General features: G+C 37.5%; 1 protein-coding gene and 1 long non-coding RNA gene across 3 annotated transcripts; both read right to left on the reverse strand.

Annotated features, from left to right (window-relative positions):
* Nucleotides 1-9,339: 9,339 nt before the first annotated feature.
* On the reverse strand, nt 9,340-80,622 carry PDE5A (phosphodiesterase 5A). 2 transcript variants are annotated; one of them, XM_070948125.1, is made up of 21 exons: nt 80,522-80,622; nt 68,269-68,845; nt 64,584-64,673; nt 47,537-47,608; nt 46,913-47,002; nt 41,178-41,315; nt 40,287-40,354; nt 36,324-36,432; nt 34,703-34,787; nt 30,585-30,760; nt 27,903-27,962; nt 23,008-23,154; nt 21,836-21,961; nt 17,490-17,584; nt 14,871-14,958; nt 13,546-13,646; nt 13,323-13,400; nt 11,926-11,989; nt 11,336-11,410; nt 9,973-10,056; nt 9,340-9,662 (listed from the first exon to the last, which is right to left on the reverse strand). In XM_070948125.1, exons 1-21 carry the CDS (start codon nt 80,620-80,622, stop codon nt 9,525-9,527), a joined length of 2,562 nt encoding a protein of 853 aa, XP_070804226.1. In that variant the 3' UTR covers nt 9,340-9,524. The 2 variants fall into 2 exon arrangements, with proteins under 2 accessions (XP_070804226.1, XP_070804227.1); XM_070948126.1 differs by lacking the exon at nt 80,522-80,622 and adding an exon at nt 78,825-78,888.
* Nucleotides 80,623-111,679: 31,057 nt separating this feature from the next.
* On the reverse strand, nt 111,680-118,428 carry LOC139320135 (uncharacterized). Its single transcript, XR_011600681.1, has 4 exons — nt 118,361-118,428; nt 114,428-114,480; nt 112,490-112,527; nt 111,680-111,726 (listed from the first exon to the last, which is right to left on the reverse strand). It is a non-coding gene; the product is annotated as an uncharacterized lncRNA (long non-coding RNA).
* Between the last annotated feature and the right edge of the window lie 6,636 nt (nt 118,429-125,064).

A 125,064-nucleotide genomic window follows, 5' to 3' on the forward strand; every position in this document is an offset into this window, starting at 1 on the left:
CGCTGGTTTTTGTGCGTTTAAAGTGACAAAGTGATTTATGATTATCTATAGCTTGAAAGAAAATCCTCAAATATTTAAAGGTCTTGACTTGCTCTATTAAATAGTTATTTAGTCGCCAGACATCTTAGGCATCTTAGACATTTTAGGGTACTTAGAGGAAGGCAGCAACATACCCACAACATGGATCATGTGAGCAGTTCAGCAAGATGGGTTAGGCCACAGATTTCCTACGCCTAATAAACAGTTTTGTGTCGATTTTTTTCCCTGAGAAATAAAAAAGGGAGACAAATGGATTTTATTTTTCTATTTTTTAAGGATAAAAATGAGGATGGCAAGCAAAACCAAAGACAAGAGGTGAGTTATCATATGTAAGTAATTTCTTTAATGTGATCCAGCACTGATTGCCATATACTTCCCAAGAAAACATTTTAAAAAAAAAATCATGACCTGCAAAATTAGGGAGCAGAGAGGTATGAATTATCTGAAGTTCTTGCATGGCCTCTTTAAAAAAAATTGAGTAAATCTTTTCACTTGCAGAAAATACTGAATAATGATCGGAGATGGAAGCAAGAGCAGGAACAACAGAAACGAGACAAAAAAAAAAAAAAGGCTGAAAGATCCAAGAAGTACTTAAGGTATGAAGAGAAAAGGAAGTTCTAAGTGCATTAGGCAGGCAGGCTATTTATATATTTAAATTTGATTATTAGATATATAGTGCCACCTGATAAATTGCTGTTAAAATTACTTATAATCCGAATAGAACTATCCATTCAACTGCTATACAGTAGTCACTCCTCATTATCAATGAACTGAGAAGCTGATTACTTACAACAAAGCAAATTCCAGTCAGCAAACCATTCTATTTTCCAGGATGCTGCTCCTCTTCTGAGCCACATGCTTATTGAACATACTTAATTCACTTAGTTGCTTGAGGGATTTTGCCATCCTACTGGGGGTTTCTTTTGTCGCGTTGTGCTTCTACTAGCCTCATTTGAACTCTTTCATTTTTATCACAAAAGATCTTTTAAAGCATTGAGTTCATAATTAGCACGTAGAATAAGAAACCGTATAGTCATGACTTCCAGGATCTGAACCAGTGGTGGGTTTCAAAATTTTTTACTACCGGTTCTGTGGGTGTGGCATGGCTTGGTGGGCATGACAGGGGAAGGATACTGTGAAATCTCCATTCGCACTCCACTCCAAGGGAAGATTACTGTAAAATCTCCATTCCTCCCCAATCCAGGGGAAGGATACTGCAAAATCTCTATTTCTTCCCAATCAGCAGGGACTCGGGAAGCAGAGAATAGATAGGGGCGGGGCCAGTCAGTTCTCCAAACTACTCAAAATTTCCGCTACAGGTTCTCCAGAACTGGTCAGAAACCCACCTCTGATCTGAACCCAGCACTGGCCAAATTGAAATTAGTAGAAGAGATTTAAAGAATTATTTCTCTTTCCATATAATTTAGAATCAATCCTACCTTTAGGCAGAAATTCTTCATTGAAGCAGAATGAAGTCCACAGGAAAAGTGAAAAGCGACAACGAGGGAAGCTTCTTAGTTGTTGTTCTGAACTAACAGCTCCCTTCTGTTGAAGGACAAAAGTCCATATGTATGTGACATGCAACCTGTCCAAGACCCTGCAAATTAATCTGCAAGTTCAAGTGTGGTAGAAGAAAAAGTATGGTTTCATCCACAGTACTGAAGAATCACTAAATAGAGTTGAGCAAATAGTAGTACATTTATCGTTTATTGTTATATGGAATTGTCTCTATGTAGTTGTGTTTCAAATGATAGTGCACCTGTATTGTGCTGCTGATTTTAACAGATTCCTTAGATATAACCATTCTAAGCTGGTATGAAATTGATAGGCATTTTCAATGTCAATATATCTAGTAATTGCTGTTATCTAAGAGGTATTAGTTTCTATTTTTTTTCATCCTCTCCAGAGTGAACTTTGAGAGACAGCTTCAAAATCATCATTAAACAATGCTTGGCAATCTGAAGCTAATAATAAAGAAAACTTCAATGTTTGGATCAAGATATTAAATGAATATTTGGGCTAGTCTATTAACATTTATTGAAGTGTGATTTAGCCAATTGAAAATATACCCTTATGACTGATTTGAAACCTGTTGTAGCTTTTTCAAAATTATGAATAAAACTAAAACTTCTAATACTTTTCTTGTTCTTTTAAAAAGAATGAAATATTTTTTATTTAGGCAGAGTGTAGAATACCTTTTCCTATGTGAAAGAAATATAGTGAATGTGATATATACAAGATCCACTATAAACACATTGGCTAAAAAGGAAATTCAGTAAGAGAATCCCCTGTTGAAAACCCACTATTCTACTTCCCCAATCTTATTGTAAGATTGATCCTATCGCAGAACTGTTAAACAAACATTTTGATCAAAAGGCTAAGGATAGGGAGAATTCTGAAGCAGTGAGAAACCTCTATGGACAAAAACATGGAAATTTCCAGAAATCTAATACTTCCAATTTTCTGAACATATTATTTTCTGAAGAGATTACATAAGTATAATGTCATATTTACCCATTACAAAAAAGTGGCTTGTTTTCTATAAAACCAGTGAATTGAGAAAATTTCATGTATTTACTCAGTACAATAGAAGTTGTTGAAAACAAAGTAGTGGGCGTTGGGATACCTTAGATTTTCGTTAATATAAGACCTTGATATCCTGTTAAGTTTTCTATAAAGTGGAATATTTTAGATTGGTATTATCGGGTCATAGACATAACCTAAAATTCACTGAGAAAGCAGTATCTCTCATAATTAGTATATTACAGTTTATAGAAAAACCTAAGATATCAAGCTAATATGTAAAATTCTGTAGATTTGAAATGGAAATGGCCAGTCTACGTGTTAACCTACCAGACTCTACAAATGGTGGAAGTTCTTGCTGTGCTTCACTTTGAATTTCCGGTTCTACAAGACCTCCCATCTTTCCTCCAACACACTCCAGGTTACATGCATGGGCTGCTGCCTATTTTATCCTCAGAAAAACCTAGTGAGATAATTTATGCTATTAGGCATTAGCCCAAGTTGCTCAGGGCTGTCAGAGAAACCTGGAACAAAAGGAAGTAAGATGGTCATTCTTTTTCAACATTGTATCCTCCAGATGTGCTCAAATTGTAAGTCCACAAGTCCCCATCCTCCTAACTAGGCACCAGAATGGAAAATGGTGCCCAGACCTAGCCTATTTGATTTTACCTCATAGAATTTGTAATGTTGTCTTGTTAAATGAAGAGCATGTTCCTTGTATTTGTGTAGAATTTTCCACAAATCCTGCAGCAGAAATGGTTGTTTTAGGCCTGAGAGGAAAATCATAGAAGCTGCTAGTTTGTATACGTTATATTAGCAAAACAACAACCACCCTGTCCCTTCAAAATATATAACTGAGAAGGAGTGATGCTGATTCATTCCTGACATATCCTACTTGAGTTTAATTATCTATTTCATTCTTCTTCATTTTCTCTCTCTCTTGAATGTGATAATGGCATGGTTAAGATGGCTCAAAATACATAGAAATCCTTTAGCATACAAGAAAAATATTATTCAGATTTGCCAAGAAATTTAATGAAAGGGTAACCAAGCAAAATTAAAAAAGGTACTTTGTACATTTAGGCACTGAAATATACATTTATTCATATTTTTAAACCAGAAATTGAGAAATTATTTTTAAGAATATGGGACTTCAGAAATACCACAATCATATGATATGCTTTCTTTAGAGCTTGAGAATATGTATCAGCATAAAAAAAGTCAGTTATGGTCAATCCTCACACTTACGACCATTGCAATGTCCCGGCGGGGGTGGGGTGGGGGGGTGGGGGTCACATCATTGACATTGCTGAGCCTCTCAGCCAGTTTCCAACAAGCAAAGTCAATAGGCAAAGGTAAGTTTGCTTAATGAAAGCATGATTCATTGAAGTCATGGTAATTTGCTTAACATTCGTGGCAAAACAGTTTGTGAAGTCAGGCATGGCTCCATTGTTTAGCGATGGAAGTTTCAATCCCAATTGTGGTCGTAAATCAAGGATTACCGATACCTGCACATATATTTTACCCTTCAATAATTTCAACTTGTTTTGTTACAGTATTTTAAATTGGGAAAGTGAAACAATAATGAACAAAAATAATTAATAGCAACGTAAGAAAAAATGATTTAATAGCATATTTAATTTTCTATGTCTGTTAGCTACCTTAAATAAAAAAATATTTGTAACCGAAGTAAGTGAGAAATTTAAACTTTGAGGAATCCTTCAAAGATAAATATGCTTTTAGAAGTTAACAACAAATATGTAACCAATAAAAATAGTGTGTTCAGAAACACACAGACACAAACGCACACATACTATTTGTTCAAAGAAAAAAGCAGAACCCTATTAGTTCAACAAGTGATGTATAAACAGTTTCTATAAAAGAAATTCATCTCAAAATAATGAGTGTTCTTATTGCATTCTAAGAAAACGTATGTCCTCTTCAGTCATTATAATGCTAAACACATTTTACATGCAAGGAGAGAAAAATAGGGTAAACTTAGCAGTACCTCCTCTATTTTCTTTGCCTTCAGCTCATGCTGGGTGTTTGTCCTTGGAAAATGTCCCAGTGATTTGGAGAAATATGAAAAATCAGGAAAAAAGTGATATCATTGTATTTCTATCTCCTGCTATTCTTCCCATTCTACATATAAAAGATAACAAGTAGAAATTGAGGGAATGGATTGGAGATTGGAGGTTACAAATTCATTGGTCTCATTATAATACGGCTTACAGAAGAATGCAGTGATGGCAGAGATAACATCCACATCTATCTCCACAGTTTTTACGGTAAAGGGTAAAATATAATTTTAATCTGATTGAAATGAACAAGGCTCCATGACTCCACCAAAATTTGAGTGAGTTTTATATAAGTCAAGAATATTGTATTGTCCAGAGTTTATATCAAATATGCCTGATGATACTGAATTACTAAATTTATCCTAAACGTGATAATACTAGCTATGTCATAACTCTTATTTTTAGGTTTACTCTAGATACATGTTATTTTAATTGTATGATTGCATTATAAATGGCTACTTAAATTTATGGAAAAGGCAGAAAAAAATTAATACCTTAGATTCAGGTTTCTTTCCACTGCAATTTTTCAAGGGAGAAAAAACATATTTTTATCACACATTAAGGTTATCAATGCTGAATAATCAGCTACTGAGAAGTCAAATTACATATATATTTATCTGAAATGAACATCATTGGCCCCAAAATTTTGGTTTGAAACAAATGGATGGGTCAATGTTTTGGGAAGTTAACATCCCAAAATCCAATTATCTTAAATTGAGAATCTGTTTTTTGTTTTTTTTTAGGTTGGAAGTAGTTCTGGAAACTACTACATATTCCATATTTCATTGATAAGCTTTACATATATTTCTACTTAAAATTGCACAAATCTAAAAATCCATGAATTGTTACCAATCACTGATCTAATTTTCCTTCAGCATTCAACAGAAATTAGTTTGGTTTTGAATTTAATCCTTTTAAAATGTATGCTTTAATTTATGAACATGTTACAATTTTCAAATATATTATTTCTTGCATTCTTTACAGATGCATGAAACTGAAGTCTCCTACAGTACATATGATAGACGTCCTAAAATAGTGAGGATGACAGATTAAAATAATTTGGTCTTTCTTTATAAATGAACTACGTTCCTATGAAAAAAAATCTTCCCGGATCTTTAATAACTTTATTAAAACATTAAATTTATTATGTCATATAAATTAAGGAAGAGACATACCCTAATGCTTTATTTCAGTATGTCTATTTAAGTGGTATTCATTTCAGACAAAACATGGAGAATAGTGACTTGTTTCTCAAAAATGAGAAAGTTCGTTGTTTACATATAATCTGTCTTTCTTAATATGAATTGTACTTATCCTACAAAATATTAATAATCCGTTTTACTTTCAATCATACAAATTAAAGCATAGTTAAGGAGATTCTACCACATCTAAGAACTATAGTTAAATAGTAGTGTGCTATCCATGTTAGTGATTGTAAGAATTTAAGCAATTTGTTGAGATTTTATATTAAAGTCCATTTTTTAAATTTTACTAACCTTATATATTAATCTCATTATATTAATAACCTCATATTTTAATTAACCTCAATATTAATATATTAGTTTTAACTAATCAGTTAGCTTTTTCCTCTTAAATATGGAAGTAGGATTTTAATCTGTACTAGTATTCCTAGAAGGGACACCACAAATTTCAGATCATTTACCCTTGAATAGGAAAGCTTTCCCTCAAATCAGTCTCATTAAAATTACCATGTCAAAAAGAAGCCTCAGTTGGTGTGAAATTATTCTACTCTGAAGAAATGTTTGTAGTATATCACTAATCTGAGAACAGCATGGGGATAGCCTGCTTAGCTTCAGAATACCGCAAGGTGCCAAGGACTAATGAAGCTACATTGATTTGTCAGAAATGATACAAATAAGCTTTTGTAAAAAGGATCAATCAAATGATAGCTAACATTTTTATCAAATGTATGAGCAGGAGTGTAAATTTAGTGAATATGTATTGTTTGGTGGTTAGGAAAGCAAAGTTGAGTGCTTTCATTTGACTAACTGGAATTTAAAATGTTGCAATCAATAAAGCCTGTAATAACCTGACCATTAGTCAACCTACAAAAAAACTAGTTTTGAGCTCCAGGACGGAAATCAGATTTCATAATGCTTTTTATTGCACACAATAAAAACATACTCATGCTAACCTTATTTGTACCACCATCCCAAAGTTAATTCAGGTTTAGAGTCTCATAAATAAGCTCTTAGTATGAGAGCTAATAAGAGAACCTTTCCCAGAAGCCTCTAATAAATAAAGCTCCTGTTTCTTTAAGATGAGCTCCTTTTGCTTCTCTAAAGATATGAGGATACAATAATAGTGAGAGAAACCAGATTATAGCTTTTACCTCATTAATAAATTAAGCTGTTGCCCTAACTGTAAGCCTGACGGTAGTATTAAAACAAAAAAGTGCAAGTGTTCTTATATTTACCAAAAATTTTAAAAAGATATGTTTTTTTTTAACTTCTAGTAGCAAGTATTGTGACAAAAAAATCCATATGTGAATAATTTATATGGACAAATAGTTCTGGCAATCCAAATATTGTTTTATACACGGTTAGGATTACCAGATATCTGAACAGGCAAAGGAAGACATACTGGTTTCCTTATTGGCATTCACAACAAAAATTACAGTAAAAAACTGACCAAAAAAGTTTAACAACCATTTAAAGTTATGCTGACACTGAAAAAATGATTTATGACCAGTCCTTGCACTTATGACCTTCACAGCATAGCATCCCCATTGCCAAATGATCAAAACGTGGGTGCTTGGCAGCTGGGCATGTATTTATGAAAGTTGCAGCATCTCAAAGTCACATTATCATCATTTACAACTTTCCCAGTGGGCTTCTAATAAGCAAAGTCAATGCGGGAACCTAAATTCACTTAATAACTGTATGATTCATTCAGCAACTGTGGCAAAAAAGACTGCAAAATTGGGCATGATTCACTTAACCATCACATTGCTTAGTGACAGAAATTTAAATCCCAATTGTGGTTGTAAATTGAAGACTACCTGTAATTGCTTAAGATCTTGTCAGTTTGAGGCAGTAGCATACAGCTGAGGAAAGGTACTAATTAAAGTCACAGAGCTGACCTTGTTCACTTGCATTTAGCATTTATTAGGGAAATTCTGCACCATTGAGGAAAGCTGCTCAGGAAGAGAGAGTTTGTTACATACTCAAAAAACTGGACAATATTTGATTTTAAAGCTATGTCAGCCAGCCAGAGGTCATAAGGACAAAAAGGACATGTCCTTTTTTAGTCTATCAGCTGGTAACCTTAGACATTGTTTTTCTTGACTGCCAGTTAGGATTTGTTTCACCTAGGCCAGGGATGTCAAACTCGATTTCACTGAGGACCGCATCAGGGTTGTGTTTGACCTCGGGGGGCTGGGGTGAGCATGGCCAGGGTGGGAATGGCCAGCTCAATGTCACTCGTGTCAGAGGTGCCTGTGGTGGCCTGAGCACTCTGCCAGTGAAAAGGGGCCCTGAGCTCCATTTTCCATTGCGATGGCCTTCTGCCACCCTCTGCAGTATGCAGCCCTCCCAACCTCTGTTTTCGCTGGCAGAGGCACCAGAGGCCGGTCCTTCACTGTTTCCAGAGCAGCCCTACAGGCCAGATCTAAGCACCCCGCCGACCAGATCCAGTCTGCAGGCTTTGAGTTTGACACCCCTGATCTAGGACATTTCCTGTTGTTGCATTCTTTAAAGCTACTTTTGACAGAGTTCCTTGAATGCTTCTGGCAATTCCATACTGTTTATAAACTCTGTGATTGTGCTTCATTAAATTCAGTCTTATGAAATTCTAGAGCATTCTTCATTTGAAAAGCCACTCCTTAGAAAAATATGAACAGTTATTTTTAAGTAGTTCTGGCTATGACTTCTCTCCGATGTTTTTGATACTATTTTATGATACACAGAGCAATTATTCCATTTTAAAATGAAGCTTGGCTTTTTCATAGTGTACTCCATTGATTTCATGGGTTTCTCCATCTAGTGTTCTTTAACCAGGACTGTATTTTGATTCCAATGAACTGAAGATCATTTTCATCTTTTTTCTTTCTTTCTGTCTACATGCCCAGTTTCCAGCTTTTTCACAACTTAAGTACTCTTTCTTGTAGTTTTAAGTAGTTCAGATTTAATTATGTATTTCTTAAATATTTCATTATTATTAAGGAACTCTGGACAATTTCATTTGCAGATTTTCTTCAGCTGCTGCAACATAATGAATAAAACTCAAGCATTCCCATGACAGGAAAAATCACAGATGCAGCATATTCCCTTGAGACTTGTACTTTAGCCTTTGAGCTCAACATGCCTCACCCTGAAAAAAACAGATTTCTTAGAACAAGCAATATTAATTCAGTGCTCTGTTCCGCCCACACGCCAAACAAATGCTGCTCAGCTTGCTTCTCTGGTAACTTCTAGCTTTCAAATGCAACACTACTTTTTTATTATTTACATTTAAGAAAAGGCACTATAAAAAAAATAAACCAGAAAGTGCCACATACAGTAATTTTTAAAGTACTGGCCATTGACCAAAACTAAATAACTATATACAACTCAGTACCAAGAATTCTCTGAAGCAGTTCTAAAAACCGTCCACTTCCATACCTCTATCTAACTGAGCAGGGCTAATTAGATCTGCTAGTTGCAGATCGATTGGAAATATACAATTATGATACATCAGACTACATAAAAATAATTCGTATTGTGTTCTTGAGTGCTGTGCAAAAATATACGTTTCTTGTTATTTAAAATACAGCAGTGGCAAATTATGCACCTATTTCACACAGTGTCTAGTAAAACATTATCTCCAAATTATTATATATAAATATCTTCTTTGTAAACCAATATGTCCAAATGAATGTCTATTTCAGTTCCGTTTGGGCTGATTGCTTTCTCCAATGATCAAGTTATTTTCCTGCTCTTCGGCTAAAGCTTGCCATTTCTGCCGGTTCTTCCTGCAGCCCTCAAGCAAAGGATAACAGGCTTCCGATATGTAGGTTAATGCCTGCAAAAACAGAAACATGAATTAAATTAATGGAATGAGAATCGAGTCTTACGAGAGAATCTCTGTCTCTCAGTGCTTGTAAGAAATAAATTAGACACTGAAAACAGTGTTGTCTGGCTGTACACTTTGAAATAAACTAAACTTCTTTGAAATATGCTTTTAAAGTTTTGAAGCCTTCATCTCAACAGGTTAATTACTGCCATCTACTTACATCTAAATTCTTTTGAACAGAAATGCAGTTTTTAATTCAGTACTTGCAGATAACCCTGATACAAATGATTATGCCCTTTGACAGTTTCATACAAAATACCTCATAAAGCTGTAAGCAGATAGCATCAATGAATCCAACTTGCATGCTGGGAATTTTGTTTTTCTTTTCTCTGTTCATTAAATCCTGGGGAAAAAAATAAAATATTGGAGCAAGATTAGTTCTAGAGCATTCAAATATGACCGTGTCCATCACCTTGTCCTTTTCAGTCAGGAGAGGTTGGTCTGCATTCAAATCCCAGTTCAGTCTCAGTAACCTATATAGTCATTGATAGGCCAGTTTCGTTGACCCCTAATTTCTTTAATTGCGAAGTAGGAATTGTATTGAGGAGGTACAATCCATTAATGTTACCATAATATTGTTAATGGAGACTCTAAATGAACCAGGTCAAAATCCCATGAAAAAAATCAATGTAAATGGAAATATGCACTTAAATGTGACTTCATCATGCCTTTGGTCTCAACAGATCATTTTTCATATGGCTTAAAGTTAATGTTGACTGGTTTATAATCAAAAAACAGACATACATGTATTTCCAAGTTGTGGAGCATATATTCAGATCATCCAAAAAAAATCCCTTTTACAGAAAATACATTTTGTATCAATGTTCTGTCTTGGAGTATTCTCATTATAATAACTCAGTAATTCTGGTGACTTCTTTTAATGTCAGACAATACACATAGAGCATATTCTTCAGAAAGCATAAATCTTGGAAATGCTAGCCAAGTCATAACTCTTATTTTCAGGTTCATTCTACATACATGTTATCCTAATTTTACAATTGCAGTATGAAATGGCTAGTTACATCCTATAGAAAATACAGCACAAAATCAGTATCACAGATTCAGGTTTTCTTTTCACTACAATTTTTCAAGGGAGATGGAACATAGTATATTTAATTACAGGCTTTCAGTGCTAAATAGTCAACCACTGAGAAATCAAATGAAGTTTATGTATATCTGAAATGAACATCCTATAAATGCTAGTTTGAAACATACTGGTGATCACTGATTGTAGGGCATTAACACATACACACAAAAAGATGAAAGCTTGGAGTTTTGTTGTTGTTAAGGTTCTTTGGAAACTTTTAGACATTTCATGTTTCTGTAGTAAGCTGATCGCGTTGCAATAAAGGAAAAAGAGGGGTCCTTAATGCTCTCTGAGCCTGGTTGTTTTCTTGCAGATGTTTAATTACCCAATGATAACATTATCAATGCTCTTTTCAACCCCTCAGTTCAACCCTTCATTTCAAACCTGAGCTACAAATATTGTCCTTTATTGGTAAAGGATAAAGAATTCTAACTATATTTGATAGAAATATTTGATTCTGCATGAAATAATAAAAATGCTGCATAAAATAAATTTCTAGAACAAAACAATCTTAAAATGTTGTGCTTCTACTTACTGTGGGTTCAATGTTAAGTTCTTTCCTTTCTTTATCTCCTTGGTCAAAGAATTCTGCAGCTACAAGTTCAGCAATCTACATGAAAGAAAATATATATATCTGTTATCTTTTTCAGTAAATGTAAGCAATAGATGATGATCTTTATATCTAGTATAGCATAGTAGTTAAGATATTGGTGGGAGAACTAAGTTCATGTCTCCATATGATTATGGAACTCCCTGACTTTTACTAGCCACTTTCTCTGAACTCCAATGGCACACTAGGGTTTTCTGGTTTAAAATTAGGGGGCAAACTTACTAAGCCACCTTAAATTCTAAAACAAATGGGCAAATTATAAATACAAGAAGGGGGGGAGGAGAGAAAGAAAAAGAAAGAGAGAAATTAGGCAATATTTTTAATGCTGCCTTTCTAAGAATTTTTACCCTGATTTTAATGTGTCATATTTCATTGCAATGTCAGTTTGTACAATAATCTGCTAGGCAGCAATTAATATCTGTGCCAAATGCACAGTGGGTTCAGATGGGACAAATAGCAGGAACAGTATGTTCAGGGAAATAAGGAATCTGATCAGGCTTTTGGTAGATACATACCCGCTGCTGAACTGGCCATGGTTTTGTTATTGCCGATAAGTCACATGCAGTCATCAGCATTGCCCTGTTAAAAACCACAATGCCATACTTTTACCGAATATATTTTGAAAACCATTCCACTTCTGTAGCAAAATAAGGATATCTGTGATACCCCAAATTTCATTGAAAAAACAAAACAAAACTTTGGAAATATATGAATTTGTTACGACTTGAATGGCTGCAAATGATAATATTCATTATTGTGGGACTTATAATATTAAAAGGAGGGCATAGCTTCTTTTCAAAGCGCTATTTCATTTTTCCTACCATTTATTTTCTTTCTCTCTCTACTAATCAGTCATAGATTGCTGTGTTAAGTGACCATTCCAATTCTTATTGGAAGAGTGTAATGAGTGTTTCTCCACCTTAGGCTCCAACTCCCAGATTTTCCCAGCCAGCATTCAGCTAGAGATGACTGGATCCGTGGGTGGCTTGTTCTTAGGAATATAGCTGGAAACTTCTCCATAACATAGTCCATGCTTAAAACATTCATGAATGTTCTACATCTAGCCCAGATCATTACAGTCACTGATTTACATAATTATATGTCACTGTAGATCACATCTTTCTTTGCTTGTCTGTCTCATATAATTCATGAAAGGCAAAAATCTTTCCCTTTTGATGACTTATACATTTAATAATAACTGCTGCTACCAATGCTGGGTTGCTATAAAACTTTGTCCCATTAGAAAAGAAAAAAAACTTGAGGAAACACTAAGGTTCAGTGTTCTGAAACCAGATCTATACAATTTACAGACTCAGCCTGTGGCCAGATCTTTATCCTCAATGGCTATTTGTGACAGCTCAGTCATTCATTTATCACCAGTATTAACAAGCAAGATAATATGTTGCAAAAGCTCATGGTATGTTGATCGGTCAGTACTAACTGAAAAGGTCAAAGCTCCCATCAGGCTACATATATAAGAGCATAGAAACCATCCCCAGTTTTTATATACAGTGTACTAGAAAGCAAAATATATCTCCTATATCCATAATGAATCTCTGATTCTTGCTGAAGGACTAACTTCTTGTTGTAAATGTAAACTAACTACTCTGATGCAAAGCGAAACAAAATTTTTTTCTGAAAGCTAAGAAAACCAATTTTAACAGATCAGTGCTTTTAAACAATAGACTTTTATCCAAAGAACAATATGGTATTTTGTCAAATCATATTGGGAAATAATCTTGTTTGGCGAATAATATGAGACCTTACCAGATAATTAGAAGTGAGTAATTCACCCATATCCTTGTAATTTTTGTTCTGCCTAGCCCAATCGCCCAATGAAAGCAAACCAATTATTGCTAACTTTAGGGAAAAAACCAGATAAGATGACAATAATGTCCTTAAAAAAACTTACAAAAATAATTCCTTTTGATAAAGGTCTTGTAGGTTAAACTGATTATTCCGCAGAAGGTCAAAAAACTCTCCTCTTCTTCTGAAAAGCATATAAAATTTAAATAATAATTATTAAATTTTTCTGAAAAGGAAAATTAGTACAATTTTACATTTTTAAAAAAGAGAGGAGAAAAACCACATACCCAACCAGAAAGTCTAATTACAATACCATAACAGCAACTTACTTGATGTATAGTGCTAAATCTGTAGCAAGAATAGCTTGCTTGATGATTTTCAATGTTGCCTTGTATTCTTCAACAGAAAGAGCACTGAGAATCTGACTACCCTTGGTCCAAAAGAAAACAATGGAACATTTATGACAAGAATGCATTGATTATAATGACACAGTAACTTTAACAGGTTCTTGTTAAATTCTACATACTACATTATTTTCTTCTACACTGAAAGCAAAAATATTGATTTTTTTTAAAAACCCAGTTATTAAAACTCAGGAAGAAGAAAACATAACTAGGTAAGGACCTTAAGAAAATATAAATTCTTCTTTTTTTTTTTTTTTTGAACTATTCGATTGAGAAAATGTAAGCAGCTACTACTGAGTTTTTCTCACCAATCACTAAAAAAAAAGAAGCTATTTTTATGTATCTATATTTTTGTGCACACTACTGACACTGCTACATGTAGCAGCACCAATAACAATAACACACACATAAATTGTTGTAAATTTTCTGAGGAAAAAAAAGATGAAATTATTCCAGCTACCACTTTCTTCTGCCAAAAATGGAAGTGGAAAAGATGAAACAGAACTTTATGTAAACCTACACCTGCTATTAAATATTCATATTTTATTGCCGTACCTTATTCCTGTACAGAAGTGAGCAGAGAAAATGCACAGTTCAATTACAAGGAATAGAATTTGCCTGACATTAATTGTCTCTTTGTGCACTACCAAATCCTTATGCTGTTCTAAATTCATGCAGGACCTGGCACAGCTTCACCAACAAAAATGCATTATTTAAATATGTTCTGCTGATATAATTTCACTGACATTTTGCAATGTGTGTAACCTTGTAGTTTATGTATAAATATCTTTTTCCAGATATCTGTCTTTAAGCTTGTAATGTAAGTGAAATTAAGAGAATTTCCAACTGATAAAAACATGGAAACAAAAGTAACAGAGGGAATAAGAGTTTCATACTGAGCTGAAAATATTTCGTAACTTCTTGTATGGTCATTATCAAAGTTCAGTAGAGAGAATAAAATAACGATGTACAAGTCTTGCCTTTAGCTCACTGCTTCCACAAGGTTGGAAATCTTGCTAATACCAAGAGTGCTTAAGGTTCCTTAGAAAGATTAAGCAGAATTATTTGGCATTTTTTTTCTTATTTCATTAGGGTCAAGTTAGTGTGTGTTATCAAAATATTAACAAGCTTATCAGGCAACTTTGGAAAAGCTCAGTAGGACATCTTAGAATAGGATTGAAAGATACTACTGGAAATTGGTCAAAGACTAAATTGGACATGTTTTTCTTGTAAACACAACTATCATTTACCGGTGTGTTTAGGATCATCAGGCACTGATCAAAATGATGATGTTCCATTATTGAGTGGCAATAAAGCTGTGCAAGAGGGTGCTCACTTCTGCAAAAAACAAACAAACACAAAAACAGAGAGTTATCAGAAGGAATTAACTACAGATGCACAATAGCTTTACAAAGTTAAGAATATAGGAAATAACACACACAGCCCACTCCCATTTATAATAATTATGGAATATGGCTGAAAGAAAACAAAAACTTATTCATCCTGAAATACACACAAATGTAAAATGGCAATTCTGCAATTAAACAGATGACTAGGAAAATGAAGTCTAAAATATATATTTTTTAGAATACAGAATCCTTCAAGATTCAGCCTTCAATTAACTTTGAACACCACTCAGTGAGAGAAGAGAAGGGAAGGGAAGGGAAGGGTGATTGTGTGTTGCACAAATGAGAAGTATCCAAGTATAAAAAGCTGGACAAGTAATAAGATATGCTAGGATATTACTCCCCCCTCCCCATTTGACATGTCTGAGAAGAAAAAAACCATCCTGTATTCTAAATTGCCTAACAAGGCTGATAAAATCCCCATATTTATCAACAGAAACGGGAATACATAGGATGTCTGCATAAATAATACTCTAGAATAGCTTCATATTTATAACTATGTTGTTATTAGAAAGCTCCATGATATAAAGATGTTCATAGTTCTTATCCATCAGTTTTTCTTACAATCTTATCAGGGATTTCTGACAGACCTCTGTAGTTTATTGACTCCTTGGCTAGAAGTACATTGAGATATGATCCAATAAATCTGTCTACAATGCTCTCTGAATACATTAAGACAACAGCTCTCATGAATTCCTATTGATGATAAATGAAATTTTAGGAGATATCCTGATCCAGCTGGAGTCAGAGAGAAAAGACTATGGAAAACTCATCTTATATACTCTATTTTCTTAGAAATGGGTTTGGGAGAAGTGGGGAACCTTATATCTGCAAATATGTAGATATTTCAAATAAAAATCCATTCCAGATTTCTTTATTATAAAGCTTTACTATAAGTTAGCTTTCTGCTTTGCTTTCACTTTTTTATACAAATTTATTTCTAAGAATTAATTTTGAGGCAAGTAACCTCAGTTTTCTGGTTCCCATAAAGACACTGATTTTTATTTTGATTTATTTGTACTAATCTGGGGGCTTTAAAAATATCCCTGGAAACATTGTTACAGCATATTCATTCAATTTTTTTAAAAAATAAAATGCTATAAAAAGATAATATGTCTTGCAGTCTTCCAAACATTTTCCTAAACAGAAACCTTTCCTAACCTTGAAAGATACCCATGAAAGAGGAACAGAGACAGAGAAATAAGATGTAACTCTACTCATACAGTGACTGGTGTTCTTTCTATCATTATACTTCGTTTTCAGTTCTAAAAGGTATACTATTAGTATATCAATAGTATATTGAGTATAGTATAGTATATTGATACACTATTAATATTGGCCAGTATGTATGTATGTGCATAGGAAGGGGGAAGAGAACATATTTTTTATAATAATCTATAAAGGTATAATATTTTGGAAGAAATTATTTTTTGACCAAAACAATGGCAATTGTCACTGGACTTTACTAATAGTTACCTGCCCTGTCCCATCTGAGACCAATTGCCACCAATTGCCTGTGGAAAAGGATGGAGGGAGTCAAAAGATCTCCTGAAGCCCATAGGCTGGTTTCTCTGCTTTCTCTTGCCTCAGAATCAGAGGTGGGTTTCATCAGGTTCTGACCAGTTCCGGAGAACCGGTAGCGGAAATTTTGAGTAGGTCGGAGAACCAGTAGTAAAAATCCTGATTCGTCCCGCCCCCATCTAATATCTGCCTCCCAAGTCCCAGCTGATCAGGAAGAAATGGGGATTTTGCAGTAACCTTCCCCTGGAGTGGGAAGGGAATGGAGATTTTACAGTATCTTTCCCCTGCCACACCCACCAAGCCACTCCCACCAAGCCATGCCATGCCCAACAAGCCATATCCACAGAACCAGTAGTAAAAAATTTTGAAACCCACCACTGGTCAGAATCAATATAATCAATTGTCCCATTGGAAGGATTTCTGGAGGGAGGAATTGTACTGGAAATTGCTGGGAAATTTACTTAGTATGATTCTTCTTTCCTTTTGTGCCACCAAGATATTACTACCAAATGACTTGTGGAGAAAATACCAAGGTTTGTTGTTATGTATATTTTTGTATTTTTATTTGTTTTTAAAAAAGTAATGAACAACCCACTCATCCAAACATAAAGCCTCCAAAAACTCTAGTTCCACCCATAGGAACCCCGTATGCTTTACATGATCTATCATCTCATCTACTTTGCATAATTGTTTTGCTATAACCCAAAATAATTGCAGTTCTCATAACCCAAAATCTGGCTCTTGGACACCAAAACATTTCCTGCTTTTGGTTTAAAGCAACCTTGACAAAACATATTCAGAATCCCTGAAAACCGTGAGAGAAAGTTCCACAATATCTCTAGTTAAAACTTCTGTAAATATTATGGCTGAAATATTAATTCAAAATGAAAAATAGAAACATCGAATGGCAATATTCTTTCCTTTTACCTGCCATTTACTCACCTCTGTATGTAAGAATTATTCACCCCCCTGTGATCTAAATCATGGCTCAAAGCTGCAATCAGCAAAGAAAGTACCTCAACATCAGTAAGTTTGTTCTGTACAATATGAAGGAGAGATAAATTACTATATTTGCAAAAATACTTGACATGGTATGTTGTTTCTTTCTTTCTTTGGCTGTTTCAATATCTATACATTTTGACATCCATGCCTACACTGAAAGTAAATAGAGTTTTATATATGGCTATTTTGGTTGAGTAAAATTAATCTTAAATGTGCATTACAAATAACACAGAATTCTCAATAGATATATTATTTTGCCCTCAAATAATCATTATCCAATTTTATATGGTATAAAATTTTGTTATTTGTTACAAATCCAATAAATATTTAAAAAAAATAAACTATGCAAACAATAGTTTATCATACCATGCTCATTTTCTACTCTTAATTAGGCAAACCTAGGCCCAAAGTCACCTGGCCCAAATTTGCAATATACCAATTAAACATATCCAAACAGCAAAGGTTCCAGAATTTGACTAATAGACAACTCTGATTTGCTTTTGGGTCTCTTGATGTGTACTTGTTCCACAGGTTTCTAATTCCATGAAGAGTTGAGCTATATTCTCTGTATGAGGATTTCTACTTGTTTGCTTAATCACAAGCTGAACAGCATTCCACATGCACTATACTTATCTAATATTTTTAGAATAAAGCAACAGATATCATAGAAGCCTAAAGACAAATTTACACAGTTTAAACAGGCAATCTGAAACCTCCGGGGTATATGAACTGACAGCCTTTCATGGCAACTATTGAAAATCTGCAGCATAACTACCTCCCATTTTGAGGCAATTTTTGTAAGTCCTAAGTAGGTTTACATTGTTTGAAAATAAATAAAGGAAAACAAATTTCAACTCTACAAACCCTTTGAACTGCAGTGCTGGAGGAAATTATTGAGAGTTGCTTAGACAGAGAGAAGAAGAAATCATCCAGTACTAGATACAGTAAAACCAGGCTGCTTTTTGAAAGCACTGATAATCTAAGCTATTTTGAAAAAACAATATAAAGGCAAGAGAAGGCCTTGATGCTTGCAAAAATCAAGGCCAACTGACAAAGAATTATAGAAGACATTGTGGCTAGGTAATGTCACTGGCGTCTCAATCATGAGCTTATAAGAACCAAAGAAACCATAAAATGGAAGCAATTGAACAATAAGCTTTTCATTCCTCAAAAAATCAGAAAAAAAGAGTTTGGGTTTTGCTTAGATGTATGACTCTAGACCAGGAATCTGCAACCTTAAGCACTCAAAAGAGCCATTTGGATCCGTTTCCGACAGAAAACAAAACTCCGGGAGCCACAAAACCTGGGTGGGCATGGCCAACTCAATGTCACTCACTTCCACCAGTCACATGACCCCTTAGCCACGCCTACTCAGCCGGTCATTAGGGCAGAGAACCAGTTGTTAAAAAACACCAGGAACCACAAAACCCTTTTGACATATCTCTCTCCCCTCCCTCCCCCCCCTCTATCTCTCTCCCTCTCTCTCTCTGTGGCAGGGCTGCAAAGAACCCTAGTCACAGATTTCACTATCACTGCTTATAGGAATAGATTGATTATATGACAACTGGATTAATGTTGACCACACATGCAGATTTTCTCCAGAATGACCCGGCCCTAATTATGTTCTTCAGGCCGTCCAATGGTGCAGCCATGAGGAATGTATTTGAGTCCATTCTCCTTGCTCCTGGTCATTTTCTTTGTCTCTTTCCTTCACCCTTTCCCAGTATTTTCTAGAGAAGTCTATAGTAGAGAACTATATCTTTGTATAATGTGTCCAGCATGTATGATAATGTTTTTCATGTTAAGTTCAAATCAAGCTACCCTACCAAGTGCTACTCTGACAAATATTTTTGACTTATTTTATTTTTATTTATTTTATTTTGAATTTGTATACCGCCCTTCTCCCTGAGGACTCAGGGCGGTGAACAGCCAAGTAAAAACATCAAGTACAAATATTAAAATACAGTTAAAATATACATATATAAATTTGGCCCCATTAATTAAAAACAATAAACAAAACACTTAAAAACACTTAAAAAAAATTAGGCCAGCCCGGCTTGCTGGAAAAGGAAGGTTTTAAGGGCACGGCGGAAGGCACCGAGGTCTTGGATTCTCCTTATCTCTGGAGGCAATTGATTCCAGAGGGTAGGTGCCCCCACAGAGAAGGCCCTCCCCCTGGGGGTCACCAGCCTGCACTGTTTGGCTGATGGCACCCCGAGGAGGCCCTCTCTGTGGGAGCGCACGGGTCGATGGGAGATCGTCGGTGGCAGCAGGCGGTCTCGAAGATAGCTAGGCCCTATGCCATGGAGCGCTTTAAAGGTGATAACCAACACCTTGAAGCGCACCCGGAAGACCACTGGGAGCCAGTGCAGCTCGCGAAGGAGCGGTGTTACATGGGAGCGCCAGGCTGCTCCCGTCACTACCCGCGCTGCCGCATTCTGGACCAGTTGGAGCCTCCGGGTGCTCCTCAAGGGGAGCCCCATGTAGAGAGCGTTGCAGTAGTCAAGGCGAGAGGTGACGAGGGCATGAGTGACTGTGCACAGGGAATCCCGATCAAGAAAGGGCCGCAACTGGCGGATCAGGCGAACCTGACAAAAGGTCCCCCTGGTTACAGCCGTCAGATGTTCCTCCAAGGACAGCTGCCTATCCAGGAGGACTCCCAGATTGCGAGCCCTCTCTGTGGGGGCCAACGACTCGCCCCCAATAGTCAGTGATGGAGTCAACTGACTATATCGGGATGCCGGGAGCCACAGCCACTCAGTCTTGGAAGGGTTGAGCCTGAGCCTGTTCCTCCCCATCCAGATCCGCACAGCCTCCAGGCACTGGGACATCACTTCAAGGGCATCGTTGGGGTGGCCTGGGGTGGAGATGTACAGCTGGGTGTCATCAGCGTACTGGTGGTATCTCACCCCAAAGCCACGGATGATCTCGCCCAGCGGCTTCACATAAATGTTGAACAGGAGGGGCGAGAGAACCGACCCCTGAGGCACTCCACATATAAGAGGCCTTGAGGTCGACCTCTGCCCCCCTGCCAACACGAACTGCGACCGGTCGGAGAGAAAGGAGGAGAACCACCGTAATACGGTGCCCCCCATCCCCAACTCTTCCAACCGGTGCAGCATGATACCATGGTCGATGGTATCAAAAGCCGCTGAGAGGTCTAACAGGACCAGAACAGAGGAACAACCCCTGTCCCGAGCCCTCCAGAGATCATCAACCAACGCGACCAATGCCGTTTCCGTGCTGTGTCCAGGCCTGAAACCCGACTGGAACGGATCTAGATAGGATGTTTCCTCCAAGAATTGTGGAAACTGTCGCGCGACCATACTCTCAACAACCTTCGCCAGGAAGCGAAGGTTGGAGACAGGACGATAGTTGGCCAATATTGCCGGATCCAGGGACGGCTTCTTGAGGAGAGGCCTCACCACCGCTTCTTTCAAGGCGGCGGGGAAGTGACCCTCACTCAACGAAGCGTTGATAACACCCTGGAGCCAGCCTCGTGTAACCTCCCGGGAGGCCAGTACCAACCAGGAGGGACACGGGTCCAGTAAACATGTGGCCGCACTAAGTCTCCCCAAAATCCTGTCCACATCATCCGGAGTCACAGCATCAAACTCCTCCCAGGTAACATTCTCAAGACTATTCCTCGTCACCCTGCCCCGATCTACCCAGTCAGAGTCCAAATCCCCCCAGATCTGAGCGATTTTGTCATACAGGTATTGTCCGAAATCCTCCGCCCTGCCTTCCAAGGGATCCTCCCGCGCTCCCGGATGGAGCAGGGAGCGGGTTACCCTGAACAGGGCGGCCGGACGATTCCCTGATGACGCAATAGAGGCAGAAAAGTAGTTAAACTTTGCCGTCTTTATCGCCACTAGGTAGGTCTTAATATGCGATTCCTTTACTGTTAATGATTGATCCTAAAAGGCAGAAGCTATCCACCACCTCCATATTTTCACTATAATTTCTAAGATGGTTGCTATACCTGTTGTCAAAGGTTTGTTCTTAATTTTGGTCCCATATTTTTTCACCATGCTTTTTGATTTTTAGTACTTGAACTTGCAGATCATTTGCATTTTTAGCTATCAAAATAATGTTATCAGCGCAGCAGAGGCTATAGATGTTTACTCTTATGAAATATTTTCTTCTTTTAGTGATGTAGCTCAGGAATACTTTACATGAAGATTTTACAGTCTGTGAACTAGCTCTTTGTAAAATTTCAACATAATGTGTTGCAATGTCTAAGGTTTTAAAAACAGCCTAATATAAATAAGGTTATCCAAACATACCTGAATTTTTCCTGTCTTTAAAGCAGCAAACATGCATTGGGCTGTATTAAAAGCATGTCTCCAGTTGTGATAAGTAACATTTTTCCGATAATTTTTCCTCACACTTAAAATCCATCTGCAAAGGACCTTTCAAAAATAGTATTGTTGAGTTAAAAGTATGATACAGAATAAACACCATTGTTTTTAGATAAAGAACTCAAAAGCCAAAATATCACATCTCACTTTTATTCACGCTTTGTGGAACTAAGTTACAAAAGTATATTTTAATTTTAAAAGATGAAATTAAGGAAATAAAATTAAAGGGGACTTAGGACACATGGTGACATGAATACAATACCTGCATGCAACTCCTTAAACCAAGCATGGCATTTCTCAGGTTTATATGGGAGCTGCATAATCTCAAGAACAGACTAATATAAGGAGTTGTGAATATGTGGTATGTTTGCATCCCCAATAAACTGAAGTATCTTGTTACTTTTAAATTTAAAGTGATAAACAACCTTATTGATCAAGTCTTCTGATTCTACAGGGTTTTAGTTTACTTGAAGAAAACTCTAATGCATTGTTTGAAAATGATAAGAAATTCCTCCTTTATGTACATATTTATCCAAAGATTAAAAAAAATGAATGTCTAGGAAGTTGTAGGCTGATTAAAGCTTATATTTCCTTACAAGGCCTAATTGCAGGGAGGCCTATTTTGGAATAGTGCTTTGATATCAATTGCTAATTTGTTTTTCCACCATATGTTAAAGACTTGACAATTTTTAAAATAGAAATATCTCACTACAATCTGTTCACTAGGCATTATACAGATTTCCCCAGATTATAGAAGTCTGCACAATTAAGAATTTTAAAAATCTCTATCTTAATGATAGAGAAAATTCTCTTCAGTAGATGGTGACAAGGATGTGGGAAATATGGTAATAATGGTAAGCAAGCACATAGCAAACACCACTTCCTCTGGAGCTTATTTGCATGGAAAATGACAGAAAATATTTTTCACAGATAACAATGCATTTTTCCCATGACCTCATGGATGATTTAAAAAGTACTATTCAATTTATATCCTGTGATATACATACAGCACATACATATATACAAACATGTGCACACTAAAGAACATTGTATTGCAGAATAGTTAGCTACATATATGGTCATATTTGTGGCCTCACCTCGTGTTTTATTTGGAAATTTTGTACAAGGTTAAGGTCAGTAAACATCCGGATTGTGCACAGAGACGTCTCCATATCTGACAGCTCAAAGTCACTGAAGTAAAAGTCAGTGAGCCTGAGAGATTGTGCAGAGGGTACAACAGCAGCCTTGAAACAAACAAGAACAGTAATGAAAAATGTTGTCTTTCAAGATACTAAATAAATAAACCAAAGCAACATGTGACCCGGATGTAATTCATCTAGATTTATTGAAAACATTCCTAGACAGAAGTCAAATCTTCTTTTCTTTCTTTCTTTTTTTTTAACCATTATTCAGTAACTTACCACAAAAGCCCATTTTGGCTCTAGCACAATTTTAGCAGAAGACAAATTGTGATCTCCAACCCAGAGAGTAAGGTATGGGTTGAAAAAAAGGAAATCAATCTAGCTTTTCTACTTATAAATTAGGATTTACTTCTGAACAACATCCAGGAGGGAACCGTTCCTCTCATAACAACTAATACTGGAATAAATGTCTATGGAGATTCTCAGTCATCCAGGTCATGGTTGTCCCAAAGTAATTTTTGCAGGAGCCTAGACTACATTCCATACCATTGTGTATGGGATACAACTGCCAAAATAGCTACTGGGGTAAAGAAGCAAATGCTACAGCTAAGGAATGATATGCAAAACTTGTCCAGTGTCCCATAAATGCAACTCTGGAAACATCCTAATATATGGGAAAGATTGGTTAATTTCAGACCACTGGAAGAACATCTTTCTAGTTTGTACAGCTTCCTAGCATATTTAAGCAAAAATATGGATTTATATGCAAATACTTGTAATTTTGCACAGATTACAATCTGCCCCCAACACATGTGCAATTTTAACTATATACTTGTAGTGTAGAAAAGTGCATGTTTCAAAAGAGGACACATTATTTGGTTAACATATCTGAAAGCCCTTGGTTAAAAATACTTATACAAAAAAGTTCTTTTATAAACTAGATGACTAATGTTTCTTATTGAATCTGAACTCAAAATTATATATTTAAAACATGCTGGTTAAAAGTCAGAGATCTCAGGCAAAATTTTATGTACCTGAAAAGTAAATATTTGTTCCCAAATTTAACTAAGCATTAACATGAGAAAATTCAATGCCAGAATTCTTCACTATTAGCCAAATGAACAAACACACTCATGATCTTGATAACTACCTAACTTTTTTCCTATTGCTTTTCCATGAAGCTCAGGGTTGTTAAACTCGATTTCACTGAGGGTCGCATCAGGGTTGTGTTTGACCTCAGGGGGCCAGAGTGGATGTGGCCAGAGTGGGTGTGGCCAGGTCGATGTCATTCGTGTCGGGGGGGGGGAGGCTGTGGTGGCCAAGTGCTAAGGCAGGACTTCCTTCAGACCCTCCCTCCCTCTCATTATAATCTCCTTCCTTCCTTTCTTCCTCCCTCCCTCCCTCCCTCCCTTCTCTTTCCCTATTCATTCTCCTTTCTTCTTCCTTCCCCTCTTTCCATATTTTTCCTTCCTTGCTCTCTTCCCATCTTTCCTTATTTTTCTTTGTCTTTCCTCTTTCCCTTTCTCCTTTTCTGTTCCTTGTTGGATGCTCAAATGCAAAAGGGGAAAGATTTATCCTTTTGTTTTGTTTTGCTTTTAGTTTGTTTTGCCAGCTTTCTGCCACCAATAATGGAGCCAGGGGGAGCTGCATGCGCCCACCCTGGGCCTCATTTTCAGCTGCGATTGCCTCCTGCAGCCCTCTGCCAGTGAAAATGGAGCTTGGGGGAGCCACACGCGGCACTCCCAAACTCCATTTTCATAGACAGTGGCACCGTGGGCCAGTCCTTTGCTGTTTCCAGGGCAGCCCTCCGGGCCAGATCCAAGCACCCCATGGGCTGAATCCGGCCTGCGGGCCTTGAGTTTGATACCCTTGCTCTAAGGGTCTTCAGAACTTCAAAGCACCAAAAAAGTTTAATGAGTTTAAAGAGCTGACCTTGAAGATGCTGGTCCAAAATACATGGATATTAATGGGTACATTCTAGTTTGTCCATGTAACACCACTACTTTGCAATCAGCAGTGGCTCTCCTTTGGCTTCTGTGTACAATTTGAAGCGTTAATTATTTCCTATAAAGTCCTAGCACAATGCTAGATTACTGTGTTTTCCCCAAAATACAACCTACTTAGAAAGTAAGTCCTAGCTTGATTTTTATACCTGCGCCCAATATAAGCCCTAATTAAGACCTCACCCGCTCCAGGTTGCATGTGTAAAAATTAAGCTAGGGTGGGGATGGGGTGGTGGAGCTGCCCTTACTACTTACCTTCGGATAGTTATAATCAGGCCTCGCACACCTCGGCCCATTTCTTCTGCAGCTGGCAAGGCTTTCCTGAAGGCCTCTGTAGCAGATAACAGAGCTCTGGTCAATCTGGAGGTCTGTTATAGGCTATAGAGGCCTTTCCTAAAGGCCTTTCCTGCCTCTCTAGCTGATAATAGAGTTCTGGATCGTTCCAGAGCCTGTTATCGACTACAGAGGCCTTCAGGAAAGCCTTGCTGGCTGCAGAAGAAATGGGCCGAGGTGTGCGAGGCCTGGCTGCAACTATCTGAAGCCAAAGAAGTTCCCTAAGGCCTCCAACACCGAAAAGGAGGCTGGGGGCAACATGCACAAGTGAGGTGAGTCAGTGGATGACACCCCCCCAAAAAAATAAGACCTGGTGCCTTTTTTGGTCGAAAAGAAATATAAGACAGAGTCTTATTTTCGGGGAAACATGGCCTTTGTCAGACTGGCTGTCTCCAATTCTATCTGCTTTTTAAGGATCTGAAAGTCTAGTTTTTTTCTCTGGACATTGGGCTACAATGTTGAATGAACCTATCCAGAAATGAAATGATGTAAGGGGAATATGCTGTGGTGGTTCCTTGGTCTAGTGTTTGTATAATTTTCCTTTAGTTTTTTTATTTGTTATGCTTTTAACTACAGGCAAGCTACTCAGAGCCTCTATTGCAAGTGGGGCATATATTTATAAGTGCATTACAGCTTTATGTATTATATGTTTATGCATGTCATTCATATCTATCACTCTATTCTTTTTTGGGGTTAAACAATATTATTCAAAGTACAAAAAAGAAGTATGAAATACTAAGTAAAACAAATTAAATATATAAGAAAAAAAATATAAGAATGTTTGCTTCCTATTTCTTCTTCAGGTAGAGCAGCGAATATACCTAACACTCCATTCCCCCCACCCCAAAAATAATGCATTGCAGTCTGAGGATAGTGCATGACCTGGTTGGACAAATCCTGAGACTCAAAAAAATTGGCAAGACCTATGGTCAGCAGTGGGTTGAATGGGCCTCTTCAGCATATTGTAGAACTTTTAAAATAAACTAAAAATATAACAGATATACCAAGTTCATACAAGAACAGGGGGGTTCGACAAGGTTCGGGTGATCCTCTAGCCAAGGATCGCTGGGGTTTGGCGAACCCCCAAATGCCACCCCTGACTGGCCATACCCATGCTCACCACACTCCACCCCTCCCAGGAATCTCCATGCAGCCCATTCATCATTTCAGATAAGTGCAGGGACCGCAAGGAGGGTGGGGGAGAGCAAAAAACAGGCCTACCTGAGGTTCCAGAAGAATGGAAACAGGCCTGTTTCTGGCCTCTGGACCCCGGGGGAAGCTATTTTTGCCATCCCGGAAGCTCGAGGAAAGCCTCCGGAGCCTGGGGCGGGTGAAAAACGCCTCCCCCCTGTCGTGGTGAAGGCGGCTACTAGGCCACACCCACCCAGCAACGGGGATCTGAAGCCCACCCCTGCACAAGAAGTATACTCAAAATACTGTTTTAATAATTTTACCTAATTGAAGATATATTGTATGTTACTATGTTTTAAAATATAGCCCTGACTCCCACATATTGTTGTTATCCAGTGAAAATGGGAAATTTCGAGTTTAAGTTAATATCAAACACATTTTAATGGGAATTTGAGGTAGGCTCTTTTCATGCAATGGCTTCCTAGTGAACAAAGCTGCACCTGCATCTGTCCTGATTATAAATTTAGAGTGTCCCTCTGGAAATATGTTTTTGCTAGAAAATGTTTATTTTCCAACCCTCAAAATATGTTCCTAGATCAAGAAACCTGAGAAGTAGGGAGGGAGGGAGGGAGGAAGGAAGGAAAGAAGGAAGGAAAGGAAGATTTTCTGTCCCTCCCTGCATCTATAGAAGACTACTAAAACATTTTTAAAAAGTCTGCTTTTTAATTCCTGAGTTGGAGTTAACTGGGGGGAGACCTGGATCTGAGCACTAATCCTGATTCTTTTGAAATTTAGCTGCTGTTATACCTAGAAAAGGATAAGTGGATAAATATTGCTTCACCTGGCGCTAATCAGATCTGGAATATGCTCCCAATTTCCCTCTTGTTTTCTTTTTAAAAGTGTAAAATTTGGCAGCGATTTTTCACATTAGAATAGAACTGAAGCAGTTTGTTACAAGGAAAAATGGGCTCAGGATCATCTACTGAAACTTTTAAAAATATAGGAGCAATAAATGAACGTATTTTCTTCTAGGGTATAGTTTAACCTGGGAATTTGTTGTCATGCAGTTTTAAAAGCAAATAGCTACATTCATAGAAAGACAGACTAAATTGTCAATGGGTTGATGACTGAATATAGCTTCCAGAATCAAAGGACCATGCACAAGCATTTTTTGAACTTTGACATCTAGCTCAAATTACTGTAATTTTAACAAATCCACTAGTTTAAGATATCTTCATCTTGAATCTTCAAGCCAAAAGCAAGAATAACTTATAAGTGCCTGAATATTTTGACATATGTTTTAAAAACATCATGCACTCCACTCCACTGCATCTTCAGTACTTATGGATTAGATATACTGGAGAAAAAAGAAAATGACATTACCGCTGTTACCTGAAGCTCCCTTGTTTCTTCTTCAGCAGCTGATGCATGGTAGGACAGCACCTTACCGGAAAAGGAAAGAAAAGACACTAATCTTTCAGCAACCCTTACATCTGTAATACTAAAAATCTAAAGCACTCTATCAGTAATGAGTCAGTATAAACCAAAGTCAGGGGTGGGCTTCAAAATTTTTAGCAAGGGGTTCTCTGCCCAGTTGCTGGATGGGCGTGGCCATGGTGGGTGTGGCCTAGCCAGTCTCCTGCACCACGGTGGGAGGGGCATTTTTGCCCTCTCCAGGCTCCGGAGGCTCTTCCCAAACTTCTGGTAGGCCCATTTTTCACCTTCCCTGAGCCTCCACGGGTGCCCTGCACTTACCAGCATCCAAAATGCGCTGCGTGGGGACTCCTGGGAGGGGTGGGGCAGGGTGGGCGTGGCCAGCCAGGAATGGGATTGGGGGGTTCTCCAAACTGCACAGAATCTTAGCTAGAAGTTCTCCCGAACCCCTGCGAACCCCAGCAGCCCATCCCTGACCAAATTAAGGGGATAGGATAAACTGCTGATCTTTACAAATTATGGTTGATAGACACTTTCACTTCCAAAGCACAACTTTTTCAAGAGTAACTGGCCCCCAACCACACAAGATGTGTATGTTTTTTTTTTTAACTTAAAGCAGGATTTAAATGAATTTTCCCTGTTTCTAGTCTAGTGACTTTAATCACTTCACTAAACTGGCTCTTCTGGCCTCTGTGGTTAATGTTAATTGAATGTTTCTTAACAATTATTTGAAAGGAACATTTAATGTGATTTTGCAAACTATTAATTTGTAGAATTTATTTGATTCAGATCAGTTTAAGTAATGGTGTAGGTAAATTAGAGAAGGATAATTCATGCTGGGAGGGAACATTGGGTTCTTAATGATAATCTTTAAACCATTTTTGTTAATTACTAGCATTACCTCTGAAGTAATGGCAATACTTTGGACGATTCATTAGTGGCAAGGATTTGGAAATGTAATCGTTTTGTATCTTTTATGATGACTGATAATGAAACAGTATAATTAATTTTAAATGCATAGCAGTGAAGCAGTAAATATTTAAATATTTCTTTACTAAATTAAAATAAATGTTCTGATTGGGTTTTTTTCTTTCAGATATTAATTGTAGATGGAGAACAGTATGATCATATTACTGGACCCTGCTAGCATATAGGACTCCTGAGGTCAGCCACAGGGGGGAAAAGGCACAACATTGCTTTAAATGAGCAAAGAATTTGCAAAGAACTCTTTTTCTTTTATGAAAAACAGCTGAAAATCTTCCATGTACCTATATGAATGACAAATAGCTGACAACATAGCTATAATTATAATCCTAACAAAATTGCCATAATAAATTAGCTTTCTCTAAGGGTTCATAAGACAGGGCATAAAAGAAATTCTGTTTTAGGAAAATCTTGGCAGAAGTTTTGCCTATGTAAGAGAAAATATTTTGAATTTGCTGAACAAAATGAGAATTATTTAGAGCCGTGAGTGAAGGAGAGAAGAATTTTTCTTTTTGAGTTGTATTTGTATTTAACTGGCATTTCATGCAGCTGAAATTATAACCTCAATCTATAGCATATATTTTTTTCATAAGGATATATTTTTCCTTAAATGTTAAAGTACCTGAATTAGTAGAGTGCAATACACTCAAGACTGTGTCAAGTAATTTTCACACACTTTTGCAAAAGAATGCTATAATTCAATGCTATCAGATTGCATTGAATTAGAGCATTAAATTAGAGCATTAAATTCAAGTATGCATAAAGTCTGTATGCAAGTTTTCTCTTCAGAACCAATTATAGCATCTGAATTTTAGAAATACTGTACGTTGTTTACTAGGTTGATGCAAGGATAGCCAACGTCTAGAGCAGGAGTATCAAACTCGATCCCATTGCATGCCGTATCAGGATTTTGTTTGCCTTTGGGAAGCTGGAGTAGGCGTGGCCTGTTGGTTGTGGCCGACTGGGTGGGTGTGGCTGGGGTGGGTACGGATGGCGTGGACCAGTCCCTTGCCATCTCTGGGATGGCCCCACGGGACAACCCTTGGCCTATTGTGGGTCAAATCTGGCCCGTGGGCCACTTGTTTGACATGTCTGGTCTAGATTATCTGATTTCTCAGGTTATTTTGGAGGATGTGAAGAGCACATCAGGATCGCTTGGTTTCTTATTCATAGCATGTACATTATAATTAATGGAAATTAAAAGGCTAGGCAAGATGACACCCATCCTTAATATGGATTGATGAAATAATGTAGTGTAGAAGAACCCCAAAGTAACCTTGCTGTTATCCCAGGTATGACTTGTTTGAAGGGATGGACCAAAATCATCTTAGGAAAATCATCATAGGAAACCAAAGACAGTAAAGAGAAGATGTCCCAGTGCCACAATCATGTCTTTTTTAATGCAAAAACACAAACCACCTACATTGGTCACACTTGCCAACATGCAATTTATTTAAGGAAGAAAGTAGTTCGCTGTTGGATCCTGTTAGAGTGATAATCCACCAGTGCTGTGCAAGCACATGGAAATACAGAAGCATACAGTCAATAAGAGATAGCCTCAGGTGGTAGCTGAGCAACATTGGGTTTGCTTCAAAGTCAACAAGAATTCCAATAAAGTACATAAAGACTGCCTTGATTTATTCTTACCTCTAATGTCACCATTTGCTTTGCCATGGCTCTTTCCACAGCTTCATACATCTGAGTGTTCTGGATCCCTAAGCCACAGAATATAACAAAAGCTTCCAAAAACTGTTCATCATTTCTGTTGAAAGCTTTTATTTTGCCTGAGTTTTCTTCCATCTTGTTTGCAAGTTGACAAACTCCTGAGTCATAATAAAAAACAACAACAAAAAGTTACCCTTGAAAAAGCAGGCAATTGGTTAGCATTAATCACACATTTAACCGAAAGAAGCTATGTTTGACAGGGTAGCATGGAGTATAGGAGCATTGGCTATAACCGTGATGGCGAACCTATGGCATGCGTGCCACAGGTGGCACGCATAGCCATATAAGTGGGCACGCCAGTTCAGCTCTGGGGCGCATGCGCGCACCAGCCAGCTGATTTTCGGGCCTTCTGGGCCCACCAGAAGTAGGGAAACAGGCCGTTTCCTGCCTCCAGAAGGCCTGGGTAGGAGAGGAAAGCCCATTTTTCTTTCTTACCTGGCTCCAGATCCTCTCTATGCATCTGCGGAGGGTGAAAACAGCCTTTCCCACTCCCTCGGAGACCCTCCAAAGGCCTAAAATGGCCCATTTCCCAACTCCTGATGGGACAGGAAGTGACGTTTTTTGCTGTCCCCAGCCTCCAGAGACTCCTAAAGGGGCTCCTAGAGACTCCTAGAGAGGCTCTGGAGGCTGGGGACAGCAAAAAACATCACTTCCGGTCATACCGGGAATTGGGAAATGGGCTGTTTCAGGCCTTTGGAGGGCCTCTGAGGGAATGAGAAAGACTGTTTTCACCCTTTCCAGATAAATAGAGAGGATCTGGAGCCAAGTAACAAAAAAAAAAAACGGATCTACCAGGCCATAGTGTGCCAGGAGCGGGGGGGGGAGGGAAGATTGCGCGCACATGCGCAGGGCAGGGCGCATAGAATTATCGGTGTGGGCTCATGTGCACATGCGCATGCGATCCTCCCCCGCCCCCCACTCTCCTGGCACGCGATGGCAAAATGGTTAGACATCACTGGCCTATAAAGTCACCAAGAGTCAGACACAACTGAATGGTTAAAACAGTAATAGTCACACATTTATATTAAAATTGTATTTTTTTCTTCAGAAAGAATAATTAGAAATCTATCATTTAAACTTTTAAATGGGCTAGGGATTCAAACAAAAATTACATATTGTGCTAGTCAGCCACAACATTTTAAAGAAAATTAATTCAGGCTATGTGAAAGTAGAAGTTTAGTTTTGAATCTTCATGTATTTACATACTTCATGGGTTTACATACTTCAAAAAAAAAATTAGCTAGCTTCATTTGAGTCAATGGTACTTCCTTCTCCTTATATAGGTATAGGGGTTTGCTGTAAACAAAACATCAAACTGAACATTATAATATCTACCCCTCCCAAGTCTTAATTTTCTTCTTGGCTTTTGCTATTAATAGAGCTTTAGTTTGATGAAATCCCTAAAGACAATTTGTCCTTTACAAACTCATTAAATGTTTATAAGAGTGCCAAAATGCTGTAATGAATATGAAGTTAGCACACCCAGGACTTTGGCATTCTTATTTGAAAATTTCAAATTATCTGCATATTAATCTGCATTTTAACTGCAGAAAAAATATCAGTAGTTTATTAACTAATTAACCAATTGGTTACAATTATCTGCTACATTCAAGTAGGTCTCTTGATATCATTCACGGTGAGTGCTTAATGTAGCACTTCTCCTCACTTAGGAATCTATTTTGGAAACACTATTATGTGGAAGTACAACAGATCTATAGAATCTATAGAATTGTAGTTTAACTAAGAATTGTAGTTTAACTAAGAGTACATGATCTCATCACAGATCACTGACCATCTTTCAATTTAAGTCCTGTTTAAAAGTATTTTGTTAAGAAAGTGGCTGAAATTGTCCATATTGATCCAAAAGACACTACTAATGAAAGTACAGGTACACACTCATGAAAGTCAATTATAAGCATCCCAGAAGCAAACTAAATGGCAAAATACTGCTATTGAAATTAGAAGTTTTAATAATTAAAAATTAAAATATCAAGTGCTTTCTTGTTTATTTAATACTATTCTTTTCCTTCAATAACTCCAAGGTGCTTATATGAGACCTTCCTCCCCTTTATCCCACAACAAACCTATGATGCCAGTCGGACTGTAGAAGAATAACTGATCCAAAGTCATCCAGTGATTTTTGATAAATGACACTGAATCTGGGTAGCCTCAATCCTAGTCCAACACTTTAATTGCTTCACTGGCATTTGGTATAGCTCAAAGATACTGAGCTTTGCTTTTTTTTTTTTTTGCTTTTTAAAAAAATTTATATGCCACCCTTCATACTTTTGTAATTTATACAAAGTCAGCTTATTGCCCCCACAGTCTGGGTCCTCATTTTACCTACCTTTGAAAGGATGGAAGGCTGAGTCAACCTTGAGCCTGGTGAGATTTGAACTTGCAGTAATTGCAAGCAGCAGATATTAATAACAGTGCTTTAGTCCACTGTACTATCAGGCTCTTATCTGAGAATAAGATAGGATCACCAAGTGACCATTTATGCTAATTTTATTTTTATTCATGCTAATCTTATATGCATGCTAATTTTTACATTTTCAAAACTTATTACTTATTTATTTAGAATATTTATATGACCGTCTGACTCAAACAATGTGACTCTGGGGAATATATGAAATCATTATACAAAAATACAAAACAAAATAATTCAATGGCATTCAGAAGTAAAACGAGTTGTATTCTACAAAGCGGAGCTTTGCTCACTCTGACCCATCTAAGTAAGCCTTAACTGCCTTAACAGTGAAGACCTGAAGGGTTAGGGCAATAAAAATCAGCTATCTAGCACAACTTCAGTGTTTCTCAGAAACAGCTGGGTAAAGCTTGCCATGGTAAGTCTGTAACTTAATATCTGTAAGACAGCAGAACAATCCAAATTTTTCTTTTAAAAAATGACAATGCTTACAACAATAAAAGTGGCATATTTGATCCAAAGATGCCTTCCATTTTCATAAGAAAATTTCTTAAAAAAAAACCGTTTTGCACTTTATGTCAGCACATAATATGGGACAAGCGAAACAAAAGTCCAAACATATTGTTTTCTTGCCAAAAAAATAAAGTTTATTAATAGTAGATTGATCTTATCTATAGTAGTAGTCCATGACCTTTTAAGTTCTAGCCTAGCGTTAGTGACTATCTTCCATCTGCTCAGGATTCTGTGAGTCCAAACTTATTGTTGGCATAGAGCAGGGGTGTTAAACTCAAGGTCCGGGGGCTGGATCTGGCCACGGAGTGCTTAGATCTGGCCCGCAGGGCCACCCTGGAAACAGCAAAGGATCAGCCCACAGTGCCTCTGCCAGTGAAAACGGGCTCCTAAGCTCTGTTTTCTTTGGCAGAGGGCTGCAGGAGACTGTTGCAGCCAAAAACAGTGCTTGGGAGCCCATTTTTGCTGGCAGAATGCTCAGGTCACCATAGGCATCCCCGACACGAGTGACGTTGAGCTGGCCACGCCCATCCCAGCCATGCCCCCCCCCCGGTCTCCCTGAGGTCAAACATAACCTTGATGTGGCCCTCAATGAAATCGAGTTTGACACCCCTGACATAGAGGATAGTGCTCCAAGCCACAGCCCACACCGTTCTAAATTTCAGAAACCACTGCTCAGGTGGAATTGTACTGAGCCAACATCATCAGCTAACTTTAGATGCTCCACTTTGCAGAAAATGAAGTATTTTTTCCTATAGGAAAACTACTATTGTTTGTTTCCTAATTCTACACAAACCAGGACATTCTTCTGTAGCCCCAAATTCCCTAATCCAAAGCATCTCATTTGGAAGGGTATATTTATATTTATCCACTTATTTTCCAAAAATACCTATTTTAGGTCAGTGTACCAAATTTATCCTTATGACACCTTAACGCTAAATTCATTTGTTTTCATTGCATGTGGCTATGTACAAGGATAGGTTGTTAGTGAAGAATGATCTTAGAAACTTCACACATTGCTTTTCTTTCAATTTCCAGTGGGAATAAAATCCCACCTAAGTGCATGAACTGAAGCAAAACTGAAAACTTCAAAATGTTATACCTATCACTTTATTCTTCTTTCCATTTTTTATAGGTGTGCAGAGCAAGCTTTCAATGTGCTGATTTGTACAGTCAGAACATTCATTCTGTTAAGGAAAAAACAAAACATATTACTTTGTTAACTACATAAGAGAGCATAGTGTAGCTTATAGAACTGGCCTAGAAATCAGGAGACTTTGAGTTCTAGAACTCCCTTGGACATGAAAACTAAAGCCCAATTAAAATTTAGTTTAGGTTGATTACAAGAAGGCACATGATTGGATAAGTGCCTTCAAATAATAGCATTCAGTAGAAACATTGGAAGCTTTGAGCAAGGATCAACATCACAGTACTGGTCAATGGTAATACACTGGGAGAGGTAAATATCAAGAGATGAATCTTTCAAGGAGACTCACTATTACCACTACTATGTGTCATTGCATGATTCCTCTGTCAACAATACTGAACAAGTTAGACCATGGCTATCAAACATCAAAAACAGCTGTCAAGCAATCCTATCTCTTTTACATGATCTGAAACCGGAGTGAAATCCAGCAGGTTCTAACAGGTTCGGGAGAATCGGTAACGGAAATTTTGAGTAGTTTGGAGAACCGATAGCGGAAATTTTGAGTAGTTCGGAGAACTGACAAATACCACCTTTGGCTGGCCCCAGAATGGGGTAGGAATGGAGATTTTGCAATATCCTTCTCCCAGGAGTGGGGAGGGAATGGGGATTTTGCAGTAACCTTCCTCTGGGGTGTGGTGGGAATGGAGATTTTGCAGTATCCTTCCCCTGCCACACCCACCAAGCCATGCCCACAGAACTGGTAGTAAACAAATTTGGATTTCACCACTGTCTGAAGCTATATGGAAAAAGGATGACTGGGAATATCCATAGATATATATATGTAGGAAAAGATAATCTGAAGTAGAATTGTTGCTCAATACTGTTCATGCATACAATATAGCCAAGATATTGCAATGGAATTGGGACAGAAAAAATGTGCCACCCTTCCTGTTAATAGGAGAAAATAATGAACACCGAAAGAATCAAAATGCCCTATGGAAATAACATAAGAGTCTGTATGAAGAGGTTCATTGCAGATTCATAGATATCCTTAAAACAACATCACACACACTGAAGTCAAGAAGATTAGAAGTGAATACATCATGACAGTGAAGGAGATCTTAAAGTCCAAACTCAGTGGAGGAAATACCATCAAGGCAATTAATACTTAGGCGATTCCAGTAATTAGATATACAGCTTAAGTAGTAGACTCAAGCCTACCAAGATGGTAAGGCAAAGTATTACATGGCCAGTATGCAAAAAAACAAAAACAAATTTAGCCAGCAAAGTAGATAACAACAAGGCAACAAGGCCTGGCAATTACTAAGATCAGGAAAGGAGACAGAGGAGCTAATTCTGGTTGCACAAAATCAATCCTTAAGAACGAATGTATACAAAACCAGAATTGAGAAGACAAATCAATTTGCAAATGCCATTCTGTAAAGCTGAAGAAACAGTGGAACCCCTAGTTAGTTGCAGCAATAAATTCATGCAGATTGACTACAAACAATGGTATGACAAAGTAGTAAAAACCATTTGCCCATTCAATTTTTGTATGTTAGCTCATGTTACTTACTGTCCAAGGAAATCTTTTGTCTTGGCGCACGTGTGGAATATTAAGAGGCTCCATAGTATTCTTGACATACTGGGCATACATATAATTAATTTGGTTTGTATCATTGTCTCTGTCAAGATATAAAAAGAAATGGACTCAGTTCACTACATTAATTCTAAAATTAGTTTAGAAACAAATTTTAATAACAAAACAGAATAACAGAGTTGGAAGGGACCTTGGAGGTCTTTTAGTCCAACCCCCTGCGTAGGCAGTAAACCCTACACCACTTCAGACAGATGGTTATCCAATATCTTCTTAAAAACTTCCAGAGTTGGAACATTCACAACTTCTGAAGGCAAATTGTTCCACTGATTAATTGTTCTAATTGTCAGGAAATTTCTCCTTAGTTCTAAGTTGCTTCTCTCCTTGATTAGTTTCTACCCATTGCTTCTTGTCTTGCCCTCAGGTGCTTTGGAGAATAGCTTGACTCCCTATTCTTTGTGGCAGCCCCTGAGATATTGGAATACTGCTATCATGTCACCCCTAATGGTCAACTAAGCATATGAAAAGCATGTTGTATCAATTGCCAATGTTCCAAACAGTGCTAGATTTCTTATGAAAGCTTTGGATACAGCTACTATGCTTGAAGTCTGGTATTCTAGTGGCTATGATGCTCAATCCAGTAATTTTCCATTCAGTAGTTTAAGTACAGATAGTCCTCAATTTACAACCACAATTGAGCCCAAAATTTATGTTAAGTGAGAAATTTGTTAAGTGAGTTTTGCCCCATTTTGTGACTTTTGTTGTCACATTTGTTAAGTGAATCAGAGCAGCTGTTAAATTAGTAACACAATTGTTAAGTGAATCTGGTTTCCTCATTTGCTTGTTAGAAGGTCACAAAAGACGATCACAGGACTCAGGGACACTCCATCTGTCATAAATGTGAGTCAGCTGTCAAGCATCCAAATGTAAAACACGTGACCATGGGGTGTTACAACAGTCATAAGTGTGAAAAGCATTCATAAGTCACTTTTTTCAGTAATAACGTAACTTTGAACAGTCACTAAATGAACTGCTGTAAGTCAAGGACTACCTGTAATATGTTCTTTGGGAAGTAGACATGATAACCTTCAACATAATCTTTATTTTCATGAAATTCCTCTGAATCCTGTGGGAAGATGTATATACACCTGCCTCTCTAATCTGTCTTTAGTCTGTTCCTAGCTACATCTATCTTTTGAAGTCCCTAACCATAAATATGTTAAAAGCAACATTTTACATTTTAAAAAGGTCATCCCAAAGGATATTATTAATATACTGAATCAGTATTTAGAAGCATTATTGGAATAGCTGTCACATGTCAGGGTTCCAAGTAACACCCGCAACGAAATAAAACTCTGAGGCTTGGAATTTCTTAAAGCTATATTTTATTAGAAATGTCATATTGACACAACTGGGAAAACCTGAATCTGAGAGTTTCCGGGTTTTCCTCACCCAAAAGAAAGTTCAAGCCCCTGCCTAGCACCCACATGTCCATCACATGATCCAGTCAGGCATCCTCCGAAACTGAAGATGCCTCCCAATCATCCCATGGCAGCTGCAGGGCAAAGCGGCCTTGACTTTTTTGAAAGAATGTTATTTTGACTACATACCATCCACACTCCATACAATTCCCCCCTCCCCTTTTCCCACAGTAGAAATTGTGGCAGGCCTGAAAGCTCAAAGGTAAAAGATGGCAGATCTTAGATATCTAATTCCTTAACTATGTCTTCTCCAAGATTTTAAGAACAAAATAAAGAGTTCTGCAATGCCCTCATCAAAATCCTGAAACATGATTTCTGAATAATTAACTTGATATTCTTAATAGCTTTGCTGATTGGTACAAATATTTTCTTCAAAACAGACATTTGCTCTAAAGAAAATACCAAATTCATTTTAACTCTACATTTTAGCAGTTTCATTGTTGTTTTGGTACTACTTACAACCACAATTGAGCTCAAAATTTCTGTAGCTAAGCAAGGCAGTTGTTAAGTCAGTTGTGCCCCATTTTACAACTGTTTACCACATTTGTTAAACAAATCACTGCATTTGTTAAGTGAATCATGCAGTTCTTAAGCTTCCCCCATTGATCATTGCTTGTCGGAAGCCAGTTGGGAAGGTTACAAATGATGATCACATGACCCTGGGACAGTGTCATGAATACATGCCAGTTGACAAGTGCTCAATTTTGATTTTGTGACCTTTGAGGATTTTTGCAGTGGTTGCAAGTATGAAAACTGGTCACAAGTCGCTTTTCTCAGAACTGTTGTAACTTTGATTGGTCACTAAACAAATAGCTACAAGTCAAAGTCTACCTGTATTCTATACTTTTATCTATACTTTTGCATTGACTTGATAATCTTCCATTTAAATTTGATGCATCTATATCACTGTTCACTGGGCAGACCACGAGAGAGTTTTGAAGACTCAAGATTCTAAAGCTCTTTTGACTGTTATGGAAAATAAAAATAAACAGTTTCAAAGCATCTTTCTGCCATGACTAATGTTTCATAAATCTGCTATTATTAACTGTTTTCTGTTTGAATCATTCTATCCTTCTATTTGTTTGCTACAAAAAGGACTTTTTATAATGCATATGAGGTATTATATTAGACAAAATATTGGTCTGTGTAGTTCTGTTTTTTAGAAAAATTAATTTTCAGGCCTCCTTGAAATAAGAATTCATAGTTTACTCAGGTTGTAAATGTCCAAGCAACTCAACAAGGCTGGTTGACATTTCAGCATTAAATGCATCTAATTGATAGCTCCTTTCATTCTGATGGAACACAACAAATATAATTGCATTAGTTAGTAACTTATTCAACCAACAAAACTAGAACTTAACCAATTTAAACAATTGGTTAAGAATGCTGAAGAGTTAAGTAATAAAAATGGAGAAGCTGAATGGATTTCTTGGATGTACAGATCTGATTCACAGAAGAATTAGAGGGACAAGTCCCTTTCAATGAGTCCATGTGACATGATGGTTAGCATGGTAGACTATGACTGGGGAAACCTGGGTACAAGCTACCTGGGTGACTTTGGGCCACTCATTATTTCTCTACTCAACCTCTCCCCCAAGACTGTAGGTTTGAGGAAGGAGTAGCATGTACATGACCTTGAATTCCTGGAGAAAAAGCAAGTCATTTCTTTAATATATTTCTATCTGTTTATTATAGTTTTAGAACCACTCATAGCAATGAAGTTAATAAATCGATGAAGAACTGAAGATCAGATACAAGAAGTGCTAGCAAGGGGGTGAGCAACACAAGACCCATACAGTAGATGCCAGGGTACCTATAATGCCACTAGATGGCAGCCACTGAGCTCCAGCATGAAGGAAAAAAAGAAAAAGAAAGCACTGGGAAGTTGCCTTCTAAGCTAAGGTTCAGGATCTTTCAGAGCAGAAGGTTTACTGGCCACAGAATGCCCTCTGCAGAATTAATGGCAGGCTTCTCTGTATCTCTTACTTCCCTCTCCACATTTCTAAGTGTGAATTTTATGTTGGAGGAGTTAGTCAGCACACATAAAAAGTAGTTATAGGTTGGGGCCACCCACAAATTGTTGGTGTAAAGCAGGGGTCTCCAACCTTGGCAACTTTAAGACTTGCTGGCTGAGGAATTCTGGGAGTTAAAGTCCACAAGTCTTAAAGTTGCCAAGATTGAAAACTGATTGAAGATAAAGTGATACATTGTCAAAAAAAGAAGAAAAAGATGTACAGGCTCCATCTCCAACTGCTCCATCTGTTAAGGCTGATCAAAATGAACACTGCGTCCCTTTGCTAATCTTACTGAAATTAGTGCAATGTACAAGCTATCTATCATTTTAAATGGGATTGTATTGTCATGTTTCTGAGTGCTGAACTCTGATGGATTTTAGGAAAAGTCTACTAAGGAAAAGTCTTTGTGTAAAGCCATGAAAATCTCTTGGATATCATCCTTTTACCTTTTATGGGTCTCACTGGAATCTTCTGTTTCTTCATATTCCATGTGAAAGACACTGGAAAATGAATCCTAAATATGAGAACAGAGTTTGGGCTTACTTAAAATGTTTAGTAAAATTGTTTATATTGTAAAAAGCACAAATCATTTATTTTCTGCCTTGTGAAAAATGACTTCAAAAAACTATCAATGGTTTACTGTATTTTATAAAGCATTTTAAGACCCAGGATAAACAAAACTGGCATATTATAATGTTTATACCAATTTTTCTAACTTATACAGTATATTAGGCTCAATTTAATTTACTACATAACGAGTATGTATGTTTAATATGCTGATGATTCATATGCTACCTTTTTTAAAAAAAGGTTATTTCATATTACTAATAATTTTAAAAACTGTTCAATTCCCAAAGTCTACTTTCTGTAGCTTCCATACAAGAGAGTTCTTTCTAATGAATCAGAGTAACAAATCTGGGAAATGCCAGCATCTTGAATAGGCTTCTCTGGTTGACCTTGGTTGAGTAGGATCATGTTAACATTAGCCGTCTCTAACAGTCAAGCCCAAGTCTATTAGGATGCAAAAGGTCAATGCAAAACCTTAAATTGTACCCATAACCAATTTGCTATTAGTGCTGGCCTTTCAACATGGGCATCATATGTTTTTAATATTATATTGTGGTTGGCAGCTTAATTTCATATCAGGCTTCTGAATACTATCTAAGGATATTCGTTACCATATAGTAGTCATATTAGGGTTTAACAAGACATCAATAACTGTTGACCAGTCCAACTGGCTGAACACTACCAGTATATGTGATTGTGCAGATACACATTTTGCCATTGACACAATTGACAATTAGCCAGTTGAGAATACAGTCAGGGTCCGTACTTACTGAACAGTCTTCATCCACTATGAAAATGGTGCACTTTTGCACTTGCATGAAGGAAATTATAGTGGCAGCTATCTTCTTCAAAATGACTTCTAATGATTGCTGTTCTTCAAATATTAAACTGGCAAGATCAAGAAGTACCTGCAACAAAAGAAAAAAATTAATATGTCACATTAAGCTCATTTTAATCATCTTGAAGGTAGATCCAGTAACTCCAGGATTCTTTTTGAGAAAACCATATGATGGCATTAATGTAAAGAAAGAATGAATTATTCTTTGCAATTTGAACAGCATGAACTTTACAAGATCTCTGCCCACATATTGATGACAGTTTTACACTTACATTTTTTCCCAGAACTGTGTACATTTTGACTTTACAGAGCATCTACACAGTCTCCTTCCTACAGAAACTATATATCACTTTCTTCAGGAAGAGGCCCTTATATTCCTATAGACCAGAGGTCTCCAACCTTGGCAACTTTAAGCCTGGCAGACTTCAACTTGACTTCAACTTGAGTTGGAGTCCGCCAGGCTTAAAGTTGCCAAGGTTGGAGATCCCTGCTATAGAATTTGTGTTCTACTATAGTATTATTCGGCACAATAAAAGGGACATCTTCCAGTTGGCATTATTTGGTGCTAAGAAAAATTGTTCACTAGTTTATTAGATTGATCATTCTTCTTTCCCCCAGGAATTCAAGGCAGCCTATGTAAAAAAAAAAAAAAAAAAAAAACCCTCAATTTTACTTCCACAATAAGAATCTTGTGCAATATGTTGGGCTGAAAGAGTAACCTTAAACTGGGAAAAATGGTGCATCATAGAGCAAACATTTTGAACCAAGATACCTCAGATGAGCTAAAGTACAAAATGTGTCAAAATCTGGGAACCATAACTCCCATAGAATTGAAATTTGGCAAATTTTGTCAAATCATTTTTTGACATCATATAAAATGGCATAAAACATTTCCTGTGATCAATTCATGATGTTTTGATAGTGCTGTACAATTCTACACGGGCTATTTTCAAGGCAGATACCTCTCTAATCTCCCTCACTTTTTAAGAACTTTTCAATTATATTAGTATATCTACTATTGTTAAAGGGATTGAGGAATTTGGTAAGGAAATATCTTTGAAAACAACGACCCAAGGAGTCATAAATTTCTAACATTATTCATATAATGTTAAGATTCTGAACAACTATAAATATTTACCAGATATTAGGAAGAGAATAGGAGGAGAAAAAGGACACTAAAGAAATTAGATTGATATTAGATTTATATTCTGAATTTCTATCAAAGAAAAATAGCATTCAATTTATAATGTGAAACAGAACAGAATGTCTTCATTATGGTCACTATCTAGAAAACTATACAGTTATACAGTAGAATTTACAGAGTACTAATGGAAATCTATCAAAAGACTTAATTAACATAAGAAGAAAGACGAATATAGTGAAGCAATAAAATACCAATAGTACACTGCTAAAAGTTTGAATACTTATAACTAATAGCTACATTTTAAGGTATATGCAAGGACATAAAAATAAAAACACAATTACAAAACAACGTAACGTTTTAGATAATAATTCCCAAATTACTTTATTTATTTTTAGTCAGGTTGGACAATAACTGTCTTGTTTGCTCCCTAATAATATAGTCTCTGAAACAGAATTTGCAACTTCAAACTGATTGAAAAGAAAGGAAGTACAGAATTGGTCTTATCTACTAGGGAATTTTTTTTGAAGTGTGTTAAATACACATGGTGCATTCACAATAAAATCAGCAGCATAACAACCCATGTCTATTAGGATTTTCATTCCTGTAAAGTTGAAGATAGTATATTACAGCATGCTATGATAAAGGTTCTATGATATTTTTTTGAAGCAAGATTATTTAGCTGCCGCAAAAAGTTTACTTAAGGTCCCCCTAAGGGAAAATTTCAGCATTATCTCTCTACAAATCAATATATATTATCTGCTATATGACCATTTATTTAGCTTTGGTAAAAAGCAAAGAATGCAAGCCTGTAAAAGATAGGGCAGCATTATGTAATTTCACCTCCTAGGTCTTCTTCCAACTTCAGTAAACACAGTCTAATAATGTCAGTGGAACTAAATCATGATGGAAACTTTTAAGTTAGTAGGTGATCTTTCTTAACCAAATTAAGAAAGGTCCAATTCTTCTCTGGAATTGGACCTGTCTCCAATCAAAAGGATACTGATGGATTCCAATGATAGCTTTCCAAAATATTTTTAATGCTAATTTTATTAAAAATTACAACTGCAAGGATAAAACTAATACCTACTAAAAGAAAAAAATAGAAATATATAAAGAAATGACTTCCCTCTTCATCACAACAAACTATAAACAGTTTTAATAACTTATTACCTCCTCTTAAAATATAACAAATGATCTCTTCTTCCCACATCCCCTCTCTTATCTATAAACAAATCCTTAAAGTGTTGTCATTTCACCCATGACATCACAAAAGTCCATTAAGGGTTACTAGAAATAACATATCTATTTTAATTTTGTTCAAATTTTATTCCTAATAATCTTGATCTTTAATAACTTCAAATAATGTCCTAGAACTTGATTTCTTTTCGTTTTTTCTTTCTATTCTCACAAAATTCTTCAAAACCTTTACAAGCCTGTTTTGTAAATTCAATTTAGCAAAATTATTCAATCATTCTCTTGGTTTATTTATATATTCTTTTTCATTATTAAGACATTAGTGGGTGGGGGGGGGTTGTATATCCAGTGCAACATCTTTTTCCATGTCATTCTTGTAGTTTGTCATGTTTAAATCCACTTTCAAATTAGTCTCAATGTTGCCAGATAAAACTTGCTCCTCTTCCATAGGATCTTTTAAAGACAGTCTAGCTATTTTGTATTCTGTATTTGTAAGTTGTGTTTGAGTGTTCTTCTCCTTTAATTATAATCTTCAGTTCCTACTAGTTCCCATTTTTTTTAAAAAAAAAGTCCTATCTTATATGATTGTTTTAAAGAATTCAAAACAAATGCATTTTCCCATGGGAAGGATTCCAGAATCTTATTTCATTTTTTCTGGATCCTTATTCCATTTATAACTTTCAAAATTCGAAGCTACAGTATAATCACCATCTTACTGTTCATTCCTTCCCACCATTTTAAGTTTATTAAACATGTGCTTAAAACCTCTTTTAGTATGGATTGAAGTTACTGACCCAGTACTGTAAAATTTATAAATCCAAAGGTTCTTAATTGCTGAAGAGCAAGCAACAAGCAATTTCTGAAAATGATGAGAAAAGGAAGTATGCAAACTAATACTGGTAAATATAATGCTTAGCATAAAGTCATTTGAATTCATAAGTGCAGAAAAACAAAAAACATCATTTGTCTATCTTCTGAAACAGAATATTTGATTGTTTTAATCAAATATATTCTTTACTAAATATATTCATAAACTACTGGGGGCTTATATCTAAGGATATTTAACTCATTGAGTCAATGTGTATTCAGTTTCTCTGAAAATTTATGAATTGTAGCATGAGTGGATCAAACCATTTTTAAGAGCAATTCTCATGCTGTTAATGAGAAGCAGAAGATACTGCTTGAGAAAACAAGGCAACACAGAATTTCGGATCTGGTGGAGATCTTAGCCTGGTATGTTGACAGTTTTTGCAAACAACTTTAAAATCCTGGGAAAGCTTGGGAGCCCTATCCTCCCATTTGATTCCTACCCATGTTTTTGCAGGGTTAGGGTAAGGGCAGGCCAAGATACATCCCTCAGTAAACAGTGGTAGAACATAAGTAATCCTTTAACAAAGTACATAGGTAGATGTCACACCCTTCAAAGCATACTGAAAGAACAGTTCTGCCCTACCAGTTATAGTAAACACCCTATTAATACATATTGGGGAGCCTTGGTGTCTGAACAAATTTACAGAACAGGAAGGAACAGGATTTATTCCACCTCAAGCTCACTCCAGAATATGGAATATATGACTATGGAGAAAGAGTTGTTCTGACTGTATCTTCCTTCATTTTTGTATCCCTTTAAGTATCTGACCTATCCCAAGAAGAATACATAAATAGAAGCAATATACTGCATTCCAAATTTCTTCCTACTTTTACTTTTGCACACTGAATTACATGGAAAAATTACATTTTCTCAGAACACAGTAGCTCTATTATGAATCCAATCTTTCTGTTCAAAGAATTAACACCAGCTGTCTGCAATTAAAGTAAAATCGAATCTTGCCAGGCTCAAGGTTGACTCAGCCTTCCATCCTTTCTAAGGTAGGTAAATTGAGGACCCAGTTTGTGGGGACAATAAGATGACTTTGTATAAATATACAAAAGTATGAAGGCTATTGCTTATTGCTTAACGCACTGTAAGCCGCCCTGAGTCTCCGGAGAAGGGTGGCATATAAATAAATTTAAAAAAAAAAAAAAAGAATCCAGAGGGCACAGTCCCTAATTGCAAGGTTAATGGAGAAAGTTGAACTCAGACTGGTGGATCAAGATGCTTCTCATGTTCTGGTTATAATAAAGATTACAGAATATAGTTAGTCCTTGATTTACAACCACAATTGAGCCCGTAATTTTGGTGGTATGTTGTTGCAGTCATAAATTGAGTCATCATGTGACCAGACTTGATTTTATGATCAATTTTATGATAATTGTTTAGTGAAGTACATAGTAGTAAGTCTGACTCCAGCTTATGCAACGGGTGTCTGCCATTTTTTTTTCTCTGGAAAACAGCAAAGAATCTTACAAAACACAATAATCCAACTGTGGATGTTGTAACCTGTCGTAAATGCAAGCTGATTGCCAAATGCCTGAAATGCAATCATGTGAACATGGGGGTAGTGAGGCAGTTGTAATTTTCAGGATGGGTCATAAGTAATTGTTTTTGAGTCCATTGTAAGTTTGAAGGGACATTAAGCAACTGGTTGTAAGTTATGAAATACCTGTAGCTAGAATAGGCATAGATGTTCCAGTCCATGAGTCACATGCAGGCAGCAGAACTCTCCAGCCAATTGGTGCCTCACCACAGCAATTATGTTTCGAAAGAAAGTATTGCCAGTGAAGTCCAGCATAAAAGTAGTCTATATTGGAATTTTGGTGGGGATTGCAGCCAACAAGGGAAGAATTAAACTTCCCTCCTCAATGCCATTCCCTGTCATACTACAAAGTACATTGACACATTGACATATTTTGTCTGTCAGGAATCATTAGGCTTATGTATGAATCCGTTGATAGAAAGTAGGATGAAATCACTACTGGGAATAATGATGTTTGCAGTTCAACCTTAGTAGCTGATAACATAAAGGTTTAGTTGGAGTCTACAGCAGGGTGCCCAATTCTTTTTCCCAAGGGCCGTATGACAAATTGTAACTGTCACAATTTGGAGGAAATGTTTATAGCATGTAGAGCACTAGGATGCTTACCTGCCCTTAGCTGCTATGTTAAACTTCTGTAGTTTCTGTCATCTCCTTCTCTAATATGCCCAACCTTTTTTTCCTTATCCCATAATTTTTCAAGGTTAGATCTCAATGCAGGAGGATGGCAATGCATACTGCCAATCTCCTGACCCTTTAAGAATAGCTACCAATTATGGCACCAAGTACACTCAAAAGAACATACCATACATATTGGCTATACCTGATGCACATGAAAAAACATGAAAACAGTGTTTTTAATACTGTGTATACCTTATACAAACCACACCCATAGATATGACATTTTTACCTCACCTGATTGCGTCTATTTTCAAGAAGGGAAGTCTCATAGAGCTGAGCATTGTGAAGAACAATTCCACAAAATGCCAGGTAAGCAGCAAAATCCTGTAAATTGGACATTAAAAGCTATATAACTAAAGATCCTCAGATTTGGAATCCCAAACTTCTAACAGTTTTATTTCTATTTTGAAATGATCTGATATTTTGCCAATTTTAATAGCACCTTTATTATTTAATTATGCTTGAGCATTTAGAGGCTTGTTATTTCCAATTCCTAAGCACTGTATTTTATTAGCAAACAGGGCTGTTTATATCTGTCTTAAAATACCAATATTACATGCAACTTGATTCTAGTGTAAAGAGTTGTGGTGAATTTTGCAAACACAAAAACAGATGCAGACAATGCCCAGTCTTGTGTGAAATATTAAATGTAGGCTTCCATTTTTAAAAGTAAGAACTGAATCTTGTTGAGACCATGAGCCATTTTTGTTCATGTTTTAATTCTGATGTCCCACAAATGCTCATCACAAATTCTGTTTAGAAAGGGTGAATGAATTCTTCTTTTGTTCCTACCGGAATTGTCTGCACTTTAGATGGCATGGTAACATTTATTACTAAAAATTAAATTGTAAAATATACCTTCTCATCTTGCTCAGTGAATGTTGCTCCACCACCAGATTTTTTGTTGATTGCTTGTGCCACACCAACCACCTGATTAAAAATCAATATAGGAATATAGTTCATTCAAACAAGTTTCAGATAAAAAGCATAAGGAAATCAATAGTCACCTGAGATGTCCAAGACTTGTTGCAAAGTTTACTATTGCTTTTGATACATAAGTATGAAATTTTAAAAAACCCAATGAAACAGTAGTATTCTTATTTTTAAAACTTACAGCGACTCTCTTATCCATATATATTTAAGAATAAACATTACTAAACTCACTATTGCTTACTTTTCAGAAACCCTGTGAATCCCTGGGGACAATTTAGTCTTATTTCAGGGTAAATTCCATGATCTTGGTTTGCCATGAGTTCTTCCAAAAGCATTGAGTCTGGTACTTATTTTCTCTTATTCTGCTTTGAATAGATTGTAACCAAATGAAACAAATTAAATGATTTAAGAATATTTGTATACCTTAAGACAAACGTTGAAGCACTTACAGAAATATGAGCTACTCATAATAGGGAGCCATGATCAATCTTCTTTGGCTTCAGAGTACATTGATATAAACATATAATTCATTGCTTTTCAAATTTAATATCCTAAGCCTTCCCTATCAAATTCTAGCCAATATATTTTTCTTGCAGTGGGATGAGTTCATGATAGTATTAGAATAAATTAATTAAAGTTGCACTTAAAAATACGAATATAAATCCTTGCTGAAATTTTTGGCCATATGTTGCTACTTTTCAAAGTTGATATAATATATTGAAAATATATTGCACTTTAGAAATGTCATGCTATAGTGTAACCTACATAGACAAACTACATTTTACCCTGTTTTCCCCCAAATAAGACATCCCCTGATAATAAGCCCAATCGGGCTTTTGAACGTATGGCAATAAGGCCAAGCGTTTATTTCAGGGTTCAAAAAAATATAAGACAGGGTCTTATTTTTGGGAATACACGGTATTTTGTTCAAATTTATCTTATTTTATTCCCAATTTTATGTAGATATACAAAAATTGAAAACTGATTTAATGCTACTCCATTTTTTCCTTTACCCTTCTGTCTTCTGTCTATTTTTTTTCCAGAATAGCATCAACTTGATGTTCTTTCAGATTTTGTATTCCTGCATCATTTGTAGGTCTTATGGGGGATTTAGTACCCCTAAATGAACTGCCAGGTTATATCCCTATGTATCTTCAGCCACTTGATCCATCTTGGAAGTAGCTGAGAAAGGAAAAGGAAATCAAGGCTGATGTTCTGTCCCCCATCCTCACACAGACAAATGCAATATCAAACACGCCTGCCAATAATTTATTGTATAAACAGACCAGAATTCCTGGCAGATGAGAGTTCTGGCAGCTAACTGTAAAATGCCAGCCCAGTCCAATTAGTACTCCCAAAAAGCAGGAGAGGCCTTATCTGCAGTCTGTTTCCAGAGCGACAAATTATCCACAAGAGTTTAGTCCAAAACATATCTGAGCCTAAGTGCAGGATTCACGATGTGACTCTTTAGAGTTTAAACTTTTGTCCGTCACAAAGCCTGCCGAGTAATCACGCCCCCTTTTATCCCTTGTGGGTGTGGCCCTGGACCTCCCACGCCTCTTCCTTTGCTACGCACGCTTCTCCCTCCAACGCTGCCTGGGATCAAGCCAGGATTCATCATTATCACTCTCTATCAATGGGTGCTCCGAAATGCTTTCCTCCTGGCCCATCCCAGGCTGTTCCTTCAGATGGAACCTGAGGCATTGCCAGAGAGGAGGGTCCTGGAGAGGGAGACCTTGTCATTTCTTCCCCCTCACCTTCTGAATCCTCTTCCTCCATGAAGACAGGCTCGGGAGTCGGAGTCATAACAGCTTATAGTTTTCAACAATTGTCAGCTATCTTCCATCCCAGGCTTTTCTAAACTGTTTCCCACCAGTTTGGTTGGATTTCATATGCCATTATGGAAATCAAAATACAGTCACATATGGAAGATACCAGAATGTATGACTATTAGCCAAACCAACAAGATGTTGTGATACGCATATTTGCATTTAACATGCATTTTATAAAGGAAAACAGAAATTATTTGGGTCTGGGGGAATGGATCAAAAAATGGAAATTTAACCATTCTGCTAGGTCATGTTGAAAATCCTTATTTTATACATTTTATTTGTATTATAGGAAAGTCCATGTTGAAAAAAAGACATTTTTATCATCCGAGCAGAAAATTATTTAATTTTTTCACCTGTTGTAAGCCTAATAATTATCCCAATTCTCCTGCTGCTATTTGCTCATTAAAAATGTGCACATAAATGGAGTTTACTTAAATTACATCTCACTTAGCCCTGTGATTGTTCCCAATGATAGATACCGACAAAAGCTATGTCAGACAGATGTTAAAACTTTATTTAGAATTCAGTTCCCCCAGGCCAAGCCAGGTCAGACCATTAGTCAGTTCTTCTTGGGACATAATGTGGCTTTTGATGTTACAAAAGGCATCTGTATAAATAAGAAAAAAAGTTTCTAAATGTTCCCATTGTACCACAAAACTTTATATGGTTGCACAACAGTGCTTAAAAAAATACCTCTATTAATACTCTCGTGAAGTGAAGAAAAAACTCATTGAAAAGTGGAGAGCTACTTTCTGAAGCTGTACTATGTTGGCAAAATTACCTTACTTTGCAAACAACAAAGTAGTAAATAGGTAATCACCTACTGCACAGACACCTGTTTGACACATACTTGTCTTTATTTCTCCCAGCAAGCATTAGCCACATTGTGGCTAGCAGTTAGCTGTGCTACTTGGATATCTTTCAATATGCTTATTAGTGTGATTTGTAACAATATACCATCATTTTAAAAAATATATCCCCAAAATATATGGCATATTAAAATATTACACTCATCATATAATCTGCAGAGCAGTTTGGTGGAATTAGGAAATCACTTCATATTACATCTATATTACAGGTAGTCCTCAAGTTACGACCACAATTGAGCCCAAAATTTATGTTGCTAAGTGAAACATTTGTTAAGTGGATTTTTTTTTTACGACTTTTCTTGCCACAGTAGTTAAGTTGGTAACTCATTGTTAAGTGAATCTGGCTTCCCCATTGACTTTGCTTGTCAGAAGGTCGCAAAAGGGGATCACATGACCTCGGGATCACTGCAATCGTCGTAAGTATGAGCCAGTTGTCAAGTGCCTGAATTTTGATTACGTGACCATGGGGATGCCGCAACAGTTGTAAGTGTGAAAAACATTCATAACAGTGGTGAGTTGCCCCCAGTTCAGACCGGTTCTATAGAACTGGTAGTAAAACTGGAGGGAGATTCCACCCACCGACCCCGTCATCAGAACGCTTCTGTACATGTGCGCAGCCCCATTGCAAACTGGTAGTAAAGGTAAGTAGAACCCACCCCTGATTCATAAGTCCCTTTTTCAGTGCAGTTCTAACTTTGAACGGTCACTAAATGAACTGTTGTTAAGTCAAGGACTACCTGTATATCAGCTGCCCTCTATGTAGGACTAGTTTAATTTAAAAGATAGTTCCAACTTTTGAACAAATGTGGACCATAACTGAAGCACTTTTATTTGCTTGTCTGAATTAAAAGTATTATAAATATGCACAGCAAAATTCAAAAAGCTTTTTATGAAACCTGCCAGTATTATTTATGATATCTTTCTGAATTACTTACAGGTAGTCCTCGACTTATGATCACAATTGAGCCCAACATTTCCATTGCTAAGCAAGATAGTCATTAGGTGAGTTTTACAGTCTTTCTTGCTACAACTGATAAGTGAATTGCTGCAGTTGTGAAGTTAGTAACAACTTCATTGACTTTGCTTGTCAGAAGGTCACAAAAGGTGATCACATGACCTCAGGACACTGCAACTGTCATAAATACATGCCAGTTGCCAAGTGGCCGGATTTTGATCATGTGACCTAGGGGATACTGCAATGATTATTACCCCGGATCACCCCAACGATGCCCTTGAAGTGATGTCCCGGTGCCTGGAGGCTGTACGGATCTGGATGGGGAGGAACAGGCTCAGGCTCAACTCATCCAAGACTGAGTGGCTGTGGTTTCCGACGTCCCAATATAGTCAGTTGACGCCATCACTGACTATTGGGGGCGAATCATTGGCCCCCACGGAGAGGGCTCGCAACTTGGGCGTCCTCCTGGATTCACGGCTGTCTTTAGAAGAGCACTTGACGGCCGTGACCGGGAGGATTTTTCATCAGGTTCGCCTGATTCGCCAGTTGCATCCCTTTCTGGATTGGGACTCGTTACGCACGGTCACTCATGCCCTTGTCACCTCCCGCCTGGATTATTGCAACGCTCTCTACATGGGGCTCCCCTTGAGGAGCACCCGGAGGCTCCAACTGGCGCAGAGTGCGGCCGCGCGGGTGGTAATGGGAGCGACATGGCGTTCCCATGTAACACCCCTCCTGCGCGAGCTGCACTGGCTCCCGGTGGTCTTCCGGGTGCGCTTCAAGGTTCTGGTTACCACCTTTAAAGCGCTCCATGGCTTAGGACCCGGGTACTTGCGGGACTGCCTACTACCACCAATAGCCTCCCACCGGCCGGTACGCTCCCATAGAGAGGGGCTCCTCCGGGTGCCGTCAGCCAAACAATGCCGACTGGCGGCCCCCAGGGGGAGAGCCTTCTCTGTGGGGGCACCTACTGTCTGGAACGAGCTCCCCCCAGAGATACGGAGGATCCCGGATCTGCGCACCTTCCGCCGCGCCTTAAAGACCTTACTATTTCACCAGGCCGGCCTGGCCTAATTTTCCCCCTCTTTTATAAAAGATTTTTTAAATTTTAAATATCTTTTAGTATTTTATATATTCAATTTTAAATTGGTTTTAAAAGTTTGGGGTTTTAAATTTGTTGGGGCCAAAATGATTTAATTTGATTTTATTCTATTTTTAAATTTTGTATTGTATGTGTTTTTATTGTTTGGCTGTGCACCGCCGAGTCCTTCGGGAGTAGGGCGGTATAGAAATCTAATAAATAATAAATAATAATAATTATTAAGTGTGAAAAATGGCCATAAGTCATTTTTTCAGTGCCATTGTAACTTCGAACACTCACTAAATAAATGCTTGTAAGTTGAGGACTACCTGTATTAAAAAGGCAATTACATTCAGCATTTTTTAGTTTCCTTGGCAGATGTGTGCTTTCCTTTGTTTTTTTAATGTTTCTAGGCAACTGTGTTATTTCGAATAGCTTGAAATGTCTAACATTTTTGTGTACGTATAATAAATCTATCAGGTTTTATGTTTATTAAAATAAAATTATCTGTCTTGCGAGCATAAATTGGAAGTCATACAAGGATACATTTATAGAAGTATTTCGTATATTGTTGCTCCTATTGTGTCAAATGAGTTTTCCCAACAGAAATAGCTCTGCGCCTGTAATCAGCCTAACCCCATTTATTTTCAGCCTTCCTCTTTCCTTTGTAGAACAAGAAACCACTTTTAAAAAAAGAGCAAGCGAAGGGTGGGGTTGGGCACAATTTTCATTCAGTCATAAAGTTACCAAAGATGAAAAGTTATTTCAACATTATCCAATCTTTCAATTCATATTTATATTGATTTGCCAATTCGATGTTCTTTTAATCAACCTTCCAGGACAAAGAAAAGCACGATTACAGCCTCTATATAGCAACAGCGCTTAGACTTATATACCACCTCATAGTGCTTTATAGTCCTCTCTAAGTGGTTTACAGAGTCATCATATTGGGTCCTCATTTTACCGACTTTCGGAAGGATGGAAGGCTGAGTCAATGTTGAGCCAGTGAGAACTGAACTGTTGGCAATCGGCAGTATATATATATACATACATACATACATACATACATACACAATCTATACAATATTGAGAGGTTGGGAGCTAATTTTGAAAGCAAATTTGTCATCAGATTATTCTGTTGATTCAAAGAAATATTTACTCATATGTAATGCTTTTAGCATGCTAGGTCCTCCCAAAGAGATTTATAGAACTAAAACAAGCATATCCTTTAGCTGTATTATTCTGTTATTACCTTCTGCCTAAATGTATCCCAAAACATGGATGCATTTGTCCTCACTTCTGAAAATCAGAGCAGCCAAATAGTATCTAGAATTCAGGGGTGTCAAACTGGCGGCCCACGGGCCAGATGCGACACAGGCAGACCATGCCCACCCCACCTCCGCGAATGGGGAAAACATTATGAAACATCATGTAACAGCAACATAACACCGTAAGCTTGACACCCGTGATCTAGATAGTGTTTCTCAATCTTAGCAAGTTTAAGATGTCTGAATTTCAGTTTCCAGAATTTCCCAGTCAGCATTCTGGGAGTTGAAGTCCAGACATCTTAAAGCTGCCAAGGTTGAGAAACACTGATCTAGAGAGAATTTCTTCTGCAATATCTAGCAATGAGGGACTGCTGATATGGTGCAGCCTTTCCCAAGCAGGTACCTCTTAGATGTATTTAATTTCCATAATTCACAGCAGGCATGGGAAATTTACTCTTTTACAACTCAACTGGAAAGCAAAATAATATATTTGCCATGCTTGCAGTATTTGTCATGGGATCAAATACAAATTTCCTTGAAGAGATATCTGGGAATGTTTGAAAGAAGCAGGAAAATTAATTACATTTTAGCTGCAAAATAGGATCCAGATCAGTGAAAAACTTCATCATTGGATGATCCATCACCATAGGTTACAAAATTTTAAATGATTAAACAAGATCACTATATTTCACAAGATTTTGATGCTGGCCTGAAAACTTGGTCAAATCTCTTGAGGTTTGATATACTCAGAAGAGTGAAGGTATTTTAAAATTTAGGAAATATTTATATTATAAATATTTATATTACAAATATTATATTTAAGACTATGATTATAACAGTTATTTAAAAAATTGTCAACCTCTAACTTAAAGAAGTTGGATCACCAGATCTTTGGAAAAATCCTTTTTCTGTAATAGCATACTTCTGAGAAATGAAGGCATCTGTTCCTGATTAAAATGATGAACTGTGTATCATGACATCATATACATTTATATGAAATAGGTACAGTATGCATCACAATGTATATTGTCCCTACCATGCTCAGTTTTGAATGGACAATTAAGACTACTTTTTACTATTGGGGTTTTAATGGTATATTTTGTTTCTGTCTACCTTAAAAATATCAGGGACGTGGTGGCTCAGTGGCTAAGACGTTGAGCTTGTCAATCGAAAGGTCGGCAGTTCAGTGGTTCGAATTCCTAGTGCCACATAATGGGGTGAGCTACCGTTAGTTGTCCCAGCTTCTGCCAAACTAGCAGTTTGAAAGCACATAAAAAATGCAGGTAAAAAAATAGGGACCACCTTTGGTGGGAAGGTAACAGTGTTCCGTGCGCCTTTGGTGTATAGTCATGCTGGTCACATGACCACGGAGACATCTTTAGACAGTGCTGGCTCTTCGGATTTGAAATGGAGATGAGCACCGCCCCCTAGAGTCGGGAACGACTAGCACATATGTACAAGGGAAATCTTTACCTTTACCTTAAAAGTGTTGCCAAATTTTATGAGAAGATTTTTTGTTTTTCTCACGACTACCTTGTTTTTATGGTAAGTTTTAATTTATATTTTTGGTATATATAGTCATTTTGTGCTGCTAAGGATACAATTTAAAATTGTAATTTTAAAAATACATATGTTGAAATTTGAAGATATGAGCAATTTTCCATGTTACTCATATAGAGTGTTAATGGCTAGAACCCCAATCCCAATAACAGAGATGTTTAACCACAACTGGTGGTTGGGGGGGCGGGGGGGGGATTGTTTATTATTGCTCATGAGTTAAGCTCCTAGGAAGCCACAAAAATATATACAATAAATAAAGTTATAATTCAGTCTAGTGACTTAGCACATTAGCAGCAAGTTCTTGCGCAGAGTTCATCCAAAATAGAATTATTTGTGGCCACCGAAGTTTGGAAGGGATATGAAACAGGAAACAAGGCCTTCTATGATTAAAGTAGACCTCAATAGAAGATCTTTTGCTAGGCACACATATGGAAAAGTGTGCTCGTCCATTAAGCATCAAAGCTCCAATAGCCAAGTTGTAAAAATGAAAAAAACATTTTCAATATCTTGGTGATTAAATGATGATTTATAGCTCACACCAATCTTCTTAAGGTACTGGCAGCCCAAATGTGTTCATTGTTCTGGGGATTAGCATTGAAATAATTTTAAATAAAACTCTTATTCTCATATCTATTGCATAAAACCCAAACTCTAGTCTTTTATGGTTAATAATAAACTCCCTTGGGCTTTTCAAAAAGTCATGCCACTTAAAGAATATGTTTAAACCAAACAAAACCAGCAACTGGGTGATGATTCTGCTAAAAAAAAGTACCAATATATGAAATGTAGCATCACTATTTTGCACATTGCTGAGTTGCTCCCAAACCCCCTAACAGGATTTGCCTAAAGCATTTCTATAGAAATAAAATTTATTTTATATCATATAGCTGAACATACAGTTCAGATCACTATGTAACAAGTTCTTTTTATCTCCATAAAACAGGCACCACACAGAATAGATAATCCTGCATTTCACAAAAGGCTTGACAACAAAATCATCCCTCAGCTTTCCATCAATTCCTGTTATTATACATTTATAGCTTGCTAAATGCTTCATATACTGCAATTTCTACCATTTTCTCCAGCGCAAATCTATATCAAGGAAACCAATCTTACATATGTTGCACCCACAGCTGTTACTAATAGACTAGCTTTTACAAAGCTTTTTCCAAAAGATCTACAGTAGTTACTGTATATACTTTTTTTCATATTTTGGGGTGATACCTGGGCAGTTTACATACAGCAAAGATTAGTCCAGAAACTGATTCTTGCTAGGTATAATGATTACATTAATGTTAAAAGCAAAGGAGTTGGCTCTTTCAGCAACTTCACCAAGAATAATTTGAATCTGTAGCTGTCAGTAGAAATGTAGAAAGCAATGACATGAAAATGATGAGATGGGCAAAATGCAGTGTGAAATCATAACACCAATCCTAGTTTTTTGTACGAATTTACATCTTAATGTCAGGCACAAGTACATAACGTTATACTCTTGCACTGTGGTATCATAATGTATGTTTCATTGCTTCCCCACTCCCAACAGATTGCTTTGCCAAGAATTAGAAAAATGAAGGGAGAGATTCAATTGAATTGAACAATGCAAGTACCTACAACTGAAGCAACTTTCTAACTTTCCCAGTGTGTTTGGTAAAAATCTTACCAGTGCACAGCTAACCTGCAGCTGTTGGCTCACAACACTGTATTTTTCACTTTTATTAGCTTTAAACCACAGAAACCTGAAGCCATTCAATTGTATCACTGGCTCTCTAACGAATAAAAAAAAAAAAGAACATTCTCCCTCTATATAGAGTTCCTACCATGAAAGGAAAACTTGTGGTTGTTAAAAAGCTGTGAGGAAACAGTAAAAATTAAAAAAAAGAAAGGGGGGGGAGGAGTGTGTTAATTTAGACTAAAAATCCGTTCAGCTGGAGAAGGATTACTATTAGGGCATAAAATCTATGCAATTTCATTAATTGCTTGAATTCAAGCGCAGGTACTTAGATTTGTTATAGGATGGCTTGTGGCAAAATGAAGATGATTTTGAATACATTCTCACATGGTTGTTGCTACCATTATTCTACTTTAAAGGATTTATTGATTACCTGACAATAACCAATGTTATTTGTCAAGATATAATCCAGGTGTCCAAATTCATGGCAAGCTTTAAATATACATAGTGGTACTCTAAGAAAGGTTCCAGATTCTCTTCAGATTCCAATGTACAGCTCATTACAACTTAATTTGATTGTTTGGAATTTTTTTTCAGAAAAACAGGATTTTATGAGATAGGTCATGTTTACAGTCAGATTTGCAAGAATCTGTTATAATAGCCAATCTCAGTAAAGGTGGTTTTATTTGTTTGTTATTTTTATTTATTTATTTGATTTCTGATTTAACCTTCCTGTGGAATTTTTTTTCTTGGTCTAATCTACCTAGTGAGGCTGACACATAAATCACAGAACAGAGTAGAGAGAAAATGCTTACAGTGAAGAAGCACGATTAAAATTACGCTAGTCTATGACTGTAATAAAGATTTTATTTGATCTGAAGCATGACCTTAATGGAACAAAGAGTATAGCATGGAGGATTCCTGTAGCTACGGCAGCCAAACTGCAACCTTTTATTATACTGTGTTTGCCAACCCATGGTTAAAATTGTTTAAGATGCCTGTTACATCATGTCATATTGACAAGGCCTAGAACAGTGGTGAAATCCAAATTTTTTTACTACCTGTTTTGTGGGAGTGGCTTGGTGGGCATGGTGTGGCTTGGTGGGAATGGCAGGGGAAGGATACTGCAAAATCTCCATTCCCACCCCACTCCAGGGGAAGGATATTGCAAAATCTCCATTCCCACCCCACTCTGGGGCCAGCCAGAGGTGATATTTGCCGGTTTTCCAAACTACTCAAAACCTGTTGGATTTCACCCCTGGCCTAGAATATTGACTCTTTGTTATGTATTTAATCTATTACATCCCAAGAGTTTTCTAAAGTGATTCTAAAGCAGAATAGTGGGCAAGAGACAAGACTGCTAAAGGCAAATACAATTTTGCATTTTTGCAATCTTTTTTTATTTTACCCATTTTATTTTATTTTCTTATACAGTTTAATAGTAAGCTACTATTTTGTTCCCAGGGCAATGTCATTGCATGACCCATGTAATTATTTAAGTTTATTTAAAAGTTGTTATTATATGGGATCTCTCATTGCTCCCAACTGCAATACAAGTGGAGTCAGGAGACAAAGCCTAGATTAGGGTAGGATTAAATAGCAATAGCACTTAGACTTATATACCACTTCACAATGCTTTTACAGCTCTCTCTAAGCGGTTTACAGAGCATATTTCCCCCAATAATCTGGATCCTCATTTTACACACCTTGGAAGGATGGAAGGCTGAGTCAACCTTGAGCCCGGTGAGATTCGATCTGCCAAATTAAAGGCAGCCAGCCATCAGCAGAAGTAGCCTGTAGTACTGCATTCTAACCACTGTGCCACCGTGGCTCCTAAATAGTGTTCTTTTCCTTTCATCTTCACACCCATAATTGTCATAATTTCTGTTTATATTCAACATTTTTACTCAGCAGGCCCTCTTAATAGAGTACAAGCTGTTTTTCTGAAAATAGCTTAATTTTGTCTTTATTTAATATTAAACGTGGTTAGGGAGTCCAGAAATGTCTTCATCTGGTCTGCTTTGAAAAGTTCTTTTTTAGCTTCCTGATGGTAATGTCCACCAAGCTATGATAACTGTTTCCTTTCTTTTTCTCTTAAGTGATGTATTTATCACTGCTCTTTTTCAGAAGTTTAATTTGCTTCAAAAAGGAAGCTTTTCATGTGTATCATACGCTACAGAGTAATGCCACTTATTTTATTTTTTTTGTCTTAAAATAAGGAAACTGACTTTTTAGGCCCCACCAAAAAAAAAAAAAAACAACAACCTCACACCATTTTTCTCTATTCCCCCAAAGCTTTTCTCCACAGACCAGAGACATTTCTTTAGCATTGTTAGATGCATTCAACGTTTTATTTTATTTGGATGTTTCGTGTTGCATTCTTGTACATACAGATCTCAGATTTCATTCTGTGAAAAAACTACTTCTAATTCCAGAGGGAGCATCTGTCCTTTTTTTACCCTATGTTATTACTGAGCTAAGCAAGTCTGTTTTTTATTTTGTTACTTCCTGAGATGACTTCAATAAAGACAACTTAGAGAAAAGATTTGCTAAATCCAAGCATGCTTCCATTGGACAGAGATGCATCTTTTAAAATAAAATTGCACTGTTTTTTTTACAGCTATATTGCTGCTGTGGTCTTGTTGGAGATTAAACTTGAAAACGTTGTTGAAACCAGTTAGCTATTTATTAATAATGACCTTTCAAGAAATTTTCCTTCTTTATCATGTCATTCTAGAGGGAATTCTAGATAGTTTCCCTTCTGTTTTATATCCTTCAGAATATGAGAATGTATTTGGAGATATGTACAATGAAGACAGAAGAAGCTACAAAAAAGATGAAGTCATGGAGAAAACACCAAGATGTCGCATGGAAGGAATGACTGATGTATTAAATGTTTGTTTGTGTATAAAATAAAATAAAAACTTTTCAAAAAAAAAATATATGAGAATGTGTATAAAGATACGTATTCATCAGCTTCATTTTGTCTGATCTCTAAGAAATACACTCTAACCTTACCTCTTTTTGTTTCTGTTTCCTAAATAATAAGCAAACAGTCTCCTTACTGTGGTCAGACTTTAAAAATAAAATAACTGCTTTAAATGCAAAATCAGTATTATTTTCATGATTGTTTAGGTTTGCTTACTATGTTTACAAATTAAAGTATTATTCAACATAGAAAATAAACAAGAGAAATAAATGTTTGAACTTTTGCAAAAAAGCAAGTTCTGAATAAAGAGCTATAATGGCATTTATACAAAATGAAGAGACATGTTTCAAACTGATTCAGAAGAATGGGCAATGCTATACAGTACGTTGTTCACAGAAACCTCTCTACTGTTCTTATAAAGTTTTAAACAAGTTCTTCTTACAAAACTTAGCAAAGAACAATGCTCACGCATCCCATTTTCTGATTCTTGATGACTTCCTGAGTGCCTGAATATTGGTTCAGAGCTTCAATAAAACTGCATGTTCTGTTGATGTTCAAAAGAAAAACAGCTGGGATCCAAATATACTGTTCTTATAAAATAATGTTTACCTTGTTCTTCAGCCTCAGATAAGCTCATGAGAGATTCTCAAAATAAAAAGTGTGTGTGTGTGTGTGTAGAAGCACAATAAAATGTCTGGCATGATAGCATTTGACAAAATGCAATTGACAAGAGAAACAACTTAAAACAGGTGAAAGTCATGCAAGCTTCAACAGGAACTGAATAATTTTTTCAGTTTGCTTCATAGTCAGAAAAAAACTATCTGAATATCTTTTATGGAGGGCATTCCAGACCATTGATACTAAAGTAAGAAGGTGCCATTTTTCATTATTTGTTGGAAAGATAATAAATAATAATAAGAAATAATAAGTATATCTCCACTTTATTCAAAAGACATAAAGAGGCATTAAATTGTAACATCAGTTTCAAGCCTGTTAATCTGCTATTCTCCATATGTCCATCTCTGTATACCATTAAAACTGTCATCATCATGCTTTTTAAATGAGCAAAACAGTGTATCATAGGACAACAATTTTTGTGCTAAGATACCTCGTATGGACTAACTTAAAATATATCCAAAATCTAGGACCCACGATTCCTAAGAAATCAAATTTGGGGAAGTTGTGGCTGCTTCAATGCATTAGCAGTGGCTGTGATGCTGTGGTCACATGGTCTTCATTTTCAAAGTTCCATGACAGTTTCCCAGCCAATCTCACAATCCCTGACTCCCTCCCACCCAGCAACAGCAATATACCTGAAGGGAAGGGAACCTCTGCACTATTCCTGGGGAAGGAAGGAAGGAAGGAAGGAAGGAAGGAAGGAAGGAAGGAAGGAAGGAAGATTTCTATATTCCCTGCCAATTTCCCAAAGGAAACTCAATTGGGAAGCTGGCAGGAAGTTAGAAATAGCTAACTGGTTCTCACTGCTTTTTTTGCCCACCCATGGACATTCTTTTTCTTTGTTTATATAACAAATTATCTCTGAAGCAATGATCCAATGGGCACAGGCTGTCTAGAGACTGTTAACTATGATTTTATAAAAATAACAGTTTGAAGGAACTCCCTCAAAAGCGTAAGACAGGCACTGGGACAAAAAAACAGGGGAAAAATAAGGTTCTTCTGATATTAAGAATAGACAGACCTGCTTGGGTAAAAGAAAGTTCAATCAATAAATCTCCACAACAATTAACAGAATAAGCATTTCAAAAATAATCTTTTTGAAGTGTTTCTTTAATATTATGTATTTAGATTTTGCAGTTGTTCTATTAATATCTGCAAAATTCCAATTAACCCCTGAAGGACAGCATTTAGGAACTGCAATAATATACTATATAACAAAGTGCCATGCTGGACATCACATGTTTAGGTTTATTTTATGCATTATTATGCTAATAAGGAGGAGAAAAGCTTGATGCAGATAGAACCAGATTTATCTGATATTCCATTTTTATTCTTGTTCCTTCAAAATGTGTACCATTCCTCTTGTTTTTTTCTCTCCACTAAAAAACAAAATATAGGCATCGTTTTGTCTGTTTTTAAAACACATAGTTCTCCATATGCAACAAGATTATTGCCTTCAGCACTTTTTATGAACAAATGCATAGCACATGAAATTGTTGGCGCTATATGCACCCAGATGGCCAAGACACTGAGGCATCACTTATTAGGGAGTTAGGTGTGACAGTGAAAATATGCTTGTGATTGATTAGCAACTGCTGAAAGGCATAATATCTTTGGATGGCACTGGTGGCAGCTTGCAGAGAAGCAACTTCCTTTAACTCTTCATAATACTGGACATTTTTTAGTTTTTTGTTTCTGGTGTGATGGAGACAACGAACTAGAGTTTTCTTATATGATAGTGGAAGTAGCAGAAAAGATAGCTGAAGTATATTATAATTTAGGGGATGATTCAGGAATCATGCCTCATTCCAGAAATATGTCAGTTAGTTATTATGGTTAGAATGATGAAAACCTTTTGGTAAAAGAGTTGAAAGGCCAGAGAGAAAGAAAAAGCTTTCCCTGCGAAACTTTCCAAAATGCTTCCTTTTAAAAATATACAAAAGGGAATGTACTCTTCTTATGCTTAAGAAGGCAAATGATCTGACTGTCAAGAACTATATCAAACTGAATAATTATTTTAAACAATTCAGTTATTTCACTCTAAAAAATGTCATCAATTTTTGCACCAATTAAAAAGATGATTGGCTAGATATCTGCTGTTAATCAGGTTCCCCAACATGATATGGTTCAGATATATTAGACTTTGATCGCTTTAGGATTATTGGAAAGGAAAGAAAAAACTGCCATACACCAAAGACCTCTTAAAGTCAGAACTTTAAGCTATCATAAACTTTCAATTATCATAAGCATAGTCTTGCAGACTGAAGGCCTTGACACGTTCTTGTTTTGTTTCAGTCACTTATCTGAATAAAGGATAGACTGAACAAAACCTCCTGTCATGGAGTTTTGAAGTCGGGCATCACTCCCAATTCTGTTCAACTCAGTTGTTTTAGTTGATTTAGGGCCAGTTTTAATGATTGCCAAGGTTTTTTTTTTTTTAATTTTGGCACTTTTCCAAGCAAAACGAGGTTGCAACCAATCCCATGTTTTATTTTCTTGAAATCGCTTATGGCCTGGGAAAGTCCCAAAGATATGATTAGAATAAAAATGATGAGCGAGGTTAGAGCTTTGTTTTCTAGCAAAAAACAAATGTCTATGGAGATTCTCAGTCATCCAGGTCATGGTTGTCTCAAAGGTGCTTTTCCAAAAGGCAACTGAACTTTGTTTTTCTTTGAAGACATTTCATTTTTCATTCAAGAAATGTCTTCAATTTTGACAGTCAGAACTGAAGATGTTCTTGGGTGAGAAGAAGTCCAAAAAAAAAGTCCAGTTGCCTTTTGGAAAAGCACCTTTGGGACAAAAAAACCCAAATATATTTCTCATTTTTAACAGATCAGCATAATCTAAGTGAATAAATAAAATCATCCTAGCAGACATCATGAAAGTTGCCCAAAGATATACCTTTCCTATTGTTCTAGGATAATGAATTGAACACAGTTTACTTCCATCCTGAATTGTTTGATCAACTTCCTTGCAATTTCAGGGAATAATTGCTGCAAAGCAACAGGCATGCACGAAGCAACGAATTTCACTTGGATAAAGCAATCTGTTTAAACCAAACAATTTGGGTAACATTACTTTGCATTGGGGTCAGGTTTTGGAGAAGATGACATGCATCTCCAGAAAGACTGGCTAATGGACTAGGCATAGTCCTCACCAAAACGGCCCAGCTTGGTGAAATTTCAAAGTGCCTCAAGAAAGCTCCAGGTAATTTATATTGTTATTTTAGAGTATTTTTCTCTAATACTTCCCAGGAAGTCTCTCTCTTGCATTCCGATCTCCACAGAACAAAGGAGAAAAAGGCTGATTGTGTGCCAGAGCCATCAAATCAGTGGTGGGTTGACCCAGGTTCAGACCGGTTCTACAGAACCAGTAATAAAACCGGTGGGAGGCTCCACCCACCGACCCTGACATCATCAGAAGATTCTGCGCATGCACAGAAGTGCCACACACACTCCCGATTCCAAACCGGTAGCAAAGATAAGTAGAACCCACTACTGCTTCAATCCAACAGGTGAGAAGCAGTGAACAGCTCTCCACTTTCCTATAAAGCTGGTCAAGTAGGTGACAAGACTGTCTCTGTGCTTACAACACAAACCTAGCTTTTTCAAGGGCTGATTCCATGTGAGCTGGAAACCTGGTAAAGATTCTAGTTCACACGGAAGCATTTGTGTGTGATACCCTCCCACCCCACTGAAGACAATGATGCTATATGTTTATGTCACCAGTTTCACTAGGGAATATTCTAATGAAGATTCTAAAATAGCCCTTTTTCATTGTATCACGTTTATAGTCTACTGATTTCTCAATAACTTATATAAAACTACACTGGAATGCCAAATCTGTTGAACTAAAGGCAAGATGAATTAAACAAACTTGGATATTTACAGAAGGAAAATACAGACCCACTGACATTGCCAAAAATGGCTAATGCTATTTGGAAAATGACAACACTGAAAGGAGAAACTGGCTGTATACCAATTCTTCATACTTTATGGAGCAGATCAAAAGTTACTCTGTGGAATATATGCAAATAAACTTTTTTAACAAGGCAAACAAAAGAGCAAGCGGTTTAAAGAATCAAAAGCTAGAAATGTTAGAATGGAATAAAAGGAAGATGCTCAAATTTACCTCTTCTCTATGGTTCTTTATTGGCATACAAAGAATGCTTTGTGTTTTATAGCCTGTGATTTGGTCCACTTCAGCATTGAATCGGGGATCCTGGCAAAGAAAGAAAATATGTAACTGTGCATACACTTTTTCAAAAATTGTTCCTATTTACTTACTGTATTTCATAAAACCGTGGGAAAGCTAACTAACAATTCTTTCTGAAATTATATTTCCATTCTGAGACAGACTATAAGAAGATTCAACATATTTAGGAATTTCTGTCTTAAAAAAAATTTTTTTTCTTCTAAAGGTCTGTACAAAGTCTACTTTGGCAGGTCTTTGATGCTCTCTGAGCTTGTTTGTTTTCTTATATTCAATTTGTTACCCAAACTAGGTAATCATCATCAGTGCTAGTCAGCAAGAAAACAACCAAGCTCAGAGGCCACCAAAGACCCCTCATTTCAACCCTGAGCTGACTGATTATTGTCTGAAGTTTCCAAAGGAAATAAATTTTCTGCTTATCAAGAATCTCTCCTCTGTATTCTTGATAAATAGAAATTAAACTGCAGATAATCTTTCAAACTGAGGTTAGGTTTCCAAACTGAGATCCAGGGACCATAATTCCATCAGTGGCTCACACAATCTATTCAATGCAATCAGTAAATCAGTAAAAAAGCTGCAGAGTAAGCAAGAATAACTGCACTTGACTTGAATAATAGACTGCTCATCCACTTTATTAATCTCCCATTCTCAGTTAAAGCTTATTTTTTTGACAGTGTGCTCTTAAATTCCCTACTTTTTTAGTTGGTCAGTAATAAGAGAAAAATAAAATAAAATATGAGCTGTAGATGTACTTAACGATCTTTCATTTTAAATTAAAGTAAAAAAATACTAAATATAAAAAAGATCCACTGACAGCCACAGAAATGTTCAAACAATCCACTGAGGAAAAACAGTTTTAAAAACTTGCATTAAATTGATTCTAGAGCTCATAATGTGACACTTGGGGAGAATCTGAACTGAGACAGTTCAAACACACTAGTACAAATGCTTTTTTTGGCCCTTCAAAATTTGGAAAATTGATAAGCTTCTTTAATTAATGTCAAACCTTTATTTTTCATTAACAAAACAAGTGCAAGATTTACCACACTTTACACCATAGATATTTTGTAGATCTAAACTCAACATTTATTCCAATTAATAGCTAATACAAAGGCTCCCAATTTATAGGCTAATGGACAAACTTTTTTTCTGTGGAAAAAGAACATATGCATTCTATTTAGTCCCTTTCATTCTCAATGCTTCCTAAACCAAAAGTCTTGAATGGGTATTTGGCTTAAAATATCTTATTACTTTTTTTGGAAGGCTTAATTTCATATTACAAAGAATTCTTCTGTCAGTGTTTTGTACTCTTCAAAGCCACCAAATAAAAGTATTCAGGCTTCATCAAAGCAAATATTTTGAACCAAATTTCCCAGAAAGTCACCCTCAGCAGTTATTTTATGTGGATTGTTTAATTTTACAAATAAATAAAAGCTGTTAAAAAGTTGTACAGAGAAAACAGTTGTGATCTGTTGGTCATGGGCTAACTATTTCAGTCATGTACCGTAGTACTACCGTATTCTATATTTTATTTGGAGAAAAACATAAAATTAACCTCTGTAGAGATTATGGTTTAATAGCAGATGTCATATTTGCATCTATATATTGTACGTCTCCCAGTTCTTTTTAGTGTAAGGCCTAATATGAAATATAAACCATGCAGAGGAGGAACAGATCATCTTGAGTAGAAGAAGAATTGTACTTCTTGCTTTGCCGGAGACCCATTACTTATAAAAAGACATAGTATTTAACTAGAACAACTAAGATTTAGTGATATGCAATCCTGTAAGATAATTAGAAGAGGAAGGGCCAGCACATAGGATGTGAGATAAATTTTGTTCAGCATAAACAGGGCTAGGGTGAATTTATGTTTACAGAGTTTAAGGACAGAAATTTGGGCCTCTAGTAAATCAGTTCACTTACAGTGCCTACTATCAAAAATATTAAATTCATGTTGGGGAGTATCAGAGAACAACTGGGGAGCATCATGGAACAATAGAGTGATTAGAATGTGTGAGCAGACACACATAAATACAGTTTATATAAAAGTACAGTTTGTAAATAAGTACAGTTCAGGTCACTGTCATTACGGAAGTATTCAAAACAATCTGAGTATCAAGAAAGTAGATCAAGAATTTTGTTCCAACAAACTCAATTGAAGGAGACTGAGGACGATGGAAAGTATAAGAAAGGGCAGCCAAAATGATTGGATGTAATCCATACGAATCTTAGCTAAAAGTAAAGTTAAAAGGGACAACAGGAAACATTATAGGGTGAGTACATACAATAGTAAAGGCTTTGAAAAATGCAGATCAGGAGATGTTTTTCTTCACCTCACACCATGTTAGAACTTGGAATCTCTCACTGAAACTAAATGTAGGGAGATTCAGAAGAGGCAAGATTAACACAAATTGGTTAAACTACCCATTTAGAAATTATATGATTACTTTATCAATGTCTATTAGTTTTAATTCCTGTATCTTCTGGATATATCATCTGCTGGGGAACAACATGACTTGAATAAACAAACAAACAAACAAATAAACAGTGTAAGAGAAGAACTACTTCCACTGCTTGTGGTTCCTTGAATGTATTTACTATTCTTATGTTCAATACATATTACATACATACATACAATATTATGTAAGGCTATACACCAAAAGAAAGGGAAGCACTGTTATTTGATTACCTTTCCTTAGAGGCCATCTGCATTTACTTCTCCTGAACGGTTAGCTAGCTAACAGCCATTCTTTTAATGTGAAGAAAAATAATATAAATAATTGGGGCCTAAGCTTGTGAGATTTCTCCCCCCCCCCCTTTCTTTTTCTTCTTTTCGTTCCATTATTCTTGGGTGCCCTTTGTTTTAGATTAGAAACCTGAGAGCTAAGTCTTTGGTCATTTTTTCACCTTGATTTATAGCACCTTCTAGTACAGTGTTTCTCAACCTTGGTAGCTTGAAGATGTGTGGACTTCAACTACCAGAATCCTCCAGCCAAAGCACTGGGAGTTGAAGTCCACCCATCTTCAAGCTTCCAAGGTTGAGAAACACTGTTCTAGTGTCACCCAGCCATTGTTACACTGATACAGGAACAATGAGGACAGGTTATATATCACTTCAACAGTGACTGTTTGATGAGAGCAGATGTTGTAAAACATTTAAGAAGAAATGATCCGTGTTACAACTGACATTTGTAATCCACTTTAGGAATAATTTGCAATAAAGAGTATTTTAAAATATTGAAATAAATGATATGATAACATTACAAACTTGCACAACTTAAAAGGGAGTTATTAGGTGCATGAAATATAAGCTTTCAGTGGCTTCTAGAAGAAAGGATGCTTCTGATGTTGGTGAAAATGAACACGTGATTACCGGTTGCTGGGGGAATGCAATTAAAGGAGTACTTTCGTTCCCCTCTCCTACTTGTGGTTTCCCATTGACAACTGTAAAAACATGATGCTGGACTAAGCAGCTTTTGGTCAATTCAGTATAGCTTTCCTTATATGTGTTGTGTGTTTTTCCTGCTCTAATCTGTTTAAAAAGCAGCCTCTCTAGATAAAAATATTCCCAAACATACACCACATGCAAGCATCCTTTATTTACCTCATAGGCATTCTTGATATTCAAAGGCTGGCCAAAGGCTGCCACATGGCCTACAATTCCCTTGTTCCATTCCAAGCGGATGCAGTTGTTTGAAGCTTCTTCTAAGGTGGAACCTTCTGCAACATCAAAGAGTCGGCTGATAAGAAACTTCTCATTGGAACTGTCTTCACAGACCAGAAATAGGGAATACCGATCGGCAGCTATGAGTTCATTGATGTGCAAGAAAATTTTATGACAAAGGGCTGTGACATCCAGGTGACTAGAAATATCCTTCACCAGCTCTAAGAGTCTTGAACATTGATCCCCTGCATTGGTTCCAAGTGTCCGAGATTGGAGAGGCATCTGTTCCTTCTTTTCAGTATCTGACAAGAAGCTCACTGTTCCAACAGAATCTTTGATAACAATGGGCCTAAGAGGTCTGTCAAATTCAGAAGCAGATATCTTCCTAGTTGGTGGTGTGGAATTAGTGCTTTCAGTCCGTGTGGAACAAGAACAAGCTTCACTATGATGTTTGGTCCCTTCTTTGCACACTGGAATAGTATGAACTCTCTCAGAAAACCATGCATTGACCATCTCTCTGCATAAGAGAAGAATACAGTAAATAAGAAGACAATCAGTAGAAGTAGTGTCAATACACTGAGAAAAAAAGCACATCTATACAGCCATATCTTTTTCCTCAGGAGATTCTCTATTTAAAACTAATTCAGAAACTGTCTTGAATGTTTAACATAAGCTAGCAATATCTCTGAAGCCCTCGGTGACAAAAATGACCTGGGTAAAAAAAGCAAAACATTGAAAGATTTTGGCATCCCATTAAATGTTGTAGATGACCATTGAAAACTTAAAATCTCAAGATATTTCACATTTTAAAAAATTATTTTAGCTGATAGAGCACAGGTGTCAAATGTTCGGCATCACATTGCCGTCACATGACACATCATGACTTTTTCCCCCCTTCGTGGAACTGAGGTGAGTGTGGCTTGCACGTGACGCATCCGGCCCGGGGGCTGCCAGTTTGACACCCCTGTTGGTGGACACCAAGTTATCAACATCTGATTTAGAAATGTATGCTTCATAAACAGGATGTCATTTCACATCAAATTGAATAAGTTTTTCATATTTAATTTCATATATACATATCCTTCTTATTCTTAATAAATTGAGAAATATAACAGATTTCAGACATAAAATAATAGCCAACATATAAAGCTGATCTATCTTTAATTACTCCTACTAGTCTAAAGATATTATGCAAAACCTTCCAAATGTTTTTATCTATTTTTGTTTTATTTATTTATTTGTACCCTGCTTTTATTATTTTTACAAATAGCTCAAGGTAATCAACATATCCAACACTCTTTTATTCTCCTATTTTCCCCACAACAACAACCTTGTGAGGAGGATTGGGCCAAGAGAGAGAATTCACCCAGCTGGCTTTCATGGTTAAAGAGAGACTACAACTCATGGTCTCCTGTTTTCTAAACCTGGTGCCTTAACCACTACATAAAACTATATGTTTATATTATAAAAGTGTTGCCAGTGTCAATTATTCACATTCTAGTTTTTACATATTTATTTATTTAGCATACATCTATTTATTTATCTATTTATTCAAGTTGCATGGAAAAATAGTGGAGATCGTACTTTCGGTGCAGTGGATTTCAGTATTCACTACTTCTTTTAGTTAGTCATATTTTCAGAATGGGTTGCAATGAAAGTGCCCAGCCTCGAACCCTTGTATGAACTAAATATGTCCAAGCTGAGCAGCTTCAATGAAAGCTGTGTGTAATCCCAAAGCAAAGTCCGAAAGCACTTTAGACAGCATTGGGCAAGATGGCAAAAAACAGCCTTCTCATGTAGCAAAGGCCCAAATTTGTTAAGATGAAACGGGCAGCTTCTTACTATGGCAAAGTGAGTTGGGTCACCACCATGGCTTGAATCACTTTGTCAAAGTGAACCTTTATCCAGATCTATAAGATTTCACTTGGACAAGACTGAAAACAAGGAGGAGAGGTGAAATATTGTTATTCTGGTTGACAGAAAGTTTGGCTGAAGAGTTTTTCTGTACATGTCTACGTACTGCTAAAAATCTGTTTATAAGAATGAATTCAGAGGAGTCACAGCACTGAATTATGCAAGGAAAAACTCTTAGTAATGGCTCTATGGAGAAGCATGATAGAAGCTTTGAGGGTGAATTCAGAAGGGAAAGATAATAATTTATATACAGATGTATATCTTTCTGCTGTAATATGTATACCAAGCATGCCATTATTAAAGCTATTTCTGGAATTCGTCACATTTTCAGAGTAAAGTACAACAGATTGCTGTTATGGGATTCAATTTGCTTCTCCTCAAAGTACAGGTCTTGGAATACAGTAATGCTACAAGGTCTGATTGTTCAGAGCTTTATTTTTATTTTTTTTTTACAGATGGTGGAGCAATGACTTTGCAGATTGTAGTTAGACATAAGCTTCCTTGGAAACAAAAAGTTTGTGGTTTGTTAGGGCAGAGAATAGTACTAACTGATATCCAGGCTTTCTGGAGCTGAGTTCTGGTTCATTTGTGCCAAATTTTAGGGGTGAATATGGGTAGGAATATGATGCTCACCAAAGATGGATTGTTTCCTTCCTATAAGACAATAAATCATCCTCTGCTTTAATAAAAAGCTATAACCAAACAGGATTCTTGCCTTCTGTAAATATGAAGGTACTCAACTGATATGACCATGCAGAGAGAAAGCTAGAAGACAATTCAAATATTAGGGAAGGAATCTATATAGCCCAGTAATTATGATATCAAAAACAGTATTCACCTATTACAACAAAAAGAATGTTGTATTTATCCAGTATTTATTCCCCCTAAAATTGGGGGGGGGGGAATCATATAGGGCTAGAGAGACCCATAATACCTTTCCCAATTTGTAACGGGTCAAACTAAACTAGATTAATATGGATTTTTGCCTTTTATCCTCACATAACAAAACTATTTAAAATTGAGCCAAGTATTTATCAACTTGATACTTTCAACTTTCTCTGCTTGGTATTATCCAGATATATATATGCCTTTCAGCTCCAATCCAGGAGCCCTCAAGAAGTCACATTCACGACAAACCATTTTATACCAAATTTATATTTCACTGATAAAGAAATAAAGGGAGACTTTATTTCTTTATCAGCGAAATATAAATTATATATATATATATATATAAATTCAGTTTGACTTAAACATAACCATATACATAACACTGTACAAATTATACAAACACAAAAGAAGAAAGAAAACCTGTCTTTTCACTAGGAAATGCAATACATGCCTAACCATAATATATCTTGCCAGGTTCAGTGGAGTTTATTCCATTATATCAATATGGAGAATTGTAGCTTTAACCAGATGTTTTCCAGTGGGGAAAGCTGACATATTCCCCTCCCTAGAGTTTTGACATTATATAAATGTCATCAGTCAACTCTAACTTTTAAATAAACTGATTTTAGGAATAAAAACAAAAGATTTTTTTCTCAGGGTGTTATTCCTTTCTCATGATAGCTCAATCCACCTTTCTAGCAATAAGGCTTATATTTATGCAGTACTTATTAACAATTAGTAATAAGGGACACCAAAATCGAACTGAACTTTGGGAGATCTGCTCAGTGCATTAATATTGAATGTTTCTTCTAACACAGAGACCCTATTCTTAATCTGACAATAAAACATTACAATAAAACTTTCAATAAAACATTGAAAGTTTAAAACTAATAACTACTGGATAGCAATGGTCGCATTGCTCAATTCACTACCACGTAAAGATCTTTGCATTCACCACTTCAAAAAGCCCTTGTAGTCCTTCTGGTTCTCTTACTGTTGGCTGAAATTTAGTTTTATTTTGTGTGGTTTTTGAAATCTGCTTCAGACTTGATGCTATCTTCTTATTTTATTATTTATGTTGCATGGTTTATAGCCCATTCTACTAAAAAGTTCACTGAAATAAAACTCTCTTGAAAAAACTTGTACAAATGACAAAGTAAAGAGCTTTACATTCCATAAGATGGAGATAAAGAGTTAAGCCTTATTGTTTTAATCATGTCCTGTTCACTTCATAGCAGAGACTGACTCTTGGATCTTCCTGAGATGTTCTCACCAGATAGGCAAACTCAATTCTGGCAAGGCAGTGCTTGGTATTACCAGATATTCATTTGTTTAGTCTTCATGGTTTTTGGTTACCAAAAACTATGAAATTGTTACCAATTTCATACCAATTGGTAACAATTGGTAACAATTGTTATCAATTGTTAAGAAACAGCACAATGACTTAATGAGAGAATTAACTGATTAATTAATTAATACAGAGGAATTATTGAGTGACAATCTGCACCTTTATAACTGTCTGGTTTGGTTCTGCAACTCACAGACTTCAGAGGATAATTAGAACTGCAGAAAAAACAATTACTACCAACCTGCCTTCCATTGTGGACCTGTAGGAGTCAAAAAGAGGGCTGTGAAAATATTTACAGACCCCTCACATCCTGGGCATAAACTGTTTCAACTCCTACCCTCAAAACGACGCTATAGAGCACTACACACCAGAACAACTACCGTGTTTCCCCGAAAATAAGACCCTGTTTTATATTTTTTTGAACCCTGAAATAAGCGCTTGGCCTTATTTTCGAGAGGGTCTTATTGTTTTGGGGCGCTTGGAGCCATCTTACCTGATTTCCAGCTCTGTCTCCCTAACCCTAACCAGAGGAAATGGCGGGGACCCGCTGCGCATGCATTTAAATATTTTCAGGGAGGGCTTATTTTGGGGGGGGGCTTATTTTAGCACATGTGCTTAAAAGCCTGATTGAGCTTATTATCCGGGAAGGTCTTATTTTCAGAGAAACAGGATAGACAGAAGAACAGTTTTTTCCCAAACGCCATCACTCTGCTAAACAAATCCCTCAACACTATCAAACTCTTTAATAAGTCTCCACTACTATTAATCTTCTCATCGTTCCTATCACCCATCTCCTCCCACTTATGACTGTATGACTGTAAGTTTGTTGCTTGTATCCTTACGATTTATATTGTTTCCTAATATGATTTGATTGCTTATTTATATCCTATGAGTATAATTACATGTTGTACCTTATGATTCTTGACGAATGTATCTTTTCTTTTATGTACACTGAGACCATATGCACCAAGACAAATTCTTTGTGTGTCCAATCCCACTTGGCCAATAAAGAATTCTATTCTATTCTATTCTATTGAATTGATCCATCAGCAGTTTTGCTGCCACCTTCTGAACCAGCTGTAACTTGGAAATCATTGTTAAAGGTGGATGCCTTACTAATACATAGAGCAACTTATAGTAAGCCAATCAAGTAGTGATCAAAGCATGAGTTACTCACACCAGAGCATCCTGGTTTAAGAAGGATTATCACTGGCCACAGCTTCCACCTGCTTTTTAAGCATTAGCCATAAGTCCAAGAGAATCTCTTAAAACCATGCACCAACTTCTTCAGGAGAACATGACCTGGCACAGAGAAAATATTGGAACTAATATTCCTAGGTATTTACTGATGTACAACTCAGTCCTGGAGAGATTTAATCTGAGATTGTTTTACCCTGTGCATTGAGTACAACAAAATAAAATAACTACACATATACAAGATTAGCTGTATTAGTGTCACAACCAGATATATTTGTAAATACTTAGCATTCCAATATTACAAGCTAAGAAACCACATATATAGTCTCTTCACCAAAAAAGAATTTGATTATGTTGTGTCTGTTTTCTTCCTATCTTCTGCAGATGAAACAGGAAGACGTCAAAAGCATGACATGGGAAAAGGCACCAGCTGAATTGCACTGTAATCTGTGTTTGACAATATACATGCCAGCATTCAAACAAGGAAGCAACTGAAGCTTTTATTTAATTTAAGACAACATTAAAAATTGACAGTTGCCCCAATGAACATTACATTAACCAGAGTCAAATTACAGTCAGTCCTATATTCGTTTTGTATAAAATTATTAATTCTTGCTTCTTGCCAGCTTTTATTTTTATTTTAGGCAAACATCATGATCTGTTCGTTAAAGCAAAAGCTTAAAAAGTGCCCTTCTGTTAAATTGTTATTCTTGGCCACCTAGCAAGTTAACTTATGTATCTTAAGATCTAATTATAAAGAATGCAAGGGTAGTTTAGCAATATTATGGATTTTTCATTGTAAGTATTGAGACAAACGTAGTAAAACCAAGGAAACGGAAAAGTCAAGACTGCAAACAAAATAAGCAGATTTATTTACTCTTCTATTTTTATTGCCTTCTGATCCCATGCTCAAAATATCAGAAAAGTAAAACAAAGCTTAAGAGTTACCAAACAGAAGTTATTCTGAGAGGGAATGATGGATCATGAGGCTGGAAAGCATTTTTTTTTTCTTATTTCAACACTGCTCATTAGGGGTGGGCAGCGCCCCTATGGCCTATGGGCTGAATACAAGGATTTGGCTTCCAGGATCCCTCTCTCCAAGGCTGGGAAAGATTGATCTAGGCCAGCATGAGCTAATCTCAAGAGACATACATTAATAGAATCAAGCTAACCATTAAGTATGTGCATTTATGAAACTAGCTTTCAGGCGCAGGTCAACCTTATTTTTCTGGAATTAAAAATTCAGTTCAGTGTGGCTTATTAAAACTTATGAAACATTTGGCCAAGGAAGAATCTGTTGTGAAACTTGTTAACAGGATCACATTTGCTTCTCTTATATCATCAATAGACTCTCTTAGCATAAATGCTGTTACTCAATCTAAACCCACTTTTAAATCTTCTCATGATTTTTGTTTAAAAAAATTAAACATATACTATCATACAGATTTATTTGGAATCCAAGGTTATAGCGGAGGAGGAAGAGTTATTATACTATATTTCTGCTGTAATTATGGGGGGTTTTTCTGGCTAGAGATCTTGTGACAGATTAATTAGAGCTCTGGGCATGGAAGAATAAAGAATACAGCCAAATTAAATCTTATTGCAAATCTGAAATAAAAATAGTCACTTTTTATCCAATAATTTTTAGCCTCTTGTTTCATTTAGAAACTGCGGTGGACAAACGTATTCAAAGATAAGATTCAAATATCTATCAGTTGTACCCTGGGCAGTCTTTTAGCCCAATCCACTTCACACATTTTTTTAAACAGCAGTCTCAACCTGACAGTTTTTAGAAACAAACTAAAAAGGGAACATGCACAATATCCAAACAGAAGTAATTCCACAGACAAAATTGCATGAATTTTACCACCTGTCACGTGTGAAAAATACATATGAATATGGAAACCACTATCAAATATTATTATCTGGAAGGCATATAAAACTGATAAGAGATCTTTTGCACATAGACACATTAGATTTTTTTGCATACTGGACAGATGATGAGCTGCATAGATGCTACATTTGACTGGAGCATTCCTCTTCCATCATGAAAACTATTCCCACTGGAATATGAAAATTATGTATATGTATATTAAACATCATACAACTTCACAAAGCAACACATAGCTTGTAATAAAATCTTTCATACTGCAAATGCGTCTTTCTAATATTAAACACCCTGCAACTCATCCCTTGAATGTTATCCCTTATAACATTTAAGTTATAAAAGACTTAAACTTTAAAAATAACCCTTTAAAAGAGCATCACTATCCCCAGGATAACTAGTTTCTTAACCAACTACTTGATACTCTCAGAATTCTGAACCATATTGCGTACCTATTCTGTATTTTAAAATACTTCGTACTAACATACTGTTAGGAAAATGGTAAAATTAGGATGTTGCATAATTACTTATTAATACTAGCTTTTAAATTGACATCTTCAGTACTAAAATGTTCTTAATCTTTAATTCTCCTGTACTAAGATAAGGAATTACTCACTTTCTTATTAAAAAGTGTTTTAATTCTGAATCAGATATTATTTTTTTTCAAAGTTTTAAAAAAGAAAAGTGGTATTTTAGACATATTTCCCTTTAAAGAGTCAGGATACAAACGTTTTTATCAAAGCACTTGAATACTTTTGAAAAAGTGGGGCATAATTCTTTCTAGGTTTTAAGTGCATTAACACTGAATATTGTCACCCATGAATTTATTTTGAGATCCTAAATCCCAATAATCATATGATCACACCATTTTATATTTACAGTACTGCACATACACAATCTCTTCAGAAAGTGTACCTCTGAGAAGTGCCATTACACAATATATTTATATAATCTGAACTTTAGTACAACTCTGATATCAATGCCAGCCAAACTCTCCCTTTATAAAAGCTAAAAGTTTTGATAGGAAGGTCTTAGGCAGGTCAATGATATTTTTTTCCATGTTTCAACAGGTATAAATTTTCAAAATGAGATTTGAAATTTTAATTTCCATCAAAGTTACTCTCCTCTTAAAAACAAATAAACAAACAAGAGATTGTTGAATGCACAAAGTACAGTGTCAGGCTAGTTTCAAATCACATATATGGTATTATATATACCATATCACATATATTGTATTATGTTTTGTGTAACCTCCATCCCATTATAAATCTTTCTTAAAAACATAAAATGATACATGGCCTTAAAAAAAACCATATATTTATGATTCTTATTTTAAAAAGAAATCAACCTAATTCCAAGTATACATAGGAGTATCTATTTGCTCAGACTGCTTTTAGCTTCTTATACTGCAAACTAATATAGAACATAATAAAATCACATGCATAAGATTGTGTTCCTCACACTTTTTACATGACAGTAAGGATTTCTATTCAGGGATCAATGCATATATGAAGTTATTTGTTTGAAACACTGATATTTCTCAAAACTGGTATAAATGGATCTTCTCGATCAATTTTTAAAAGAATTTAATAATTTAATTTAATTTAATATTTAAATTTATATACCACCCTTCTCCCGAAGGACTCAGGCGGTGAACAGCCATGAATGACACACACATACATATATATACAATTGTACATGTTAAAAAATACTAGCACAAATACAAAATCTGACACTTGATTCTGTTGTATAACAGTATAAGCAGTATACCAAAGTGGCATAATTACAACTAATAATAAAGATTTTTCAGTTCATGAATTGTTATCTTTTAGGCAATCCATAAATTAGATGAAATTATTACATTACCTTATTGCCACTAAGAACTGTAGCAAAGATGTGCCTATTTTTAGAAAGAAAGATATCTATAGTATTTAATATTCATTCCATACAGCTGTAATAGTCTAATTAAATATGACAAGCGTGTCCATGAAATTAAGTGATTAAAAAATATTCCTCACTCATTAATGAACTAACATTCCATCAATTAATATACCAATCAAAATCTGCTACCCTAGCTCTTATGCATACACTAATAATAGCCATTGCCACATAAACTACATAATATTTGTTGGAATATAGCGACACTGTGGACATCGGAAGTAATGTATAGAAAAGATATATACTTATTAATATAATAGGGTGCATTTCATATTTAACTGACATCAAACCAAAGAACATCCTTCTCCGTGTTTGTAGTTATAGCCTGCAAATGTTATAATTTATAATATGTACTATTGTGCATGAAATCTGGGCCCTGGAACATGCAGCAGTAACAAAAAAATTCATGTCTACATTCTAGCTTGTAACAAATCATTAATTTTTAGATGGCATGCTACTCAGTTTTGATTAATGTTTATATTTTTAAAAGTGTATATATGACATACTTACTCTAAAACACCAGCATTTTGCAATGCTGGTTTCAAGCATTTTCCTTCTTTTCCTCTTGCTCAGTTCAATTACCCATCCCTCCAATACCAAATCCTATGGGACAGTAACTTCGACTATATCTGTTACATTTGTCTTCAATATATATATATATATATATATTTAAATGCTCTGGGCTGGGAGAAACTGCAAATTATGTACAAGAGTGCAGGTTCTTAAATGAGGAAAGTGCTGTAGGATAAGTGTGGGATACCTGTGGTGGGTTTTATTCCATTCTGGGTTTTTGTTTCAGATCCCTCTTAGAGAGAGAAGAGGGTATCCCTCATACCTGCTTCAATTCTGTTTTCCTTATGAAAGGACAGTAGGCAAAGTAGGGGCAAAGGGAAGGGATTTCCTTTGCCGCAGATGGGCTTCGGGAAGGCAAGTGACCCGTGCAACCTGCCAGTCAATAATTAATGGAAACCTCTCGTCTTACCACACCATCTCAGATGGAGAGGCACATTGGCGTCAAAGTCATTCAAACCCCATCCATCTCCATTAAGTGGTCGGGAAAGCCAAGGGGGCTGGAGCAGATGGTGGCAGCCGCTGGAGAGGGGGAGCCTAGAGGCGATCAGAAGGTGGGCTTCGCTACGGGCCGGAAGACTTCCTTTTGCTTTGTTCGCGCTGACTTCTCCCCGCCAAAGCCACCCAAGAGCGTTGCTCACTTTGCGCCCGCCTTCACCCGTTTTCTTTCGAACGAAAACTATCCCGAACTGAAACCTGACTCCCTCTCTAAAAATAGCTGAAGTCGCGCCAGCCAAATCCTCAGCGCCGAAGTACCTGGTTTTGTCTCCAAAAGGCAGCATGTCCAACTAGAGGTAAAGAAATCCAGGCGAGCTCCTTGGATCTCCGCTTTGGATCTCTACGAAACTCTACCCGAGCCCTCTTCTCAGTTCTCCCCCCCCCCCCACAGCCCCACCCTCGGCTGATAACTTCTTGCCCTGGCCTACTTGGAGCCGCTGCGGTGCAGCGCTGCCTCCTGGCGGCCGAGGGCGGCCGCGCCTCTTTCGCAAACGGCTCCTTTCGGGATAACAACTCCCACCCCCTCCCCAACCCCACAAGAGCTGAGCTCCCAAAAGTACGCCAAGGAAGTGGAGATCGACACACACACGCACACCCGCCCTACTATCGCATCGCAGCTTCTCAGCCACAGCATCTTTCTTTATTGCTCCGGCTCCTAAATGATCACAAACGTCCTTTCAGGGTTTTTGCCACCAGCTGTGCGATGCTGGCCTTTGTCCTTCTCTCCCCCCCCCAAAAAAAATAGGTGGATCCGCTTCCATGGACCCAGCCTGCTATGATGCTTTCGAGGAAAGGGCAAAGGTCCGATCTAGCATTTGGCTTTCAACGGTCCACTGCCTCAGCACATGGAAGCTCTATTCGTGACTAGTAGGTTTGATGCGTTGTTGACTCTCCCTGGCTTTGCCTTCTTTCTGGGCAAGGTAGATAGGTGCCCCCAATACTGAAAAGCTTTAGCGGCTCCCCTTTGCTGTAGGACAGTTACCATCTTCAAGGTCGTTTGTTCTATCCATCAAAATGCTAGTGAGCCGGTGGCCAAGCAGAAAACATCCTATACTAACAAAAAAGGTTTTTTTTCCCTTTCCCGAACTCTTTTTTTCTTCCTCCTTTTCTTTCTGGTTCTGATTTTTTTTTGCCATTTACCCATTAGGAAGATAATCCTGCATTGACTATTGCATGAAACTGGGATAGCCTAAAATAAAATCTGGTTTCTATGTTACACTAGGTGGTAACTAAGAACGAATTGGCTAAATGGAAACTCGACTCGTTGAACGGTTATAAAATCCCACCTGCTTGCTCGGGATCGTCAGCCTGATGAATTTAGAAAATAAGAGTTACAGAGGACTCGGAGACGGGTTTTCAGCTCATCTTCGGATGCACAACCCGCTTATCCCCAGCCAGCAGGCCTCGGGTACCAGCTGCCGTCCAACACATCTGGAGAACCTCGTGAGCAAAGGAACCTTTCCAGATTCTGAGGGCACTTTCTATGAAGAGAGTCCCAGTTATTCTGAGGCGCTCGAGCGTTGACACATCAACTCTGAGCTTCTAAGTTTTTCGCGCGCGGTATAGCCTGCACTTTTCTTTTCTTTTTTCTTTTCTTTTCTTTTACGCTGCCGCGCAGTCCCTAACAAGGCGCTTGAAGGGGAAAGGTCGTGCGCCTTTCTCCCAGTCAAAGATCTCAAACGGAGCCGGGCACAGAGTAAAAAAGCGGCCAGCCTTGGATCACACGCAACCCCAGAGAACTATTTGTACGCGGAACTCCGCGCCTCGACAACAGAGCGCCTATTTGTTTGCTCCTTTCAAGCTTTGTGGAAAATCCTCACTGCTGCTGCCGCTTCTCCTTTTCCAAGTAAGGGAGGGGAAAATAAATTGTTCTCCACCCACCCCCTCCATCTCCCAACCCCCCTCCCTTTCCTCCCCAGCACCGCCCAGAAGCTGCTTGCGTGCCTTGAGTTTACCTGGTGGCTTTTCGAACGAAGTAAGAGCGGGTAAAGTCTCCGTGATCGTCCAGCCACGCTTCCACCGCGTCCTCCTGCTGGCGGCGGCAGCTGCCTTCCATGATCGTCGGGTCTCTTGCCTGCTCACTTTTGCCCCACGAGGCAGCCGCAAGGCCCGTCTGGCCACCTCCGCTGCCGGGGCGCCTCCTCCTCGCCGCCGTATTTGCTGTCACGCCCCACGCCCGTCCCCTCCCCACCCCGCCCCGGGGATCTCTCCCCTGGTCTGTCACACACACACATACACCCCACACCCCCAAAGCTCGCTTGTGTCCGGCTGCCCAGGTGCCCGGTCGCGGCAGCCGGCGAAAAGCCAACGCCACACCTCCTCCCCGGCGAGCTGGGATCCAGCCAGCCCTTAATGTGTAATCCGGCCGGCTCCACCCCTCACTCGGTGCCCGCTGTAGCTCTAGCCAGGAGGGACTCGGGCAGCCGCTCCCTCCAGGAGTCTCCGCGGTGCTGCCGGCAAGCAGGCGAGCCTCTGCCGCCCCTTCCCTTCCCTTGCCTTTCTCCCCTGCCCGGGCCCTTTTACTAACTAGACTCAAGGGAAAAGTGCCTTGAAGAAAAATTGGGTTCAGCGATTTTTCTCCACCCAGGATCGATTAGAGGCACGGGCAACGCGAATTGTTAGTTTCACTGAACTAAATACTGAACTATTAAAATCATCAAGTGACTAAAGACCTCAAAAACTCTCTAATCTAATCTTTTGACAGATCCAAAAATATGCTGCTGTGGCATCCTTCAAAGTAGTCACCTACTTTCATCTTTCATATTTTCATCTTTCAATTTTTTGACTCACATATCCTGCGAGTCCCCTGGACTACAAGGCGATCAAACCGGTCAGTCCTAGAGGAGATCCACCCTGACTGCTCTTTAGAAGGCCAGATCCTGAAAATGAAACTGAAATACTTTGGCCACCTAATGAGAAGGAAGGACTCACTGGAGAAGAGCTTAATGCTGGGAAAGATTGAGGGCAAAAGAAGGAGGGGATGACAGAGAATGAGGTGGCTGAATGGAATCACTGAAGCAGTAGGAGTGAGCTTAAATGGACTCCAGAGGATGGTAGAGGACAGGAAGGCCCGGAGGAACGTTGTCCATGGGTTCGCAATGGTTCAGACACAACTTCGCAACTAACAACAACAAAACTTTCATCTGAGCAACCTATAATAATATAGTAAAAAGGGCTCCACCAAGCCATCTGCCCTGTTGCCAAAGAACTCTTCTCCTTACTTTAATTTTTCCTGATCAGTTCTGGGGAAAGGCTGCTATCCAGCATTAGAGCGCAACAAAACTCTTGTTGGATTAAACTCATCTAATGCAGCATTCCATTTCCAAGAAAGCACAAGCAGGGCACTCATACACTAGGAATACTATTCTTAGCTATCTTTCTAGGTAGCGGTGAGAAAGGCTGCCTGCCTTTAGCCAGGAGAGAGCACACAATAAGTCAACTGGCGCACAGAAGGCACCTTCCCCTGTTCTTGGAATGAAGTGAATTATCCCATCTTCCCATCCATGCCTTTAAAACTAAAGAAAGAAACATCAGTAACCCGTTCTATGTGGATGGCTCTATCCTGATGGTTGAAATTGCAGATATTTGTAAACTCTAGTAAAAAAAATCTAGGAGCACAGTGGGAAAAACGGGACTAAAATTAAATATAAAAGACCAAACTAAACAACAGGAAATAATTTCAGGTGGAGAAACTGTCTACAAAGTTGAGTCCTGAAGTACGGGGGTGAGGTGGCCTTAGTGCTTGATGGTCTCACTGGTTCTCATTTTTTATATATATATATAATTTTTATTAATATATTCTATACACTAATACACAAATAAAATATACAATCCTGCCACCATGGTATAATATGATTACATTGTCCATAAGTATAAAATCATTCCTTTATACATACATATTTGCCATCATATATATATACATCATCATATATCTATTCTATCCCACCTTTTCTGGACCCAATTGTACCATACTTTCCAACTGTTATAAAATTCTGAATCTTTTTTACCATTGATCAATCTAGTTAGTCTATCTGATTCCGCACACTCATTAATTTTATATATTATTTTCAAATCTATCGGTAAGTATTGATTTTTCCACTCCTGCGCATATGCTAATCTTGCTGCAGTGATAATGTGAATCAACAAGAACCATATATCTGATTTAACATTCAAAGGTTTTGCCCCCAATAGGAAAATCTCAGGTCTTAATTCCAAATTAATCTGTGTAATTTCCAAAATCCATTGCCGTATTTTTTTCCAATATTTAACCGCCTGCGGGCAGGTCCACCATTAGTGAAAATAGGTTCCATTGCTGTAACCACACTTCCAACAGCAGGCAGATGTCCCGGGAAACATTTTAGCTAATCTCGCCAGGGGTAGATGCCACCGGTAGACCATTTTATAAATGTTTTCTTTATATGAGGAGGCCATGGTTAATTTCATATTTTTCAACCAAATCTGTTCCCATTGCTGGAAGTCAAGGGGATATCCAAAATTTCGCCCCCATGCTATCATACAATCCTTCACTACATCCTGTCCTATCTGCAGAGACAATAAATATGCATAACATTTAGATAATATCCCTTTGCCTCCTTCTAATAAGATCTTATCCAATTCTTGTCTTTTACAGTAGATTCCTTCACTATATAAATCTTTTTTATACCTGGAGTGCACTTGAGAATAAAACCACCAGTCTATCTTATATCCTTGAAGAGTTAATAATTCTCGTGACTTCGGATTACCCTGAACATCCAAGAAACCTTCATACGTCAAGGTTTTCTCCCCTTTATACAATGTCGGGTAAACCTGAGCTTCCTGCGCTGAAATCCAACATGGAACTTTTGAATATACTCTTCTTCTAACCTTTTCCCAAGTGTACCCAAGCGTCCTACGTAAATAGTGATCATCAAAGTGTCTAGGGCGGCCGGATGCTCCCGGCCATAGAAAATAGTGCCAGCCATGTTGAAGACCGGCTCCCTCAAATGTCAAAAGTCGTCTCTTTTGTAGGACCATCCATTCTTTCACCCAAATCAAGTTCGCTGCTTGGTGATAGAGCTCCCAATTTGGGAGTCCAAATCCTCCTCTATTTTTGGGTTCTTGTAACATTTTAAGTCTAATCCGCGGCCTCTTTCCCTGCCAGATAAATTTAGATATACTCCTATCCAAATTTGTAAAAAACTCTTTATTCAACCTTACCGGGGCTGTTTGGAATAGAAATAACCATTTGGGTAACACGCACATCTTAATGGTTGCCACCCTTCCCAAAATTGATAGCTGGAGATTTTTCCATCTTTCTAAGTCTCTGAGCATCTGGCTGTAAAGAGGAAGATAGTTATCCTCCTTTATGGAGGAACATCTGGCGGTCAACAATATACCCAGATACTTAATTTTATTTGTTGTTCTTAAGCCCATTAACTGCTCCAGCTGTTGCCTTTGCATCTGAGTCATATTTTTCACTAGGATTTTAGTTTTTTTCTTCATTCATCTTTAACCCCGCTACCTTCCCATATTCTCTAATCAAGCATAATAATTTCAGGCCTGAGTCCAGTGGTTGATCCAAGATAAATACAAGATCGTCTGCATAAGCCTGAACTTTAACTTCCTCCTGCCTAATCTTCATTCCTCTTACTTCCGTGTTTCCTCTCACTTCTCTAAGCAGGGGCTCTAAAGTTAATACAAATAGCAATGGGGAAAGGGGACATCCCTGTCTTGTACCTCTACGAATTTGAATTCTCTCCGTCTCCTCTCCATCTATGAGAACTCTTGCAGTCTGCTCCCGGTAGATAGCTCGAATTGCCCGAATAAAATTCCCACCAAACTCCATATATTCCAAATGAGAAATCATAAATTCCCAACTGATTCTGTCAAACGCCTTTTGGGCGTCAACAAAAATTAAAGCTAATTGTTTATCCGGGCGATTTTCGAAAAATTCTAGTGTATTCATGATAATTCTAAGATTATCTCATAGATATCTATTAGGAAGGAAGCCGTTTTGGTCTGAGTGAATGAATTGGTTAAGGAAGCAGCTAAGCCTAGCTGCAAGAACCCCCGCAAATATCTTATAATCGGAGTTTAGTAATGATATTGGTCTATAGTTCTTAATAAGAGATAGATCAGTTCCTTCTTTTGGGATAATAGAAATATAAGCCTCAGTCCAAGATACTGGAACCTGAGCCTCTTTCATAACCGCATTGAATAAATCCGTCATATGTCTTCCTATCATGTCAAACACTATTTTGTATAATTCAACTGGAAGGCCATCTCTACCCGGGGTTTTGCCATTCGCCTGTGCTTTCATAACTGTTTCTACTTCCTCCATTGTAAATTCCGCATTAAGAATTTCCTTCATTGTTTCCGAGACTTTAGGCAAGTCTGTCTTTTCCAAATATTTCTGAATTTCACAGATATTTTCCTCTCCTTTCTGATAAAGCTGTGTGAAAAAATCCTGAGCTACCATTCTCTTGCCTTCCTTAGTACAATGGAAATTCACAATTACATCTTTCAGCCCTTCTATTCTCCGTTGTTCCTGCTCCTTTCTAAGCCAGTAAGCCAACCATTTTCCTGTTTTATTCGCCCTTTCAAAAAAAATTTGTTTAGTCCACTTTAGTTTATTTGCTAATTCCTCTTGATCTAATAATTTAATCTGGTGTTGCCAGTACTCCCTTTCCTCTATCAATGTTGTCTGGGTTAATCCATTAAGAAACACCGAGACAACCTCTTGAATAAATTACAATGGGTGGAAGAAAGGATGCAAAATGGGTTCTCGTTAATGTCTATATGAAGTCACCACTGATTGGGTTCAAACTCAGGTATTGTTGGTATGCTATTGATCTTTAATTGCATGTCTTGACCCAGAACTATCCAATGAAGCTATGAAAGCCCAGTGTTTGGAAGCTTGAAGATCTAGATAGGGAGAAACAGATTCAGCCTTCAGCCAACAACATTAGTGGCTGGAAGTGTTTTGGACTCCCAATCTCAGAAAGTGTCTTATCTTTAGTCCAGGATGAGATAGCATCCATCTCGTTGGGATTGAGGTGCAACGTGGGAGTCTTTCTAGACTCTCAACTCAAAGAGTAGGTGGCAGCTAAGCTAGGAAGACATTATATATACATCAGTGGTGAAATGTAAAATTTGTTACTACCGGTTCTGTGAATGGGGCTTGGTGGGGGTGGGGGTGTGTAATATGACTGAATGGGTGTGGCCAACTTTTTTTTTTTTTTACTTTTAAAAGCATTTTTTCTACAACCTGTTTGGCTGAAGAGGTTGTTAAAAAATGCTTTTAAAAGCCTCTGACAATCGCAGCTGAGTTGCCTGATTGGCAGAGGCTTTCTTTTTTTTTTTTTAAAGCTTTTAATGAACCCAGCTGAGCTGCGCAATCATCAGAGGCTTTTTTTTTTTTTACTTTTAAAAGCATTTTTTCGGCCAAAGAGGTTGTAGAAAAAATGCTTTTAAAAATTAAAAAAAAAAGCCTCTGATAATTGTGCGGCTCAGCTGGGCAATGGGGGGGGCAGGGATTTTTGCTACCAGTTCTCCGAACTACCCGCCTCCATCGCTACCGGATCGGGCGATCCGGTCCGAACCGGGAGCATTTCACCCCTGATATACATTATATAAATGATACTAGGTGTAATGCAGAGTACCCATGTAACATGTTTTCCTGAGTTACTCTGGTTGCCACTCAAAGGAATTCAAAGTTCTGGTTGCCCTATACATGGCACAAGGCCTCCCTATCTGAGAGGCCACCTATGGCCAATAGTTTCTATCTACCTGTGTGATCAGAGAGTGTACTCTGGGTTCTATCCTTTCGATTTCCTTTCAAGTCTCATCAGGCCACATTGCTGAAGACCTTGTGGTGTTGACTTAGCCAGGAAAGACTGAATGGTTATATTCAGTAGCCACAGGGTGATGAGTGGTTTCCTACACAGTTGCTGTAATGTTTGACTCATTTGCTTCTGCCCAGATAGAAAAGCTGTAGCAGAGAAAGTGGCATTCTTAATAGTTAAATTGTTATAGTTTTAATAGTTAAAACCAATCCTATACATTGTAATTATGCAATGTAACTAAACTCCAAAGTAAACTCCAAGTAACTAAAACTCCAAAAATAAGGTTTGACAAAATTTTTGATCGAGTGATTGAATGTTAAGTAATCTTTCCTAGCCTTAATGCTTTCTCTAGGATGCCAGGCTTGCTAAGGTACACCTATTTTGAGGGTTCTCAAAATGAGCAAGAAAAGGGATTGAGAGTCCATGTGGCCTTAAGCCATAGACAGTTCACTTGAATCTTGCCCAGTATTAGGCCTATCATACTGGCCTTCAAAGTAGTTATGCCCACTAGAAGGTGTTAAGAGTTGTGTTTTCTGTAACTCTCCAAGTCATGCTGGCACCAGATCTAAAAGTTCTGCCTGCTGCAGCTGTCCGGCATTTCAGGTAAAACTCTTGTTTTTTTCAAAGTAATCAATCAAAATGTATTTATAGTTCAAGACCAAACACAATAAAAGATCAACACACAATACACTAACTATAAACAGAATGTTCAACTGTTAATAATTCTAATGGCATTTGCAACCAGGAAGCTATGACTACTCCTGGATGACTACTCTTCAGAAACTTCTAAGAAGGTTGATAAAATCTTATCAATAGCTATGCCTGTTAGAAACCACCATGTTCTTTTCTCATACTATGAACTGTTTTCCTCCCTCTTTTATTAATTGTTAACGGCTTATTATTTTAGGATTTTTCTCACAGCCTTTGCTCTCCTCCAGTAGCTTGCCGGCTACCATCCAGCTTGGAGGGTTCTGCTGGTGGTATCCACATTTGAGTCATGTTGAGTTATTGCCATAAAGTGTTCTGGTGAGATTTTTTTTAAAGAGTACAGTAGTTCACCATTGCTTTCCCTAACCCTCCCTAATAATTGTCTGCTTAGAAAGTATTTTTTTTATTAAAGCTTTAACAGGGTAGATTTGGCATATATGTTTTCAACTGTGATTTGTATTTTTATACAAACATAGTAACAGAGCATAATTATAGATTGTCATATTAAAAAGTCCATAATTAATAACATGTGTCTCACCTAGCTTCACAACCAGATTCAGTGTAGTATAGATGCAAGGCTTTTTGATGTATAGATACTTTCAAACAAAGCCTTTGAACCAGCTTGATTTTGAATTCAGCATTAGACCTCTAATGAATCCACAAGCTGGCAGAGGTCAAGAGCTAAGCTGATTTATTTCTAGTTGGGCTATAGTGTATAGAAATCTCACTGTGATTTTCCTTTTGCTACTCTGAAGCCTTAGAACACTTACGAGCAGAACGCATTCTTTTTGCAGCCCTATGGGGTCAAAACAGCTTCTTCCCCTTCCTAATTGAAAAGTAGTTGCTAAAATGCCTTGTCAATGTGCCATTTTTAAAAACTTATATTTAAAGGGCAGCAAAGAGCAGTGCCTTGACAGATGCACAATTACCTCAGCTCACAGTTATTGCTTCTCTCTCTCTCTCTCTCTCTCTCTCTCTCTCTCTCTCTCTCTCTCTCTCCATCCATCCATCCAACTAGCTATCTAGCTATCCATCCATCTCACTATTGAGAACAATTTTAATGGTTTTTGAGAAATCATTGGACAAATGTATTTAACATTAAACATTAAAACTGCAGTGCAACACTGACTGAATGCCACATTTTGCATTTCTGTCATTTGTGGTGATGGTTGTGTGCAAGGTGTAGAAATGCTTGTGGTGGTGTCAACATTTTGACCGTTGATATCAGTGAAGTTAACCACAGGCCAGGAGTGTTTAGGAACTGGGGAGAGGAAATGGTAGCAAAGGAACAATGCCTTTTGTATGCCTTTAGGCAATTGCCCAACTCTCTAATCAATGCCAGTCATAATTACTTGAATACCATCATTTAATTTTCTGTAATGCCCCTCCCCCAGCAACCTAATATTTTAACCCTGTAAGAAATTTTAAAAAGAGTTCCAAATGAGCACTCTTGCTGATTTACTTTTAAAGGATACCACTGGAAGAGATTGAATGTCACTGCAGTGTCTTCTTCAATTCTGTCTGGGATTTGCTATAAATTCCCAGTGTGCTTTGTTTAATTCAGATTTATAGTCTTAATTTAACAATGTGTTTATTCAAAAAAACTGTGGTTAAAGCAAATCATGACTTAGCAAAATGTAAAAACTCTGCCTGAGGATTTAGAACTTGCAGCATACAACCTTCAGTATGCCAACTACTATGGGAAAATTTCTACTTTGGCTTTATACGCTACATCAAATTTATAATTTGTTGTGCAAGCTATCTTGATTATAATCATAGTGCCATGTAAGTCTGAGCCTCTTTCAAAGTTGCCACAAAAGTATATTTTTAGTATAATAGAAAGGATCATTAAATGCACATATCAATTGCATTGGATTATATTAATATGACCTATATTAAATTTAAATTAAATCAAATTTAATTTTTGTGCCTGACTTCACCTACATTTTTGGCCTAATTCAGGCTCTGCCTACATTTGATTCATAACACCAGGTATGGCTATTGGTGCAAAATATGTTGTACAATTCTGACAAAAATCATGGCCATTGGAATTATTAAAGAAAATTGTTGAGTAGCAACAACGGTATAAATCACATGATAAGCCAGACAACAATAGTTTCCAAAGCACTCAATATAATAACAACTCTGAAGTTGTTATTCATTTCCCACTTATCTTATGGTATCCTGTGCTTAACATGCTAAACATTTTAAATTTAAATAATGTGCCTAAGACTTGCCAGTAAAAAAGGTGATAAGGATGCACAAGAGAACTGTGAAGCAACTTTTGTAGATTGTTCTGGCTAAAAATGAAATTAATGGGCAACTGAATTATTTGAGTCAGGAAACGGTCAATAATATTAATTACAATAAGCACATCACATTCACATGAAAAAAGCTCAAAGGGGCATAGTCCATATGGGGAACAAAGTGAAAGGGAAGTTGCTTAGCAGCTGTGTTTGCAGTTCAAAGATATCAACCATCATAGGCTTAACACAAAACAAATGACTGTCAACTTCGGCCTGCAGTTTGCTGTGGATTCCTGATAAGACTGTGCCTATGCAGCTCATACTGATATCCCTGACATACAAGGGATTTAAGAAATGGTATTCCTGAAAAGGGAGTTTAATCTGGGTTTCACTAAACTTGATGAGCAATGGTAGGAAGCAATTGGGGAATAGATACACTGATACTCTGAATTAGAAAGGCATAATAAGGTTGACAGCCATATCAGGATTTTCTAGATCTATTGGCTTCTATTTTAAATCATGTCTTTACTCCTTTAATGTATACCAATTATAAAGAAGTACAGAAGTCAGCACAAAATAATTCCCAAATGTTGAAAAACATTTCTCTATCATCCTACTTATTGCTATAGTTGAAGATTAGGTCTAATTGGCTTTAGATCTAATCTTCAACTATAGCAATAAAACAATGTCCTCTATTCCACCCAGGGGTGTGTTCTACTTACCTTTACTACCAGTTCGCAACGGGAGCATGCGCGTGCGCATGCGTGAAGCGGTTTACTACCCCTTTGCTCGTGAGCGCACACTTTTGCACATGCACAGAAGCTTCTGCACATGCACAGAAGCTTCTGCGCATGCACAGATCGTCTATTGTGACGTCCAGATGGGTGGGCGGAGCCTCCCGCCGCTTTTACTACTGGTTCGCAAGAACTGGACAGAACTGGGAGCAACCCACCACTGATTCGACCTGAAGTCAACAGTCTAGTTCAAGGAGCACAAAGCCAACTAGGCAATACAAAGTGATTTGTCCTTCACTGTTGTCTTTCTCCCAATGTCTGACCAACAAATGCACAAATGCTGCAGCAACAGCAAATATCACATGAGCAGAAATACATAAAATACATGCACAATACATAGAAACCATGCACAAATACATAGACACACGTTTTTTTCAGTGACTCAAGAAAGGAAGGCACTGCAAATCAAGAAAATTCACTGGGTGATTTTGACAAGCCACTACCTTTGAAACCCATTATCTAGCAGGATAGTTAGCGATGGGAAGAATCACTAGCAAGAGTAAATGACTTGTAGGCTGTCCTATTCAGATCCTGGAGTAAAGATAGGACATCAATCAATTGGTCAATTGAGAATAATATATGGGAAGAGTTTGATCCTGTGACTCCCGAAAGCGTGGACAGGATACTGAGCAAACTGAGTGCGGCCACATGTTATTGGACCCGTGTCCCTCCTGGCTGGTACTGGCCTCCCGGGAGGTTACACGAGGCTGGCTCCAGAGGATTATAAATGCTTCTTTGAGTGAGGGTGTCTTTCCCGCCGCCCTGAAAGAAGTGGTGGTGAGGCCCCTCCTCAACAAGCCCTCCCTGGACCCAGCTGTGTTAGCAAATTATCGTCCTGTCTCCAACCTTCGCTTTGTTGCGAAGGTTGTTGAGAGTGTGGTTGCACGACAGCTGCCTCAGTACCTGGATGAATCGACTTATCTAGATCCGTTCCAGTCGGGCTTCAGGCCTGGGTACAGCACGGAAACGGCATTGGTCGCATTGGTTGATGATCTCTGGAGGGCTCGGGACAGGGGTTGCTCCTCTGTCCTGGTCCTATTAGACCTCTCAGCGGCTTTTGATACCATCGACCATGGTATCATGCTGCACCGGTTGGAATGGTTGGGGGTGGGGGGCACTGTTTTACAGTGGTTCTCCTCCTTTCTCTCCGACCGGTCGCAGTCTGTGTTGACAGGGGGGCAGCGGTCGACCCCGAGGCCCCTTGTATGTGGGGTGCCACAAGGATCGGTCCTCCCGCCCCTTCTGTTCAACATTTATGTGAAGCCGCTGGGTGAGATCATCCGTGGTTTTGGGGTGAAGTACCATCAGTACGCTGATGACACCCAGCTGTACATCTCCACCCCAGACCACCCCAATGATGCCCTTGAGGTGATGTCCCGGTGCCTGGAGGCACGGATCTGGATGGGGAAGAACAGGCTCAGGCTCAACCCATCCAAGACCGAGTGGCTGTGGTTTCCGACGTCCCGATATAGTCAGTTGGTGCCATCTCTGACTATTGGGGGCGAGTCATTGGCCCCCACAGATGGGGTTCGCAACTTGGGCATCCTCCTGGACTCACGGCTGTCTTTAGAAGAGCATATGGCGGCCGTCGCCAGGAGGACTTTTTATCAGGTTCGCCTGATTCGCCAGTTGCGTCCCTTTCTGGATCGGGACTCGTTACGCACTGTCACTCATGCCCTTGTCATCTCACGCCTGGACTACTGCAATGCTCTCTACATGGGGCTCCCCTTGAGGAGCACCCGGAGGCTCCAACTGGTCCAGAATGCGGCCGCGCGGGTGATGACGGGAGTGATGTGGCGCTCCCATGTGACCCCCCTCCTGCGCAAGCTGCACTGGCTCCCGGTGGTCTTCTGGGTGCGCTTCAAGGTTTTGGTTACCACCTTTAGAGCGCTCCATGGCTCAGGACCAGGGTACTTACGAGACCGCCTTCTACCACCAGTAGCCTCTCACCGACCAGTTCGCTCCCATAGAGAGGGGCTCCTCAGGGTGCCGTTGGCTGGCGGCCCCCAGGGGGAGAGCCTTCTCTGTGGGGGCACCTGCCATCTGGAACGAGCTCCCCCCGGAGATACGGAGGATCCAAGACTTACGCATCTTCCGCCGTGCCCTAAAAACATTTTTATTCCAACAGGCTGGTCTGGCCTAACTCTCCCTTTTAAATTGGGTTTTAAATGTTTTTAGATAAATTGGATGTCTTAAATTTGTTTTTTGAGCCTAAATTATTTAATCTGTTTTTAATAGTTTTTTAACTTTTGTATGTATTTTATCTTGGCTGTTCACCGCCCTCAGTCCTTCGGGAGTAGGGTGGTATACAAATATGATTAAATAAATAAATAAATAAATAAATAAATAAATAAATAAATAAATAAATAAATAAATAAATAATAAATATGCTTAATCAGGATTTTTTTTAAAAAAAAGATATACTTTTTTATTGCTTTTGCTGTTTCTGATTAATTTTTTTCACAAGAAGCCTGTTAAGCAAAATTTTATTTTTAGTAGTCCATATTGACTCCATTTAGTAGACACATGACTTATTTCCACTCATTTAGTGTGATCAATTTTTGTTTAGGAAAAATACTGAATTCACTTTCCTTCTCTTGCTCTTTTGTGATACTATCCTTATCCTTGCCTATGGAGAATTTAATCATCCTGCATTAAGAGAGAGAGATTTCTAGTCGTTCTTAAGCTCTAATAGTCTCCAGCACTGATCCCATGTTAAGGAATAATTAAGGCAGGCATTTTGATAGCAAATTTGAACTTTCTTGTTTGCTGTTACTATTTTTCTTATTAGTGCCAGGTAAAATGATTCATTTTTTTCACAAGAAGCCTGTTAAGCAAAATTTTATTTTTAGTAGTCCATATTGACTCCATTTAGTAGACACATGACTTATTTCCACTCATTTAGTGTGATCAATTTTTGTTTAGGAAAAATACTGAATTCACTTTCCTTCTCTTGCTCTTTTGTGATACTATCCTTATCCTTGCCTATGGAGAATTTAATCATCCTGCATTAAGAGAGAGAGATTTCTAGTCGTTCTTAAGTTCTAATAGTCTCCAGCACTGATCCCATGTTAAGGAATAATTAAGGCAGGCATTTTGATAGCAAATTTGAACTTTCTTGTTTGCTGTTACTATTTTTCTTATTAGTGCCAGGTAAAATGATTCCTGATTTTTAGGGGGAATGGTAAAGGTATACTGAGCCAAAATGCAAACCAAACAGTATCAACTGCACTTAACGATTTCCCTTTCCCCACAAAAAAATCCCTGCAGTTTCTAACATCAGTTTGTACTGCACCTAAACAAATAAAGTCAGAGACAAAACGTAAATGCTTCATTTCTGGCACTTTCCATTAAAACTGGAATGTATTGCCTGGCCCAAGAGACCTATAAATCCCATTGTACATTAGAAGTACTTTGATGTATTTATTGCATTACCTTCTTGCAAATGAATGCAAAAATATATATATTTTTGTTGTTCCTCAAAGATTTTCCACGTATATGCATTTTGTTATTGAATAATGAAGCATTAGCAATGAAGTCTCTGGCTGGCGGAAACATTTGTCATGATACAAATAAGAAGTGACTGAGATGATAGGTGAATATCTTGGACAATAGAATAAAAATCTGTAATGCTGACAGGCTATTTTTTCACATTGATCAGCCCATATCTGTGTCCTAAATGGCTATCTAACTGGCAATCTTAAATCTTAGTGTGGTTTCAAACAATTCAGAATTAAATCGGATACCATAAGACCATGATGGTGAATCTATGGCATGTGTGCCACAGGTGGCACGTGGAGCCATATTCGTGGGCACATGAGCTCAGCTCTGGCATGCATGCGTGCCAGCTAGCTAATTTTCAGGCCTTCTGGGCCTACTGGAAGTAGGGAAACAGGTTGTTTCCGGCCTCTAGAGGGCCTGGGGGGGTGGGGAAGGCCCTTTTTTTCGCTCTCCCCAGGTTCCTAGAAAGGCTCTGGAGCCTGGGGAGAGCAAAAAACAGGCCTGATCCCACCGGAAGTCAGCAAATGGGCCATTTCTGGCATCTGGAGGGCCTTGGGGGGGGGAGGAGGCCATTTTCACCCTCCCCTGGCTCCTAGAAAGGCTCTGGAGCCTGGAGAGGGTGGAAAACGGGTCCGCCATGCCATCACATGCCGAAAGCGTGGGGAGCGTGGGGGGGTCACGTGCACATGCAGGGGGCAAGGGTGCATAGAATTATGGGTGTGGGCACATGTGCGATCCCCGCACTCTATCTGCTTTTGGCACGCAATGGCAAAAAGGTTACCCATCATTGCTATAAGGGAACACTACCAATATATGAAGACAGTTACAGCTTAATTCCTGCATGTATTTTTTTTTTAATGTTTCACCATGAAAACCAAATACAATTAATCAGTTGATTTCCTATGGTCACCTGCTCTCCAAACCATCTAGAGAGGTAATCATGTAGTCTGGATACAGCATCAGCAGAGTTCAATCTAATTTGGAACTGACTGAAGCAAAACAGTCAACTAAACAGCTCCACAAATTCAAGGAGGCAATATGTATTCTTCCTAAGATTACTACTATTTGTTAAAATAAGATAGTAGCCCAAGGTAATCAGCTCCCTCAGACCATCATCTATGGATGGACAGATTTGGCATTGAGAGCCTGTAGAAGCAGAGGAGAAATAAGTTTTCCAGTGCCAACAAGTTAGAGATATAAAATTAACATTGGAACCACCATCAGTGGTCTTTATACTTCAAAGCCATATTCTACTCATATAGAACACACCACCTCAGATTAAAACTTGCCTCCGAATAATGAAATGCAAAGATCTTGGACTCTAGGTGGCTTGTTCAGCAATGTTTTTAAGGATTCTCACTTTTCTTTATATGATGGCTTTTTTAAACAGTGAAGAAATTTACTTTCAAAAATATGCTGGATTATTACACATAAACAGCTAGGGAACCAGACACCTTGTCTGGGAGCAAAATGCAATATAGTGCATTCAATTTATTTTAAAGCAACAAAAGTAAGTTGAAAAAGCACAGAAGTTTATACAAGTTCTGTTTTGATATAAAACAGGTTATTATATTTGCCCCAAAAAAGTTATATAGGCCATTTTATGATTACAAACAGAATTCTGGGCTTCAACTTTGAGCCAACCTTACATGTATTGTGTTAAACAATAGTAAGGATTTGCTTATTGACTTTTTGTGTGACAAGAATATATTAAGTTATATTATAAATGGAAGTTTGAAGTCAGGAATGTTACCGAGCATGAAAAGAAGCTTTATTCAAGAGATTCTTGTTGCTATAACTACTTAGTACTAGTTGGAGACCTGTAAGATTCCAGTATTAGTATACTAACAGTTTGTATTTACCAAACCTCTTTAAAAGTGAAATTAAAATTTTCCGCAACAAATTATAAATCTACTTCTCCCATTTAAAATACCCCCTCCTCCCAAAAATACCTCCAGAAATATCACATTTGGATTTTCAGAAGTGTTTTGGCTCTCTAATTTCACAGTACCAAATACCTGGAAATACAGTAAAAACAAAAGCAAGACAGTTAAGATAATGTTCTTGGAATGTAGCTTGTTGTTATATGCATAGTTGCAACCACTATGAACTGGCAGGATTGGCATGCTCCAGTCCCTTCAATTAAACAGTGTCCATCTATTGGAATCCAGGATGCATGTTTTTTCTGTTGCAGAGCCTGCCGTTTGGGATGAGGTTGTCCCCGATATCCAGACCCTGGTGGCATTCTAGAAAGTCTTAAAAGCCTGGCTGATCTCCTAGGCCTTGGACTAGGATCAGATTTGTTTGGGGTTATTCTTGTGTTAACTGGACTTGCCATTGGTTCTTGTTCTTTATTTCTTTTTAATTCCTTTCTAATTATGATATTCCTTTGCCTTTAAAGCCCTACATGGCATGGGTGCTATTCAGCAGGTTCTGACAGGTTCTGGAGAACCGGTAGCAGAAATTTTGAGTAGTTCAGAGAACCAGCAAATACCATCTCTGGCTGGCCCCAGAATGGGGTGGGAATGGATATTTTGCAGTATCCTTTCCCCTACCACGCCCACCAAGCCATGCCCACCAAGCAACACCACACCCACCAAGGCATGCCCACAGAATCAATAGTAAAAAAATTTGAATTCCACCACTGATCCAGGGTATCTGAGGATCCATCTCTCCATGGTGGGACAAGTCTGCTCCACTCATACCAGCAAGAGAGGCCTGTTACTGATCTCATCTGCTAAGGAATTGCACTACGTATGGTCAAGGAGAAGAGCTTTTTTTTACTGTCCCATCTCTGTAGAATATTTTACCACTGGAGAACTACCCCCTCCCTTTTGGTGTTTTAGAAGGGTATCAAAATCTGGGTTTGCCAGCTGAGTTGGGGCTCCAAGGGAGGTATTCACCACTGGAAGTGGCTGATTGGGTAAGAAGACCTCATCCCCATCCCATCTGACTCTTAGTTGCCCTAGTTCGGTTTTAGTAGAGTTGTTATTAATATTTCAGTTCTGTGTTGTTTTAATTTTTTAACTAATTTTTACTTGTTTTAAAACCTGTAAACCACCCTGAGTCACCTCTAGGGGAGATGGATGACATAAAAGCTTAATAAATAAATATTTTAATTTTTGTTCTATCTAATTGTATTATGTACTGTCTAGAGTCAGTTGGAAGTCTAAACTGAATAAATTAAATTAAAACAATTAAACTATCTTAAATCCTAATATTTGGGGGGCTGAAAAGTCCATATAAAACAAAATTTCTATTATAATGTATGGTCGGAATGATACACTTATATATCACTTTGGTTGCTCTGTTGTAAATGTTTGCAATTCCTTAAAAACATTCTTCTCTCCTAAAGTATCTTCTATCCTCTTCCATATGTTTAGAGTGCTTCAGTATTTCTATTGATTTTCTCTTGGTGGTGCTTTTGGGATGATTTTATTGCTGGAAGTGGTTAAGGCTGTTACCAATATTTTCTTGAGAATCTCAAGGAAGTGGAAAAGAATGATTCTTCATACTGTATGTGCACTTTCCTGTCAAAATAAACAAGTCCAGATCTCCACATTTTAAACTGAAGAAATGGGGAATAGCTAGTTAATAGTAACGATTAATTGAATTGGGAGTAAGATATGTATAAGGAGCGGAATTACGGTGATATAGCAAGTGCACCCATGGTCCACTTCTTCAAAATCACTTCTGGATTCCACAGCCTGAAGAATCAATGGGATAGAGTTCAGTATTACTTAGTTGGTGGAGAGTTGTATTGGTTTTCTTCTCAATGACATAAAACCTACTCAGAGGGAGCTACAAGGCATGCATTTATGTACGAAGGCAATTATAAGGAAGTAGTGTGTCTCAGTGGTTAAGACGGTGAGCTTGTCGATCAGAAGATCAGCAGTTCAGCAGGTTGAATCCTAGTGCCACCTAATGGGGTGAGCTCACGTTACTTGTCCCAGCTTCTGCCAACCTAGCAGTTCGAAAGCATGTTAAAATGCAAGTAGAAAAATAGGAACCACTTTGGTGGGAAGGTAACAGCGCTCCATGCGCTTTTGGCATTGAGTCATGCTGGCCACATGACCACGGAGATGTCTTTGGACAGCGCTGGTTCTTCAGGCTTAGAAACAGAGATGAACACCGCCCCTAGAACTGCCCCTATAACGACTAGTACACATGTGCAGGGGAACCTTTACCTTTACTTAGGTGGGTTAGGTTGATTTATTATATTCTATTGTTTCTGTATCTTAAAGAATATGCAAAGAAAAGATCATGTTTTACACTCTTCAGCCTGCCCCCTGCAGATAAGTTAAAACCAGTGCTTTAAAAATTCAGAGCCAGTAATTCTTGGAGCTATGGTCACAACACATCTGGAAAAGCAAGAGCTAAAGTTATAGAAGGCGAGCACAAATATCTAATTAGTTCCTCTCCCAATGTGTTTGTTACAGAACGCTGCATATCCAAGTTTGCCTGGGCCAAACTACCATCCTTTGTATTTTCAGTACTTGTTAAAATAAAGTTAAAAGCATTTTGAACTATATATAGTTAGCGCCTTTAGAAATCTATTTGCAATGAATGTCTGCTATGTGCTCTGCCGATGATAGGAACATGTAAACAGCCATCCATCTGCATTTTCTTCCTTTTTGCATTATATAAAGCAGAGCTACAAACTTCTGGATAACGGATCACTTTCCACAGACTTTCTCTGAGGGGAAAAGACTTACACACTTTATACTTCAGGCAAAAGTCTATAAAGAGAACCTGTAGCAGATCGGTACAAATGTACACAGGCTGTCATTCATCGTTAAGAAAATATATGCATATTTATTTACTTAGGTGGAAATCTCTTCTGTTTGATCCAAAGGATTATCTAGTTTAGTTTAGTTTAGTTTAGTTTATTTGATTTGTATACCGCCCTACTCCCGAAGGACTCAGGGCGGTGAACAGCCAAGCAATAAAATACATAAATACACAAAATTTAAAAACCAGATAAAATCAAATTAAATCATTTTGGCCCGGACAGATTAAAACACCCCAATAATTTAAAAACAGATTAAAATTTACATATTAAAAGAGGGAGGAGATTAGGCCAAGCCCGCTTGATGGAATAAAAAGGTCTTCACAGCATGGCGGAAGGTGCGCAGATCCGGGATCCTCCGTATCTCTGGGGGGAGCTCATTCCAGACGGTAGGTGCCCCCACAGAGAAGGCTCTCCCCCTAGGGGCCGCCAGCCGACACTGTTTGGCTGACGGCACCCGGAGGAGTCCCTCTCTATGAGAGCGTACTGGCCGGTGGGAGGCTATTGGTGGTAGTAGGCGCAACACAGTGCCTCCCACCCCTAACTCACCCCTCCCACCCCTAACTCTTCTAACCAGTGCAGCATGATACCATGGTCGATGGTATCAAAAGCCGCTGAGAGATCTAACAGGACCAGGACAGAGGAGCACCCCCTGTCCCGAGCCCTCCAGAGATCATCAACCAACACGACCAATGCCGTTTCCATGCTGTACCCGGGCCTGAAGCCCAACTGGAACAGATCCAGATACGTCGTTTCATCCAGGTGCTGGGGGAGCTGTTGCGCGACCACACTCTCAACAACCTTCGCCACAAAATGAAGGTTGAAGACCGGACGATAATTTACCAACATTGCCGGGTCCAGGGAAGGCTTCTTGAGGAGAGGCCTCACCACCGCCTCTTTCAAAGCGGCAGGAAAGACACCCTCACCGAACGAAGCATTTATAATCCCCTGGAACCAGCCTCGTGTCACCTCCCGAGAAGCCAGCACTAACCAGGAGGGACACGGGTCCAATAAACAAGTGGTCGCGTTCAGTCTACCCAGAATCCTGTCCACGTCCTCAGGGGTCACAGGATCAAACTCATCCCAGATAACATTCTCAAGACCTGCCCCAGTCCCTCCCCCTGAGACTACCCAGTCAGAGTCCAGATATTCCCAAATCTGAGTGATTTTGTCATACAGATATTGAACAAAATCCTCGGCTCTACCCTCCAAGGGGTCCTCCCGCGCTTCCTGGTGGAGCAGGGAGTGGGTCACCCTAAACAGGGCGGCCGGGCGATTATCTGATGACGCAATAAGAGCAGCAAAGTAACTACATTTCGCTGCTTTTATCGCCACTAGGTAATTCCTAATATGAGATCTTACCAGTGTCCGATCAGATTCAGAACAACTGGCCCTCCAACTACTCTCTAGGCGTCTTTTCCGAGGCTTCAACTCCCCCAGCTCCTCAGTAAACCAAGGAGCTAAATGAGATCGGCGCCGGGTCAGAGGCCACAAAGGCACGACCCGGTCCAGAGCTCCAGTGGCCGCCCTATCCCAGGTGGCCACTAGGTCTCCAGTCGAGGCGTGTGCCAGAGCCTCAGGGAATGGCCCAAGCTCCATCTGGAACCTATCAGGTTCCATCAGGCGCCTGGGGCGGAACCATCTTACCGGCTCCGCCTCCCTGCGGCAGGGTGTAGCGGTTCGAAGGTCGAGACGAAGGAGAGAGTGATCAGACCATGACAAGGGCTCGGTGACTATATCCCCTATCTCGAGATCACTCAACCACTGTCCAGAGACAAAAACCAGATCCAGCGTGTTTCCCCCCGTGTGGGTAGGGCCATGAATTAACTGGGTCAGGTCCATAGCTGTCATGGAAGCCATGAACTCCTGAGCCACCTCAGACGCCTCGCCCACGGACGGTAGGTTGAAATCCCCCATGACCATAAGCCTGGGGATATCAACCGCCACCGCGGCGATGACGTTGAGTAGCTCAGGCAGGGCTGCTGCCACGTGGCAGGGATCAGCAAACCCATCTGAACCCCGTGGCCCCATTTCACAAGGAGGGATTCACAGCCGGTCGTCTGAGGGACAGTGGCCTCCCTCGGTTTCAGACCTTCCTTAATGATAACCGCTACCCCCCCCCCGCCCCTCCCCTGTGACCTCGGCTGATGGAAAGCAAGGAAACCTGGAGGGCACATTTCAATTAGGGGAACCCCCCCTCCTGGCCCAACCAGGTCTCCGTAACACCTGCCAGGTCCGCATCCCCCTCCTGAATAAGATCACAAATGAGGGGGGCTTTATTTACTACGGACCTGGCATTGCACAGCATCAGCCGAAGGCCCGGGCCCTGAGGGTCTATGCAACCTGGGAGACGGGTGGAGCTTTGGGGGCCTTGCTTTCTAGCAAGGAGAATATTTGTAGCTCAGGGATGAAATGAGGAGTCCTTCGTGCTCTCTGAGCTTGATTGTTTTCTTGCAGACTTTTCATTATCCAAACTAAGTAACATCATGCTAGTAAGGAATGAGGTTTGCTCTCAATTTATATTCTAGTGCCTTGCCCTGTCAGTGTTGGTGGGAATGGTCTTGGAAGATTCTTTAGTTGGGCTCTTTACTGTTAGTTGTTCAGCAATTCCTTGATTGGGTATTGTTTACTTCTTGATTGTTGGTCTGATGTTAATCTTGTTGTTTATCTATGCTCATGTGGGTGTTGAATGCTGGTAGGGAGGACTTTTTAATCCCTTGTTGGCTTGTTGAGTCTCTCTTTTGCACAGTAAGTAGATGTTGTTTATGTCTATGTGTCTACTGAGGGCCAATTTGTCAGAGTGCCAGGTGTCCAGGAATTCTCTACTGTTTTTGGTGATCAGTGATCCCATACATGTACCTTTAATTTTTTGTTTGTCCATCAAATTAAAAGTGTGTTTCACAATGGATTTATTAACTCAATTACTAGATTAACAAAGAAATAAAACTTTAATCCTAGGCTTAAAACTTTCTCCAATTAATATAATAGTATCAAGGATACAAACATCCTGTCTCCTACCATGTGGCACATCAATGAAAAAATAAATACAAGTAAATTTGGATGTTCTTTAAGCTAACAGATACACTGTATTATAATGTAAAACTATTAGGGTTTGCCATTAGCAAGAAATTATATAAATTGCACAGGGAAAGAGCTCCCTCCCTCCCTCCCCAATCAGTGCCAATGCATACTTATACAAGTATGGCCACTAGATCTTGTAGGGGTGGGAAGGGGAGTAATGGAAAAAGTGGTCTATTGCTATTCTACACCGGACGCATTAGATATAAAACTGCCATAAAGCACAAAAACAATGTGCAGAGAAGAGTCCAAGTAACAGCCGTTTAGGTGATGATAGAAAGATGAACAGAACAAAGGCTAATTGTAGAATTGACCTTGCACTATTTGGAATGCGTAAATAATATAATTTAAAATTCTATTTGCCATTATTGCCATGCAGCTGGGCCACTGCTTAAATAATGCTGTTGGGACTCAGAAAATTGTTACTTTATTGTTATGAAAACTATGAATTGTGAAAACAGAGTAATGAAATAAACTTCTGAGGGATATGCTACTCCTTTGTAATATGCTTCCTGAAACCAATCATTGACTTAAGTTCTGCTTTTATGTTATATTTTCAGGATTGTCATTTTGGTAGCATCCATTCTGCTTTTTTCATCAAGGCTATGCTCATCACAATTCAGAATTAGGTTTGCTTGTTAGTCTTGTGTTTGGACTGTTATAATTTTAATGTGGTATTTAGCATTCACAATAAAACAAATGAGTCAGTTGAAGTTGGATGATAAAAGTTGCCTTATGATCAAATACATTGTATATTTAATCCATCACAATTCAAACTTATTTAAAAACTAAGGCAGAGGCTAAAACCCAGTTATCCTTTGTGACGATGCTAGGAAGCAAATTCCTGGGCAGAGTGCCCTGCTGTGAAGGCCCTATAGTAGTATGGAGATCCCAAACAGAATTTCTAAAATCATTTTGGGGTGTAAACACATTCTTATATGATCCTTAACTTGTACATGCTACCCTTCACTTAAATATTGCAAATTTGGTGTAGAATAAATCTCTATCAATTTTGAGAAAACACATAATGATATAAATGCTAAATAATGAAACAAATACAAATGTATTGCAAAAGTATTTTCTGCCACTAAAACCAATGGGACTTCAGTTGCATATTTGATTCAATTAAGTATTTATACTACATGAAAGGACGCTGTGGCTAAGACGCTGAGTTTGTCGATCGAAAGGCTGACAGTTCAGCGGTTCAAATCCCTAGTGCCGCATAACGGGGTGAGCTCCCGTTCCTTGTCCCAGCTTCTGCCAACCTAGCAGTTTGAAAGCAGGTAAAAGATGCAAGTAGAAAAATAGGGATCACCTTTGGTGGGAAGGTAATAGCGTTCTGTGTGCCTTTGCCATTTAGTCATGCCGGCCACATGACCACAGAGATGGTCATGTGATCCGTCTTCAGACAGCACTGGCTCTTCGGCTTTGAAATGGAGATGAGCACCATTCCCTAGAGTCGGGAACGACTAGCACATATGTGCGAGGGGAACCTTTACCTTTACCTACTACATGAAATCCTCTGCTTTTATAAAGAAAATACTATTCCCTTTTTATGCCTGTTCTTCCTTACACTATTGTTAGGAATTCCTATTAGGATACAGTATATGAAACTAACTGTGCATGGAGAATATTCAACAAAGGAAAAATTGCAAAATAGTGAGGAGTCATACATCTTTCACCAGATTGGCTTATGCACTCTATGCATTAAATCTAATTTGGATCTAATCAGGAAACATTAAAAGGGAAAAGATCATTCAATTCATATCTACTTCATATTAAAAAATAAAAGCAAAGCCAACAATATTATACAGATCTTGACATAGTCCCAAGCATTCTGGGTTTCAGTTAGAAAAATATGTGAGGAGGGGAGGAAATCAGTTAATAATTTAAATCACAACAGATTGAATAAACAAGTGGGCAATGTAGTTTTCCTGCATTTACCAGATGGCATGTTCCTGATGCTGGCAGATAGAATAGACTTTTATTTTGTTTTATTCATCTCTTTAAATAGCTGCAAATGAGAAAGATTTTTCATCATTCAACATGAAAGGAAATCAAAGGTTGCCATAGTCATTTGTTATGAGCAGGTTTATCTTGCCCTCCCAAATGAATATTTAACAGCTTTTTGAAGTCTCTACTGCATATTTAAACAATTTTAACAGTTTTTTAAAAGTTGTCTTAATGTTTTAATGATCCTTATGATTATTTTGTGGTATCATTTTGTATTTTTAATTTTTATATGTGCCATTCACATATGTGAGACGGGCGGTTATATAAATTTATCAAATAAATACATTCAGGTAGTCCTTATTTATGGACTGCCTTGTACAGCAACCATTTGCAGTTATAATAGTGATGGAAAAGTAATTTTGTGACCGATCCTCAGATTTATGAACTTTGCAGATATGTAAAACAAAGGAAACCTGAATAATTATAATCACGGTCATGGTTTCACTTAGCAACTACTTCACTTAACAATTGATTTGCCAGTCCCACTTGTACCCTCTAAATGAAGACTATTATAAGTCATGCTGGACAAATTTCTTATGTATAAATAAATACATTAACTAAAACAACTTATATGATCAAAGATATATATTATCTTTGTATATATATTAAATCAAGATATATGTGTTATAAGAGGGAAGGACCATAAAAGCAATAGAGGTGTAGCTGAGATGAACAAAACATGTTTTAGGCATCTGAGGGTCTATATTAGGAAGGAAAAAAATGAAAAATGAATTATTTTACCTTTTTCATACTGTACTAGTCCTAGTTTGCAAATCTCAAAATGAGGCTGGGTAACGAGGGAATTCATCATTTGTTTTTAAGCACTACTACATAACTATTTAAGGAAAAATGTCAGTTTAAGCCAGCTCAATTCTACTAATGAACTGCCTGTAGTCAAAGACTGGTTCTGCAGATATATTGAGACCCCAAAGCTAGCCCTTAGATTGAAATACTTCCAAAAGAAAAGAATACTTGCAGGTGGAATATTACACTGCCATTCTCTTACCTTGAAAAAATCCACTTGCAGAGAAGATATACAAACTGCCATTTTGGGAAAAAAATCTGAGCACAGTCACACACCTCTGGACTCCATAGCATATATCTTTATCCTCAAGATACCACCCAAGGTTTCAAATTGCTCTATTTTATATCCCCTGTTCTATAATCATATTTTGATAAATGTTTGAAAAAGATAATAATTAAATGATCTCAAAGAACATTTTCTTCAGAATAGTAGGAAAAAGCATGGGTCTGGAGGGCTTTTTATAGCATATAGCAGGACAATGTTCTGTCTGTTAGCCATAGTAGGCGGGAAGAGGGTGGAAGCTAGGATCAGAAACTGCTTGGGTCCATGAATTGATATAAAAGTTGAACAAAATGGAGATTAATAAATAATCCTGCTTCACTCTGATGTTTGAAAACATTGAATATGTAACACGGCCCTGAGGAGTACAAAGAATCCTCAAGCAAGTATTTTCATATGATCTGCAAATAATGGCAAGGAGCCAGCAATCTATTAAAGAAGCTTCCAGTTTCTTCCAGAATCTATTCCTCAGGATAGTCAACACCATGAAACATTGTATCCTTATGAACTTCTTGCAAAGGTAGTAAATCAGGAACGTTGTTTTGCAATCCTGCTAGTTGTTTGTTTGGTGTAACCTACCTTTATTATTTTTATAACATTTTATAAATAACTCAATGCAACAAACACATACAATACTCTTTCCTCCTCCTATTTTCCCCACAACAGCAAGCCTGTGAGGTGAGTTGGGCCGAGAAAGAATGACTGGCTCAAAGTCTCCCAGCCAGCTTTCATGCCTAAGGGAGACCTAGAATTCGGCTTCTAGTCTGGGGCCTCTGTCTGCTCATAAGTCAGTTCAAGGACTTACCAACTGGGATATGAAAGGTCATGGACTAGAAGATTGGCCTTCTGTATGGTAGTACTTTGGAACATATTGACCCCAGAAGGATATTTGCCTTCTAGTCCCTGATATTTTATTTTGAACATGGCACTAGGTTAAATTGGGTACCCAGCAGGATTTCTCCTGTGTTTTAATAGCAGAGGCATATCTTGTAAAAAAAGGAAGAGGAAAGCTCTTGCATCATAATTCCTGTGGGTTCTGGGTCAATCAGGGCAGTACCTGGGACAGCTCCCAGTAGAAATTTCAAGGAACTATGAAAGTTCCTTTGGCAACTGAAGATCTAACTCAGTGTTTCTCAATCTTAGCAATTTGAAGATATGTGAACTTCCAACTCCCATAATTCTGGGAGCTGAAACCCACACATCTTCAAGCTGCCAAGGTTGAGAAACACTGGTCAAACTATATCAGAATAGTGAAGCAATCAAATTGTGAACGCTAATGACAAATTTAGCTATAATTGAAAATGGCAAAAGACTGGCTCAAAGCCTGGAACTTCAGCACTGCTGATCACCCTCCAGCTGTACATTCCAGTACATTGTACATTGCCAAGAGCAATCAAGGGCACTTTATTTTATGCTGCATAAATGAACATATTTTTCAATTTTAGTACATCAATGAGGCATTGTTGACTGTAACCTATCTAAGACCGTTCCTCCCGACTGTTCTAGCAAAAAGGGGAACAGGAAGCACTGACTTTTGGAATTTTAAGCTACAAGGAGATATAGAACACAAGTGCAAATGAATGTTTCAATTGATATAATATTCAGGAAAGCTGAATAGATTAGATCTGTTTTAAGCACAAAGAGATCTGCACACAGGGTCTAGAAACTTATTGGACAATATTTTAAGGTACTTCAATTTACTTGAAGTCTAGTAAACATGAGGCACAAAGTAGACTGCAGCACTAAACAAAGTTATTAATTGTATCAATATTTTTTTATTCCTTGGAATTCAGGCAGACACCTTGGGAGATGGATGGTTCCTTAGATCAGAGGTCTTCAACATTTCCAAGATGGCGGCCCAGAGCAGAAAGCAGGGGGAAAGAGGGGATGGTTTTGAGGGAGAGGCAGTTGCTTCTGCGAGTGGGGCTGCAAGCACCTGCAATGCTCGTGCGAGAGGGGCTGTGTGTGTGCACGCATGTGCGTGCACCAGCCAGCCACTCACGTCGCCCGGTTGCAAATAGGCCGCAGATGGGCCACAGGTTGGAGACCCCTGCCTTAGATAACCAGCCCTATGCTCTGTAGCAATTTTTAGATCACAACCAGTATCTTGAACCACATCCAGAAGCATACTGGTAATCAACACAGGTTACGGACTTCAAGTGTCACATGGGCATACTAAGGAATGCTCATCACTGCCCACACCACTGCATTCTGGGTCAGCTTAAACGACTGAGTGGTTTTCAATGACAACTCTGGGTCCTGTGCATTGCAATAGTCAAGCTATGATATCTACCAAGGGCATGAATGACTGTCCAAAGAGTTTCCCAAGCCAGGAAAGAATGAAACTGGTATACTAGATGAAGCTATGCAAAGGCCTTCAAGAATAAAGTTTGGACACACTTTATCAGATATGATAAAGGATAAATTTTAAAGGAACATTATGCTAATCTAGTCTACTAAATACTGCATTTACTAGCTCACCCTTAAACATGGGAATGAAACTTATATTTCTAATGTATGTTAATATGAAGAACAGCTCAGTCAGAAGTTTGCTTAGATAGAAGCTATGCATGCAACTCCAACATTTTCTGTACAATACTGATACATGAACTACAATGCTTTCTTTTTTAATTAGAAAACCATTACTGGGGTACGAGAATGTGTCTGTGTGGGGAGGGGGGAGGACATTTGGTAAATCAACATTCCTTGTTTTAAAAGTTTAATTTCTACATTGCTATTGTCATACAAATATTTATTTGAGACATTCCATTCTGATAAGAATGACAGGATTTTTTTTACAGGCTGAAATATTCCACAAGATTTGTTTTCATATAATTCTCATTTTTTACTTATTTTTATTTATTATTAAATTTATATGCTGCCCGTATTGCTATCCACTATAATTTAGAGTGAGCCTATTTCTACAAGTCTAGGAGTATTACAAATATTAAAAATTTGGAACTGGCTTATACGAAATTCCAACCTACTCCAAAAATACATTGAATGAAATTAAATATTTCAAGGGTTTGTGAAGGCTTATTCATTTTTTTAATGGAAACAAACAGATCTGAGCTATTTTTTGTTCTCATAATGAAATTTCAGTCTGATTGAACAGTAATGGAAAAAAACAACAGATTTCTATTTATTTTCAGACCATGGAGGTCTGAACAGTATAAATCATATTTTATGATTTATACTGTTTTATAGGTTTCATATTTTATAGGTTTATAAAATATGATATAGGTTATATCATATTTTATAGGTTTCTATATAAAATATAAATCATGGCTTATGCTAATTCTTGTTCTATCCTGACATCTTTATGTAGAATAAAAGTGATCTTTTCTGTATGCTCCACCTATTTGAAAGATCTATTCTGCTGGGTAAATTTCCAATTGTCTTATAGAACAACAACAACAAAAAATCACTTGGCTGAATAAACTAAGAACTTCAAGTTGTATCTGTGTGCACATATACAAGATTCTGTATGGGTTTAAACCTGCATTCCCTCCAATCTTAATCCTATATGCCAAGCATGAGGCCAGTACCTGCGTTCTAGAGCTGCACGAGGCCCTTGAAAGCTTTGCTTAATTTCTGGGGCCACTACAAAGACTCATTCTTGTCTGCATATGATTGAATTTCTCATATGATTGAAAGGGAAAAATAATTAAATACGCAGAGTTGACAACAACTTTATGCCACATAATTAACAATTGTATGAACTGCATATAATGATTTAATTGCAAATAAATATAAAATTAAATCAAATGTACCGTATTTTTCAGAGTATAAGATGCACCTTTTTCCCCAAAAAAAGAGGGTGAAAATCTGGGTGCGTTTTATACTCCGAATGTAGCCCCGCCCAGCTTCTCAAACGGAGGTTTCAGAGACTGAAAAAAGCATCAGAAATGAAGCTTCAGAAAAGAGGCTTTTTTTCTGAAGCTGTTTTGGAGGCTTTCAGAGGCAGGAAAAAAAGCAAGGCACAGAGCTTACATTCCTTGGTTGTGAGCTCTGTGCCTTGCTTTTTTTCCTGCCTCTGAAAGCCTCCAAAACAGCTTCAGAAAAAAAGCCTCTGAAGCTCTGTTTGCAGGCTTCTTTTCTGAAGCTTCATTTCTGATGCTTTTTTCAGTCTCTGAAACCTCCGTTTGAGAAGCTGGGTTAAAATTCACCTCTGGGAACAACTGATTGGGGGTATTCCGGGAGGCCGATCCACCTGCCAATCAGTTTTTTTCTTATTTTTCTCCCCAAAAACTACGGTGCGTCTTATACTCCAGTGCGTCCAAAAGGTTACTATTTGGTAACATAGGTTACCAAATAGTGCAGTTAAACATTTTACTACACTATTATCATCTATGCCTACTACCAGATTTTAAATTAAGAGTGAATCCAATGTTTGAAAAATATTGCATCATTATAAAATATCACAGATGTAATGCAAGAGGAAATTCTTTCAAAATGTTGCTCATAATTACTTATGCTACTTTCTTAACAATGCTACTGCTTCATCCATTCTTTTCCAGTCTGAGCTCTAATAATTGCCACAGAAATTGCTCAAATGTCTACTTATGTGAAAATTATAGCATTTATAGGAAATACTTTTCTAAAGTGTTGTCTAAAATTTAATCTTTCATGAAGAAAAACAATATTTATAATGGGAATCATGATCAATAACTTTTGTGTGACATTCATCAATCCCTTTAGAACAAAGATCCAGAAGTTAACTTTATATGCATTCAAGAACTGCTGAACAACTAACAAGAAAAGCAATAGGAAATCTGTAATAAAAAATTGAAGATGACTCACCAGAGTGTGCTTTTTATCTTGGAAACTTCTAGCTCTGTCAGGTATTATTTTAATAATGACCATCCTGGGCTTCAACTTAGACAAATGCTGCGAGTTAATATTTAGCAATATTTATATTAGACTGTGTTATGGAATTACTGCTATAAGTCTCTTTTTAACTATCAGGTTTTGCTAATAAGCTAAATGACCAAGCTGGCACAGAGGAAGTTTGATGTGGTATTTTCCTAATATGTTAGAACTATATTTAAAACTCCACCTGAGACCTGCAATTTTAATAGGCTATGTTCCTTGGGCTTCCTTGCGTGCTAAGGAAGATTTTATTCCCAAGCCTGTTGAGAGGTAACTATTTTAAGAGAAATAAGAATGTCAGCCTCTATGTAACTGCAGATTCTGCAAGAAACGAAAACATTAAATCTGTGCTTTGAGAATTGTAAGAATATGAAGGCACAAATGAACTTTGCTTCTCTACAGATATAAATTTAGTGCTTTCATACAAAATTCAAGTAGTTTACATTTCCCTTTTCTTTCAGTATCCTTCTATTGTCAATTATTCATTGCATTTTGCAACTTTAATAAAAATGAGAAAGATCACTATTTGTGAGCAATGCAGTATTGAACTTATAGAGAGACAGAAGACCCACAAAGCCAGCCTAATCCAGATAATATGATAAAGCCTCAATGTAAGCTTAGTGACCCCTATTTATCATATCTTCCTTCAAAGTTGATGTAATTCAGTTCAGATCCCCTTATCTCTCTCTTCACTAATACAAAGTAAATTTATAAAGTTCCATGCAAGCTGCAGTGGAATAGTGAACAGGAAGAAATGAAGTTGGAAAGGGATATAGGACTAAAAGCCTGACTGCTACTTTTCCTATCATCTGGATTCTGTAATATTTGAAAATATTTAAAATGTCCATATTTACTTAAAGGCCTTATTACATTCAGTAAATGTACTAAAACTTTTTTAACAGAATAAAGAATAACAGAGATGGAAGGTCTTGGAGGTCCAATCCTCTGCAGGATATTCTATATATTTCAAACAAATAGTTTGCCCAATGTCTTCTTAAAAAATCTCCAGGGTTGGAGGACCCATTTTAAGTAAACTTGCAGAGGGTTGGATTATTATTACATTATCAACATGAAAATTTAAAAGGTATCATTTCTGAATGTTCATGTGTTAAGACTCTAAATTGAAGTACAGTACTAATGATCATTTCTGCAAAGGAACAGATTGTGCCCTAAATACATAATTAATAGCAGTGACCCAAATACAAAGATCAATGTAAATATTTATTTCTACTCATCTTTGTATACCATATTAAATCAACAGGCAGTTGTATGTAGACTATTCTTGTAATTCTACTTGTTCTGCTCCTATTTAAGAGAAACCGTGCCATTATTACAATTCAGATCAGCATATAACAATATGCTGCTAACATACTTTAAAAGCTCCACTTAGTCCCATTTGACAAATCTGATTTTCTCCTTTCTAAAAAGAAAAAAAAGAAAAAGAAACCCCTTTTTCTGTGAACCAATTTAAATTGGTTAAAATGATTTATTGACTTTCTGAACATTAGTCCAGTCTCCCATGGATTCATATTTTACTTCCCTGAACAAAGCACATTAGTTTACAAACATATTACTTGCCAGATAAAATACGCATTCTAATATCCTTCTTCCTCATTTATTCATACTGTTTTATTCTACTTACTGTTCCAAATATATAGATATTCATTCTTACCTCTTTAATTCAAAGCAATTTGCTGAGATCCCACATATAACTCCTTCTCTTGTATAGTTGGAGATTTGTAATGGTTTGCATCAACATCCATACTTTGTCAATCATCCATTTGGGTGTATTCAGGCACTAGGTTCCTGCCCTGTAGAAGATTTCTTTTTCTTCAGTGTATGGTCTATAATATACAGACTACTTTGAATATGATGTCATGGGAAAAAGTGTTAGTTGGATAATGTGGATATTTACCCAGAGCTTTTAAAGTTATTTCTTCCTTATGTATAATGTCATCTGCTTGAGACCTTCCTCTTGTACTGCAGTGACTCTTTCTCTTCATCCAGCTTTACTTTCCAGTCCAAATATAGCACTGGTGAAGCGAACAATCACCAAAAATGACTGTTTGTAGAAAGCACTTGGCAGTTCAACTCAAACTCTTTTCAAATCCAAACCAAACGTGTCAGCGAAGATGAGACAGATCTGTAGAATGTTTGTAACTGCCTCCCCCAAGCCCCCCCCGCCCCCCCAGTCTTTTCATAGTGGGATGGTTTGCTTACTGGTTGTTGAAATTTGTTGAAATGTTGCAGTTCTGTTAGAGAGAAATTGAAAAACTGACCCTTAGAAAACCATAGATGTTTCAGTCTGTACCTCATAATATAAGAATTATTATTAAGTTTTAGTACGGTGTCGTAAGGAATACAAATACAATATTCTTAAATCATTTGCGTGGTGAAGCAAAGGGTTGCTTAACCAACAAGTAAGTATTTAATCTCTACTTTCCCGTTTAAAAGAAACAAGTGGGATTTGCAACATCCAAGGCTTGCAGAGAAATGGCTGGCAGGATGTCTAAAGACAACTTCTGCTGACTTTTTTCGCATGGCGTTCCTGAACCCTGTCCCCAGTGTTGCATGATTTCTAATATTATATGGAGATCTATGAATATTATGAGCTAATTAAGCTGTAAAAATAGTTTTTCACTGATAAAGTGGTTTTCAACTTCCTGTTACGATGAAGCAGTATTTCAGATTATTCTTTTTTTAAAAAAATTATACTCTTTTTCAGATTATTCTCTTTTCCAAATTATTCTCTTTTTCTCTTAATAAAAGAAAAGTACACCCAGAGAGGTATTCACACATAGCAATTGAATATAACTGCATTTTTGCCCTCCAAGAATCTTTTTTCCCATCTCTAGAAATAATTATTCTACGTTCTTAGCAAAAATGTTCCTTTCATAAAGCTTCATCTCCCAAATCAGACGAATATTTTTCCATTGCTCTATAGAAGGCTTCATATATATCTTCATCTTCCTTTTTTAGCTGGTCAATCAGTCAGTGCTAAAAATCAGCACTAACCTTTTCATTCTTCTCTTGCTGAGTTTGCTTTTCATATTCTGGAAAAAGAAACATATGTATTTATCACAGCAAAGTTGCCCCTCATAATAGCTGTAATGGAATGGGAACTGGTGACAAAGCAAACAATGTTTTCATTTCAGGAAAGGATAGAAAACTTCCAGAAGCAAAGGAGGAGTTAGACCAGTGGAGAAGTATCTGCTCAGCTAAAGAGAAAATGTGGGACAACTATCTTGACTATATTTCCTCTGGAGTATCAGCAAAGTTTACTATCTTCCAATTAAGCAACTCAACAGATGAATAAAATTGCTGAATTGTTTTTGCCATTAAGAAATTGTCCTGAAGTCTAGCTGAAATCTACTTTCTTGTAATTCAAAACTCATTGCTTCTTCTTACTAAAAAAAAAACAAAAAACAAGGCAGTTCCATAGCAGGAACTGTCAATGCCAGTTTGAAACTCAGATACCTTAATTTGCATGGCTTGTAGACATCCCTTCCAGGGAAATCTGTTGATGCAATCTTGGAAAGGCTGTCAAGATTTTTTTAAAAAAATATCACTAAACAATTATGAGCAGTATTAAGATAACTGGATGTCTTCTCTTAATATTCCACATTTATTACTGTTTAAGTATTGGATTGTGGAGAACACATTTTTTTAAAAAAAATTGCTTGCATAAATATAATTTTTGAGAGGAAGACAGATTCTGAGAAGTGCCAAATCTACTCTAACTTCCATACAATCATTTGAACAGATCTTGCAGAGCAATTCTTTATGGCTAGTCTTTCTTACCTGGATGTTTACTAAACATTACTATAGTTCCTGGAATTGCCTATTGGTAACTGGAAACTACAAGAACTGGAAGAGCAAGACATTGCAAAACATTGATTCAATTTTAGAATAACAGATTAACAGAATTGGAAAGGACCTTGGAGGTCTTCTAGTCCAAACCCCTACTCAAGCAGGAGACCTTCTACCATTTCAAATAAATGACAGTTGAGTCTCTTTTTAAAAGCATCCAGTGATGGAGCAGCTACAGCTTCTGAAGGCAAGCCATTCCACTGGTTTATTTTTGTCCACTGAAGCTGTTAAATAGATATTTAACCACCATGTAGGCTGGTGACCCCCAGGGGGAGGGCCTTCTCTGTGGGGGCACCTACCCTCTGGAATCAGCTGCCCCCAGAGATAAGGAGAATCCAAGACCTCGGTGCCTTCCGCCATGCCCTTAAAACTTTCTTTTTTCAGCAGCCGGGCTGGCTCAATATATTTTTTAAATATTTTTAATTGGTTTGTTATTTTAAATTGGGGCCAAATTAATATATATCTTTTTAATTGTTTTTAATGTTTGTATTGTATGTTTTTTATCTAGCTGTACACTGCCCTGAGTCCTTCGGGAGAAGGTGCGGTATATAAATTCGAAATAAAATAAAATAAATAAATAAATAAAATATGCTGTTATGTCATCCACAGTTCAATTCTAACTGCACAATTTTGAAATTCAAAAACCTGTGATTTAGTATTTGAAGTGTTGTATTATTTTTTATTTTTATAAGTGGAGAATAGAAAATAATTGTACACTATTCCTAAGAGCAAATTTAGGCCTCAAGTTTGTACTAAAATTTATTTCTGATTGATGAATATAAAAACTTATCTTCTAAAATGTTGTTTATGCTTCTCTGGAAGTTTCTAAAATATTCTTCAGTTGGTAAGATTTCTGTATATAATAATATTTTTAAAATGAGACTAAGCTGGATAAAGATAGTAAATCTGTTGGGCATTTGATTTTTTTTTCCTGCACCAGAAAAAAAAAAAGAAATGGGTAATTGCTGAGCTGCATGATCTTAAATGGTTTACAATCCTGAAGCTAACTGAAAAATAATGTATTTATTTTTGTAATAATGTATATAAATACTGGCTCATTTCAAGAAAATAATTTGCTCGTACCTGATAAGGATGATGGTTTATATATACCACCTTAATCTTCTTGAAGAAAAGTGCTGTATAAATTGAACAAATAAATACAATTTCACTATCTCAAATTGACAATAGCCAGTCTCATATGTCTTGGCATTTAGCTCATATTGTAATATTATTGAGTAAGATATTGACTTAAGACAAACTCTTGCCATTCAGAACACATGCAACTACTGACCCTACAGAAATAGTGCCCAAAAGTGGTGGTAACCTCCTGAAGGACAGTGATGTAACTTGCCAAGAGTTTCTTCAAAATTAGACACATATATATGTATGTGTGTGTATATATATATAAAGAGAAGCTTAATGTAAGAAAAAAATCTTAGATGTTTTCTAAACAGCACAAGTGGCTACTTAATCCTAGTTCCATCCTTTTCTACAGTCTCAGCTACTGAAAATATTATGAAGGAAGCATACAGCCTATTCCAAGGGTAAAATAAAATGTCTATGTCATGTCTAGCCTCAGTAGAATCTACCTGGTTAAGTTTACTTTACCACTTCTATGAACATTTAATGAAAGTTCTCTACTTTGTACAGGTAGTCCTTGAATATAATCATAATTGGTACTGGAATTTTTTGTTGCCAAGTGATGTGATCATTAAGTGAGTCATCATGTGACCATGTCCAATTTTTATTTTTATTTTTTTGCTGTAGTTGTTAAGCAAAGCTGGCTTCCTGCATCCATTTTGTTTGTCGGAAGCCAGCTGGCAAGGCTGCAAATGACGATCACGTGATCCTGGAATGCTGCAGTCATTGTAAAGATATGCCATTTGCCAAGCATCTGAATTGTGATCACATGACTGCGGGGCACTGTGATGATTGTAAGTGTGAGGAATGGTCATAAGTCACTCTTTACAGCAGGGGTCTCCAACCTTGACAACTTTAAAACTTGTGGACTTCAACTCCCAGAATTCCTCAGCTGGCTTAAAGTCGCCAAGGTTGGAGACCCCTGCTTTACAATGCCATTGTAACCCTAAACAGTCGCTAAATGAATGGATGTAAATTGAGGACTATCTGTAATCTGCAATTTAAAGCAAGAAAAAGAAATATAAAACCACTTGCCAGTTTTTTGAAATAGGTAGAAAATGATTTGAGAACAAAGAAGGCCAGGAGTTTTATCTCTGGATAATCAGTGCCGTTTCACCTGAAATTTTCCAGCAGTATCTGAACAAAGATGGAAGCCCCAATTTCTAAAGTTTACCAGTTTGTTTTGAATGCTGCCATAGATTTTTCAGTACAACAGTTCATACAGTTGATAATTTGAGAATTCCCAAGAATAAAATAAAAACAAAAGTGGATATAAATGACAATAAATAAGACTATGCACAATCCATGGGCATCTTCAATGAATGACAAATGCCAACATGTGGGATATGCATGCTGTTTTCTAAATGCAGGGTTTAAATTAATTTTAATAGTGCACTGGCACAAGCAGTATTTCAATTAATGTAAACCATAATTTAGAAAACAGCATGCTTCATTTCAGACTGATTTGCTGAATCTACAGTTGAACTCAAAGGGATGAATCCACAGCACAAATGGGAAAACAATTTTCTGTATTGCATTAACTATAACTGAAAATTATATATTATATATATATTCCTGCTTTTAGAAAGAGTTTGATCAGCACTGAAGAATTAGAAAGCATTAGAAACAGAGAATCCTGGTAAAGTCATTTATCATTTTTTTAAAAAATCACAGCTTTCTTTGCAAAACCATCCCTTGCTTTTATTTCCTATCCTATATAAATCATAAGATAGAAGCAACAAAGTTATAGTCATAAGAAGATAAGGAAATAGATAATAGGAAAGATGAGAAGAATAATACTAATACAGCCCTTTTGGTAGTTTGACAGTGTTGTGGGAATTAGCTGTTTAGCAGAGTGATGTCATGGGGGAAAGAAACTGTCCTTGTGTCTAGTTGTTTTGGTGTGCAATGCCCTATAGTGTCATTTTGAGGGAAGAAGTTGAAACAGTTTATGTCCAGGATGTGAGGGGTCTATAGATATTTTCACAGCCCTCTTTCTGGCTCGTGCAGTGTAGAGGTCCTCAATGGAAGGCAGGGTGGTAGCAATTGTTTCTTTTGCAGTTCTAACTATCCGTTGAAGTCTTTGTCTGTCTATTTTCACTTTAAGGAACATAAATTCCTTTTTAAGGGCTTGATTATTTTGGACCACAGTGAAGAAAGGAAAATGGAAGATCAAGGACAATTTTGGCTCACATACTGTATAAACAAACCATGTCAACAATAAGTAACCAAGGCATTAGTTATACAACAATCCTGATGTATTACTAATCTTGCTTACATCAATGGCTGAAAGTTATGGTATCTTAAATTAGATTAATTTCATTTTGAACGGCTGTAAACTTTTAAGTCCGAAAAGCCATGAAGGATGGACAAAACAAATTCAGCCTACAGCTGAGTAGCCCTTATTCTCAGAATACACTCTAGTAATCAAGATAATTATAAAGAGGGGAAGTATGTATGACTTTGATATAACTCATCAAAACATACAATTAGACCACAGTAGTATATAGTATGTATGAATTGGTATCCTACTTCTTTCCTGAGAATATTGATTATTCTTACATTTGAGGTATTAGTTTACATGTGTTTACTTGAAAGTAAACCATATTATATTCAGTTACATTTTCTCAGGATTATCACCATCATTGCTCATATAATTAGAATATAAGAGCTGAAAGGGGCCTTAGAGGTATTCTAATTCAATCGCCTGCTCATGCAGGAGACCCTATACCAGTGATGGCAAACCTTTTAGAGATCGAGTGCCCAAACTGCAACCCAAAACCCACTTATTTATCACAAAATGCCAACATGGCAATTTAACCTGAATACTGAGGTTTTACTACCTAAAATAATGATAAACAAGGCAGAGTTCAGCTAATTGGTCTAAGAAAAATGTGATAAATGCACTTTTTTGCCCCTTCATTTTTTTTCTGCTTTTGAAAAGTTACGTTTAGCAACAATAAAAAAGAAAAACATTTGTAATATCATTTCTCTTTCCCTCCCTCTCTCTTTCCCTCTCTTTCTCTCTCTGTCTCTCTTTCTCTTTCCCTCCCTCCCTCTCTCTCTTTTCCCACATTTAAAATGATAGTGACTCACATAAGACCATTCCAATTGCTTATACATTCTTAACCCATGCTGAACTACCTATTCATCTTTTTTTTTTTTTAATTTGATTTATATGCCGCCCTTCTCCGGAGACTCAGGGTGGCTTACAATGTGCTCAGCAATAGCCTTCATCCTTTTGTATATTTATACAAAGTCAGTTTATTGCCCCCACAACTGGGTCCTCAATTTACCTACCTTAGAAAGGATGGAAGGCTGAGTCAACCTTGAGCCTTGGCGAGATTCAAACCTGCAGTAATTGCAGGCAGCTGGTCTTAATAACCATCTTAATAACAGGGTGCCTTAGACCACAGTACTACCAAGGCTCTTATTGAGGTCAGCCTTGACATCTTCCTTTATATCAGACATAAGGAGTAGAAATGAATATAGAGAATGAGTGCATCAGGACGATGGAAATGGGAACACAAATAGAACCTTGTGACCCCCAAAATAATACCAGTGTAATGTTTAAAGATTAGAACTGGAGATAAACTTGCTATGAAACTCTTTGGGTGGTCTTTACCCGAATTATCTACCAATATAACTTTCAAGATTGTTGTAACAATAATAAAGTGGAGAACAGGGAAGTCATGTATATCACCTTGACTTCCTGGAGGCTATGCAGGATTATAACTAATTTTACACACTGAAGAATTCTTATAATTCTTGAGGTTTTTTCCAACTATCCTTACAATGTTTCATTTTCATTTGGCTGTGTCATAAATCTGTACTTTTTAATCACACACAAACACATACATATGCATACATACACACCGTCTTTGCCAAGGCCTAAATGTTCCTAATATGATGCCAAAAAATTGCTCTGGCTGCTCTGCGTCTCCACACAGGCAGTTCTTGTTTTTGCCCCCAGGGTTTCTTCTCTCATCAGGAACTTCCTGTATTTTGCCTACTTCAGTATGTTCCGGTTTCCACTAAAAAAAAAAAAAAAAAAAAGGGAGGGAACACAGGACAAGCTACTGCATGAGATTACAGGCAAAATTTAGTAATGAAAGGTCAGTGTGAAAATATGTGGGGACTCGGAGTAACCACTGAGGGGAACAGGAAATCAGTTGTACAATCCTTATTTCCTTATTATTTAATAGTTGCTTTAAGATGCAGAGTTAAATTGTAGAACTGCTAGACTGGATCGGAGAGTACTTCTTGAAGAATTTGCAGACCAGAAGATATCCAGGAGCATTTGCACCTTTTAAAAATATGAAAAGAGGCTCTGACCTGCCTCTTCCTTTTCCTCCTCTAAAGTTCTTCGGAGAAAGAAAGAAGGTGGACTGTAGCTTTTATTATGCACATAATTCAGGGGTGAAATCCAGCAGGTTCTGACAGGTTCTGGAGAACCGGTAGCAGAAATTTTGAGTAGTCCGGAGAACTGGCAAATACCACCTCTGGCTGGCCCCAGAGTGGGGTGGGAGTGGAGATTTTGCAATATCCTTCCCCCAGGAGTGGGCAGGGAATGGGGATTTTGCAGTATCCTTCCCCTGGAATGGGGTGGGAATGGAGATTTTGCAGTATCCTTTCCCTGCCATGTCCACCAAGCCATACCATGCCCACCAAACTACGCCCACAGAACCGGTAGTAAAAAAAAATTGGATTTCACCACTGACATAATTCTTATTTTTTTAAATTAAATGGATGGAAAGGAAAAGGAAATAGTGCTTCCTCGAGGATGGGGAAGAGGAGGAGACAGAGTGATGTAGATGAAGGAGAGAGCAGAGGAAGAACAACAGAAGGACGACACTGGGAAACAATTTGGAGTGGTCAAGAATATGCCTGGGAGCAGAGGTGGGTTTCAGCAGGTTCTAACCTGCTGAACTGGTAGCAGAAATTTCGAGTAGTTCGGAGAACCGGTAGTAAAAATTCTGACTGGCCCCACCCCCATCTATTCTCTGCCTCCCAAGTCCCAGATGATTGGGAGGAAGTAGGGATTTTGCAGTAACCTTCCCCTGGAGTGGGGTGGGAATGGAGATTTACAGTATCCTTCCCCTGCCATGCCCACCAAGCCACACCCACAAAACCAGTAGTAAAAAATTTTGAAACCCACCACTGCTTGGGAGGCTTAATTTTGCCCAGGCCTCCTCAATGAAGGTTCTACAATTTGAAGACAGCTTCAAGTTCATTAAAAAAAAAAAAGACATGAAGATTCCAGGGGAGTTATGATAGTTTGTGGTTTTTTTTAAAAAAAAAATCATTATTGATGCATTTTATACAAACTTAATTCAAGCTCTTCTATGTGTAATTGTTATGCTTTTGCCTGTTTAAACTGGGGGGAAAGCACAGCTAGTCGTGATTTCAGGAAATGCATTGCCCTTCATATGCTACCAAGTCTCAGCTCTCTCCTTGCCAGCAGTCAGTACAAAGGTCAGAGATTGCCTTGGGAAATAACCTTGGAAACAACTGGCACCCAGATTCTGTAGCCTCTTTCCTTTGAGAATTGCCTTCATTTTTAAAATATTGTTCAGTTATCTTTCCAACAGCCGTAAATCCTTTTCACCCATGCAGCTATTGGAAACATACGCAGTACTTTACAAATCAATGCAGAATGTGAAATAGCTATGCTGTATGTTTATATAGCAATAATATACAGAGTTAGAGCACAGCTGCATCTTCATAGAAATCATTATGTTTGTTTTATTTTTAATCCTTTCTCTAATAATCTCTAACATGCAATTCATTTTGCATTACCTTTGTGGCATATTTAGTTTATCTTTCCAGTCATGATTACATTTCCAGTTAATCTCTAGAAATAAAGGGATTTAATTCCCATAATTTACTGTTTTTATATATCAGCTATATAATATAAAACTATATAAACATCTTAAATAAACTAAGTATTGATTAGGATTGACAATCCATTATTTTTACTTAAGCAGATAATATGATTTTATTTTCTTGTACTGAAATTATTGCATTTAAAAATCATTAAGGCAAGGAAAAACATTTATGAATTATACTAAGGTTATAATAGTTTCTTTGTAATATGTTACAAGACTTAATATTATAATTTTAACAACCAGGAAATTTAAAACTTAATTTTTTTCTATTTCAATGTTAACAAAATCATAGCTTAAAGAAAAGCAGCTTGTAGATGAAAAGAATCATATTTTTGTAATAAATACTGAATTTATCTATAACATTACTGAATCAAAATCTTGTCATCTAGGCTGAAAGGCATAATTTAATAGTCTCATGTAACATTTACACTGTGTGATCACTATTTATTAATTCATGAATACTTGATATATGTATGTATGTATATATGTATATATATATATATACTGTATATTATGCACATAATACTTTTATAAATGCATTAGTGATTTTTTGTACATTGATGGTGATGGAAAAATTGAGAGATCAATCAATCAATATGCAACACAAATGCTGTTTTAATTCTATGAATTGAACAGAAGTTCAAGTAAAAATAAAGTGTTTCATGAATGACTTCAGTGTGTATTTATCTGTTTTTTATGCCACTGGGATAAAAAATAAAAACAAAAACCAAATCCTTGCAGATCCTTTAATAAATTGTAATAGATTGAGTGTCATGGAGTCCTTTTACAAGATTGAATTCCAGTACTCTGCATCCTAGAATAATGGATTAGCCACAAAAATGATAACATAGTGAACCTACTGTACAATGTAACTGGCACTCTGGTCCATACAAATAACAAAATAAATGTTCAAACCAGTGCTGGAATTCAATTTTTTTTACAACAGGTTCTGTGGGCGTGGCTTGGTGGGCGTGGTGTGGCTTGGTGGGCATGGCTTGGTGGGCGTGGCAGGGGAAGGATACTGCAAAATCTCCATTCCCACCCCACTCCAGGGGAAGGTTACTGCAAAATCCCATTCCCTCCCCACTCCTGGGGGAAGGATATTGCAGAGCCTCCATTCTCACCCCACTCTGGGGCCAGCCAGAGGTGGTATTTGCCGGTTTTCTGAACTACTCAAAATTTCTGCTTCCGGTTCTCCAGAACCTGTCAGAACATGCTGAATAGAACCTCTGGTTTAAACTTAAGAAACTTAAAATATATAATGGGTAAGTATTTTCTTTCAATTGCGATTAAAATATAATAATGCATTTAGTAAAAGTTGTGGATTTATAATACATTTTTAAAAATGTTTTTGAACCATAAAGTCAATCAAAGACAGAACATTTTAAATATTAATAACAACGTAAAAGCAAAGAAAAAACTATATGAAAGCAGAACAACACATGGTTTCAGAATATAAACATGTTTTGTATAAAGACTGATATTTTTATTAATATTTTTGTCCAAGAAGACAAAACATTAGACTGAACATCTGTAACAGGGCCTTTTAAAAAATTAAATGGATGCTAATTTGGTCACATATTGGGTTGATATAATGCACAAAGTCATGATTTATTTAGCTATGGTTTTTGCAACAGTCCATGTTTAATGGCTTCAAATATTAAAGTAAACTATTTATATGCTACAATGTCTTATATATATATCTCTCTGAATCAAAATCAGGCAGACACATTGATAAGTATTTTAGATGATCCAAGAGGACAAATAACATTCCATGTATGATTTCTACAATGATATAACATGTATGTCACAATGACTTTTATCAGACATGGGTGATCGTATTATGGATGTATAGTATTACATTCCACCGAAGCCTTCCTGAGATTCATGTTCACTCTTGCAGAATTCACACTACACTTTCCCTCATTATCCTGGGCTTCACTGTGCTCTTTCCATGCCTCCAGCTGCTTGTATCCCCTCTCTGGCTATTCACATATCCTCCCCAACCACCTTTGCACACTCTTCCTCACCCAACAGCCAACCAACTCAAGCAATGCCACATTTGTGCCAAACCTCCCTGGCCACCTACACACTCCCTCGCTTCCTATCTCTCACCTGGCAGAAGCCTTTACCTCTCTGCTGGCTTGCAGGCAAGCCATCTGGGATATGCAACTACATGCTGGCTTTTCCCATAACTTTGGTTGTTGAAAGCTGGAAGCAAGTTGCAAGGAGGTGCTTGCTTAATGATCTATAATCCTCACTTCATGACAGCAAAAGGGATTGCTGTCTCTAACCAATGCAGTCATGTGATGCTGTGCTTTATAACCACATTCCTTAGGGACAGAAATTCTGGTCCCAATTGCTATCATAACATGAGGACTACATGTATATCAATGAAAATGATGAGTGTTTAAAATTAAGTTGTTTTATAATTTATAAAAATGTAACAATAACACTAATAACAATAACACTAATAACACTACTACTACTACTACTACTACTACTACTACTAATAATAATAATAATAATAATAATAATAACAATAATTTTTAATTTTGGACTTCAGGGCTGGTTAGTTCCAGCACTAATTATTAGATATTTCCAATTAAAACAAAACTGGTTTTGCATGAATGCTTGTCACACTGAAGTTTTGTTAGAAATGAAAATTAGTTCTAGTCTCTTTAAAAACCGTTTATACAGATATTTGAGTATTCTTGGAAGAAAAATATGGTATGTTTGGCTGCAGGCCAATGCATACTTATGTTTGCCTAAGTCATGCTCACATAGCTATGCAATGAATCAAAGCTTTCTTTAATTATAAATGAAGGCATTTCCTTTTCTAATGCTATTAGCCAAAGAAAAAATGGCTAAATTTTATCACAAAAATCCATTTCTAATTACATAACATAGGAAAGGTCTTCTAACATTTAGGCTCATGCATAAAATGAAAATCAAACTCACAATATAGAAGAAGTTGTTTGTATAGGCAAACAATATGTTATTGCAGCCCCATCTTGAAATGCTATATACAATACTTTATTTTACTCAGCATCTGTAGGGCTAACAGGCAAATGACCACCCCAAATATTAAAAAAAAACAATACTTTTTTTTCTCAATACTAGAAGAATTTACTGCATGGACTGGCATACAGTATCAAATTATCATAATATGAATAGACTCAGATAATCATCTTTTTCTCCTTGACTAAAGATGCATGATGCCTATGGAAGTAGGCAAGTTAAGTACATATTATTTCAATATAGTGCAAGGACACATCTCTGCCATTCAAGTGTTTGATGAACATAAAAGAAAAATGATCACCCTGTGTGTCTTTTCTTACCGTATACTGGACACTCCTCATGAAATATAATCTAATTCATAAGTCAATTCTACAAAGGCCATCAGAAAGGTCCAACTCATGGCCAGAGACGTCCCTCTTATTTTTCCATGCTGTTATCTTTACCTAGACAGATTCTTGCACCTTTGCATTCCCCATAAAATATAGTTCATTTCCTATGCAATGAACATTATGCTGTATTTATGATGTGCAGCATACACTGGTTTTCTTATTGCTAAGGTACCTTTTATGTTGAATATAGGGTTCAAACCCTGCATTAAAAGCAGCCTTCTTTAGGGTACTTTTTCACAAAGTTGAGTGTTCTTCCTGCTGCCAGTGAATTACTAATAACCACAACCGGGGTGCTGATGGAGAGGAAGCCTCATAAAATAAAACATTCCTTGCCTACTGTCGTGGCTATGTGGTTTAAGAACAGACTGTAGACAAATCTCAAGGAAAGCCTCAAAAGTGATGTTTGATATAGACTTTTAACTTCAAAGAAAAAAAAAACATTTCTTTAAAGGAATATTTTGTTAATTAGCAGAACTTTTTCCTGCAAAAAAATAATGCCAAGATGAATTACAATAGTTTATGAGACAAATTGCAACATGCAGCAAAGCAATACAGCTAAGATTCACTAGATGTAGTGTGTACTGACTGTTTTTAGAAAAACTACCAAATTTAATATATGATTTACTAACAGAAATCATTCTTTTCTTATGTAGGGAGGTAGGTGGTGGGAATGGGAACTATCTCACTATTGTCCTAAAAGCAAGAGGTAAGAACAGGATGTGAAGGCCCAAATGGAAGAGATGGTCTGGACATTCAGCAATCTTCCATCAGCTTTTCTGCCACAAGTATATAGAGATGATTTCTACCTTAAAATATATTTTAGTTTGTAGCATTCTCAAAAGATGTGCTAATGTGATAGTGATCACTAGATAGATTTTCTAACACCACATTGAATACGGTAGCTGTTCTGATGGTGCAGTGGCGGCATATCTCAAATAAAAATGGAGATATGTTTCTTTAATGGTATGTGGGACTGAATTTAGGAGATAGGGCAAAGACAAACAGCCAAAGGAACTTAGCCCACAGCAGGTCAATATGAGTGGGGCAAGTGATTTAAAAGGGTCCCGCCCTTTCTAGTTTCTTAGGCTGTAAAGGAGACAAAGGGAGAAGTGTATCTTCAGATTTCCAATATTCCCTTAATGTGACTTTACAATAAAGTAGATTAGCTCATCTGGCCACGATTCTTGACTGGCCTACCTTGTCAGGCTGACAGTTTCTGAGTGCATATGATATTATGATGGACAATATATACTGATGGATGACTTAAATCTGTATCATACTG

The sequence above is a fragment of the Pituophis catenifer genome, unplaced genomic scaffold, assembly GCF_029215685.1.
Source record: "Pituophis catenifer annectens isolate HBS135680 unplaced genomic scaffold, rPitCat1.0.hap2 SCAF_8, whole genome shotgun sequence".
Taxonomy (NCBI): domain Eukaryota; kingdom Metazoa; phylum Chordata; class Lepidosauria; order Squamata; family Colubridae; genus Pituophis; species Pituophis catenifer.

What these genes read in the sequence shown, in the direction of transcription:
- PDE5A (XM_070948125.1), bottom strand. Translation starts at nt 80,622, where the DNA reads ATGGAAGGCAGCTGCCGCCGCCAGCAGGAGGACGCGGTGGAAGCGTGG. An exon ending in TAAAGAACCATAGAGAAGAG is followed by an intron (nt 47,609 to 64,583) that starts GTAAATTTGAGC and finishes ATTTTTAATCAG; the next exon opens with GTGGTTGGTGTGGCACAAGC. An exon ending in TATCAAAAGGAATTATTTTT is followed by an intron (nt 11,990 to 13,322) that starts GTAAGTTTTTTT and finishes GGTTTTTAACAG; the next exon opens with GGCAATGCTGATGACTGCAT.